The 122,201-nt window shown below is 41.5% G+C and overlaps 6 protein-coding genes and 1 pseudogene across 24 annotated transcripts in view; 5 read left to right on the top strand and 2 right to left on the bottom strand.

Moving 5' to 3' along the window:
- Positions 1–1,572: 1,572 nt before the first annotated feature.
- Positions 1,573–23,171, bottom strand: fbxo8 (F-box protein 8). Of its 3 annotated transcripts, none has more exons than XM_079653931.1 (8): positions 22,946–23,171; positions 21,542–21,641; positions 20,379–20,462; positions 10,249–10,393; positions 9,767–9,893; positions 7,116–7,234; positions 6,229–6,425; positions 1,573–4,147 (listed from the first exon to the last, which is right to left on the bottom strand). In XM_079653931.1, the coding sequence occupies exons 2-8, from the start codon at positions 21,639–21,641 to the stop codon at positions 3,960–3,962; spliced, it is 960 nt and encodes a 319-aa protein (XP_079510057.1). In that variant the 5' UTR covers positions 22,946–23,171; the 3' UTR covers positions 1,573–3,959. The 3 variants fall into 3 exon arrangements, with proteins under 3 accessions (XP_079510057.1, XP_079510059.1, XP_079510058.1); XM_079653933.1 differs by lacking the exon at positions 22,946–23,171 and adding an exon at positions 22,595–22,807; XM_079653932.1 differs by lacking the exon at positions 22,946–23,171 and adding an exon at positions 22,475–22,605.
- A 10,883-nt stretch (positions 23,172–34,054) lies between these two features.
- Positions 34,055–35,412, top strand: LOC307014578 (proteasome subunit beta type-3-like; annotated as a pseudogene). The gene is made up of 3 exons (XR_013810569.1): positions 34,055–34,298; positions 34,657–34,764; positions 34,866–35,412. The product of XR_013810569.1 is annotated as a proteasome subunit beta type-3-like (transcript).
- On the bottom strand, positions 35,362–38,952 carry LOC307014568 (uncharacterized protein). 2 transcript variants are annotated; one of them, XM_079642554.1, is made up of 3 exons: positions 38,830–38,952; positions 36,712–36,978; positions 35,362–36,468 (listed from the first exon to the last, which is right to left on the bottom strand). In XM_079642554.1, the coding sequence occupies exons 1-3, from the start codon at positions 38,894–38,896 to the stop codon at positions 36,056–36,058; spliced, it is 747 nt and encodes a 248-aa protein (XP_079498680.1). In that variant the 5' UTR covers positions 38,897–38,952; the 3' UTR covers positions 35,362–36,055. The 2 variants fall into 2 exon arrangements, with proteins under 2 accessions (XP_079498680.1, XP_079498681.1); XM_079642555.1 differs by having other exon boundaries at positions 35,362–36,462; positions 38,830–38,923.
- A 174-nt stretch (positions 38,953–39,126) lies between these two features.
- Positions 39,127–76,248, top strand: cep44 (centrosomal protein 44). Of its 10 annotated transcripts, none has more exons than XM_079642483.1 (11): positions 39,127–39,395; positions 39,537–39,633; positions 40,484–40,631; positions 40,827–40,964; positions 41,567–41,668; positions 42,636–42,821; positions 43,048–43,248; positions 43,359–43,457; positions 45,022–45,095; positions 72,846–72,883; positions 76,001–76,248. In XM_079642483.1, exons 1-11 carry the CDS (start codon positions 39,389–39,391, stop codon positions 76,003–76,005), a joined length of 1,095 nt encoding a protein of 364 aa, XP_079498609.1. In that variant the 5' UTR covers positions 39,127–39,388; the 3' UTR covers positions 76,006–76,248. The 10 variants fall into 10 exon arrangements, with proteins under 10 accessions (XP_079498609.1, XP_079498604.1, XP_079498602.1 ...); XM_079642479.1 differs by having other exon boundaries at positions 39,164–39,395; positions 45,018–45,095; XM_079642478.1 differs by lacking the exons at positions 72,846–72,883; positions 76,001–76,248 and adding an exon at positions 66,175–66,450 and having other exon boundaries at positions 41,588–41,668; positions 45,018–45,095.
- Positions 45,322–49,684, top strand: LOC307014504 (uncharacterized protein). 2 transcript variants are annotated; one of them, XM_079642463.1, is made up of 7 exons: positions 45,322–45,636; positions 46,257–46,674; positions 46,910–47,533; positions 47,657–47,927; positions 48,034–48,170; positions 48,297–48,500; positions 48,841–49,684. In XM_079642463.1, exons 2-7 carry the CDS (start codon positions 46,258–46,260, stop codon positions 49,618–49,620), a joined length of 2,433 nt encoding a protein of 810 aa, XP_079498589.1. In that variant the 5' UTR covers positions 45,322–45,636; position 46,257; the 3' UTR covers positions 49,621–49,684. The 2 variants fall into 2 exon arrangements, with proteins under 2 accessions (XP_079498589.1, XP_079498590.1); XM_079642464.1 differs by lacking the exon at positions 46,257–46,674.
- A 1,292-nt stretch (positions 76,249–77,540) lies between the features above and the next one.
- Positions 77,541–109,724, top strand: LOC307044716 (uncharacterized protein). Of its 4 annotated transcripts, none has more exons than XM_079690016.1 (4): positions 77,541–77,942; positions 98,148–98,247; positions 108,502–108,811; positions 109,172–109,724. In XM_079690016.1, exon 4 carries the CDS (start codon positions 109,318–109,320, stop codon positions 109,666–109,668), a length of 351 nt encoding a protein of 116 aa, XP_079546142.1. In that variant the 5' UTR covers positions 77,541–77,942; positions 98,148–98,247; positions 108,502–108,811; positions 109,172–109,317; the 3' UTR covers positions 109,669–109,724. The 4 variants fall into 4 exon arrangements, with proteins under 4 accessions (XP_079546142.1, XP_079546141.1, XP_079546143.1 ...); XM_079690015.1 differs by lacking the exon at positions 108,502–108,811 and adding an exon at positions 83,431–83,536; XM_079690014.1 differs by lacking the exons at positions 77,541–77,942; positions 108,502–108,811 and adding an exon at positions 78,708–83,536.
- A 3,626-nt stretch (positions 109,725–113,350) lies between these two features.
- The window catches only part of dctd (dCMP deaminase), a 90,927-nt gene continuing 82,076 nt past the window's right edge, over positions 113,351–122,201 (top strand). The window contains exon 1 of one of the 2 annotated variants that reach the window (XM_079656437.1): positions 113,351–113,932. In XM_079656437.1, the coding sequence (XP_079512563.1) occupies positions 113,892–113,932 (41 nt within the window). In that variant the 5' untranslated portion in view covers positions 113,351–113,891. The remainder of the gene's footprint in view (positions 113,933–122,201) is intronic. The other variant, XM_079656436.1, reaches the window with a different exon arrangement.

Below are 122,201 nucleotides of genomic sequence, written 5' to 3'. Positions count from 1 at the left end.
AACAAACACACACACACACACACACACACACACACACACACACACACACACACACACACACACACACACACACACACACACACACACACACACACACACACACACACACACACACACACACACACACACACACACACACACACACACACACACACACGTTTTTTTTTCTGCTTTTAATCCAAATCTTTCTTGTGTCTTTGATTTCATCTCTTGCTGTCAGGTCGATGGATTCTGTTGTACCATTTAATCCTTCCTTTGTCATATGACCAATTTATTTGACTACTTCACTGTCTGCTGGATGCCATCACAACATCTATGAACCAATACACATCCACCATGTCCTGTTGAACAGCTGCTCTGAAATCAGCATTTCCAAAGCTCTCTTAGAGGTGCAACATCACTGACTCTATTTCTCCTTCTCATAGCTTAGCCGTATACAGAAAGAGCAGGTGTCTGGAACATCAGTCAAATGAAGCCCTGTTTTAATGAGGCAGACATGTGCGTTCACACCTGCCTTGTATAGTCCGGTTGAATCGAACCCTGGTGCGTTTAGCCGCTTGGTGCGGTTCATTCGGGTCGGTGTGAACACAGTCCGAGACCTCTTAAGTGAACTAAACAACCGGACTATGGTCCGCTAAAATAGGTGGTCTCGGAGCGCTTGCTTGCGAACTCTGGTGCGGTTCATTGCTGGTGTGAACGCAGTCCGCACCAAAACATAGGAAGCGCAGTATTTACGTGTCACAAGAACGCGGATATCTTCAAAAATCTTTAGCGAAAGAGTCTTTCAAGACATCCGCGGTTGTTTAGTTAAAGAGTAAAGAAGAATTGAGTGTTGAACAATGTCGTGTAAAGTAAAAATTCTCCGTCAGCTACATAAAAGAAAAATATTCCGTTGTTACTGTTTAACTAACGTAGCAACGGCAGGAACCACTTCGATAGCGTTTTTGAGGAGCTTTTTGATTACAGATTTGAAAACATCGTTGCTTGCTTTAAAAGTAGCACAATTCATTATGTCAAACCTTGGAAAGTATCTAGATATCCCTGCCCAAATGCCAAAGTAACTGGCAACTGAATATGTGTTGCCGTCTGATGTCTATGTCTGGACCCCTGCGTAAAAAAGAGGGTTTATGCCCGTTACTTCTTCTCCGCTGTTTTTTAACGGACGTTGTCTGATTATATAATCATATGCGCGGGCCGCTAGTGTCTGTTGATCTCCAGATTAACAGCAGCATGAGAATAACCTGCCGAAAGTGCCGATGCTCCATGGCGGAGGCTCCGCTAGAAATTGCCGGGATTTGCGTTTTTACCCCCTTATGTCTGACCAATGGTTGAACAGCATTTCCGAGCACATGTCTTGTGTTTAAAGTTTATAGTCCGTTTGAGTTTTGCCCGTGTGAACCTGGTGTGAACGCAAACCGAACCTTCTGAAAAATGAAACAATGTAACAAACTGTGGTCTGGTGCGCACCAGAGAGCGGACTATTAGGTGTGAATGCACCCAAAACTTCCTCAGTACATTGTTTCAGTCATACAGTCTTCTAGTAACCACAAAGAAAAACAACACAACAGAACGTGGATTTCCTAGATCATTTAAAGAAAACAATAACATTATGGTTATAAGTCAGTGTGCACCATCAGCAATAATATATATCTCCAATAATATACTTTTTCCCCCGAGTATAACCATGGTCAGATTTACAATCTAATGCAGAGAATCCTTACAGAGAATTTACTTTGAAAAAAATATACAAATTCATATTTGTTACAAATTGCAACTAGTTATCTAGGTTAGGATATAAACACTTCATTAAAAAAATAGAGGTTTAAATAAAAAATGTCTGTCTTGCTGTTCCTGCTGCCTGTTAGCTGCGGCTACATGCTAGCTGCTGGGGCTCAGCGACTTCATGCTACTTTCAGGTCTGATGGGAATCAGTGCAGCTGAGAATATGTTTCATATTTAAATGTTAGAAGCCATCATTATGTCCACATTCGAGTTTATTGTACACTTCCATTTCAACAGATTTCCACGTCTCTTCTGTATTGTAGTGCTGCCATCCAGATGTCATGGACTTTCACTATTGCAAAAACCAATCCATTAAAAACTAATCACACATATTCCTTAACTGACACAAAGTAATCCATCATTTTTAACTACACAAATATTTTACCTTTTTTACTTTAACACACTGCTTATTATATGTTAAAAAAAATCTGATTTGCCCATGACTGTGCACTGTTGATGATAAATTCATAATTTGAGATCAGTCATTTCTGGAAGAATGACAGTGCTTTTGACAGGATTACAGCTGCAGTGCTTGACAGTAATTATAACTACATGTCTAATTGAAATTGATGGATTATGCCATTAAATCTTGGCACCAATATCTTCCTGATATAAATTGAAGGCCAGGACTTCAGTAACTGACGCTAAAGCTGTGGTAATGAGGGGTTAATATGCGTATGTTGTAAAAACACAAGAACTTCATGAACCTTATACAACTTACTGCTCTGTCCTCGTGTCACCAGTCAAGCGTCTGAACTGCAGGATGACTTGATAAACATCTGCTGTTCTACTTCACTTTACTTTGTCATCTCTACATTCTCGCCATGACCTTGGTACCGATGGCAGAATTAGATCCAGGTCCATCACAGACCCTCGCTTCACAAACACTTTTGTTTTAAGCAGCTAACAAGCAGCTGCTTCAGATCCGTCACCTTCAAAGCACAGAGATTAAATATTTCCCTCGTTTCATGTATATTAATACATTCAATTTCATACAGCTGGTTCCTGCCACACTGAAAATACTCAGTGTCTATGTACTCTTCCTTTCATGTGTGAGCATGAGATGCAACATGAAACAATCCATTACAATCCACGCAGTCCTTAGGATTTACATGTTTTTAAAATTAGTTGTCTGTTTTTTTACTTTGCAAGTTTAAACAAACTTAAAATTGGACAGGTATGTTAGTGTGGCATTCTCCCCAGGAGAAAAAAAACATGTATTTGACTTAATTATAATATAAAATGACCTAAATTAACAAGTATTAAACATACAACTATAACAAACTTCATGCTTGATTCATATTCCTTCCATCACCTTAGCATCATCATCATTTGTATTTTAGATTTTAATATCCTATATTGGAATATTCCTGAGAGTGGACCAGCCCTATATGGCAGGTGTAGGCGTTGATTGGTGACACTCAGCCGACTGAAACGTCTTTTTTTACCTTGGTCCGTGCAGTTTGACGCCTTTATCTTGGAACACATATCACATTATTACTTGTGTAAGATTAAGGATAACATTATTAACATATTATTGCATGAAAGTGTTGTTGTGTTTTTCATTTTGTCATAAAACTGAAAAGAGAAAGATGTAGTATGAGCAACAGAAAGCTGTTCCAGCTAGCTTTCTGCATTTTAAGGCTGCATGATGTATGAAGGTGCAGCCATAGAGCTCCAAGGCACCTCCGTCATGAGTCCCGCTGGTAAATGCTGTTAGTGATATTAGTGAGTGGTCGTCAGTGCCACTTCCTAGAAAAAATAGCCAGAGTTTGTCCTACTAGTGAACGCAAAGCAGCTGTCCAATAGGAAAGCAGCAGGACTGTCCCGGCATGTGTGGCAGGCGGAGGGGGAAGCTCCTTCCTCCACCCATCAGCAGTCACCATCCGTCAGTGCAGTGTCAGAGCTCGTCTTCATGGTTCCTCTTTAAAACTTCCTTCTTTGCAGTGACTTGGTTTTAAAGACACTTCAGATGTTTCACACCTCTGATACAAATCTAATAACATATCTGGTAGCAGAGTCTCTCACAGTGCAGTGGTGGATTTTATTGTTTTTTCTTAACCATTCTACCAAGACTCAGTGGTTGTGGTGAATATTGTTGAGTCCATTTCCACAGTGTTCCGTTCTCCCCAGACATGTGTCCTATCTTCAGTGCAGTATGAGAGTTGGGACGGCAGCTACGCAGCCACGTGTCCGATCAGGTATATGTTGTCATAGAGATGGCCCACAAAGTCATCGGAGACATTATGTGCTGCTCGGCGAGTGTTCCTGATGAACTCCCTCTTAGACATCTTGTTTTTGACGTGGGGGCTGGTCAGGTCGATGGACAGCAGGATGAGACTGTAGCACAGCACGTACACAGCATCTGCGGGGGGGGGGGGGGGGGGGGGGGGAGAACATCAGGTGTGTGGGGCACTAACAGTCTAGTCCCAGCTCCTAGAGTCCTTTTGAGAACCAGGAAATGTTGAGTGTTATGTTGGAAATCTATAGTACGGGTCCCCCAGCCCAGCACATAGACACTGCTGGATGCTAACTTGGCATTATAGTCCATGTAAACAATAATGAATAGCCCAACGAGAGTACAAACATGTCCACTTTCTGGTTAAAACTGCCACCTGGGATCCTAAAAAAAATCTGAAATTGACTCAAAATCCACTTTGGCTGAATTGGCCAAGTGATTTTTCATCTATTGTTATCGTTCGAAGCCCCACTCAGGGACCAAAGCACTATTTTGTATTAAGCTGGCACAGCGGGAAACAAGATACATTGTTGAAAAACGGCTTAGAAAACCTTTTCAGATAACCTGAAGGGGAAACCAGGAGACCATCCAAATACATGGGGTGGGCTTCTTACATATCTGGAGACAGATTCCAAAGGGTAGCCTTACTTTCAAGTTCACATTTGGATTGATAACAATTTTTACAAGAGAATAGATAATAGATATGTTTGTTCTATATCTTATAATCATGGTTTTGTAACTATTGATATATAGGCTCTTTTTTACCCCACTTTTAATTGTATGGAGACAAACGAGCTGTTAACTGTTTCCTCCCTGCAACTATAGTGTTTACTTAAACAGGTTTTATGTTATCTTGTTAATTATTTCAATACTATGTCCCCTTTTTTTTTTTTTTTTTTTTTACATTTGTACTTGTTTTTCTTGGTATATGTACACATTGTGAAGAAGGTAATGGTCAGATCTGGTGGGAGGGGTGAGGTTAGCTGTACACAAACCCTGCATTAGTGTTCCATATAGCTTGATTGCAGAATGCAGAACCCTGTTATGGATTTTAAGCATGGAACCCTAATATCAGATCGTAAACAAGTTATTATCTCTAATTCTATGTGAAAACGATTAATAAGACACGTATTTATGGCTAATGTCACAAATAAACTGTTAGCCTCTGCTGTGGCCAATCCTTTCCAAAGGGTGAAATGAGCGGCAGCCATCCATCTCTAGCCTTGGGCTCAAACCATTACACTAATCCTGCTAATCACATGAGTATGTCCGAGGAGTTACCAGCAACAGAGACTGACATTAACAAAGCCCTCGATTGGTATATGCACAGTACATTGACCTACTGAAGCCAGTGATTACTTAAAAAAACCTTCACGGTTCACTTTCATATTGTGGATGAGCCGATTGGTCAGAAGTGTGGTAGCTTCAAAATAAAACAAATAAAATCCATACACCGTCAAATCTAAATGTTGACCAGATCATTGGTATTAATAAAATATATTCTCTCTACCTCAGAATTTACTGAATATATTTATGGTTTCATTCACTTCATTTGGGACCATCCATTTGCATTCCTCTAGCGCCACCTTCAGGTGAAGAATACAATGTACACAACTGTGAGGAAATTAGTGTTCACAGCAACAAATGCATAATTTGAGTTTCCACTGATGTATCCCGTCTGTGTATATGAGAGCCTGTAACAAGAAATTGCAGGATAGAAAATCTTTAATCTAAAAAATGACATGTTCATTCACTCCAGTATAAGATATAACCATAACCAAATAATTGTTTTAACTTTAAAATGTTAAGTGTCCCCTTCAGCAAAAATCGTTGTTACATGTTGAAATTAATCCACAAATAATTGAACGGGCATGAAATGAACTGTGTCCATTAAAGATTTTGTATTGCCATTCAAATTAATCTTCTGTAGTGTGTGTGTGTGTGTGTGTGTGTGTGTGTGTGTGTGTGTGTGTGTGTGTGTGTGTGTGTGTGTGTGTGTGTGTGTGTGTGTGTGTGTGTGTGTGTGTGTGTGTGTGTGTGTGTGTGTGTGTGTGTGTGTGTGTGTGTGTGTGTGTGTGTGTGTGTGTGTGTCTGTCTGTAGGGTATTAGTTATTTCATGTTCAAAGGTATCCTGGTGGATCATCCCAAAGAGCTGGCTAAATTCATCTTCTACACCAGTGTGTGTGCCATGCTATGCGTGTACTAACCAGGACTAAGGCCCAGATCTCGGACCAGGCCGGCGTTGCAGGTACAGAATCTGTGGCTGAACTTGGTGATGAGGGTCTCCAGATACTCGCCCCTCTCCTCGGGGGCGTGGATGTGTCTGAAAAAGTCCCTCAGAGCGTTGGGGAGAAACTGGTTACTGAAGTTATGGAGCGTCACCAACTCGTCCAGAACATCCCGCCTGCACACACAGACACACAGACTGAAAGGCATGATAGAAGCAATATTTATTCATTTTTACATGCAGCAATATCATTGTTTCATGTCTAGTTGCCAGCATAGTGAACCGGAAATGTTGAGTACCCCAAAGTTTTATGATAGAAATGTTTAGGGGTCCCCAGCAGAGAGAAATGCTGGATGCTAACTAGCATATGTTGGGAAATTAATGGCATTATAGCCTAAGTGGACAATAGTTAATGAAAATGTCTTGGCCGATTTGAAGAATTTTGGAGTGTTGTTGGCCGTTAGTGGGGATGCTGAATCCATTAATGATAGTTAACAGGATTAAAAATGACAGTTTTAACCAGAAAGTGGCCAAATGTTTACCAATAAATGGACCCAACAACCTCAATAACCCCCAAAACCAATCCAAAACTGTCCAAATCGGCCAAGCCATTTTCATCAACAATTGTCCGCTATAATGGAAATGTATGCTAATTAACGTAATTTGTGGTAATTGTGCAAATTGCCCAACATATGCAAGTTAGCATCCAGCAGTTTCTATTCTTAATTTACACTTCTAACATTAAACTTTGAATGTCTCATCATTCCCTGGTTCACAATATGACTATACAGTAGACAGTAGACCCAAACACCTTTCCACAGTTTCACATGGTAAAATGTTTCTGGGTGTTCCCTCTGTTCTTGTTACCTCTCATCCAGATAAACCCTCAGCATCTTCCAGTTTAGCCGTCTGGTGTAGAAGATGAATTTAGCCAGCTCTTTGGGATGATCCACCAGGATACCTTTGAACATGAAATAACTAATACCCTACAGACACACACACACACACACACACACACACACACACACACACACACACACACACACACACACACACACACACACACACACACACACACACACACACACACACACACACACACACACACACACACACACACACACACACACACACACACACACACACACACACACACACACAGAAAGAGAGTGGATCTAATGAGTGAAGTCTAACAGAGTCACTTCAACACTCCTTGATGTGGATAGTACAGATTGGCTCTTGTCCTAACATCGTATTTTGTTGCAGGGATAATCCTCAAGTTAGCATTGTAGTCCAGTTGGCAGCTCATCGAGTCCTTTTGAGAAGCAGGACATGTTGAGTACCCCAAAGTTTAATGTTAGAAATGTATAGTAGGGTCCCCAGCACATAGAAACTGCTGGATGCTAAGTTGCACATGTTGGAAAAATTGCACAATTAGCAGAAATTACATGAATTTGCATCAATTTCCATTATAGCCATCTGGCCAACAGTTGATGAAAATGGCTAATGGCTTGGCCGATTTAGACAGGTTTGGATTGGTTTTGGGGGTTATTGAGGACGCTGGGTCCACTTCTGGGCCCAGAGACGAATTAGCATAAGTTGCATTCCTTAGCATATGCAGACAATTGGCTTGGCCAATTTGGGCAATGGCGTAATTTTGGGGGCTATTGAGGATGCCGAATCAATTTCTGACATTTATAGGTTAACAAATTGCAGTTTTAAGTCCCCTGAAACCCTAAAATGGACCCAACATGTGGTATAAATGTGGCCTTTTTCTGGTTAAAACTGCTATTTTTGATCCTATAAATATCGGAAATGGATTCAGCATACTCAATTACCCCCAAAACCAGTCAAAGATTATGCATATCGGCGATGCCATTTTTCAGCTATTGTCTGCATGCTAATGAATGCTAATTAACGCAACTTATGCACATTTGGAAATTGCCCAACATATGCAAGTTAGCATCCGGCAGTTCCTACAGTACAGTATGTGTTAGGGCAGGGGTTCCCAACCTTTTTTCCCAAGAGCCCCCCCAAATGACTCCTGTTGGAAGTTGCCCCCCACACACACACACACAAGGGGGTAGTTCTATTCAAACTAGATGAATGTGGAGTATTTTGTTAAAGGAGGATGAAAGTGTAATTATGGAGCGCAATTGGAGTGACTTTGATGGTTATTGGACTCAGGATGAATTAATTTGGATTCCCACTGTATGAAGAAATTATAGGACGGAAACAATTCACAAAGGGATTAAACTGTTTAAAACACATGCTCAAAGTAAGCCGGATTTTGTGTTTATGTGGATTCAAAAGTCGTAAATAATCTACAAAATGGAGGAGACCGAACTGATCGGAGCAACTGACAAATAATCCAACTGAAACCGGCATGGACAATGACTATGTTTTAAAAATGCGCTTATCCAGAAAAGCCTGGTTTGGACACTTTACGGGCAGAAGAAACATTTCTATTAAAGAAAGATTTATAAATGTCTGTCTTTTTATGCCTTTAATAGCTACTAACTAGAATTTTTATTCAAATTAGTTAATCAATATTTTTTTATATTTTATTGTAATGTAGAGACAAGGCTTTTAGTGACAATCATGTATTGCGTTACAATTATATGAAAAAATATGATATTTGGCCTCAAATCATCTGAGGCCTGGCACTCCTCCTGCGACCTTTGGCACCCCCCAAGGGGGGCGCGCCCCCTAGGTTGGGAACCACTGTGCTATACATTTCTAACATTAAACTTTGGGGCACTCAACATTTCCTGGTTCATAATAGGACTTGATGAGCTGGTACCTAGACTATAGTGTTGCTTCCCTCCACAAAACTATTTTTTTCCTTAGGTTTTTTGATAATTAAACAGAACAAGCTTTGTGGAAAGCAAATATTGATGCTAGTTATAACCCATATGAACAGCACTAACTACGTCACACCACCGCTAAGCAAAGCTCATATTTGACCTGATTAGGTTTAGTAATGTTATTTAGCACCTTGTTAGTTCCTATCATTTTTAATACAGATAGATGCTTTTTAAATTCATGTGTGGGGTATTTACTGACGTATATTATTGAAGATTGAAGATTGAACTTATTGTCATTACGTAGTACAGATACTATGTAACAAAACGGTTTCTCTGCATTTGACCCATCCTAGTGTTAGGAGCAGTGGACTGCCATTATGTACGGCGCCCGGGGAGCAGTGTAGGGAACGGTGCCTTGCTCAGGGACACCTCGATAGCACTTGGTCTCTATGTCATTGAACAAAACAATAAACAAACATTAAGCTTGTGTTATCCACAGACCTTATTTTAGGCACCTAACCAAACACCCATTCAACAAAACCATTGACTTTGAGTAAAGCGACCCAACAGTGTAGAAATGCTGACTCATTTAGAGGTTTTAGGACTCAGTCCTGCACCACCTATTGTTTCCGACACCAACAAAGGCACAAACTCAACACACACATTGAGGAAGCTGTGAGGTACTGGGATGTTCAAATGAGCAAGTGATACCTCCTGAGCGTTAGCATTGAATGTCAGGCAGCCTTCATCCAGCTGGAGGTAAAGTCTCCTGTATGAAAATCCAGCAGGAAGTCTTTTGTTGTAGATGGAGCAGTGTCCCCATGTGGACTTACACAGCCTAATGGAACCGAACCACCCACACACACACACACACACACACACACACACACACACACACACACACACACACACACACACACACACACACACACACACACACACACACACACACACACACACACACACACACACACACACACACACACACACACACACACACACACACACACACACACACACACACACACACACACACACACACACACACACACACACACACAGAGAGAGTCATCATCGCAGACTGAAAAAGCTGTGTACTGCTCAGAAGGATTTCTGGTCACATAGAAGCATTTTTTATGAACCTCATTAAAATCACCCCCTCACAACTTCATCCACACAAAGAGCCTCCTTACCCCTGCCACAAGTATTCGTCATTTCCGAGGTCCTGCCACACGCAGCCAGCCAGGCACAGATCAGTAGCATTCAGGTATGAAAGTATGGTGATGCCTAATTCAGGGGGCAACATCTCCAAGTCTATAAAACCATGCCGTTCCTTACCTGCAGTCAGCAAGAAAAATAAGGAGATAAGCAGACATAAGAAAACAGACGTTTAGTTTATAATGTAATCTCATTGTGACACAACATTTGTACAACTACAAACATATAGTTTTAAAGACTTCCTTCCGACTTTGAAGCAGCTCTCCATATGTCCCACATTACAGTCACAGTCATACTTTGCTGGTGGATGAGTCAAGTTGATTTGCCAAACCTTAAAATGATCTGAAGACCAGTGGAAACATTTTTACGAATATATATTCCCCTTTAAGTTTGCCTGCTTGACTTTGTTGTTGATAAAAAAGCTTCTAGTACACTGATGAAAACAATCATTTACTTTTTGCTCTCGTAAATAATACTATGATTATGTGTTTAAATTACACATAATCGAAGAGCCGTTACGTGCGCGGAGCCGTTACATTTGGACCAATCCGCGGTCTTCCTCACACACACACTCAATCTTTTCTCAGCTGCAGCTCCGCGGATTTCTCAGCCTGACCCCTAGATTCCACCGGGTCCGTCTGCGGCGCGTTACGGCCGCGTTGCGGCCCCTACACACGGCGGTGTGCGTTGCCGCTTCAACGCTTCTGCCAATTCACTTTGAATGGGGTGACGTCACGATTCGCCGAACTGCATTGTGGGAGCAAAGCGTAGCTTCCCTCGCGGTGCTCGCTGCAAAAGTAGAGCAATGTTCTACTTTCTACGCCTCGATGGAGGCGTCAGCCAATCGAATCATATGCCAGTACAAGCTCTAGCCAATCAAACCGCGTGCTTGTGTGTCTGGGGCGGGAGATTCATGTGATTGGTTGTTGGTTGAGTTTCAGCCCCCCCCGCCGGCAAGCGACTACGCACGCCGCCGTGTGTAGGGCCCGCTACGGCTGCGCCGCGGCGTCTGCAAAGATCACTCTAGTCAATGGGTGCTATTCCACCAGATGCGCCGCGTTACGGCTCAGAAGCGTCTCGGAATAGGACGCGACGCAGCCGTAAGGAAATGTCGGGCAGGCAGGAAGTGGAACGTTCAGAGCATATAGAGTGGCGAAGTCACGCCCATCTACTTCCGGTCCATGGGACCTTATTTCGGAAAAAATATGCATTGAAGTCAATGAAGAGAGAAAACATATCTTTCGTTCCCGTTTGAATTGTGCCATGAATTACACATAATGATGTTTGTCAATCTTAAAAAATCCTTTCCATGTCAAAAAAGTCACCGTTTGTCGTAAAACTGTTGAAATATAAGACCATGAAAAATATGCAACTAGAAAGACTACAAATCCCAGAGTGATGTCACAATTGTTTTCCTCCACTAAGAGATAGCTACAGATGTAGCGATTCATTTCAGACAGTTTGAAACGCGAGGGCCGTGATCTGCCCTCGCTCAAGGGAAAACCTCCAGCTTGACTTGAGACCGCCCCCGTGATAGATAAATGTAATTATAATGAGGCCAGCTGCAATGGATCATTGATCCACCAGGGGGTGCAGTGGGGTTAAAGTCAGATACAGTACGCTGGATGTACAGCGGAACTTTGTTAAGATCCATATGTCACGGATATCATACTCTGTGCTAAATAAGAGACATGTAATCATTTACAGAACATCACCATGTTGTTATTTAACAAAATAATGTTGTTTAGTCGAAAAAAACGAACGGGAGGAAATGCAGCCCGGCTCTCGATTTTTTAATTTAATCATCATTTTCACCACGATCATTTATGTTTATGTTCGCCGAATTGACATGAAATCACTGACACATATGAATATACTGTATTCAACTTCATTAAAACGGTATTAACGTGCCTAAACTCAGTAATTCACCAAAAATATGTATATTTTAATGGAGCTTCGTCGGTCGATCAGGATCCCAAAGTGTAGCGGAGGGATCCTCATCTGCATGACGGGTGTTATTTTCCCCATAAGGAACAAGTCGCTGCAAATTATCCCGCTTATTACATGGCCACATTCTCAACAAAGTAACGACATGACTCCCAATATTAATTTAAATGCTTTTATGGATTTAGAAAATGTTTTTATTGATTTAAAAAATAGTTGTATGTATTGATTTAAAAAATAGTTGTATGTATTGATTTAAATTGACATGCATCCGCTAAGAAAAATAACAGTCTGAATGAAACGGCAGCTCTCAGCTGTGTGGCCCATCAACCACAGCTCTCTCCCCCCCTCCCCCCCTGATTTTTCTTCTCCAGCAGCTAAATTAACTGTAGGTTACTCTGAGTGACAAGCTTACAGTTAGACACAACACTGTCATTGCAAGTGACCCTCAGTTAGTTGACTTTTATGTTCAACTGCTAAAATCGTTACTGATAAAAAAAGGGCTTCTACTGTACCTAATTACCTTAACACTAGAACCGCCAGAGGTTTTTGTATAGGCCTACCTAAACCCGTCAAATCCCGCTATTAGAATGCAATTTTTAAAAACATAGCGTGCTACATAACACACTTTCAGGAAAAGTCACGGATTGGGAGACTTTAATATTTTATTGAAAAAAAGTTACATTGCACACACATCACACAAATTGACCCGATTGGCGGTTCTAGTGTTAAATAAACTCACTAGTTAATGAAACCAGTTCAATACGCATTATTCTTATCATTCTTTATGAGCGCAGAAATAGTCTTAAAATCAGATCTGTTTTTTTAAATGAAATCTGACGGCAGGCAGTTAGCTCTGATCACCTATGATAAATGCGCCACACCTAATCGCTGGCTATTCAGCCACAGACACTGTTCGAAATGGGGGGGAGCCAGGGGGAGCTTGGCTCCCCCGAAGAGGAAGGGAGCTCCCCCGAAGGCTGACTTTGAGATAAATAGGGGGAGCCCAAAACAATCGTGCATATTTGTGTCACACAGATTAGAAATGTTGAGTTTCTGTAAATAACAGTTCTTGAAATAAATAATAGTTATTGTTCATTACAGTTTCTGATTATTTGTTTTATATTTGTGAATAGGTCTGGGTGTTGCCATCTGTACGTGGCGTCGCTGCATTCTTACTTACGTTGCTATGGTTACGGCGGTGATGCCGGCGCCGTATTTGAAATGTTCATATTGATATTTGTTTAACTCTGGCTTTGTAATAAAAAATATGGCAAAACGAAAACAGCCAAGCGTTACAGCTTTTGGATTCACAAGCAAAGAAGCGAAGGAGTCTAAAAATTACAACGTGAACGGAAAACAACTTTTAGTTGGCCGGCTGTAAGCGGCGTTAGGGTCGAGCTTGACAGCTCCACACCGAGGGAGAGGCCTGCCGATGCGGAGCCTGAAGACGCTTCAACAACGGCCACAGCCGCCGGCGTAGTGACACCGTCTGTAGTAGTAGCAGAGTGATTTTATAGCAATTGATCGAATCCGCGCTGCTGCGAGTTGAGTAAAGTTAGAACGATATTGGCAGACTCTGATTTCACGGATCAATAACTGATGAACAAAACATTATTCAGACACAAATGACGTCTCCTAAGTACCGTGGTAAGGTTGAGAACTACAATCACATGTTGACAAAAAAAAGGCAATATGCGCCGTCCTCCGAGCTGGACACATTAAATTGGTCTCTTTCCGCAGCCGGAGAAGAAACGAGTGCTCAGTGACCGTCTGCAAAGTGCAACACCGAAAAAAGAGAATACAATAATATTCAATCACTTCACTATTATACAGTATTACTACCAAACTCACTACACACATCAATAGTCTCCTGATGCTCATACTACAGCAGAGAGTTTGGAAGAATGTGCTTTTGAGTAATGTTGGGGAATATTTATAGTGTAACATCTTCAATAAATATGGCATCATCTTCAATCACTTCACTATTATACAGTATATTTCTACCAAACTCACTACACAAATCAATAGTCTCCTATTGGTCAGACTACAGCAGAGAGTTTGAAAGAATGTACTTTTGAATAATTTTGGGGAAGATTTATAATGTAAAGTCTTCAATAAACATGGCATCATCTTCAATAACGTTACTATTATACAGTATATTTCTACCTAACTCTCTACACACATCAATAATCTTCTGGTGGTCAGACTACAGCAGAGAGTTTGGAAGAATATGGTTTGGTTTTGATTTCTTATATTGACAAATCCAATGGCTCCATCATATTGATCAAATGTGACCTGAAAAACCTTGGGAATATGTAAACATAAGTGTTATTTTCTATAATATACAGGTGCAAAAAAATAATTTCATTTACACAGTATTCATTTTTTATTTTTCTCAACAGGAACAAGGAAAAAAGGGAAGCTTATATTCTAAATGTATTGGTTAAAAACAACATAAATGTCTCCAAAAACTGCTTGATTATAATAACGCTGGAAGTTGCCAGCAGACACAGTTCAGTCTCCTTCCTCAAGCCTAAAGGGATGCAAATACTTTGAATAATCAGTTTCACTCACCTTTTTTAGCTCTTGCCTGGCCATCTGCTCTTGTGTGCCGTCTAGGATTACACCCATGATCCAGGAGGTATAGACGGTTATTGAAGATGATGCAATGATTTTACATTATAAATATTCACCAAAATTATTCAAAACAATATTCTTCCAAACTCTCTGCTGTAGTCTGACCAACAGGAGACTATTGATGTGTGTAGTGAGTTTGGTATAAATATACTGTATAATAGTAACGTTATTGAAGATGATGCCATATTTATTGAAGATGTTACATTAGAAATATTCACCAAAATTATTCAAAAGCACATTCTTCCAAACTCTCTGCTGTAGTCTGACCAACAGGAGACTATTGATGTGTGTAGTGAGTTTGGCAGTAGTAAGCTGTATAATAGTGATTGTATACTATTGTATTCTCTTTTTTCGGAGTTGCACTTTGCAGACGGTCCCTGAGCACTAATTTCTTCTCCGGCTGCGGATAGACACCAATGTAATGTTTCCAGTTTGGAGGACAGCACGTATTGGCTTTTTTTGATAAAAATGTAGTTTGTTGTCAACTTTACCACGGTACTTAGGAGACGTCATTTGTGTCTGAATAACGTTTTGTTCATGAGTTATTGATCCGTGAAATCTGAATCTGCCAATATCGTTCCAACTTTACTCAACTGCTGCTGCGCCAGTCAACAGAGCGTGCGTGTGATATATTTAGTAGAATGATGTGCGCTGAATAATAGGGCTCACCCGAAAGCAAATGGGTAATTCGAACACTGGCCACAGAGCTCCCTCTATACAAATCAAACTGTAGACGGTGTGAAAGCACCTATTGTTTTAAATAATGGTCGGAATGTGACCTGTGAGCCTTCTGAATTACCGTGGGACAGCACATTCTAAACTAAAATGTTCAATCAATAAAGTAACAACTTATCTTATCTTAATAATATCTTCATATTAATAATAATAATAAATCATACAGTATGTGTCCGAAAGGGAGCAGGAGGAAGCAAACACAAAAATATACAAAAAATATACTGCATATTAAAGCAAACGATTGTAAAGGTAAAAGTATGAGCATAACAAATAAAGAAGTGTAATGTAAACATTTACATTATAATTATGATTATTTAATATATAAAGACTATATATTATTGAATTACAAGATTAGATAATAATAATAATAATAATAATAATAATACATGGGAATTTTATAGCGCTTTTCATGAAACTCAAAGACGCTTTGACAGAGAATTAAGAAAAGACAACAAAAAAAAACAAAAACAGATAAACAAAACAGAAAATAGGGGGGGAGGGGGGTGGTCAGTGGTTGAATGCAGTGTTGAACAGGTGGGTTTTGAGTGATGTTTTGAATGCTGTGAGGGAGGAAGAATCTCTGATGGATTGGGGTAGTGAGTTCCAGAGGGTGGGTGCAGCAACGGAGAAGGCTCTGTCGCCCCAAGACTTGAGGTTGGTCCGGGTGGGGAGGGACAGGAGGTTGGCAGTGGCAGAGTGGAGGGAGCGAGTGGGAGTGTGTCTGTGGAGGAGGTCAGTCAGGTAGGATGGGGCCAGGTTATGGAGGGCTTTGTACGTCATCAGGAGGATCTTGTACTGAATTCTCTGGGGGATGGGGAGCCAGTGGAGCTTGATGAGGACGGGTGTAATGTGTTCACGGATTCGGGTGTGGGTGAGTAGACGGGCGGCGGAGTTCTGGACATATTGAAGTTTGTTGAGGATTTTTTAAGGTGAACCATAGAGGAGGCTGTTGCAATAGTCCAGACGGGAGGTGATGAAGGCGTGGATGAGGGTTTCGGCAGCAGTGGGAGAGAGGGATGGACGTAGACGGGCGATGTTTTTGAGGTGGAAGAAGGCTGTCTTTGTGATCTGTTTGATGTATCTGTTGTAGGAGAGGGTTTGGTCAAATATGATGCCTAGGTTCCGGATGTGAGGGGAGGTTTGAACTGGGAAGCCGTCTATGTTGAGGGAGAAGTTATGGATAGGTGTGGTGAGCTTTTTTTGTCCAATGATTATTATTTCAGATTTATCGCAGTTGAGTTTCAGGAAGTTAAGTTGGAGCCAGGATTTTATTTCAGTGATGCAGTTTGTCAGGATGGAGTGGGTAGCAGTGGAGATGGACTTGGTGTAGATGAGAAGCTGGATGTCGTCGGCAAAGCAGTGGAATTGAAGTCCATGACGGCGGATTATGTGACCAATGGGAAGCAGGTAGAGGATGAAGAGGAGGGGGCCGAGAACTGAGCCTTGAGGGACACCTTTGGGGAGAGGAGCGGTGGGGGATTTGCAGTTATTGATGTAGATGAACTGGTTTCCGTCAGAGAGGTATGAAGTGAACCAAGAGAGGGCAGTGCCGGTGATGTTGAAGGTGGTTTCAAGACGGGTGAGGAGGATGGAGTGATTGATGGTGTCGAAGGCAGCGCTGAGGTCAAGTAGGATGAGGATGTTGAGGTTACCAGAATCGGAGGAGAGGAGAAGGTCATTTGTAATTTTGAGGAGTGCGGTTTTGGTACTGTGGTTTGAGCGGAATCCGGATTGAAAAGTTTCATAGAGGTTATTAGCAGAGAGATGATGCTTAAGTTGTGACGCTACAGCGCGTTCCAGAACTTTTGAAAGAAAGGGTAGGTTCGAGATTGGTCTGAAGTTATTAGGGTTGTCAGGGTTTAGTCCGGGTTTTTTCAGAATAGGGGTGATAGCAGCTATTTTGAGGGACGGTGGGACGGTGCCAGAAGACAGGGAGGAGTTGATTGCTGTAGTGATTAGTGAAGAGAGAGTAGGAAGGCAGGCCTTAACAAAGCTGGAGGGGATGGGGTCCAGGGTGCAGGTGGCAGTTTTCATTCCTGTGAGGAGATCAGAGAGGTCAATAGGGGAGACAGGGGAGAACTGGGACAGGGGTTGGCAGGATAAGGGGGGGCAGGTGGCTTTAGGGAGAGCTGGTGTGGTAGTGGTTAAGCTGCTGTAAATGTTGTCTACTTTGCTTTGAAAAAATGTGAGAAAAGAGCTGCATTTGTCTACTGTGAATGACTGAGTGGTGGTGTCCAGGGGGCTGAGGAGTTTGTTTATTGTGGAGAAGAGTGTTTTGGGGTTTCCGGAGCCAGAGTGGATTAACTGAGAGTAGTAGGTGGTGCGGGCATGGGAGAGGGCATCTTTATATTGCTGTAGGTGGTCTTTGTAGGTTTGAGAATGAATTGTGAGACCTGTTTTATTGCGGAGTCTTTCAAGTTGCCGGGCACGGGTTTTCATCAGACGGAGTTCAGGGGTGAACCAGGGAGCAGAGTGAGTGAAGGAAACTGTTTTGGTTTTTAAGGGTGCAAGTTGGTCAAGGCAGGAGGACAGAATGTTGTTGTAGTAGTCAGTGAGATCAGAGGGGCTATGGAGGTCCACAAAGGGACTGGTGGATATTTTTTCAGAGAGGGAGGATGAGAACGAGGTAGCTGAGACACAGCTTAATTTACAGAAGTTGATTTTGCGTTTTTGCTTTGGTGGTGGGGTGGGAATGTTGATGGTTATGGTGATGGCTAAGTGGTCGGAGAGGAAGAGGTCTGAGCCAGAAAGATGGTGAAGGTTTAGTCCAGTCGAGCATACAAGGTCCAGAATGTGGCCACGGTTATGGGTCGGAAAGTTGACATGCTGAATGAGGTTGAAGCAGTTAAGCATGTCCGTGAAGTCTGTAGTTATTGTAGAGTCAGTGGAGTCCATGTGGATGTTGAAATCACCAAGTAGGAGGACTGAGGTGGAGAAAGAACAGAGCTGGGTCAGAAATTCAGAGAAATCAGAGAGGAATGATGGGTTTGGTTTGGGAGGGCGGTAGACAACTGCCAGGACTGACTGTGTGTGACCAGAGAGTTTAAAAGCCAGGTGTTCAAATGAAGGAGCAGATGAGATGGGGATGAGGCTGGTTTTAATGCCCTGCCGGTGTATTACGGCAATTCCACCACCTCGGCCCTCCGAGCGTGGCTTATTTATGTATGAGTATCCATTGGGTGTAGTGAGGTTGAGTGAGAGATAATCCAGAGGTTGTTGCCAGGTTTCTGTCAGACAGAGAAAGTCCAGTTTATTGTCCAGAATGAATTCGTTGAGAATGTGACTTTTATTGTTGAGGGACCGGGTATTAAACAGAGTGAGCTTCATATTGCTTTGTGTGGTGAGGATTGACTCAGGTGTCATTGCCAGGGCTTGCAGACAGGGGGCGCGCTCGTCTGTATTGTTGTGATGACGTAGTCGAAAGGTGGGTGTGCGCTCAGCTGACCAGAGTACGGGGATGGAGTGACCTGTGTGAAAGTAAACAAACTTGCGACCGGAGCCTCTATGGATGTATCTGGTTCGTTTTAGAAGTTTGTCGTTTTTGATGACAGAGATGCATAACGGTGTGGAATGGTTGTTGAGTTGTAGAAGTCTCGCAGCGGAGTACCTCAATGCCATGCCAGGCAGGAGAGACGGAGCGTTGAGTGGACAGATGAGCCGGGCAGCCGCTAGCATTAGCAGCTAGCGGGTATCCTGCAGCTTGATGACTGCAGAGGTGCAGGCAGCTATCTCAAGGTAGTCTACGGAAGAGGGGTCCAGGCCAGCAAAAGGCAGGACACATTTTGAGAAGTCCGGGAATGGGGTGGAGGCAGCGTTGGAGGAGCTAGGCAGGTGAAGCCGGGAGGATCAGAAGGAGAGCAGGTGGAGCGGCGAAACGGATATACTTTAGTTGATCTAAAATATTGATGTGTTCAAATGCTCTTCAAAACACAACTGAAAGTCCATGAAACTTGTCTTTCTGTATTTGTGAATGAAGCTCCATCTCCTGGTTAAAACCTGAAATTGAAAATCTGGCAACGCCCTCTTGGAAAATAGTGGGAGGGCTTAACATTCCTCTATACCGATCTTAGGCAGGTCGTAGGCAGGAAGCTGTAAGCTGGAGTCTGAAATGAAGTGCTACATCTGTAAGATCAGCATCATATAGATAGAATCTATCTACAGTATATGTAGACCCTCCAGAAAAACGCGATTCTGCGATCGCAGAATTTACCGCATAATCAGCAAAATGGCGCAGATTTTTAAAAGGCCGCATATTTATCAAAAGGCCGCATAATCCCCGCATTTTTCCACACAAAGTTGAGAAGAAAAAAAAAGTTAACTCGCCTTGACGTGACGTCATCAGCTCGCGCATCACAGAATGTAAACAACACTGTATAAAGTGAACGTGTGGAGCTCACACGATAGAGAAAACACCAAGATGAAAAAATCTAATCCATCTCATTTACCGACGAACATTTCTTCTAAAGACCGGGCAAAATGTGGGGGGAAACTATTCTGCACCCCGTGCAACTGTGTGTTGGAGCATAAGAGAAAATCGACGGTGACGACCCACTTTGATTCATTCAAACATTCGAAAATGCTTTCTGCTGCTGCGGACAAGAAAGCCAAACAACTCACGTTCACCGAGGCATCAACCTCCAAAACTCTTTCGAGGGCTACAAGAAACGAAGTGAGTAGCCTAGCCTACAAGATTGAAGCTGGTCAGATAACGAACGAGTAAATGAAAACAGAATGAGGCGGAGAAGTGTGTGTGTGTGTGTGTGTGTGTGTGTGTGTGTGTTCATACCTCCAATGCGTGTTCTCAGCAGATGGTAGATGTCCGGGCCATAACACTGCTGAGGAGCTCTTCTCTGGGGATCTCCATCTCTCCCTAAAACAACAGATGATTCACTGTCACACTTGAAGTGGGAGAATATGCCAGCATGATCTGTGGTTAAAGAGTGGCATAATAAACTTATACACTCACAAGACCTACACCTTCTTTATTATCCTTGGCTCATATTTATTCTTAGTTTTGTTTAAACCATTTTCAGAAGTTATGGTTTTACTGGTGATTTAATTTTCCATGTACAGTATTTTTTTGTTGTATATCGTATAAACCTGAACGTTTGCAAACATATTATTCTGTATATGTATGAATACAGTGCTCATAAAAAGGTCAGCTGAATAACATTTCAAATCAAGTTTAATCTCAAGTTGTATTTCCCTCTACTGCTCTAGTGTAAAAAGCTTTTATTTTGACTAGAAATGATCATTGTGGCTTCCTCAGAGTAACAACAAGGAGCTTCACTTTGAGAATAAGGAGAAAGGTTAAGATGGGAGCTAAATAACGAGACAACGTGATCAGAGCAGAAACACAGCTCAAATGTACAACACGAAAACAAGGGAATTATTGAAATGCTGGAAATAGAAAATAAAATGAGCAAGTGAAGTGGACGGAACAAAACTACTGATTAAACCACTTGTGTATGTGGTTGTTATTGGGATTATAGAGTGATCATTTAACATGCAGTATATATGGGGGGGAAACTGCAGTTTTGGGTTTAATTTATTTCTCTCTCATTTTAAAAACATCACTTTTAAACAATGTCGTTATTCTTATTGCCAGGATCTTTGAATCACTGATTCTTAGTATTCTGCAAATGTCTTTTGCAGTAATGCAAGGAACAAACAGACAGTTTGGAATGAAAAAGTCTCGTCAAACGTTTGAATATTGTCGTCACTTGATTCACATCAGAGGTGCATAATGCTACCCCAAACTCAAAAGAAAGCTGTTTGGTTGGTTATGTTCAGGTACTGTAGACTGATTTCAGTTGCTGCTTGCTGTGCTTGTATTACTTTACATGTTCATTTATAAAATGACTGGAAGCAGGAAGCTTATAAATCGGGAAAAAAACATACACATTTCTCAGCCAAAGTCACATTAATGTTAGCAGAGGTTCAGATTACCTTGCTCTTGCCCTGCTTCCTGGTCGGCCAGTCGGTCTGCGAGCTCTTCCTGAAGCTGCTGCTGTTGTCTGGGAGGCAGCCTCCACAGTGCCTGACCCATCTGTATGTAGCACAGCAACACGGTATGATGATCAATAACATGATTCTTTATTACAGCTGACCGATGTGCACAGTATTTAGAAGCAGCATGTGCCTGCTCACACCTCTTTTCTCTGTCTTTTATGTCACAGGGGAGATACTGCTCAAAATCACATAGTATACAGCAGCAGTTACACATGCACTTCTCTGGTCATATTTACAATACTTTTCTTATAATCACATTTATGTATTGTGCCTCAACTAAATACATTTATTTGTACATGTAGGTCGATTTGGTTGGCAGATAAAAAGACAAGGGATCCATCCTGACACACATTCTAAAACAACACAGACAACGGACACATTTCTAATAAAAGCACACCCTGCTCCATCACATCTAAAACATTTAAAAACCACTATAACAAACATGTGGGCTTTCGAAATTAAGTAATTAATTAATTAATAAATAGGCATCTGTGTGACTTGTTTATTTGTGCGATAGCTGCTGGAATAAAGCTGTTACCGCTTTGTTCTACACTTTGAGACAACTCTGTGTGCAGAGGGTGGGACTCATCTTGTAATATAGAGCTGCACTAAACTACTTATGGATTTTCAAAAAAACAAGTAAAAATAATGACAGACTAAAGGTCTAATTGTTATGTAGTTCACATTATGCTACTGACTTTTGAGGTAGCCAATGAGTAACACATGACCTGTGGCAGTGATACAAGTTTATGATCCTAAGTCTCTTGTATTAAACAAAATTGCACGGTGTATCAGACAATACTGGAAAATGCAATTTTACTGTTCTCAAGATTGTACCAATAAATTACGTTTAGTATGCATACAGCTTACATTATTGTCAGGACTGATACACTTCAAATGAAGCTTCACATGTTAGTCTACTGTTTAAGTGTGTGTGGGAATAAACACAGCAGTAATGCTCGCTGCTCGTCTCCCTCTCAGCCTGCCTACCGTCAGCCGTGTTGCATAAACAAATCCATCACTGTTGTAAACATCAACGTTGGAAGTTCGAGCAAGCAAGGTAGTTTGACCTAAAGTCCCGCCTTCCCCTCTTTATCGTTGGTCAAATGTATCACAACAGCATTCACAATGGAACGTTAATGGCTGAATTGGCTTTCACTAGCGATCTGTTCATACAAATCCCCGAGTTAGCTTACCGAGCTAGTTTAAGTTCACGAAGACAGTGTCGATACAAACTGATTTTGCTGCCCTGATAGAGGAAATTGGTGTTATTTATTTAATAGGAATGGTGCAGTATTTCCAGACGAGTACGATACAGCGGCGTAACCATGGACAACCTACCTGAGTTTAGGTATTCCTGTGAAAACCCGACCTGCACACAAGTACAGCTGGAAATATGTTGTCCTTTACATCAAACGTTTCGAGATGTCATGTCATTTCAACAAGAACAAATAAAACAGAGCAGTAGCTCCTTTGGGTTCAGGAACCTTTCTCGGTGTATCATCTGCTCCACACTCCTCCTCCTGTCACCTCCACCTCGCCCTCTGCCCCCTGCTCTCTCTCTCTCACACACACACACACACACACACACACACACACACACACACACACACACACACACACACACACACACACACACACAAACAGCATGTATACATCACTTCAGGGGACATTACATTGACTTACATTCATTTCCTGGAGACTTATCCTAACCATAACCAACACATGCCTAACCCTTACCCTTACCCTAACCCAGCGGTTCTCAAACTTTTTCTGTCTGGCCCCCACTAATGCTGTCTTATCAAAGCATTAGTGGCTGCAATGAGCCTGTTTTGCACTGCACATTTCTTCAAAACGGGGTTGCAGGCTCAGTGGCGGCGCCAGAGATTTATTTTGGGGGTGCTGTGGGGTAGCTTGACGTTTCATAGAGGGTGCTCAAAGATGTAGGGTTTCCCATTAATGCACCGGTCTATACAGCTGCATTTTCTACCGCAACAATCCCCACGCAAATACACAGAGTACCCGCGACAGTTACAATGAAGGAAGGGGTAAAGTGCTATTTTTATAAGTGGGGAGTGGAGCTAACATAGGGGGGTCCGGGGGCATGCCCCCCCCTCCCCCGGGAAGATTTTTTTTTTTAATATTGAAGTTAAAAGCATCAATCTGGTGCAATTTGAGAGCAACATTAAAAGATCTACAGTATGGATACATCTCTCAACACCCATGTGAAACAGAACTGTAAACAGATTTACTATTTCTTTATAGATATTTTACAAATCACTCCCCTTTTAAACTTTATTATTTTTTTAATGTCATATGCTGTTTTTCATTTATTCTCTTAAATGTTTGTATAACTATAATGATCATATAAATGTGTGGCTCGGAAATAATTGTTTACATTAATCGTGACCAAACCGTTAGAGAGCCGGCCACATAGCTCACAAGCTAACAACAACGATCTCCGGTACGGGTGCGTTGTGTCTCGCTCGCACACGGACACAAAAGGTCCCCACAAGTATAGTAATGGCCACACACACACACGGGCTGTGTCTCACTTAGGTTATTTTTCATTTCCTCGCTCCTCGGTCTCAGTATCACCGGAAGTTGATTTGCCTGCACCATCTTGAGTAGCGTCCTGTTAAGTTACGCTTAGTTCTGCAGCTTAACGTTGCATTCGGAGAAAAACACGGAGATGTAATCCATTTAGCCAAGCCTGGCATATTTTATTATAAGGGCTGCACGCATCACTCTCACGGGGACAGCCTCCACTGGAATGAACTGGTTCCACACACACGTGGCAATCAAGAGCTGTGATTAGCCTATAGGAGGCAGGCATGCATTCTATACCCCTTGTCCTTGCGCCTCACTGTGGCACAAGCACAACATTGCACATCACATGGAACAGTACAGTAGCACATACAAGTGAGGACATATATCCCATCAAATCTCAACACCCCCACTTGTTCTCAGGTTGTTATAATCTTAAACAAGAAAAACAAAACAAAAACATCAGAAAAAAATACAGAATGAATGTGAACCCCTGTGTCTTGTTACACATTTCAAACTCCAAAAATAATTGCACCAAACCTCTTCAGTTTCAATTTAGTTGCAGGTTTCGTCATTATATCAGCAACCATATCATCTGTAGGACAATACATCAGAATGACTCTCCCCTCACTCACAGTGGATCTGATAAAGTGGTACTTTATGTCCACGTGCTTACTCCTCTGTCTGTTTACAGGGTTTTTGGCGAGAGCAATCGTTCCCTGATTATCCTCATGTACTACAGTTTGTGTGTACTTGTAGTTATCTATACCTTCTAGTAACTGTTCTAGGTATAGACACTCCTGTATGGTTGAAGCCAGTGCCATGTACTCCGCCTCGCATGTGGAGAGCGCTACTGTGGGCTGTTTTCTAGTTTTCCATGAAACTAGACAGCTGTTCTTACTAAGACTCACACAGTATCCTGTGGTACTGCGCCTGTCGCTGACATCAGACGCCCAGTCAGCATCACTGTAGGCCTGTATACCTAGCTTCTCACTGTTGTTTCTTTTGAAACTTAACCCTTTCTCAGAAGTACCGTTGAGGTATCTTAGAACATGTTTCACAGTAACCCACTGCTCTTCTGTAGGCTCAGTAAAATACTGTGATAACCTGCTTACCACAAAGCTTAAGTCTGGTCTTGTACAAGTGGTTAGGTATATAAGGCTTCCTACAGCCTCCCTGTACATCCTGACATCATTCATTTTTACTGCATCCTCAGTATATTCTAGTTTTGGTTCACAGGGCGTTTCTCTGGTTTTACAGTTTTCCATATTAAAACGCTGTAGTATCTTGTTAGTGTACTTTTCCTGTGACATGGTTACACATCCATCAGATTGGCTGAAATCGATATCCAGAAAATGTTTGAGTCTGCCTAGATCTTTCATTTGAAACTTTCCTGCGAGCATCTCTTTCACCTCTCTCAAAATCTTCTCATTGCTGGCTGCAATGATCAAGTCATCGACCCATATGATTATGATCGCCTTTTTGTCTTTTGACTCTTTGGCATAAACACAGTGGTCGGCTGGATTTTGTGTGTATTCGTTTTCAGTTAAACAATCGTGCAAGACTCTATTCCAATTTCGCCCTGATTGTTAAATGTTTTGTTCTCATTTAATGAGTGGACCTCCTCATCCATGGCTTTTACCCACTCTTTTGAGTTAGCCGACCTCATAGCCTCCCCAAAAGTCTGTGGAACACCATATACCGCTCTGTAGCAGTAGTCTACAGTGGTATGAACCCCATCACTATCACTGTCTTCATCTACGAAGTCATCTAAGTGACTAGGTTTCCTCCTTTCTCTAGTTGGATACCTCCTAGTCTCAGGTTCATCACCTGTCACACTCTGTTGTGTTTGGTTATGGCCATTTGGCCTCATAACTGCACCTGGACCACCACTATGTGTACTTCTACTACGCACACTTGGCTCTTGAGCATTCTCCGCTCTCCTATTGACCTCTTGCGTGGTCTCGCTAGTCCTAGGCTGTCTCATATGGCCATAGCCATCATTTGGGTCTGTCTCTCCTGTCTGTGTCTGTTTCTCTACAGCTGCCCTGCTCACAAACTTCACTAGCCTGTGTTTGTGTACTTTATTAGTATCTGGATTATATACCAAATACGCCGGGCTGTTTTTGTCATATCCCACAAAACACCCCTGGTCACACCTGGAATCCAGTTTACCCTTATCCTGTTTGTACATGTAGCATACAGACCCACATTTCTGCATGTTAGATACATTAGCCTTCTTGCCTGTCAGCAGCTGGTAAGGGGTCTGCCCTGTACGCCTATTAAAGCATCTGTTATGTACCACCGCTGCTGTTTGTATTGCATAGTGCCATAGCTGTTTTGGTAGCTTGCTTTCAACTAGCATGCACCTGCCCATCTCAAATAGAGTACGCCAACCCCTCTCAGCAGTCCCGTTCTGGTGCGGGGAATACGGAGCTGACGTTTCATGTCTGATTTTATTTTCCCTCATCAGTGTTTGGAAATCATTGCATGTATACTCCGTTCCGTTATCTGATCGCATGCACATCACTTTCCCATAAGGGGATATATCTGCTAGGAACTTTTCCGTAGCTTGTAATGTGTCGCTTTTCTTTTTCAGAAAATATACGAACACTGCGCTCGAGTAATCGTCAGTGAACGACAGCGTATATTTTTAACCATCTGCTGACTGTGTGGCTACAGGACCTGCTAGGTCTGTGTGCACCATCTGTAAGGGAGCCTCTGCTCTGGTATCAGGGTTTCTATTTCTCGTTTGGGCAGACTTTCCTTGAATACACACCTCACACTCATGTTCGGGCCTAACTGCTTTGCCCTTGATCTGCATACCCTCAACCACATTCTGCAACTTAAGAACATCGTCATAATTACAGTGGCCTAATATCTCATGCCATGTCTGAATGTCATGACATGCATTACATTTGTCATTAGACTCACCCTCAGTATGCAGATAGTACAATTTTCCATAAACATGAATGTCAAATCTGGTACCGTCTCTGGTTATCAGTGCGTCTTCCTCTTCTTTAAAGACAACCGTGGCCCCACTGGTAGTCGCCGCCTTTACCGAGAAGATGTTCTGGGGGTACGACGGTATGAATAAAGCGTCTCTCAGCGTCGCCTTGTGTCGCCGTTCTCCGCTGTCGATTAGGGAAACCTCAGCATTTCCCCTTCTCTGAGCGACCCCGCTGCATCGGGTGCCGTCTGCCAACTCGACGCTGTGCTTTTCTGGTCTGAACGCGCTGTCGAAATCTTTGAACTGGGTCACGTCGGTGATGATATGTGATGTGGCTCCCGTGTCCACCATCAGGCCCTTCTCCTGGATGCCGCTCGCCGGTTGCTGCTCCCCGTCCCTCATCTTGAACGCGAAGTCGGCGCCGTCATCATCTTCTGTGATTTTACACGCTCCATCCCTTTTGTCCTTACCGTCCTTATCCTTACGCCTACATGTGGCGTCTTTGTGTGTGTCGCTTCTGCATCGACTACACCATGTCTTCTGTCGACAGTCTTTCGCTCGGTGACCTTTGGTGCCACACTTGAAGCACACCATCTCTGTGTCTTCTTTGTACCGGTCACGTGCGTTTGTCTTGGCGGGTCGCCGCCCGGTTCTCCCCTGGGTCTTCATCACACTGTCGCCCAACTCAGCTGCATTTGTCTTCTATGTTTCTTCAAAACTTCGTAGCTTAGTCTTGAATTCAGCAAATGTGATATTATCATTTGTATGTGCCACATGTATTGCGAATGGCTTAAAACTCCCAGGCAGTCCTTTTAAGACCATAGCTACTAGTAGACCATCTCCCAACGTCTCACCTGCATTTCGCAGTGCTGTGATGGCTGTTTCTGCTCTGATGATGTAGTCCATAATACTTTCGTCGCCTGCTTTCTGGAGCGATGTAAGCATGGTGTACAGGTTAATTATCCGGGGTTTTCCCTTTCCGGCATAATACTCTCTTAATATGTTTAGAGCCTTTCTTCCATCGTCGGCAGCATCCCTCATAACTAATGAGAGGCTCTTGTCGTCAAACAGTTGAATCATCTCGGCATACGCGTCGGCATTTTTCTTGTCGTCTGCCGCTCTTTCCGCTTCTGTCCTCGGTTCTCCCAGGACCGTGTGTTTTAGTCCAATTAAATGGAAATGTCCCAACATTTTGGTCTCCCAAATCTCATATTTGGTCTCATCTCCGTCGAACACCAGTCGAGGCAACCTGCTTGTTCCTCGTTGATCCATGATGCTAGCTTGCTCTCCTTGCTAGCTTAGCAACCCGTTAGCACGCTGTTTGTTGCGACTACTACACGGTGGAAACCGACAAACTTTTCTTCCGAACGACTCCTGGGCCCATAACCTGTTAAGTTACGCTTAGTTCTGCAGCTTAATGTTGCATTCGGAGAAAAACACGGAGATGTAATCCATTTAGCCAAGCCTGGCATATTTTATTATAAGGGCTGCACGCATCACTCTCACGGGGACAGCCTCCACTGGAATGAACTGGTTCCACACACACGTGGCAATCAAGAGCTGTGATTAGCCTATAGGAGGCAGGCATGCATCCTATACCCCTTGTCCTTGCGCCTCACTGTGGCACAAGCACAACATTGCACATCACATGGAACAGTACAGTAGCACATACAAGTGAGGACATATATCCCATCAAATCTCAACACGTCCCAGTGGCCTTATTTGTGCCGGAAGATCGAGGATCGAGGAGCGATAACGGAGGATCGATAATCGAGGAACTACCAGACCATCCTCCGGTGAAATCCTCAGACACTCGCCCTGCCCCCTTACTGTGTATCACTCACCGATTGGACGATGCAGCGCATGCACTGATCTGTTGCTTCTTGACATGAGAGCAGTTTACCAGCAGAGTGAAGAAAACACATGAAACTCACAGGATTCACTCCTCAGTTTATACTATGTTTTGTTTCTATTATTGTATCATTTAGTTACAAATAGTATGTGATATATCTCAACAACAAAGTGGTCAAAAATAATTTTATTCATTTATTGGAAACATTTTCATGATCGCTTTTCTCGTTTTACATTTTCATTTATTGTCATTTCCATTCAGTCAGTCATTAAGTGCTATTTAAAATGTACATTTGCTACATATCCACACAAACAAACAACTGCATCTCACTTCGGTTACACATTTACCAACATAAACATCATCATAAACATTTGTATCATCTGTCAATTCTCAAAAAAGATAAACGCCATACTTAAAATTTACAAACGAACAATAGTTTGATTAATATTGATTAGAGTGTACAATATAAATAAAAATAATTGAGAGAAGAAAAAGAGATATGTTATCTATCAAAACCCAGTTAGATTAACATTCATTGGATTGCACACTTTGTTTGTTTGTTTGTTTGTTTGTTTGTTTGGATATGTAGCAAATTAACATTTTAAATAGCACTTAATGACTGACTGAATGGAAATGACAATAAATGAAAATATAAAACGAAAAAAGCGATCATGAAAATGTTTCCAATAAATGAATAACATTTTTTTTGACCACTTTGTTGTTCAGATATATCACATATTTGTAACTAAATGATACATTAATTGAAAGAAAAAAAGCGGTATAAACTGAGGAGTGAGTCCCATGAGTTTCATGTATTTTCTTCACTCTGCTGGGAAACTGCTCTCATGTTAAGAAGCATCAGATCAGTGCAACATGCATCGTCCAATCGGTGAGTGATACACAGTAAGGGGGCGGGGGCGAGTGTCTAAGGATCTCACCTGAGGATGGTCTGGTGGTTCCTCGATTATCACTCCAGCCTCCTCCGTTATCGCTCCTCGGTCCTCCGGCACAAATAAGACCACTGGGACGCTACTCAAGATGGCGCAGACAAATCAACTTCCGGTGATTCCGAGACCGAGGAGCGAGGAAATGAGAAATAACCGAAGCGAGACGCAGCCCATGGCCGTTTCTCAATCCCGAGGATGCTTGCTTGGTAGCACATGTCTTCTGAGTCACTTCCTTCAGAAGCTAGGCAAGAATCCTTCCTGGCATTCGGAAAACAAAGAGTGGAACAGGCAAGTGTGCAGGTGTGCATCATATGAGAGGCCCCGCCTTACATTTTCCGCCACAGATTTGGGGAAATTGGTCCGTGCGCAAAGCATTGTGGGGATTGGAAGGACGCAAAGTCTACCCATGTGCAGCTTCGAAATTACCCCCAAACCAAGGATGCGGCCTCGGTGGAATTCCAAGTATGCTGGAGATTGGAACAGTCCTTCGGCGGCACTCGATGACGTAGTATCCTTGAAATATTGGCTTGGATATGGGCTCAGAACAGTCTCATAATACACACATGCACACAGAAGGATTCACACTTGTATTTCATAATCCGCAAAAGGATTCACACTTGTATTCCCGGATCCACACTTGTGTTTTTCAATGCACACACAAATGTGTTCCGTTTCATATACATGTAAATAAAATCCAAATACAGAAAAAAGTTTTAAATGTGTATTTTTGATCCACACATATTTGTTTTCCGTTTCAAACCTCTGAACCTGCAAACACAAACTGCTTTCTGTGCATGGATCGCTGTGCATTCGTGTGTGGATTTTTTGAGACTCCCCTGACGGTCAGCCAATTGGTACTTGTAATTTTTTCTATCTATAGCCAATCAGATGTCTCCTCAATTCTAAGCCAATCACATGAGCGCGCCCCCACGAGGGTAGATTTCTTGCGTTTATGACGTAGCGCTTCATGTACGCACTTTGCGCAGTCCGGAGCTGACAGGTCCATGGAGCCTGCCTGCAGACGCTAATCTCAGGACACCTCCACTCTCTTGCCACTTTCCGAATGCTTTATATTATTAAAGAGCATCTTGCAGGTTTTTATTTATTCTACATTCATGCTTAAACTTGCTTGAAAATTACAATTAAAAAAGTGAATGCAGGATTTGATATGTTTTACGAGACATAAGGGCAGGAATTCAGAGGGAAAGGAGCAATTTTGAGCTCTGTTCTTAAAAACGGCTTTTTTTTAAGGTCATACGTCAAACGCGTCATATTACATCACGCAGGGGACACATCTCCGCTCTCTGACCGCGGGTATAGTAGAGTTGCGTTGAGTAGAGCGGTTGTGTTTTAAGGAGCTGGTATTTTTCGGTAGTTTTACATTGTATTTCACCATTTGTAATCATGGTGCAGTATTGTGTTTGTGCAGGTTGCACAAATACCAGCCTGTCAGGACATCGAGTCCATAGTAAAAAGGACCGGAGCTAGCGTTCGTTCCTGGGTGCGTTGTGCATCCACCTCCCTGAAGCACATACTCTCCAAAGCTTTATCAGGAAACCGTATTACTTCTCTCTCCCCCCCCCCCCACTTCGCTGCTCTCTCTCTCTCTCCTCCGGTACACAGCACCGTAAGACATTGCATTAAGTAACGCTGTGGTGGCTGTACTGCTCCAGCCGTCTCCTTTGTGTTTGTTTGTTTGTTTCCCCCTGTCTGTGTTGTTTGTGTGTGCGTGGTGGCTGTCACTCCTGGCTCCCGGCTCAACCTCCACTCACCTGCTGCAATCAGCTGTGCACCCTCCCCAACTACACACCTGCTTTCCATCAAGCCATTTACAACGACATATCAACGGGGGCTCCACAACCTTTCTCCGCCAGATCGTCAAGTATCAACCGTATCTCGCGTCTCTCCTCCGGTACACAGCGCCGTAGTATGGAGTTGCATTAGGTAACGCGAGATACGGCTGATACTTGCGCATTAGTTTCTGTTATGGATCAGTGTCAACAGTCCTGCCAGTAACGTTACTATATTATCAATGCTACTTTAGTTATAGCCTGATATATGATAGCTAACTTTACAATGTTGTGATGTGACATTAGCTAACATTCTGTAGCTAACGCCGGTCACTCACCAAGATAGCTGACCAGTTCTCCACTGGTTCTCCTCATACCACAGCTTAATTTCTCTCCGATGGCCGTTATTTCTTCTAATCCTTGGCTGCTCCTGGTCTCTTGGACGCCTAGCAGGCTCATAATTATAAGGTTGTGGTCCGTCATATGCATTCGAATATTCATGTTCAACTTCTTCTGTTTCGAAACTAGCATTGAGATCCATGTTTATTAATACGTTACACCGGCCGCTCTCCCCCTTGTGTCCCCCGTGTTACGTCACACGCGTGAGGTCACGTGCCGAGGCTTTTTTATGCGGGAGTGAACATTTCTTACAAAAACGTCGCCAGATGTCACTGTAGTGTATATTTCTGTATATTTTTGGGAAAATCTAGTGTATTCATAATTTTCCTACATATTTATTCACAGGTGTCTTTAACCTGGAAGTTGCTCTTTAAGGTACAGCGCCATTTTCCGAACCATTGATGAATGTTTGTGTGTACACAAAAACGGCAGGCAAAACCGTTTTAAATGTGTGTTTCCTGTATGGCGAATACAGCTGCTTTATTTATGTCTGTATGCAGTTGTTGTGAGTGTGAAGGGAGCAGCTACAGGTTAGCTTAGCCTAATCGATCAGTGCATTACGAAGCCAGTGCTAGACGGTGAACTGTTAACAGGGGGAGACGAGACACGCAGCTCTGCATGATCACCTGATGCTCCGCCCTCTGTTTAGCGAGTTGACCGGACAGCGCAAAAAATGCGTATATGGAGTGTCATGAACGCAAGAAATCCTACCCTTGTGGCGGTGCGCTCATGTGATTGGCTTAGACTGGAGGAGACATCTTATTGGCTATAGATGAGAAAAAATAGCTTGGTTTCAGTCACGTGACTTCTATGATGCGCAAAATTCAAGTGGAGGTCAGGAAGTGAAAACGCAATCATTCATCAACGCAGGAATCATGGAGGACACCGACTATGTCAAACAATTAAATGAACCTGCACGCCGCAGATATCGTGAAGAAATCATAACACACTCACAATGGTAAGAGCACCAGACATTAGATCACATGCCAATGTGTTTTTAGGTAAATAGTCAAATGTAACTAGTATTTAAGGGTAACAGTTACAAGAGATGGCTAAGCTAATGTTGGTAGCCAGCTAGCTTATAGACATCTCCATCCTGCTTAAACTTAGCAAATATTCAATGAAAACATATTTTAAGTTTGGGGTTGCAAGTAACTTCAATCTCACAACTCTAAACGTTTCAATATATTCAATGTTGTAGTTAATTATACAAAACATTTCATTGTGATGGTAGCCGGGGCATAGCTGCAATGCTAAATACTTAGCTTACCTAGCTGCACACGAGCTAACGTTGTGTCTTGTAGGCTAACATAACTGTTACAATCATTCCCCGAATTCACTTTAATGGCATTATGATTCAATAAATCCGGTTCACTTAAAGGGCTGATGTTGCGTTTGGGTCAACATCAGCTAACGTTTGGTTAATTAGACATTGCTAGTTTGGTTAGCTAAAGCTTCAACCTACTACGCTAGTCAGCAATTTGTTAATGTGAGTCCACTGACAGCAGACAACTGCAACAACTTCAACAACCCAGCAACGAGGTTTCACTATACATCATTACATTTAAACATGTATGACTCGGGATAATAAAGACTTTGGTTCAATAATAATGTTCTACAACTACACTTTTTATTTTATCTTACTTTTATTTCTTTTGATCGTTGAAATGATTTTAGATTAACGTTATTTTCCATGTTTACACATTTGGGTGGTTGGAAATAACCCTGAGTCATGTTTTTGGTCCTTAAATGAAATACATAGATTTCAGTCATTTATTTTGAGGACAACATTATTCAGTATCTTATTTGCATGTTGCAAATAATACATATTCTTAGGATATTCTTTACATGTTATGCTGTATAGAAGGGCCTCAACTTAAACTTAATTTTTATTTCAATGAATGTGCTTAAAAATTAGCTTTATGTTTAAATAGTTTGATTTGTCTCTTTAATCAGTTGTTTGATCTATCAATGGTTTAAGCTCTGACTAACTTAACTCTTCTTACGTTTCTCCTTCTTCATCCAGTCTAGTATGTCCTATAACGGAGGGGCCATCATGGCCATGCGAGGGAAGAACTGTGTGGCGATAGCAGCGGACCGGAGGTTTGGCATCCAGGCTCAGATGCTCACCACAGACTTCCAGAAGATCTTCCCTGGGAGATAAGCTGTATATTGGGCTGGCAGGACTGGCCACTGATGTTCAGACAGTGTGAGTGTGTAGACCTCCACCTTGTTCTCTCAAAGTGGCTAAACAGTTGTGAACACCAGGGTACTATGATGACAGGATTGATTTACAACTCTATAAAGCTACAACTCTCAGATCTAGACTAAGTAAGACATCTCATTTAGAGAAAGCCTGGAGTGTCAAGTACAATACTACACCTATAATGTTTATACCAACAACAAAAGTGTTGTAGTTGAATAGTATTACTATGCATTCTAATAAATAGGGGAGAAAACGTTATTAGAAATTCTGCTATCCATAGCTTTGAAATAAGTTAGATTTGTGATGACTGAATTCAATGTAAATATCTGAGGATTGATGGACGTCTTTGCCTTGTGTGTAGATCCCAGAGGCTTAAATTCAGACTGAACCTGTACGAGCTGAAGGAGGGTCGCCAGATCAAGCCCAAGACCTTCATGAGCATGGTGTCCAACCTGTTGTACGAGAAGAGGTGAGTGCACTGAACTTAATATAGACCCATGTCCACATTTAAGCTGCTTACAGTAGGCACAAATACCTGCATAAATTGTAAATATGTCCTGCTCTCATCAGGTTTGGGCCATACTACATCGAGCCTGTGATCGCCGGAATAGATCCAAAAACCTCCGAACCATTCATCTGCTCCTTAGATCTGATTGGCTGCCCCATGGTGACAGAAGACTTTGTTGTGAGCGGAAGTTGTGGTTCTCTCCTTGTTGCATTATTATTTGCACAGTTGCAGCTCTTTAAACTGCATTACAGCACCTTCATATTCACTGAACACACTCACTAGAGGAAGTAGGGCTGTGTGATATATTGCTATTGTAAAAAAGATGTTTACTGAAAAGATTAAATGATACTAAGAAGACTGAATAATACATGGTTTCTTATTTACATTTACAATAACCCTCAATGGCCATACATGGGAGCGTCACCAGACCAATTGTCATCTCTAGAATATTGTTGAATGAATTAAGCCTGAATGTAGATGAAAGTTGTATATTGATTAGGGCTACACAATTTACAACACACAAAAAGATGTTTACTGAAAAGACTTGAACACAAGATGTTTGAACACAAAAAGATGTTTACTGAAAAGATTAAATGATACTGAATAATACATGGTTTCTTATTTACAAGACTACAGCTCCATGACTTTACTCCAATGGGACGACAGACACTGACAGATTAGACAAGGCACAGCAAATAACCCCAATCTTGTCAATTAATGCTAGTGCCTCACCTGGTTTTGTTAGCATGTGCTCTATGGGCACAGCCCTGCTTTGCAGAATCTGATATTTTCTTCTGACTAATCCTATGACTCTTTCGACATGAATACGCACATTAGCTATTTTTCTTGTCTCTTTCACCTCGTATGCTGACAGCTGACTTTTCCCCCTGGTGAATGCAGGCATCTTTAGTGAAGCACAGTAAAATCCCATACTATCGCCAATATCGAACCCACGGTCTGCTAGGACAATATCTCCAGGTAACAGGTTTTTTAGGAGCCCACTCTGTATTGTGATCTGTTTATCACTAACTCTTCCTCCCCAGGCACAAGATATGTAAGTGACATAGCCTTGGGGAGCAACACCAATCAGAAATGTAACAGTATGGTGATGCTTGTAGTTGGACCATGTTTGTGCTCTAGCTAGTAAATTAGAGGGCCTCTCAATAAAAACTTCAAAACAGTCAACAATCACAGCAACTCTACATCCAAAAACCTGTCTGAATCCCATTGGCATTGTAGCTTGAAGTACATGTCACTCTGGCCACTCAATTATAAATTCTGTACTCTGAAGTATGTCAATTAACTTATGCCAAATTCTAGAAGCAGTGGAGAGAGAGATGTTGAACCTGAAAGCCACATCTTTCAGAGGGAGATTTAGTCTCAGCCTCAGCAAAACTAAAATGAACTGTTCAAATTTGGAGAGCACAGACATAGTGCCACAGGTGATGTAGGGCTCGCACAGTTGAAAAACCTGAAGTAAAACTAAGAAGTTGGGGAGGCCGGTGTAAAACGTTGTCTTCTCTTCGTTGTTCTCAAAGGACTCCTGGTTGAACTTTGTGTCCAGTGCCTTTGTCCGAAGATCTCCCAGCTCTGTTGTGTTCTGTCTCAGAACATCCTCCATCCTCTCGATGTCCTCCATCGTTAAATCAGTCTGGCATCCTGCATCTGCATACAATATAGCAGTTGCAAGCATAATTAGTTATTTAAAATAGTCAAATATGAATGTGAATTGTTGTGATGTTATCTTTTTGACAACCTTTTTACACACATGCAAGTTCTCTGTTCCAATTATTGCAGATTCTCAAGTTAGTACTCTATTTTCTAAACCTAAACCTAATTCAAAGTTTGCATTGATTTTCTGACAATCACATTTGTAATATTTAATAATAATGCTGGTGGTTAATTGACCTTGTTGGTCATTTAATATCCCACTGGTGTCCTCTGGTTGTGGGCTGTCAGACGGGGGCTGCGTCGGTTCTGGGCTCTCGGTTGTCTGCAGGAGATCCAACAAAGCCTCTGCACATTCTGATTGTCTTTGTTGGTCTTCCTTGAGCTCCTTCCTCTGCTCTTGTCGAAGAGATGCCTCTGATCTGGGCTTACTTGTTGTGTGGTAACCGAGGCTAACAGTGGGAGCCCAGTCTACCGACTCAACGTCACCCAAAGCGCTAGGGCACCCTAAAAAGTCCCAACAAAGTCCATATTAGACTACAGGTAACTTAAACATGATCAGTATTACTAAGTACATAAGCATTTAACCACAACCCAATAATACATAAGCAAAGCCACAAAAACCGAGTTAGCTAATACCTCCAGAAAAACGCGATTCTGCGATCACAGAATTTACCGCATAATCAGCAAAATGGCGCAGATTTTTAAAAGGCCGCATATTTATCAAAAGGCCGTATAATCCCCGCATTTCTCCACACAAAATTGAGGGGAAAAAAGTTAACTCGTCTTGACGTGACGTCATCAGCTCGCGCATCAAAGAATGTAAACAACACCTTATAGAGTGAACGTGTGGAGCTCACACGATAGAGAAAACACCAAGATGAAAAAATCTAATCCATCTCATTTACCGACGAACATTTCTACTAAAGACCGGGCAAAAAGTGGGGGAAAACTATTCTGCACCCCGTGCAGCTGTGTGTTGGAGCATAAGAGAAAATCGACGGTGACGACCCACTTTGATTCATTCAAACATTCGAAAATGCTTTCTGCTGCTGCGGACAAGAAAGCCAAACAACTCACGTTTAACAAGGCATCAACATCCAAAACCCTTTCGAGGGCTACAAGAAACGAAGTGAGTAGCCTACAAGATTGAAGCTGGTCAGATAACGAACGAGTAAATGAAAACAGAATGAGGTGGAGAAGTGTGTGTGTGTGTGTGTGTGTGTGTGTGTGTGTGTGTGTGTGTGTGTGAGATTAAAATAGCCCAATTGCTTTTACAATAAATAAACATTGAATGTGTTTAATTGAATAGTAAAGGGGTTTAACGTTAGTGGCAGGTTGTGTGTGAGAGAGAATAAATAAGACAGCCCAATATTTTAATTTTTTAAAATTCTTTTCCCCCGCATATTTAGCATATTTCGCAACTTTCCGCATATTTTGCAACTTCCCGCAATTTCACCGCATAAATTCCCATAAAACCCCCGCATGTTTAATCGCATAATCAAGGATTTTAGCCCGCATAATCAAGGAATTTAGCCCGCATAATCAAGGATTTTTGCCCGCGTTTTTCTGGAGGGTCTAATTAGACGACTCTGCTCCTCCCGACCGCAGATGTAGGTTTGAAAGCCATTTTTTCCGGCGTTCTTTGGTTAGCTTCTTAAATTGCTCAGCTTTATGGACGACAACCTTCGGCACTCGGTAAAACCTCTTGTTTTTCTCTCGGCCGGATCGATTCGAACAACCTTAAACTACACAACACACCGGCATTTTCACAATGGTAACAGCAGCTAGATCCTCTGTATAAAAATTACTTCCTGACCTCCAATGGAATTTCGCGCCAAAGGAACGCAGCGGTGTGACGTCAAGTGAAACCAACCTATTACAAGTACGAATCGGGTGAGCGTCAGGGGGGTCTCAAAAAACCCACACACGAATGCACAGCGATCCATGCACAGAAAGCGGTTTGTGTTTGCAGGTTCAGGGGTTTTAAACGGAAAACAAATATGTGTGGATCAAAAATACATATGTAAAACTTTTTTCTGTGTTTGGATTTTATTTACATGTATATGAAACGGAACACATTTGTGTGTGCATTGAAAAACACAAGTGTGGATCCGGAAATACAAGTGTGAATCCTTTTGCGGATCATGAAATACAAGTGTGAATCCATGTGTGTTTGTGTATTATGAGACTGTTCTGAGCCCATACTTGGAAGCCAGTTTCCTCGCGATTGAGAAACGGCCCATGAGTCACTTCAACCTTCAACACACTGTATCCTGCAGGAATATTCAGATTTTACAATGAGTCAGACACATGCATTTTCTATGTAAATCCGCACTGACGATGGGTGTGTCTCACTTCGGTTATTTTTCATTCCCTCGCTCCTCGGGCTCGGTGTCACCGGAAGTTGCTTTGTCTGCGCCATCTTGAGTACCGTCCTTATTTTTGCCGGAGGAACGAAGATCAAGGATCGAGGAACGAGGAGTGATAACGGAGGAGCGATAATCGAGGAACTACCAGACCATCCTCCGGTGAGATCCTCAGACACTCGCCCCGCCCCCTTACTGTGTATCGCTCACTGATTGGACGATGCAGCGCATGCAGTGATCTGTTGCTTCTTGACATGAGAGCAGTTTACCAGCGGAGTGAAGAAAACACATGAAACTCACAGGACTCACTCCTCAGTTTATGTCAAACAAGTATATGGAAACCAAGCAAGTGAGGGACGCAAGGATTCCATTCAACCGAAGTGAGATGCAGCCCATGACAAACTGATAAACTAAACTAAAACTAAAAATCTGAAAGCTGTGTGCGTACAGGTTACGCCAATGACGTCAACGCGTTACAGTACGTGTAAAGACTTGCCGCGCAACAGCCAATCGCATTGGTGCGGGGGATCAACCGGCAAAACAAACTAATGAGTGGTAGGTTACAGCAACCTTTTTAACTACTGTATTTGTTTGCGCATGAAGAAAAGTGTTTGAAATGTTATGCTAAGTATTTAGCAGTTGTATGTCGTCTACTGTGTGTAGACTTTTAGTTTAACGTTTCTCTTTCTCTCGCAGGCAAGATGCTGTCGAATGGAGATGTCAATGCTTGTCTTCGTAAACTGGAAACTCTCCTGCGGACGATAAAGTACCCAGGACATGTGGACTATAATGGGTAACAATACAACTCACACCAGTCTAGCAGAAACCTTTAAAACCGTCATACTGTAACGTTGACGTCTCATCACAAGGTTGTATTAAACGAAGCTAGTTTAAGATCACAACGCTAACGTCAGCATGTCTCCAGCAGCAGTCAGTGAGCAGGGTTTATCTTTCTTATTTTAAAGTTCTTTATTGGAAAAGGCATGTACCAACAACATGGCTTTTGGAGTCTTCAACGAAAACTTTTCTGGTGCATACAGAAGACATCAAAGTAATAAAGTTAAGTACATACAACAAGGGGCTAGTCCTTTTTACATAAACCGTATTTTTCAATCAGGCTTAACAGTTTAATTGAATTTTAGTTTTTCATTAATTTAAGTGCTTTGAAAAAATAAAGAAACTCATTGTGAACTACATCACATTTAGGGTTTGCTTTAATACATTTGGATTTATGGGTATACAATGTACATAGAATAACAATATTATTGACTGAAAAGTTATCTATAGGGTTGTCTAAAATAATTCCATAAATGATAGGGAGCAGGTTTATTACACAGCAAGCAGCAGGAAAATGGGACCCTTCGGCCCCCCACCCTGCTGCTGGCATATGGTACGCTAATATTACACTCCTCGACATTTGACTGTAGAGAATCAGTAAATAATCATTCATGCTCAGGTTTGGTTTCTGCAGGATGTAATTGCCTCTCTGCATTATCACTCCTGTGTGTGATCTTGATGTAAGCACTGACTTTTATGAGCCATCACAACTACTTTGAGCAGTGGACATTAAATATCATATTCTATCTTTCCTTGTACGCACATTTTCTCACCATCTAGCATGTCATTCTTTGGTTCTCCACTAGCCTTTCCAAAGGGGATCCCTCCGCTTTCCTACCTATTGTGAGCTTCACCCTCACCTCCTTCTCTCCACCTTTTGCTAACCAACTGATGGAGGTTGGACTTGAGCTGACTGGCAAAACGGACCTTCGATTCACTGACACTCTTTATAAGGTAGTACATACCCACAATCTTAGCGCCATGTTTTCACAGATGCAGCATTACGTTGTCTTAATTCTTATTTCACATTCATCCTCTATCTTTCAGGGACATTGACTAACATCCCAATACTATACAGGGAATTTTCACTTCACGCTCACAATTGTTATAGGTTGTGTGATCAAATGTAAGAGTGTGATTTGTGTTTAGGTACTGCGAGATATCTTCCACTATAAGCCCATACTGACCAAGCAGCAGTTTCTCCAGTGGGGGTTCTCTGTGAGGAAGATCTCTGTGATCTGTGACATCATTAACTTGGTCCTGCAGAAACACAACCTACTAAAGAAGGTACAGAACCTTTCAATTACTACTTTTTACTCTCACAGATAACATCTGTTTGTACCAGATGCAGTGTTTAAAAAAAAAAAGGCTAAATGTACTTAATACAGCTCTGAAAAAAATTAAGAGACCCCTCCACATTTGTCTTAAATCTCATTCTCTACATGTATGGCAGCCATTCCAATCCAGTGTCTGTTACATTCCAACACAGATACATGTTGTTAGTAGTTATATATTTTTTAAATGTTACTCAAACCTATAAATAGTAAATCCAGAGAAACTGATATTGCTGCAGTGGTCTCTTTATTCTTCCAGAGCAGTATTCCAATCTTAAAAGTACTCACGAATGGGAGGCGTGTGGTGCAGTGGGTTGTGCGTTGGTGTTCGGATCAAGGTTCAAACCCCACTGCAGTCAGCATGTCGTTGTGTCTCTGAGACACTTCACCCCAAATTGCTCCTGTGGGGATTGCCCACAGTATTGAGTATGTAAGTCGCTTTGGATAGAAGCGTCTTAACAAGTGACATGTGATGTAATGGCATGTAATGGCCTTTTCAAAAATAAATTAGTTATTTTGTTTGAATATGAGAAAACATGACTTTTCCAAATGTAGAGACCCGTTAAACATTTCCAGTTGCAGCAGAGAGTCAGATGTCCTCCCTCACACAAGGAAGACAGAGGAGAAGCCCATCCGACCCTGACTGATGCAGACACTGTAAGCATAGTGCAAAGATATCATATTCCAATAACTTGCATTTAGACTCTTAGTGCACTATTTCACTGTTTCACTTTTTAAACTATTTTTATTTTTGTATTTACTATTTACCTGCACTATATTTTTATGTTGATCTTTTTTATTATGTTGCACTGTTGGAGGAGCCAGTGAACTAACATTTTCATCATCATAACTACATTAGCTATGTTCGTATGACAAATAAAACCTTGAACCTTGAGATCTCCACTAAAAATACAAAGGACTGTAAACTATTGATTATTGTTGGCTTCAAGATATCTTGCACCTAACTGTCACTCAACGTGGCCACACCCCTAATAATGCGCAACTTTAAGCCGTAATACAATTCAAATGACTGAGTTAATTCAAAATGTATCCCCTGAACAGTTGCCATGCATGGAGAAATGACCCATAAAGACCCACAATGCTTTTATACCGGGCTATAACATTTGTAAGTTTTGCTTTAAATGTGGGCATTGACACAGACTTCCATTAGCGTCAGCTTCCTGTGGTCATGCGATGAAGTACAGTTTAGCGCTCCACCCGGAAGGTGGCACTTCAGGTTTACCCATAAAACAAACAGCTGTGCATATTCAGTGTGATTGAATAACACACTTTAAAGAGTCGTGCTGCAGCTGGCTTTCTTTAGAAAACAGATACCTAAGGCAAAAGATGACCTAATACAAAACAACTTTAAACAGTATGGAGACAGATGTGAGGGCCTTCAATGTGCTCTTCAGATTGTGTTTTTGTACCAAGAAGCCATATCATTTGAGATGGTAACTTGCATTGGACACAACCTTTAAACCCTCTAATATACTAATATTAGTGACATGCACTTATAAATAAAAGTATTTGATACTTGCTGCTAAGGAAACTGTGATGATTAGGAGTTTACTTAAGGGAATCTCTCTTTAGTTGAATGCCATTGGGTTTTGATGTGTTTCAGATGTCCAAGAAGCCAGTGGTTGAGAATCACATGGGAAACTGCTCCATTTCCCCCACAAACTCCTCCCATGCAGAAGCATTCTCCTCCCATATTGTGACTCATATTTCTCATAATGAAGTGCACTCGTCCACTTCTCCTAGAGAGGGAGAGCTGGCAGGACAGGGTGTGGACAACAATCACCTCTATGTAAGCATCTGCTGAAGCAGTGTGAAGACTTAGCTAGAGCTTGTCGAAGGCGTTAACTGCCATTTGCAAATAGAAACTTTCTTTTTATCCCCTAAAAAATATATATAGAGTTTATCTGTATATTTTGATTTACTCAATTAAAGAAATATCTATTAAACAACCGCATTTGTCTTTTGCTAACACATGCAACATGAAATGTAATGTAACTGTTATCTTTGTCTTTCAGTCTTCAGAAGTAGAGGGGAGGCTGTCCGCACTGGAAGCTCACCTAGGGAGTGTGGTGTGTGTGCTGGACCGGCTCAGTGTGCTGGAGGAACGCATGGAGGAACTCATGGAGGAACGCATGGAGCAACGCATGGAGCAACGCATGGAGCAACGCATGGAGCAACGCATGGAGCAACGTGACCAACACAGAAACATAGACAAGGTCTATTTCTGTTACATATTCATCCCTTTGTTGTATATGTTTCCTTTACAGGACAGACAGCACAGTAATACAACATTACTGTTGCATCCACCTTTTCCATGTTCTTTCAGGATGAAGAACAGGTCATCACGATATCCAGAGGGACCTGGGAAAATCTGATGAGCAGATTACTGTTAGTGGAAACTAAAGTAAATCTGAACAATATACAGGTAGTGTACATGCTGTGACATTTTATTTTTATTCCATCACAATTTAGAAGGGAGCCTATGAATTTCATGTTTCTGCTATTGTGTTAATCTAATCAGGCATCTTCACATTACAATTGTGAAGATGTAACATCTATGCTAATCTGAGGAAGTAGTCTAGTTGCCAGCATAGTGAACCGGAGATGTTGAGTGCCCCAACGTTTTATGTTAGAAATGTATTGTACGGCAGCACATAGAAACTGCTGGATAGTAACTTGCATATGTTGGGGAATTGGCACAATCAGCATAAATTGTGTTAATTAGCACTAATGGCATTATAGCCTAACGGCCCGTCCACACATAGGCATGAAAAAAATCTTGATGCTGGGCGTGTCTGAAGCTTGGCAATTTTTGCGACCAACAACCAATCACATGAATCTCCCGCCCCCGACATACAAAGCAATAGCAATGTTAAAACGAAGTAAACTGGATATAAACTCCCCAAACAGGCGAAAACCTACCAGTTTCACCCACTGTCTCTGCCACCTCCCTCCATGCCTGGTTCCTCCGGTTTGTATCCCGGTAAATAGTTCTGGTCGTAAAGAACCGGGTGATTTGCTACCGTAATTTCTCGTTTGGAATATGAGGAAATGAACTGCGGTCTGGCTCTCCCAGCTTGCATGCGGTTTGATTGGCTAGCGCTTGTACTGGCGGGATTTGCATAAACGGGATTTGATTGGCTGATGCCAGCTTCGAAAGCATTGGGAGCATCAAAAGTTGAACATTGCTCAACTTTTGATGCTCACGATGCTTGCAAAGCCATGCCATGCTCCCCACAATGCACTTCGGCGAAGATTAAAAATCTTCTACGTCACCCCATTTAAGTGAATGGGCGAAGCTTTGAAAGATTTTTTTCATGCCTGTGTGTGGACGGGCCGTAAGAGGATAATAGTTTAAAAATGGCCTAGCCGATTGGCCAGTTTTAGAGTGGTTTTGGGCCTGCTCAGTCAATTTCTGACATTTTCAGGATACATTTTTTTTGTTTTAACCAGAAAGTGTGTATTTTGAAATGTGTACTCCATGGGCTGATTTAACCTACCATGAGGAGTGTTGTGACCATTGGATATAGAGAGCACAAGATGAAAAGGAGTACCTCTACTGTGGACAATTTTTGTTTTCAAATAAATAGGCAGACTGTCCAATCCAAATGATCCAGAGAATCTCCCAAATCGCACCAAAATTAATCGAAATCAGGCCACCAAGTACAAATATGTCCACTTTCTGGTAATACTGCCATTTTTTTTTTTTTAAACCTTACAAATGTCAGAAATGGACTCAAATTCATGTAACTTCCACTCTAAATGTGAATCTAGTGTCAGTTCAGCTTCATGTTGGTGTGCTAGGAATGTTGCTGTTAAGTTGCAGTAACATCAGTTAGAAGTGGGAAACTCTTTGCTAAGTCAAACTACAGCCCTCACAGTGACTAAATGTGATTATCTTGCAGTCAGCACTAAGCCAGTTTTCCATGAATCTTTAATAAGCACAATTAAAACTGACCACTGCTTTCTCGCCTCTATGTCTCAGTTAGGTGTCCCGCCGCAGTGTCCATCCTGTCCATGTGCATCTAACTACTCATCCAGCTCCATGTCTGATGCTTCAAAGGTGAGACAGAACAAACATCCTCCTCTCTGTCACTATGTATAAACACATTTCTGTTGCGACTCTGTAAACGGCTTTGGATATTAACTTAATGATGTTTTAGATTTCAGTACTGGGTTGCATTATCATACATGCAAATTAGTCGCTTTTCGGCGCCTCCCGCTTTTTTAACGCTGATTTGGGTGACTTGTGTAATTCGTGGAGAACCGAAGAGTTTTTGTTTGGGGGGGGGGGGGGGGGGTCTGACTCATGGACTGACGGACAACTTCTCTCTTCAAAACATAGACTTTACTTGGGCGGGCCGCCCACGTATAGCCTATTAACGGCCGCCAAAGTATATTTTTGTATCCATCCGCGAGCATGACTAGTGGACAAATGATCCCTCGCTCTACGCCTCCTGTACCTGTTCGCTCTGCTATCGCGTGAAGGGTCTGCTTGCTAACAAGCAACCAACAGAAGACAAACAGGAGTCACATGTTGTTGCACATCAGTCATGCGCAAATGACTCGCACTTCTGCACCAGTCAGTTGCGCAAGCACCGCATGTAAGTACATTTTTCTGTTGGCTGTTATAACATCATTAGCTCTAAAGTGCATGTATGTTATGTATTTTTACCATAGACTATATATAAATGGTATTTTTTGTATAATACAATTGTATTGCATCAGCTAATTGTATTGCGTCAGCTAAATGAAATGTAATGTATTGTAGGCTATATAAGCTTTATTTGTACCTAAAGGTGATCGGCCCTCCGATTAAATCGGCAATTTCACTCCAAATGACTCCATTAATTATTAAGGTACAATTCCAAACGTGTACACCCTTTTAATTTTAATTTGGCAAATACTCCGTAAGCTCAATAATAACATATAAGAGCGATCAACGCGCTAAAATAAATTAGCATTACGCACGCGGTAATTTTATACTTGAACTATATTTCTGTCAAACTGATCAACATAAACGACATGAGCTTAATACTTAGTCATATTTTTCCTGTGCACTGTGGAAATGAACACATGACTGCTGTGTAGTTTACTAGTTTGGTATTGAAGTAGCCATATCTGATATTGAATAAGATTTAGAGGCCTAGCCATGAGTCTAATGAGTGTTTAATAATGGGGACACTTAACCTTAGTGCCAACTCTAATTTGCATTCATTTTCAGAATGAAAGATCTTGAGGAAAGTGATGCACTTGTTGTGAAAAAGCTGGATGCAGGTTGCAAATCCAGCTGGAAGTGGTCATGGCTAAAGCTAGATGTCACAATTGAGGTGAAGTCAGTCAAACACACATTCCCACTGTCAGACTTTTTCAAAAAAGTTGACAAAAAAGGATGTGCTAGATGCACTCTGTGCACAAAAGAAATTAATTATGGCAGCAGGGGCGTGCATGGCCTGTTGGCACACTGTCAGACAGAAATTCACAAACATAAAGTGACCACAATCACAGAAACACAAAGTGTTGCACAGCTCCTCAGAAAGAGCCCATTCCCAGCAACCCCCAAAGCAGCAGCTGACAAGATCAGGGAAAGGATAGCGCCTACACTACCAGTACCTATGTGTGATCGCATATCCAATGCAGAGGTAGTGTGTGTGTGTGTGTGTGTGTGTGTGTGTGTGTGTGTGTGTGTGTGTGTGTGGAGAGAAGAGTAGCCAAGCCAACACAACTGTCCTAATGCTTTTGTGCAATGTTGGGGGAGCTTTTTGTTTTAGAGCAAATGCTAAGTTAAAGGTGCTGTCAGTAGGAAGGTTCGTTGTAGCTAAATTAGATTTGTTTTCCTGAAATGAGTAATCTCATATATTTTAATCTGTTTTCTAGGCAATGGTCCTGGCTGTTATTGCTGAACATTCCCTACCTCTCTCAACTGCACCTGTCCTAGTTGAACTGAGTCAACAACTGGCTGCAGACAAAATAGCACTTAGTAGGATGAAACTGTCACGAACCGCTGCCTCTTACAAGATGGTGCATGGTCTGGGCCACACATTCTCTGAGAGAACGCTCTCCAACTTAAGGAAGTATCCCTTTTCTCTTAATGTAGATGAGAGTACATCTAGCAGTAATAAAAAGGTGCTTGCAATGCTTGTGAGCTACTTTGACCAAGAGCTGAAGGATGTTGTGGTGGAACATTTGGGTTCTCTGGAAGTTGTTAAAGTCAATGCTGCCAGCTTGGAGGAGCTCATCTGCAACTTCTTTAAGGAAAAAGATATTCCCTGGTCAAACCTGGTCAGCATAATGTTAGACTCATGCAATGTGATGCGAGGCAGCAAGTCAGGACTGGAGACAAGAATTAGACAGAACCATTGTAAAACGCTTCTTGATGTTGATGGTGATTCATGTCACCATGTGCACAATGCTGCAAAGAAGTTTGCAGAGCCCTTTGAGAACTACTTGGAGCAGCTGTTTACAGATCTCCATACTGACCACCTGTGGGCATCAGATCAGGTAACTGAATGTCAATTTTGATTTTAGCTTAAGTGATAGATTGAGTTTGTCCCCGTGTTTACTCTAATGTTTTGAGTTGTGTGACACTTAGTCTTGTAAAATGACTTATGTCTTTATTTGCAGATCATGTACCTGAAAGAAATCGCTGAATACATGGACATACCTGCTACAAATCCCAGGAGGTTTGTCTCCCACCGTTGGTTGTCTGCGTATGACGTTGGGATGCAAACAAAAAGACTGCTGCCTGTGTACAAGGTCCTGTACTATGGTTTCATGGGGAAAGAGGACAAAGCTCTCTACCAGGATCCATTGCAGAAGCTATATGAAGACTACCATGTCAGCGAGAAAGCACAGCGAAGGATCACATTTGTGCACCAAGACCTCAGTAAGAAAGGTATGTATATTAGTTTAAACAAGGAACTCAAATTGTGAATGTCCTGTTTCTGAGAAAGTTATTAATACTATAATAAAATGTGTTATCTTTGTTTTTCTTTTGGTAGGTATGACTGAATTGGGGAAGAAGAGGAAGAGCCGAGTGGTAAAGAAGATCTGGTTTGAGATCCAAAAAGTGGACCTGCATCTCAGTGTGTACCTCAGTGTACTGCCAATACTAAAAGAGTATGTGATGGTTTTCCAGGTGAGTGTTTTTTTGTATATACAGTGTATATAACACACACCATATAGAAATAACATGCATATTGCAATTTTATAAACAAAAGATGGTTCAGTATTTACTGAAACGTGCCCTTTCTGTGCATTTAAGGAAAGTCAAACCTTGGTCCACAAGCTGCATGACAAGCAGCTTCAAGTGTTTGTCAACTTCCTGGCTTGCTTTATCAAACCAGAGCATCTGAAGATTTCGCCCAAAGCATTGACAGAATTGGACTTGGCCAACCAGACACTTTATTCCCAGCCCTATATTGGTAAAGTGGCAGAAAACCTGGAAGCAGCCCGTCGAAAACACCCGGTTAGTGTGTGAAATAGATTAGTTAGTATTTAGGTAATGTTATATTAAAGTAAAAAAGAGTCCTGGTGGAAAGAGGCCAGGTTAACCCAAAGGCAGCACACCTCTTACTATTTCACATACATTTGAATATTATTCTTACACCAAATCTCGGGTTTTACCATAGTCATTTTTGTATGAATAATTGTTGCATGCCTTATTTAAACATTGTTTTGCTTGATGTTGACTAGTGCAGGCCATCATTTCACTGATAGCTTTAGTATTGAGAAACGTAGCACTGTGCTGCATGAAACTTAGGATATTCATCAAAGTGTTTTTTGTTTTTGTTTTGTATTTGTGTTAGGATTTCTTTGAAAAGGTGACCAAGGCATATGTGACTTGTGGCAAGTACATGCAGGTCAAATTGCCACTTAAAAGTAAGACCCTACAAGCCTTGTCCTCTATTGATCCTGTTGTGAGGGGCCATTCAGAAGCAGGGACTCAACTGATGAAGCTGGCAAGAATCTTGCAACACCTAGTTCCTCCAGAGAGTGACATCACCCAGGAAATAATCAGATACAACGTTGACTTAACACTGGCACAGTATCACGAGGGAGACAACATGGTCATGTGGTGGGCTCATGTTATGAGCACAGGGAAATATCCAGCTCTCAGTGGGGTTATCAGAGGTGCTCTTTCTATCTTCCATGGGCCCATGGTGGAGTCCTCATTTAACTTAATGGGAGATATTCTTGACCCTAAAAGCTCAAGAATGAACATTGCCACGCTCGATGCAATTCAGACAGCAAAGTATGCCATGAAGTCTAGGGGCATGACTGCCACCATGATGTTTAAGAGAGAAGACGAAAAGTTTGGACCAGTTGACAGAACACTGTGCCGCAACATGAGGTCTGCTGCAAGAAGGGATAAAGCACAGAGAGAGGAGAGGCTTATGGAGAAAGGGAGGAGACAGGTGGAGTATGGCTTCAAGAAAACATGTGCAAGTTCCCAAGAGAGCAAGAGGACAGCACAGCAAGAGGAGAAAGAAGCAAGGTTGAGACATGCAGCTAAGCAACGGAATGCTGCTAGACGTAAAGCAGTAGAAACACTTGTGCAAGCAAAGAAGAAGAAGAAAAACCCTTAAAGTCAAAAGTGTATAATATCTACCTGTAAATAATAATAATAAAAACCCTTGATTTATAACTTAACATCTATGTCTCCTCTTGATCTGAGTATATTATAAAGAATAGCCAGTTAATTGAAGCATTATACAGTTCTGTTTTATATGAGTGTTGAGAGATGTATCCATACATCTCTTAATTTTGCCCTCAAAGTGCACCAGATTGATGCATTTAACTTCAATTTAAAGAAAAAAATCTTCCCGGGGGAGCATGCCCCCGGACCCCCCTAGAGGAGGTGAGGTCCCCCCACAAATAAACAGGTTCATATGGATAGGATACTAGATAAGTTTGCACTCTCATTGTATATAATGATAATAGATATGTTTCATTGCGGAGGACCCCCTGTTTTGTGTGTCCCCCACTTCTTAAACCAAAGTTACGCCCTCGATAATATCTACCTGTAAATAATAATAGTAAAACCCCTTGATTTATAACTTAACATCTCTGTCTCCTACTGATCTGAGTATATTATAAAGAATAGCCAGTTAATTGAAGCATTATAGCACAGGCCTTTGTCAGACGGTATATTACGCTGTTTTTTTTCTGCTTCGAATAGTTCTCTCTTTTTTCACCATACCTGTGTTTGCATCCCTGATTATACTGTATTGTGTTGTTCACAGTGTTAGTTTGTCCATTTGTGCCTTTCTTTTCTATTAACATGCTCCCTCTTGGCCACGATATTTAATAATAATAATACGTTTATTTTGTATAGCACCTTTCAAGGAAATAGAATTCACAAAGTGCTTCACAAGAAAGAACAAAAGTTCAAATGAAGACCACAGAAACATGAATGTAGTGACCACATACCAACATAAAAACATAAAACAGACCTGAGACCTGTACTTCGAAGCTGGTTCAACCTAACCTGGATATGTTTGAGTTAGCCGGTTGGCCTAATCCAAAACATACGCACTCTCGCTAAACTTTACTACGACGCGGGTTATCAAGTGGATCGCTCAAGCCAGCCGTGTCCTATCTAGTTAGGTGCGCGTTCCCATGAGAGGGGTGGTATTTGGAGCATTCGACCAATCACAAACATGGACAAGCGTACTGACAGCACAGCGTCATACTTCCTGAATGAAAAGTCAACTATAATATTAGACATATGAAGAAGTTAAACTTTAAACATCCATGACTTAAACACTTTATCCAGGATATAAGCCACATAGCTGCACCTGCAAGGTGAATACAGCTGGTAAAAGAAAAAGTGTTTGAATGCGTACATTAACAGGTTTATGATATCACTGCCCCGTCTAAAACACGAGTGGATCTGACTTTAATTACATTTGACTCGAGTGTTTCGTCAACTTAATGTGTTGCTTAAAATAATACTTCTGCATACAGTAGGCCTATGTGACACTGTGAGTGTTGCACGGCCAGAAACGGCTCACATAAGGAAATATATGATACATTATGATGTGATATGCCGCGGACTGTACTTAATGTTACTCTGATCCGGTTACTTATGTTGTGGCAGATATTTCAGTAAGCTTTCTTTATGCTAATGTTATAATAGTCAGTGTTGTAGCCAATTGGATGTATTTTAATATTTGTATATGAAGGTGCTGTGATACTACTGAATTGACCTGGGCATAGGCGGGGACTCAGCCAATTTCAGGGTACAGCCTATTATTTGGGGAGGACACATGTGCACAGCATTAGGGATTGGGAATCACCAGAGGGAAGCCACACAGTTTTTCAACCGTGCGTGTTTTCGCTTATTTTCTGTATTTTCTGTTTGTTTTGAGTTAATTTCGGTTTATTTCTTTATCACAGTTAGTTGTTTAGTTATCAGTTAAACACCCAGCTCTTGTTTTGCTGTCATCATCCTGCAATCCAAATAAACATCTTAAATGCACTCAAAGAGAAGACCTGATTTGCTGTCAACACCACGCGTCTGGAAAAGCTTCACACCATATCCCTCACTGGCAAATATTTGTTGTTCGGTTGCCTTTACATTTGTTGAAAAACTTGCTTCCAAAGACGGATGGACATAGGAGGACAGTGTTGTATTCATTGACTTTTCCCGACTTAAATCCACGTTACGCACCCGCAAGTGGAACGGGGACGGACCAAACATCAAAGTCACGGTAGGAGTATTTATGAATGAATAAAAGGTTGCGGAGGAGAGTGGCCTTCACGCAACGGGATACAGGCAAATCCCATAAAGTAATTCTAAACAAAGCCTCCGTGGATAGCTAAATAATGGCCATGAGTAACGAGGAAAATCAGGAAATGAACGCTGCTGTCAATCAAACTGAAAAGGAGGATGGGCTTGGTAAAAGGACAGCTAAACTCACATATAAAGCAGCGGAAGCAAAGATATTATCTATACAAAAGGACAGGAATTCTGGGATAGAGCAATTGTGTAAAATGGCAAAGGAATTGGAACAAATTATGATTTCAAATGGAAATGTTTCTGACATGCAAATCAAACATGAAATGTTGTGGAAACTGTCTGGGGAAACTACAAGGTTGCATGAGTCCTTAAAAACTTTGTTGCCTGAGGATGAAATGTTTAAACAAACGGAATGGTTTCAAAATCAAATGCACAATGTTAAAGGAGTAATACACAAATAGGAAAAATGGGTCCACGCAAACAGGGAGAAATGCATACAGGTTGTGGATGATGAAATCGATGATGTGACAAATAATGCAAATGAGGTTGTGGATAACAGTGGCTCAAATGAAAATGATGTGTTACATGCAAATGAGGAGCTGGATAATATTGGGCCAAATGACAGTATTTCTAACATTGGTGACAAAACAAATGTGTCAGGTGGAAGCTCTTGCCATTCAAGGTCCTCAAGGTCAACAACGTGCTCTGCACGTATCAAGGCAGAGGCTGAAAGGGCTGCACTCCTGGCTTTGGAGGCTGCTCTCAAGGAAAAGCATGAGCTGGAAGCTCAAGAGGCTCAAATTAGGAAGAAAAGGGAATTGCTTGAAGTGCAAAATCCGATTGCTGCGCAGACAGCAAAAGTCACAGTACTCAGAAACAGAGGGTCTGACATAGGAGTCACAAATGGAACAAATTCATATGTGTCAAAACACAAGTCTGCTCTCAAACCCTCTGCTGTGCCATTTGTTCCACAAACTTCAAGTTGTACCGTCAATCATCCACCAACAGGAAGCACTAAAACTGCTATGTCAATGAAAGCACAATTATTGGAGCCAAAATGTCAATACAATCATCCACCAACAGGAGGCAGTAAAACTACAAAACCCACTCAATCACATCAAAATCCATACAACCAGTACAATCCACCAACAGGAGCTGCTAAAGCTGCAATGCCATTACAGTCTCAGCAGCTACAGGATCCATACAACCAGTTCAATAGTGCAGCTACAATGCCAAGTGGAACAGGGGCACGGCGCAAAGAAACCATTTCACAAGGAACCAGATCAAAAACGTATGCTTCAAAGCCCATCCCAAGCATGCCTCAAAGGTCTTTGCAGTCATATCCCAGTGCATATACACAGCAGCAATGTATCCAAGTCGATGAGGACCAAGGCAGAATGCCTCAAAGATCTCGTCAGTCATATCCAACTGCACAGCCATCACAGCAATCAAACCAAAACAGTGAGGAACCGGACCTTGATACTTTAAAGGGAGAACTTGACTCATGTTGTCAGAAGCTCGGTGATATGGAGGAGGGGATAACCGACATGGATTGTAGGGTTGCTATACTCGAAACCGCAAATGGAAATCGAATGAAGGAAAACAAAGAGTTCAAAGACAAAATAGAGAGGATGGAGATTCAAAGCAGAAAGTTTAATCTACGTGTTATTGGACTGAAAACGGACATTGAGAAGAGCGATCCCATTGCCTTTGTGTCAAACTTTTTAAAGGAGGTGTTCGGAAGTGAGCTCTCATGTGAACCGGCAGTCGAGATTGCATACAGGATTGGGCAGGGGACTGATTTGAGACCCAGACCTATGATTGTCACTATGCAGAGATATCAAGCTAAGGAAGCTATCTTGAAGCTGGCAAGAAGCAAGGGAGAGATTATTTCCCGTGACATGCGAGTGAAGATATTTCCTGATATTACTCCGGATATTACCAGGAAGAGAGCCCTATTCAATGACGTCAGGATGAAGCTGCGCAAGGCTGAGGTGAGGCATGGACTATTGTTCCCCGCAACGCTCATCGTAACCTTCAATGGACAAACCAAACTTTATCGGGACTGTAGTGAAGCAGAGCATGTCTATAAAACAGTGATGAGCCCGGTTTCAGTTCAAACCAGAAATGAAGGTGGGAAATGACTGATTGACATGACCTGATAGATGGTATGATTATACATATAGGAGAAGAAATTAATTGTATTATGAAAATGGAAATTGTTGCAGTTTTGGTGATTTCAACAATTGTTTTATTTTCTTGTTGGCCAATATTCACTGGTCTGAGTTGTCTACTCATTTATTTGAAGTTATTTACTTCATCATCTGCGAGTATGAATTTATGTTTATTAGATTTTGAATAGAGACAAATTTCAACTTGTCTCTATTGTTGTTCATTCCTCCTAAAATGTAATTTTGATGTATTGATTAGATCTAGTGTTGCGAGACATTACCATGAATCTATTTCATACTATTATTTAAAAAATGTTTGGGAGCTACCGGGAGGCTCGTCTAATTGAGCGAGTTTGTATGCACATGTATTGCAATCTATTTGCAGATAAATGTTGGGTTATCTATGTCATTTATACAGGATGTTCAAAAGATATATTGGAAACATGTTTTTGAGAGTCGATCCGGATGATGCTCTTGATGTCTTTAATTTGTTATTTATGCAGGTGATTGATAAACATGCTCCACTTAGAAAACAAACTGTAAGGAACTTTAGGGCACCCTGGTTAGATGAGGAATTAAGGGATCTAATGAAACAAAGAGATGATGCAAAAAATGTAGCTCTCTCATCAAGTTATGAGTCAGATGGGCAAATTTATAGAAGGTTAAGGAATTATGTTACAGCATTAAATAAAAAGAAAAAACAGTTATATATTGTTATATAATAAAATTAAAGAGATAAAGGATGACAAGAAAAAACTGTGGACTTTAGTGAATGGCATCGTGGGCCGTAAGCCAACATCCACCTCAACATATCTTGAGGTGGAAGGGACATTTTTGACAAAACCAGTACACATTGCTAATCATCTGAATGAATATTTTCTTGATAAAGTAAAACATTTGAGGAGAAATATGAATCAAACTATAAATAGTAACTCCACATTTCTAATAAAGGATTTAATTATGAAAAATAAGAAGTGTACATTTAAAATAGAAAAAGTGACAATTACAGATGTTGAATGTCTACTAGGTAAATGTAATGATAAACCACCAGGAGTGGATAATTTAGTTGGTACATTTCTTAGATATGTTGCTAATTTTGTTGCAGAGCCTATCTATCACATTATAAATTCGAGTATTGATAAATGTATTTGCCCACAGGCATGGAAAATAGCAAGAATTATTCCACTTGCAAATAATCCAGCTGGACCATTTTCTGGTACAAATAGCCGTCCAATAAGTTTATTACCAGCATTAGCAAAGATAATGGAGAGAATAATTTTCAATCAAATACAAAAATACTTTGAAGGTAACAAACTTAATACTGTGTATCAACATGCTTACAGAACTGGCCATTCCACATGCACCGCTTTAACACAAATGACCGATGACTGGAAGGGCGAACTAGATAATAGGAAGTTAGTGGGTGCAGTACTACTTGATTTTAGTTCTGCTTTTGATGTCATTGACCATTCTTTGTTGTTACACAGGCTGGAACAATATGGTTTTAATTTTGAAACACTGATGTGGTTAGAAAGTTACCTGACAAATCGAAGTCAAACTGTTTTTTTTAATGGCAGTCTCTCAAAGATGAAAACAGTCACTTGTGGAGTACCTCAGGGTAGTTGTTTGGGACCACTTTTATTTTCTATTTTTTTTACAAATGACCTACCATTAGTGTTAGAAAAAGCTAAAATTGTAATGTATGCAGATGACTCAACAATATATTATGCAGCATCAACTACAAGAGAGTTGACAAATGTTATGAATAAAGATCTACTACTGATATCAGAGTGGGTCATAAATAATAAGTTGGTACTTAATGCGGGAAAAACAAAATCGTTATTAATAGGATTAAATCATCAGTTAAAAGGTGAACCAAAATTGCAACTACATTTAAACCATATTGAAATTGAACAGGTAAAGGAGACAAAATTGCTAGGTATAACCCTGGATCATAAATTATCTTGGTCTAAACAAATAGATAATGTTGTATGTAAAATGGGAAGGGGTGTTTGAGTTGTAAAAATAATTGTAAAATATTTGCCTATGGATGTCAGTAGACACGTTTTGGATGCTTTGGTTCTGTCGCAGCTTGATTATTGTGTGGTTATATGGTCTAGTGCTGCTGGAAAAGATTTAAACAAACTACAAGTAGCACAAAATAAGGCAGCACGATGTGCACTGCAGTGGTCCTACAGAACCAGAGTCACTGAAATGCTGGAGACATTGAAATGGTTAACTGTCAGACAGAGGTCAACTTATATTTTATTACATTTTGTCAGAAATATTACAGTGACTCAGTCACCAGATATATTATCACAAAGATTTATAGCGCAATATGCACAACCTAACTATCAAACACGACATACAATTGAAGGAAGGTTTGTATTACCCAAATCTAAATCAAATATGGGACAGAAAACAGTCATGTACAGAGCCATGATCAGCTGGAACTCTTTACCGGTCCACATCATTCAGGAACATTCTCAAGTACATTTCAAAAGGTTGCTAAAAAGATATTTAAGTATTATAAAGTAAATTTGAACTGTGCCTGTAGCTATGTATGCATATATTATGATGTAAACTTATTTGTATTTACTTTTGTTTGGCCTTAGGATGACGATAATTGGATGACCATTTTAGTTTTCATTTAATTTCACTGTAAATTGCATGCAATTATGAGCTGTTTTGTTTTAATTTTGTTGTATGTATGTTTATGTATGTTTTGAGTGTGTGAGGACCCCAGGAAGAATAGCCAATGCTCATGCTAGTGCTAATGGGGATCCTAATAAAGGCAAAGACACTTGGATGGGCACCACTGAAGTCAGAGGACATCAAAGCCTTACAAGCATTTTCACTATTCCTACGCGTCTGCTGTAACGCTATGGAGGACATAAGCTACATGTCAGAAATGAATATGCCATCCAACATACGTGCTATAATCATGAAGTTACCCTACAAACTGAGGGAAAAATGGAGAAACATTGCTTTTGAACATCAGGAGAGACGGCATCGTCAAGCAGGTTTCAGTGACTTGGTCAATTTTATTGAGAGACAAGTGTCTATTGCATCTGACCCACTGTATGGAGACATTCAAGACACAGTTGTCTCATTCTCAAAATTCAAAGTTGGAAATAAAGTGTCACAGGAGTAAGGAAGCAGTTTCGCTACATCTGTGGCAGCTGTTAACTCTGAAACTCAAAAGGAGAAATACTTACCTGATAAGTCAACAAAGGGACCTTGTCTGCTGTGTGAAGAGGGCCACAGATTGGAAGTGTGCCCCAAGATGGAAAAGAAGCAGCATCGGGATAAAATTGATTTCCTAAAAAAGAAAGGTGCTTGTTTTGGATGTCAATCAGTTGGACACATGAGTAAAGATTGTCACAGTCGGCTGTCTTGTAAGTTGTGTAACCTGAAACATCCTAGCATTCTCCATATCCATGCAAAGGAATGGAAAGAAATCAAATCAAAGGACACACAGCAAGAAACAACATGGATGAGTCAAGCCACTACTCCCAAGACATGTGGCCATATAGGAGCCGGAGCACAGGATTGCGTCTTGTCAATTGTGCCTGTAAAGATCAAGGCAAAGAAAGGCAGCACAATTCTAAAGACCTATGCATTTCTAGATCCCGGCAGCTCATCTACTTTCTGCTCTGAGCAACTGATAAGGAAGCTAAAGGTGAGAGAAAGGAACACTAAGTTCCTGATGAAAACAATGAATAAAGAAAGCTTTGTCAACAGTCACGTCATCTCAGGACTAGAGGTAGCTGCACTCAATGGTAACATCTATATTGAGTTGCCTGATGTGTACACCCAACGCAAGATGCCTGTGACTCGTAATAACATCCCACAACAGGAAGACTTGTATGCTTGGCCATACTTGGACTCTGTGGAAATTCCTGCTATCGATGCTGATGTGGGGCTGTTAATTGGAACTAACTCTCCAGAAGTAATGGAGCCACGGGAAGTGATAAACAGCAGGGGTAAAGGACCTTATGCTGCTAGAACCCTATTGGGATGGGTTGTCAACGGACAATTGAGAGGAGGCAATGAGAGTGGGAGTAGCTGCCCCACAGTCAAAGCCAACCGCATATCCATTGCTCACATAGAGGAACTGCTGGTGAAGCAGTACAACCATGACTTCAATGAGAAATCAGCAGAAGACAAGCCAGAAATGTCCATAGAAGATCTTAAGTTCATGCAAATTGCCAACACTTCAGCTGAACTCAACAATGAACATTACTGCTTGAAATTGCCTTTTAGAGAAGAGGAAAATGTTGTCATGCCCAACAACCGCCATCTTGTTGAGCAAAGGGTCCTCTGCCTAAAAAGGAAATTGGAGAGAAATCCAACATTCAAAGAGGAATACACCAACTTTCTTGGTGATGTCATAAACAACGGCTATGCAGAGAGTGTGCCAGAGCATCAGGTGAAAGGAAAAGAAGGAAAGGTGTGGTACATCCCGCATCATGGGGTGTACCATCCTAAAAAGAAAACCCTGAGAGTGGTATTTGACTATGCGGCAAGCTACAAAGGTGTGTCACTCAACACTAAACTACTCCAGGGACCTGACTTGACAAATTCCTTGCTCGGAGTTCTCACAAGGTTTCGCCTAAACTCTATAGCAGTTATGGCTGACATAAAAGCTATGTATCATCAAGTCCAAGTGGCAAAACAGGATGTAGACCTTCTTCGCTTCCTATGGTGACACAGCTGCTCACTGAGTACAGAATGACTGTTCATCTGTTTGGTGCAATATCATCGTCCAGCTGTGCCAGTTTTGCCCTTCGAAAAACAGCTGAAGACCACAAAGCAGACTTCCCAGTTCATGTAACAGACACCATCAAGCAGAACTTTTATGTGGACGATTGTTTGAAATCCTTGTCTTCAGAGGCAGAAGCCATGTCTTTGGTTACAGACCTGACCACTCTATGCCAGTTGGGAGGATTCCAACTGCTGAAATGGATCAGCAACAGCAGGTCAGTGTTGGAAGCCATTGATGTGGAGAAAAGAGCCAAGGAAGTGAAAGAACTGGATTTCGACAAAGACAGCCTTCCTGTCGAAAGAACCCTGGGACTGCAGTGGTGCGTAGAAACTGACACCTTTAGGTTCAAGATGGCGGTCCAAGAAAGACCATTAACAAGAAGAGGTATCCTGTCGGTGGTGAGCTCGGTCTACGACCCCATTGGATTTTTAGCACCCTTCACCTTACCTGTCAAGATAATGCTGCAAAACCTCTGTAAGATGAGCTAGAGTTGGGATGAGCACATTCCTCAAAACTACCAGTTGCAGTGGGTGGGGTGGCTAGAAGGTCTAAGAAGACTCAGCACTTTCAGTGTGCCGAGATGTTTTAAACCCAAAGGATTTGGACAGCTCACAAGTGCCCAACTACATCATTTCTCTGACGCCAGCGAGAACGGCTATGGCACAGTTTCATACTTGAGGCTGCAGAGTGATGATGAGAAGATCCATGTAACTTTCATTCTAGGAAAGGCACAAGTTGCTCCTCTAAAGAATGTGACAATCCCAAGGATGGAACTAACAGCTGCTGTGCTGGCAGCGAGAGTTGACAGACTCCTGAAAGCAGAGTTGCAACTAGAGCTGGAAAACTCAATCTTCTGGACAGACAGCACAACAGTGTTAAAGTACATCAGGAACGAAACAAAGCGCTTTCACACCTTTGTTGCCAATAGGGTCTCTGCTATAAGAGAAGCCACAGACATCTCACAATGGAGGTACGTTGACACAAAACGGAACCCAGCTGATGAGGCCTCTCGTGGGGTGAAAGTTGAACACCTTCTCACTTGCAGCAGATGGATCCATGGCCCAGAGTTTCTTTCCAAGAGTGAAGAGGAATGGCCTCTTAACATCTTGGATTCAACTTCCATCAGCAGTGATGACCCAGAGGTTAGAGGAGAAGTTTCAGTTAATACTGTCATCCTTAATGATGCACCAAATGCAACAAATAACATCTCTGATGAAGACCCACAGAATGCAGTAAATCAACTGATAACCCACTTCTCCTCGTGGAAAAGGCTTAAGATCTCAGTTGTGTGGTTTCTCCAACTGAGAAAGACGTTGCAGTTGTTGAGTCAAAAGATAAAAGAAATGCAAGCTTCTCTGTCCAGCAGTGGACTTGACCCAACTCAACAAAAGAACAAAGAGGAAGAGGACATGAAAAGATTCAGAGCCACAATGGGTGGTCACGTCTTATTTCCTGAAGATATTGACGCGGCAGAAAGTGTCATCATTCAGTACTGCCAAATGGACAAGTTTAGTGATGAAATCACTGCTTTGAAAAAGGGAACATCTGCAGTGAAGAAAAGCATTCACATTTATAAACTTGATCCGGTGCTGAAACAAGGAATCTTGAGAGTGGGAGGTAGGCTTAGCAAAGGAGCAATGCCTGAAGACACAAAACATCAAGTCATTCTTGCTAAGGACCAACACATCACCACTCGAATCTTACGCCACATTCATGAACAGTTAGAACACCGTGGAAGAAATCACCTACTTTCCAGACTTCGTCGACAATACTGGATCACCAGAGCAAATGCTGCTGCTAGAAAGATCCTCTCTTCCTGTGTTATAGGGGGAAGCTGGGTGAACAAAAGATTGCAGATTTGCCTAAAGAAAGACTGCAATCTGATCTTCCACCATTCACAAATGTGGGCATTGACTATGTTGGGCAGTTTGAAGTGAAGAGAGGCCGCAGCCTCATCAAACGCTATGGAGTTATCTTCACCTGCATGGCCAGTCGGGCAGTCCATCTGGAAATGGCCTATTCATTGGACACCAGTTCTTGCATCAATGCAATACGCAGATTCATTTCCAGGCAAGGCCAAGTATCACACATCAAATCAGACAACGGAACCAACTTTGTTGGAGCAGAAAATGAGCTGAGAGAAGCTCTATCTCATTTGAAACATCAGAAAATTCAAAACTCACTGCTTCATTCTGGAGTGAAATGGAGTTTCAACACTCCAGCCGCATCCCATCATGGAGGAGTATGGGAAAGAGTCATTCGCATTGTCAGGAAAGTGCTGAACTCATTCTTCATCAGAAACATTTGGATGATGAAACACTCCCGTGCGAAGTGGAAGCCATATTGAATGACCGTCCCATTACAAAAACCTCAGAGGATCCAAATGATCTCGAACCCCTGACTCCAAATCACATTCTCTTGTTAAAAGGCAAACCTTCTCTACCACCCGGGCTTTTTGACAAAAATGACTCCTACTCCAAACAACGATGGAGGCAAGTTAAATTCCTTGCCAATCTCTTTTGGCACAGATGGATTCAGGAGTATGTACCACTGTTTCAAGAGAGACAACGGTGGCCAAAGGACAAGAGGAACTTTGTCACAGGAGACATTGTCATCGTAGCGGACTTTAATGCCCCTCGCGGATCCTGGCTGTTGGGCAAGGTACTGCAGACTTTTCCCGACAGACAAGGACTTGTGCGGTTGGTTAAAGTCCGGACGAAGTACAACATCCTGGAGCGACCAATCACGAAGATCTGTCTTCTATTGGAAGCTGAATAAAGACTGAAACCCAACTTCTATTATTGGGGTTACCAACCCTATTGGATTATCTATGAACAATGAACATTATGGATTGAGAATACTGATATGGACTATTCTATTTGGCTGCAATGTTTTGCATGTTGTTGAATTGTTATGTTATTATACAGTAACAATTAGGAGCCGGTGTGTTGCAGCCATTTTGATGTATTTTAATACTTGTATGAAGGTGCTGTGATACCTCTGAATTGACCTGGGCATAGACGGGGACTCAGCCAATTTCAGGGTACAGCCTACTATTTGGGGAGGACACATGTGCACAGCATTAGGGATTGGGAATCACCAGAGGGAAGCCACACAGTTTTTCAACCGTGCGTGTTTTCGCTTATTTTCTGTTTGTTTTGAGTTCATTTCGGTTTATTTCTTTATCACAGTTAGTTCTTTAGTTATCAGTTAAACTCCCGGCTCTTGTTTTGCTGTCATCATCCTGCAATCCAAATAAACATCTTAAATGCACTCAAAGAGAAGACCTGATTTGCTGTCAACACCACGCGTCTGGAAAAGCTTCACACCATATCCCTCACTGGCAAATATTTGTTGTTCGGTTGCCTTTACAGTCAGATTGCTCTGAAGATGGGAGGTGATATTCTATTAATGTTCACGTTCACACAGTCTGATTTTTGCCGGCCGTCTTTCCTGCAACGGCAGTTTTTCTGTATTTCCTTTCTCCTGTAATATGACTTGATCGCTTTAAACTCCGCACACTGAGCTCTGATTGGTCAGCAGGTGGTGCTTTCACTGAGTTGAGCTCTTAGCCTGCAACCTAACCTGCTCCGGGGCAGGTTAGCTGCACAGCATAAGTTACCATGGAGATCTAGCCTGCTAAAAAGAGAACCAGCGTCGTAGGACCGGAAACCCCGAGTTTTCCCTGAAGTTAGCCGGCTAAGCGAAAATCCTGCTTCGTAGTACAAGCCTCTGGAGTCCTGAAGGAACAAACATAATAACAGAACCCACCACACACATTTTAAAATAGAAATAAAAGCCAATTTAAAAAGGTAGGTCTTCAGTAGTTTTCTAAAAGCTTCAACAGAGACTGCAGAGCGGATGTCTATAGGGAGAGAGTACCACAGTGTTGGAGCACCACCTGAAAGGCATGGTCACCTTTTAGTTTTTAGACAAGACCGTGGGATGTAGGGATGGAGAAGGTCACATATATATCCCGGTGCATTTCCATGCAGGGCTCTATAGGTGTAGACATGACGTCAGTTTCCATTTGTACGCAGTCGATACTCGGGTGTAGCTAAGCTGTGACCCTGCTAAACCTCTTTCAGGGCGTCCACAACTGGAACAAAATGTCCTGCAGCTAAATGCTGATAAGACAGTTTAGTTCCAGTAACCCAAAATTCGATTCACAGGTAGCAAATAAGCTTGACTCAGACAAGATACGTCTCAGGATAGTTTGTTTGACAGGTATCTGATACCTTTTTGTTTAAGTAAAGATACTTAAACAAAAAGGTATCAGATACAAACACATATTTTCTCAGGTCAAAAACAATGTTACTCTGGCTTCTGGCTCCTTCTCACGCACACAATCACCAGCAGCTGCCGTCGGCTATAACGTCTCGTAATCACGTACAGCTGCGGTCATCTATGCCGTCAATTTCACACGGCTGGTTCAAATAAATGATATGATACCACTAATAACAAAGGATTATAATATTCAAATATATCAACTATTAGTGGTGCACGATAATTATCGGCCCGATAATTATTGGTCCGATATTAGGAATTATGATGTCATCCCGATAAACCCGATAAAAGTATTAATAGCCCCGATAATATACAAAATACTGCGGTGTGGGTGGATTGGGATGAGGGGCGCTTGTTTTTCACTCGGCTCCTCCCGTTTTGCCAGTACTGTGGTATTTGTGGTTTAGGAAGAGGGGAGTTTTTCACAAATCCAGCGCTCCCTAACTCATGCCTGGCTGTGACGTAAATGATGTGCGGCCGTGAAGCCAGGACAGTAAACAAACATGTCGTCGGTAGTATGGGACTATTTCAAAGTTTCAGAGTTAGATAGTTTGCTTGCTATTTGTATTAACAAATGCAATGCAGAAGTTCCACGAGGAGGGAAAAAGGCAACGAGCTATAATACTTCCAACCTGAAACATCGCCATCGCTACGATGGTCTGTTAAAAGCGTACGAAGACGCCTGCGCTGCTAAACTAGCGGCGAATCCAAAGCCAGCTGCAAAGGCACCGGGGCTTTTACCTATCGACGAAGCTTTTGAAACTGTTCTTGGCTTTGTTTTGTTCATAGTAGTAATGCTCATGTCATTTGCTCACTACTAGTCTTTTTTTTACCAACAGGTGTGTAAAACTACAGGTATATTTCATATATATATATATATATATATATATATATATATACACACAGTGGGGCAAAAAAGTATTTAGTCAGCCACCAATTGTGCAAGTTCTCCCACTTAAAAAGATGAGAGAGGCCTATAATTTTCTTCCTAGGTATACCTCAACTATGAGAGACAAAATGAGAAAAAAAAATCCAGAAAATGACTGTCTGATTTTTAAAGAATTTATTTGCAAATTATGGTGGAAAATAAGTATTTGGTCACCTACATACAAACAAGATTTCTGGCTCTCACAGACCTGTAACTTCTTCTTTAAGAGCCTCCTCTGTCTTCCACTTGTTAACTGTATTAATGGCACCTGTTTGAACTCGTTATCAGTATAAAAGACATCTGTCCACAACCTCAAACAGTCACACTCCAAACTCCACTATGGCCAAGACCAAAGAGCTTTCAAAGGACACCAGAAACAAAATTGTAGACCTGCACCAGGCTCGGAAGACTGAATCTGCAATAGGTAAGCAGCTTGGTGTGAAGAAATCAACTGTGGGAGCAATTATTAGAAAATGGAAGACATACAAGACCACTGATAATCTCCCTCGATCTGGGGCTCCACGCAAGATCTCACCCCGTGGGATCAAAATGATCACAAGAACGGTGAGCAAAAATCCCAGAACCACACGGGGGGACCTAGTCAATGACCTGCAGAGAGCTGGGACCAATGTAATAAAGGCTACCATCAGTAACACACTACGCAGCCAGGGACTCAAATCCTGCAGTGCCAGACGTGTCCCCCTGCTTAAGCCAGTACATGTCCAGGCCCGTCTGAAGTTTGCTAGAGAGCATTTAGATGATCCAGAAGAGGATTGGGAGAATGTCATATGGTCAGATGAAACCAAAATAGAACTTTTTGGTAAAAACTCAACTAGACGTGTTTGGAGGAGAAATAATGCCGATTTGCATCCAAAGAACGCCATACCTACTGTGAAACATGGGGGTGGAAACATCATGCTTTGGGGCTGTTTTTCTGCAAAGGGACCAGGATGACTGATCCGTGTAAAGGAAAGAATGAATGGGGCCATGTATCGTGAGATTTTGAGTGACAACCTCCTTCCATCAGCAAGGGCATTGAAGATGAAACGTGGCTGGGTCTTTCAGCATGACAATGATCCCAAACACACCGCCCGGAAAACGAAGGAGTGGCTTCGTAAGAAGCATTTCAAGGTCCTGGATTGGCCTAGCCATTCTCCAGTTCTCAAACCCATAGAAAATCTTTGGAGGGAGTTGAAAGTCTGTGTTGCCCAGTGACAGCCCCAAAACATCACTGCTCTAAAGGAGATCTGCATGGAGGAATGGGCCAAAATACCAGAAACAGTGTGTGAAAACCTTGTGAAGACTTACAGAAAACATTTGACCTCTGTCATTGCCAACAAAGGGTATATAACAAAGTATTGAGATGAACTTTTGTTATTGACCAAATACTTATTTTCCACCATCATTTGGAAATTAATTCTTTAAAAATCAGACAATGTGATTTTCTGGATTTTCTTTTCTCATTTTGTCTCTCATAGTTGAGGTGTACCTAGGATGAAAATTACAGGCCTCTCTCATCTTTTTAAGTGGGAGAACTTGCACAATTGGTAGCTGACTAAATACTTCTTTGCCCCACTGTATATATTATATTATCGGTTATCGGTATCGGTCTTGAGAAGCAGGAAGTTATCGGTATCGGTTTCAAAAAACCAATATCGTGCATCCCTATCAGCTATACATTTTAACATATGGCTCCTACATTTCCGGCCCCTAATTGGCTAGGCGGGGAGCATACCAATTACTAAAATACACTTAAATAGGACCATATAATCTAAACATAATTAAGCAACTGTAAGGACTTATATTCTTTTACTGGAAGTCCGTTTTTGTTTTTTTTTATACTTCAGTACAGTAGCACTGTATGTCCAGAAGATAGATTGCTCCAGCTGAACCTGGAGCTCTCTTTTTAGCATCTTGTCGACCTTGACAGCGACGACTGCTGCTGTCAACTCCATTCTCCGGATGGTGATGTGTTTCAGTGGAGCGACTCTGAACTTTCCGATCGGCAAGGAAACCTTTATTTTGCCTTTGTTTGCAAGATGTAGGTAGCCATTCAATATGCATCGAAGCTGGCATTGGAAAAGTGGTGGAGCTGTGCCATCTTCAGGGGTTCAAACCCTGCCGGTTTGACTTATCTCTGCACATAAACTTTGACAGCTGCTCAAGGTCGGCCAGCTACTTAATCCATTTCTGGGCCTGCCCACTGTCTATCTTTTCATCCCAGCCTCTCTTTTCCCTACAAAGGTCTCTCAGAAGGAGCTTCGCTGGCAGTACCAATGGGGCCAGGAACCCGAGGGGGTCGTAGGTGGAGCTAACGATGGACAGGATTCCTCGTCTTGTAGCTGGTTTGTCCTGTGGTTGAACTTTGAACCTGAAGGTGTCTGATTCAGTGCATCACTGAGTACCAAGGGCTCTTTCCATAGGAAGCTGCTTATGGTTCAGGTCAAGATCTTTGACTTCCGTTGTGCTGTCTTCTTTAGGGATGGACGACAGGACGGCCCTACTGTTGCTGACATACTTTGTTTGCCCGAAACCTCCACTGTTACACAGATGTCTAAGGCCCTTGGCCAAAGCAACAGCATGATCTTCTGAATCCACAGACTTTAAACAGTCATCCACATAAAAGTTTCTGAGAACCGTTTCCACCACCTCGGGTGTTGTTTGGCCTCCTCCATCTTCTGCTGTTCTTCTTAGTGCATATGATGCACAGCTGGGAGACGATGTAGCGCCGAACAGGTGCACTGTCATTCGGTAGTCTTCCATCGGTTTGTTCAGATTACCATCCTGCCACCATAGGAAACGCAGAAGATCAGCATCTTGGTCAGGGACTTTGACCTGGTAGAACATCGCCTCAATGTCGGCCATCAAAGCAATAGGCTCTTCTCTGAACCTCAAAAGGACACCAACAAGGGAGTTTGTGAGGTCAGGTCCTTGTAGCAGCTGATTGTTATGTGAGGTTCCTTGATATGTGGAGGTGCAGTCGAACACCACTCTTATCTTGTTTTTCTTTGGGTGGTAGAGACCGTGATGAGGTATGTACCACACACGTCCATCCTCTCGGCTTAACTGTTCTATGGGAACTTGGACAGCGTAGCCTTTTCCAATTATACCCGCCATGAAGTCCTTGTAATCTTTGTACAGGTCCGGGTTTTTGCTGAGCTTTCTTTGGAGACTTGCAGCACGTTGCTCTGCCATGCAGCGGTTGTTTGGCATTTTGGCTGTCTCGTTTCGCAGTGGTAAGCCAATGCAGTAGTGCCCATCCCTTAACTCTGCAGATTTTACCACTGACTGCATGAACTGATGATCCTCCTGGGACATCTCTTCTTTGTCTTCACAGCTGAGTTCTGAGAAGTCTGTGTTATTGATCAACAGTTCCTCTATGTTAGCTATGGAGATGTGGTTGGCTGTAATGTGGCTCACAACTCCATCCGCTGCCTTGCTGCCATCATCTGTCCTTTTCGGCCCATTCACTACCCCTCCAAGGGCGGTCTTAACTGCATAGGGCCCGTCTCCGATGCTGTTTATCACCTGCCATGGCTCCAAAGCTTTAGGGGTGTTGGTTCCTATAAGCATGGTGACTTCTCCTTTTTATCTTCATTATTTTCACCTCTTTCAGATATGGCCACTTCTTTAGGTCTTCCTGCAGGGGGATGTTTCCTTTCTTGACCGGTATATCTTTACATGTAAAAACCTTAGGGAGTTCAATGTACTGACCTTCTTCAAGTCCACACACTTCCAGGTCCGACAAGATACAACTTTGGTCTGGCTTCTTCTGACCCATAGTTCGGAGTAGGATCGTAGTTTTCTTGCCTCGAACGTTCAACTGTGTCTTCAGTGATTCAGTGCAGAAATTCGCTGTACTTCCTGGGTCCATGAAGGCATATGTCTCCACAACCTTCTCACTTTTACTGGACTTGACTTTTACCGGTACTATAGCCAGAACACATTCTCCGGCCCCAGTGTATCCACATGTTTCCTGCGTCAGTGACACGAGACCATTTGAGATGTTCTCATCTGGCTTTCTAAATGTAGCACTGTCCTTATCAACATGCAGAATTCCTGGGTTTCTTAGGGAGCAGACTTGACAGGTCATCCTTTTATTGTAGTTTCTGCTAAGGTGTCCCTGTGTAAGACATCCAAAACAGAGGCCTTTAGCTTTCAGAAACTCAATCCTGTCTTTCGGTTGTTGCTCTTTGATGATTCTGCAGGAATCGAGTGTGTGGTCTCTATGGCAAAACAAACAGGGTTTTTGAAAGGCATTGACAGGATTTGCGGCTGAGGGGCTGTACTTTAAGTTTGAGGGCGTTGTTTTCTCGTCACTCATTGGAGCGACAGCTGTGGCAAAACTGCTTCCCCTTTGCCAGCCAGACTTCCAAGCTTTAGAGTCTGTGGCCGTTGCTTTTACTTTTCCCTCCGTAGTTGTCCTAGTATCATGCATGCTTCCAAAAAGGGGGTCGTTAGCCATTTGTGATTGTATGTATATATATATGTCACTAGGTCTGTAAACCTTGCTCTTCGTCCCTTTTTCTCTTGAACCTCGAAAGCAGCACTCCTCCATCTTTCTTTCACTTTGTATGGGAGCTTTGAGGCGACGACTCTCATGTTAGTTGGGTTGTTCATTTCGTCCATATACTCTATGTCCTCCACTCCATGGCATTACGGCACGTAATCAGGCAAAGGGCATAGGTATTCAGAGCTTTTCCGTCTTCAGACCTGATCTGTGGCCACTTTAGAGCTTTATCCATATAGGCGGTAGCAATTTTAAGTTCATCACCATAATGTTTCTGGAGTAGAGCCCTGGCTTCTTCGTAGCCTCTCTGTGGTGCCATGTGCTCACAACTGCGGATGAGCTCTTGAAGTTCCCCTCCGGTGAACTGTTCCAAGTAGTACAATTTATCGCTGCTGCTCTCTGCCTTGCTGTCGATGACATGGTTGAAGGCTCTTATAAAGGACTTGTAGGTGAGCGGGTCTCCCTTGAAAACAGGCAAGTCTCGTTTAGGAAGATAAGATTATGCTGCCTTACCAGCATCTCTGTAATCTGACTTTGACGCTGCATCACATCATAGCTGTCCCTCTCCTCCCCTCTACGGTGACCTTCTCTGGGGCCTGATCCGTGTGCTGCATCAGAAACTCCATCCTGCGTGTCCATCCACATGCTTGACTCTGTTGGGCGTGGCATGACAGTTCTTTTAGAAGGTGTACTGAGGCAAGTTTCTCACCATATTTAGCTGGTTTTGAAGCAGTTCTGGATCCGGTGCCAGATGTCTCTGACTTGCCATGACGTTGGCTGCGTTTGAGGTAGCTGCTCATGGTCTTCATACCCGTCAAGCACCTTTTAGCTTTGCATCACATTCAGCTACAGCTGCATCCATCTCTAATTGTTCTCTTTGAGCTTTGAGCTGCTGGAGCTGCTTTGCTTGCTGCTTTGCTTGCTGCTGTATTAGAGAGGATTCTTCTATCTCAAGAGCCTGCTTCTTCTTTAAGGATGCTGCTCGAGCTAGCAGTACTGCCTTTTCAGCCTCCGCCCTCCTGCGAGCAGAAGAAACAGTAGACGAAGCCACTGTATGTTTACTGGCTCTGGAGGCGCTGTCTTCAGGCCTGGTATAATCTACTTCAGACGAGCAGGCTTCCTCTTCATGGTCCTCTTTTGTGCCTTCGCGTACTCCTTTAATCCATTTTTCAGTTATGCCTACAAACTGTTCAATGTTTGCTGACTTGGGATTAAACCACTGTTGCTGGTCTTCAGACGCCTCCTCTTCAGGTAAGAGAGTTACAAATTCCTTGTTAATGTAATTAAACTCTCCATATAATTTAGCAAAGTCATTCAGGATTTCTTCTTCCACTTTATCCACATTGCTATCATTTTCTTTAAGACGTTTCAGCTCATTAACCTTCTTGGTGAGCCGGCCCACCTTCGCTCTCCTTAATCCATTTAGCCTGTGGAGCCTCTCCTCTTTGGCCTTTTCCGTAGGCTTTGGTTCCCTCTTCTGGCTCCTTTCGGTTAGTTCTTCCATTGCTCTTTCAAATTAGACTTACTACAGTGCTTAAACTCAACTAAAGGTGTCCAACAATAAACGCTTCGTTTTTATAGAAAATGTATCTTTCTTACAGAACAACTTAGTTCAATGTTTTTTACAAACGAAAAGCAAAAGGTAATCAGCTGGTAGTTGGAATCAGCTGATCCATTCAGACTCCCTCTTCTGTGGAGAGTAGCGATCTCCCATCCGTCTTCAAACATTAACATAACATGAATTAATTGTTCCTCGGATGTCCCACTTAATGCGCCGATCTCCGTGTGTGGAAGAGCAGTCTTTATCTTCTCCTTCCATGCGACGCCGTCACTGGAATCCCTCCTTCATAGCTCGGCTTCTCCAGAGCTTAGTTTTTGACAAATGTAGTTCCAGTAACCCAAAATTCGATTCACAGGTAGCAAATAAGCTTGACTCGGAAAAGATACGTCTCAGGATAGTTTGTTTGACTCTTTACTTAAACAAAAAGGTATAAAATACAAACACATATTTTCTCAGGTCAAAAACGATGTTGCTCTGGCTTCTGGCTCCTTCTCACACACACAATCACCAGCAGCTGCGGTCGGCTATAACGTCTCGTAATCACGTACAGCTGCGGTCGTCTATGCCGTCAATTTCACACGGCTGGTTCAAATAAATGATATAATAGCACTAATAACAAAGGATTATAATCAGTGTTTCTGCCAGACCAGGGCTGAGAGGCCGTCCACCCCGAGAGCGGGTTTTTTTATTTTTATTTTTGACTTGAGCCGTCCCATATACTGTCTTTTTACGTTAGTGAGCCGGATCATTTGGCTCGGCTCTCTTAAAGCGCCGGCTGTTTCGGCTCCCAAAAGGCTCTTCATGTTACAACAGTTAACCACGGAGCCTCAGTTTCGCCGCTGCGAGGCTCTGGTGCTCGCTCACGCGCGTGCTCCACTAAAACCCCCCCGCTCATCACGTCCAAATCGCGCACGCTCCCGTAGGCCTGTCGCGATAATCGATAAATTGACTTATCGTACGATAAATAAAAATGGACTTGATAACTTTTCTGAGCTCGATAAATTGCCGTTTACATGCGTGTTTGTTTAGATAAGGATGTGACCAGCATTTTAGCTAGGAGCGCTGTGGCTGCCAGACGAGCTGTGGCTGCCGTCCATGCGCGCTGTGAGGGGCGGGGCTGACACACAGCCAGGTCAGTACACTCTGTGTGCACGTACAGCAGCGTAGCAGCCAAATTAATAATATAGCGACAAGCGGGAGACAACCTGTGACTTACTCGCAGGGAATTTAAAGTGAAATGGAATTGGTTACAAAACCTACACATCTCGATTCTCCGGTGTGGCAGTATTTTGGATTCAAGCCAAATCAACGAGGCCAACCTACGGACTTGAATGAGCCGGGCGGTGTGTCGCATTTCTTTAAAAAAGGTAGCGACAAAAGCAAGCAATACCACGCATTTTAAACTACACCTAAAACACAACCACTCCATTCCGTTTTCCCAGCTGGTAGCAAACACGGCAGCTGGAGATGGAGAGCCCCCACCTTCCAGACAGTTTACAATCAAAGATGCATTTGCCCGGCAATGCAAACATGTTGGTGTTCCTTGCTCGAAAACTTCGAAAAACAGATTTGGATATAGCCTGTTGAGGCATCTGGGTCTTTGTATGGACAGTGGACTGTACACATGACTGTTGTTTTAAGGAGATTTTTTTTGCTTGTGAGACAATGTGTGCTCATATTGATTTATTTATATATATATTTATATTTATTTATCTATCCATCTATATAGAGATGGATAGATAGATGGATTGAGAGCTCTGTTTTCCAGCCTGAGTCTATTTAATTTATTGTTTTGGTTGTGTGTGATTTAATTAATTTATTATAATTTAATTAATTTATTATAATTTAATTAATTCGTTTTATTTATTATATATCATTTATATATTTTTATATTATTTCACATTTCATTTGCAATGTTGAATGTTCAATAAAAAGTTCTGTTTGAAAGGATGTACTAGAATTATTATGATATATTATCAGTATGTCAGTGGTCTAAAATGGTCTTACAATGGTGCCGACAATATTATCGTTTATCGCAATAATTTCCAGGAACATTTATCGTCCAACAAAATTATTTATCGTGACAGGCCTACGCTCCCGTAGCAGGCACCTTTGATGTTGGGGAAACAATCTTCAATACTCCGAAAATAATCCCACCAGACTCCTTTGCCCCTCCAAGAGTGGGATGTCCTTGTCCTTTTTCCTTTTCGTCATTTCAAGTGATAAAAACCTCTCGATCTTCTCTCGAATTATTAATATTTTTGGACGCCCTCGGCTCGCGTTCAGGGCGTCCCGAGCTGTATAAGAGCATCAAATGACGGCAAGACGGCCCCCTGGCGGAAACACTGATTATAATATTCAAATATATCAACTATACATTTTATCATATGGCTCCTACACAGAGAAAATGATTATAGGTCAGGAAGATGAAGCTGAATCTAGTTGTCATTCTTTTACCAAAACCTCAGCTTAGACAAACATGCCAAATGTTTCAATCCTGCATTCATCACCTCAGAAACATTTAAAAGATTCAAAAGATCTAACATTTCTTAGTACCAAAAATGTGGAAAGTGTAATCCATACCTTCATCACCAGTCAGTTGGACTACTGTTATTCTTATTTTATTTGACTCAAACACAAACCTATACATCGTAAAACCAGAGAAACTCATAATGCTGCAGTGGAGCTGTATATATCCCGAAGCCCCTCCCCGCAGTCTGAGATCCTCTGGAAGTGTGTGGCTTGTCTTTAGTTAGGCCATTCCACGCTGCTGCAGTAAATCTCTTCACTTCAATATTTGTTGCAAGTAACAACGTTTTTGGTCTGTTCTGTTTCTTTATCCAGGGGGACATCAAGGACAGACTGGATAGGATCACAAACATGTAAGTTCTTTATTATAGTTTTTTTATATTAAGCCTTTAGTTTCTATGAAGATCATTGTGAGCCTCTCCGCTCACACAGAGTTCAAAGAGGGAAGGAAAGAGCAGGGTTTGGGTTGAACACAGGCGTTTATTAGCACCGAAACCAAGTACACAACACGGATCTCAAAACGTTGCCCGTGTGGGAACCTTCACAGGTCCTTTGGCGACCTTTCAGGATCCCGCCTACTGCAAGACCGACCAGATATTCTACAAAATAATATTTAAAAACATTAGAAAAAATAATTATTTTTTTTAATATATTTTTTTAGCTATTTATTTAGTTATATTTTTCATTAATTTTACCAAAATAGCTTGATTTAATTGTTTTTAAAATAACATTTCCAAATAAATAAATCCTTCGAATCTGCCTATTCAGTTTCTGTTGGAATGTGAATGGTTAAATGAAAGAAGCTCGTCTCTGCGAGTTACTGTGAAGAGAGGAGCTGTTAACTAACTGAACGAGAGAGTAATGTCAAATGACAGTACAATTGACCAATCATATCTTCAATTGACCAACCATATCTTCCTTCTAAATGGGTGGGTGTTATTATCGCAGACTTTATGACAAGTTCTGCCCGCTGTGAAACTTTTCTTGTTTCCATAGCAATATAACAACTTCCTGTCAACAGCGTTAACTCGCCTTCAGAATAAAAGCATGCCAAATTACACTTAAGACATACAACTGCAACGAAAGTAACAAACACAATGCAATATCCTTTTCAATTTCAAAGAACACAAATAGGGTTATTTACAGGTGTTGTTTTGTGTGGTAGAGGGTCGCTTTCATTGATGCGTTTTGCACCCCGGGCCGTTGTTTTGATATTCCGCTGAAGTATACACAAGTTATTGAGCCGTTTCCGCTCTACATCCTGAACTCCTCCCTTCGATGCAATGCACTTCCGTTTTGGCGGACTGGGTTTGTTTTGCTAGCTAGCTCCGTTGTGCCGACAAAGCACTGATATCGCAGAGACAAAGAGGATATAACAATTACAACATGAAGAAAAGTGGTTCGGGAACTACGTGTGCGGTAGTTGGTTGCAATCACTCGAGAAAGCACCTGAACGAGTGGTTAGATAGAGAGTGCTACGACCACAAACCAGCACCCAGCACCCAGCCATGTTGTTCATTAAATACAGATAAACACAACAAATACTGCATGCATTGTATTTTTTAATATTATATATGAATATTTTCATAGTGATGTAATTGTGTGGGCTGCTTTTATATTTTAATGTGTAATACCTGTTAGGATTAAACATGTGATCTTTCTTGTTGAAGCCATTTCTTTAGTTTCCTCTCAACAATTAATTCATTCAGTGTTATTTATGTACAGTATGAGCTTAATATGAATGATGAACTGTGTTAAAAGAAATTGTAGCACTCTAAGGAACATATGAAATGCAATAATGCAATAACAGTGCAATAATGAAATGAAATTACATCAAACTTTATTTTCACTCAAACAGTACAGGCACATATGATATATTGCACAGCATAAAGAGATCATGTAAATTGTGCATTATGTAAACAACAGACAACTGTTGGCTCCTGTGGGCATGACCTAAATAAGGCAGTTTATTTTGGTTTTAAAATGCTGAGATATTTACTGCAGAACTGTAACCTTCCCTCAACAAAATCGTCAACAATTTTCGGGAGCATGTGGGCAAAGTAGAATGTGCGCAGCCTTATGATATGCCTTCAGACTGTCCATTGCTTTTCCATCTATTGCCATGGATTGAACGAAGTAGGAGCAAATTTTGCTGTACGTTATGCTGGGCCACGTCGTCATGTTATCCTCCCAGTTTTGCACTGAATTCGGGTGGGGGAGAGTAACGCCATCTCCAGTCAAAGAAGTAGAATCGTGTTCCCAAGCTAGCATCACTGTTAGCATCGAAATCGCTGTGTTTACACCAGTGCCCGTCTGACTGTTTACACCGGTTTACACCGACAGACGCTGTGCAAAAGACTTCCGGCGGAAATGAAGTGCATTTGTGTAGGGTTATGGCGCTACCCGTGGTTTGGCGCGTAAACTTGTCTATATGCTGTGACGTAATAACTCGAGGGAAGGGTTGGGGTTCAGAGGGCCTAGGTATAAAAGTCACGGCTCGCCACTGTTGTAAAGCAATACATGATTGTCACTAAAAGCCTTGTCTCTACATTACAATAAAAAATTAAAAATTATTGATTAATTAATTTGAATAGCAATTCAAGTTAGTAGCTATTAAAGGGATAAAAAGACGGAAATGTATCATTCTTTCTTTAATAGAAATGTTTCTTCTGCCCGTAAAGTGTCCAAACCAAGCTTTTCTGGATAAGCGCATTTTTAAAACATAGTCATTGTCCATGCCGGTTTCAGTTGGATTATTTGTCAGTTGCTCCGATCAGATCGGTCTCCTCCATTTTGTAGATCATTTACGACTTTTGAATCCAGATAAACACATCGGCAAAATCCGGTTTACTTTGAGCATGTGTTTTAAACAGTTTAATCCCTTTGTGAATTGTTTCCACTTCCGCGCGGTCCTTTAATTTCTTCATACAGCGGGAATCCAAATGAATTAATCCTGAGTCCAACAACCATCAAAGTCACTCCAATAGTGCTCCTTAATTACGCTTTCATCCTCTTTTAACAAAATACTTCACATTCATCTAGTTTGTGACAGTAGTTGTAGCATTTTTGAGACTTTTGAACTTGAATTACGTGTGTGTGTGTGTGTGTGTGTGTGTGTGTGTGTGTGTGTGTGTGTGTGTGTGTGTGTGTGTGTGTGTGTGTGTGTGTGTGTGTGTGTGTGTGTGTGTGTGTGTGTGTGTGTGTGTGTGTGTGTGTGTGTGTGTGTGTGTGTGTGTGTGTGTGTGTGTGTGTGTGTGTGTGTGTGTGTGTGTGTGACTTCCAACAGGAGTCATTTGGGGGGGCTCTTGGGAAAAAAGGTTGGGAACCACTGTTATAGAGGATGTGTTGCTGCAGATATATTAAGAATGATTAAAAAAAATATGAAATATAAAAATGTGTTCAACTTGTCAATTCAAATATAATTGGGACTAAATTAATGTAATGATTTGTTTGTCTGTTTGACCTTTTAGGCTGAAGAGCACCTCCAGTCTGCTGAAGATCACTGAGTCCTCCAGTTAGTTTGTGTTGAAACATTATCTGACATGTTCCTTATTAAACGGAATGATCACCGTTTTGTCAGCTTGATCTGTAGCTTCTATAAGCCTCTTGTACTTCTGAAAAGCTCTGAGTGAGGAAGAAATACGGTCACTAAAGTGAAAGTGAAAGAGCCCTGGCTGCAAGGACCGGCCCTTCACAAATAAATGCTCTATTTCTCAAACTGCAGTGGCTTGGTTGAATTTCTTTTCATTTACAGAAGTTTTGTTTAAAGATCCAGATTGAGAGAGCAATACCTTCATGTTCGCTGTCATGACGACATTACTGAAATGCAGTGTTGGATAAGTTACTTCCAAAATGTAATACAGTACATATTACTTATATCTTTTTTTAAGTAATAAGTCACATTACCATATTACTGTCTCTGAAATGTAATGAGTTACACTACTTTTATTTTTACTTCTGAGTTAATTTCACGAAAATAACCGCAAAAGAATGGCTAGGTATTTTAAATGTTAAAATGTAGTTTAGTGCAGCTCATTAGTGCTAGTGGAGCAAGATCAGGTACTGCGGACCGCATAAAGCTTAGCAGACTCTTCGCGCTAACGAAGGATCCCTTCTAGACAGGGTTGGGAGGGTTACTTTGTAAATGTAATCAGTTACTGAATACTGAATACATGCTCTGAAAGTAATCAGAATACAGTTACGTGTCTTAAAAATGCAACGTATTCAGATTACTTTTTAAATACTTTTGGAATACTTTCTTTTTCCATAACAGAGGGGTATGTTTTGGTGCACAGGAGACACTTGTTTTACTGTTTTAATGGCTTATCAAGAACTCAAACACAACATCTTGGTGTCATTCTGGACAGCTCTCTCATCTGCACCCCACATAAAAAACATCACCCGGACTGCATTCTTTGTACTGTCTTAAAACCTTTCCTTGGAATATGTTATGAATTGTAAGGTGTCCTTGGGTGCTTTGAAAGGCGCCCCTAAATAGAATGAATTATAATTATTATTTATTATCTGAAACGATGTAATAACTTTTTTTTTAAATTCCAGTCACTTGCCCCATGCATTCAGCAGCAGCAGGCCTTTCACTTTGATTTGATCCCGTTATGAAATGTCATCATTTCGACAATAAATAAATGCTACATAAACGTTATCTTGCACATTTTATCCAACCATCTCCGTTTCTAACTTTCAATATATTTTAAAAGAGATCTCTCTCTCTCATCTGCGTGCGGGGGCGGGGCCTCACAGACACGCTGCATCTCTCTCTCGCTCACAGACATGCTGCAGCGCTGTGCAGTGTGCACACAGTTCTGCCGGTAATGAATATTACATTTTGTGAGGAAACTTTTCCACCAATAATTCCAATAAGTATTCCAAAATGTATTCACTTCAGGTTTATGAAAGTAACTGTAATCAGATTACTCGTTTTTCAAATGTAACGCCAGCTGAATAAAGTTAGCCTACTTGATTTTTGTATTCTGATTACGTAATGCCGTTACAACCCAACCCTGCTTCTAGGCTACTGTCCCGCAGCTCCTGCCTCTCTGTTGGACTCTAGAGGTTTCTCAATACTCTAATTTCCCCTCTTCGACTCCTGTCCTCGACTCCTATCCTCGATACTTAGTCCAGCCCACATGAGACGCGAGCGGAGGACTGAGGAGAGAGGAGGGGAAGCAGCAGGCGGTTAGAGAAATGAGAACTCCTCTCCTCTGAGCGGTCATTTTAAAGAGACGTCCATTAATGATGACAGGAGGCACAGCAGGGTTATGGCTAGAAAGGATCCGTCTTGTGTAAAACTCTCGCGAGAGTTTGGCTGAATGTCACGTGGCTGAATGTTTACGTTTGGCAGGCAGCCCTTCAGTTACGATCGTTAACATCAGTTGGCCACAGCAAATGATGGTGAGAAGCTAAACTATCTATTAATTATGTCAATGACAGGGAGTGTGATTGTTGAAATAGGGTGTTAGCGGTCTTGTTGGTGTTCAAAGAAGAATGACAACACTGTAGATCACCAACACTATGGTTTATTTTTTATTCACAGGCAAGTCAACGCTGTCGCAGTACAAGTCCCAAGATAGCTCCTGGTGCAATAAAATGTTCCCTAGCAGTGTTTTCTATTATGTCTGATGTTTCTCTATTAATATTGCTGCTGCATTAATGTGTATGTTGCATCATGTTACTGCTGTAGATGTGTTTCCGAGCCGCTCCGATTACAACGAGAGTTACAACGAGAACCTGACGTCATATTTACACTAGACGGATCCTTTCTAGCCATAACCGCACAGGCAGCCCTCTGTCTGATGGACAGATGTGTTCATGACGACTTATATATTTACTTTTAATTAATTGACAGTGCGAGATAATGAGACAATAACAGGCTATAGATGCGGACATATAAACACACATATATTTATATAAATATATACAATTTCAGAATCAAACAAGTAATTATTATGAGAGCACTCTCATAATAACGTAACACAATCAGAGACTGGATATATATATATATATATATATATATATATATATATATATATATATATATATATATATATATATATATATATATATCCCCCCTATGGTCGCTGAAATGGGGAATTGAAATTACGGGCCAAAAGTTGTATTTACAAGTATTAAAAGTAAGCATAGGACACCAAACCAACTGGGACCCGTCTGTCCGCCGCATCTACGCATTGTACAACACACACACCTACACACTGTAGGCCTACCACACACACCTACAGCTCCTAAAGCACAATCAGGCTACAGCCGTTGTGTATTTTATTATGTGAAGCACTAAATGGTCTTCGAAAAATATCGACTCTTTGTTTGTAGATATCTACTTAACTACAGCATACAAATACAGATTAATATGGGCCTGTTATACTGAGTGATATATATTTTACACACTGCTCTGCTTTCTGCACGGACCTCACAGCTGTTCTCACTGTAAACATCGCGTAGCCGTTCAAGCGGTTGCTAAAATCATATCCAGGGGATGCATGCAGAGCTGTCATTGGCTGAGATAAGTCCGGCCGTGCGTAACGCTTCCACCGTTCCCGGAAATGCATCCGTGGAGGACCCATCAGTGGCCGTTTCTCTATCGCGAGGATACTGGCTTGGTAGTCGCATACTTCCAAGTCACTTCCTTCAGAAACGAAGCAAGTATACTTCCAAGCCACGGCTTCGGAAAACAAAGAAGAATGGAACAGGCTAACAAGTGTGCCACTATCTTTAACGGTTTCCACATGAACTGTACCGAAAATAAATACCTCACGATGTCTATCTAGTTATGAACTTGCTCTACTTTCACCGAACACATTTTTGGTGATAACAAATGCAACAAAGTAACATATTTACCAACACATGTTCTACGCCACTACATACTTACATTTAAATGTGTGCTGCTGCGTCGGTTCAGCCATTCTCCGCAAGGGTTTTTGAAATTGGTCCGTGCGCAAAGCATTGTGGGGATTTGAAGGACGCGAAGTCTACCCATGTGCAGCCTCGAAATTACCCCCAAACCAAGGACGTGGCGGAATTCCAAGTATCAGTGATGCAAATTAGTCGCTTTTCAGCGCCTCCCGCTTTTTTAACGCTGATTTGGGTGACTTCATTAATACGTGGAGAAACAAAGAGTTTTTTCGTTTTGGCGGGGGGGGGGGGGGGTCCGTTAGTCCGTCTGACTGATGGACGGACGGACAACTTCTCACTTCAAAAAAGAAGAAGAAATCTAGATCGCAAAATAATTAAACAAGCGAGTGCCTGTTTTTCCTGGCCAAGGACAGGTTCATTGAACACAACACGAGCGTAACGTTTCTTCACCATAGGTCTTCACGTGGTTATGTCTCGTCTGAAAGGAGTAACGGAGAGCATCGGAACCCCGCTCCAGCTCTTCAAATATTGCAGTACCCATAAGGAGCCGTACAAATGCTGCAGTGTTTGCGAGGCTGTGTCTTTAGTTGTGAGCCCAGTGGCGATCTGTTGTTATTAGCATCTGGTTAGCTAGCTATGCTAACAAATTTAAAGAGCTTTTCTACAACCAGGTGGAAGAGAGCTCTCTCCTGAGAGGCTCAAATAACCTCAGCTCAGTGAGGTTAAGGCACACCTTGATATGATCATTATAGTTATTAATGAGACATTAGAGACTAAATTATTAACAGGTATAACATACTATATCCTCCTGGGACCCGAGGAAAAAAAGTGTCTTCCAATTTCCTTTTTTGTGTGATTTCCTACCTATTTAGGGTTAAAAAAACATCTTGCAATCTAGACTTTTTTTATTTTATTTTATTTTAAAATGTTACAGTATGTCCACTGTAGAGGACGTCGGGTCCATATTAGTTTGAAAAGACAGCCAAAATTAACAGATAGACTATGTAACGTATTATGGTTATAGAGTGATATTAATACAATAATACATTCACCTTTATTTAAAACATGAATAAGTAAATGATCTGAACATTGCTGTTTATTTGGTCACTCAAAAACTAGTTTGGTTTTTGGTGAATCTTTCCAGATCTTCAAAGACTTTGTAGTCAATGTAGTGGGAAAAGTACCTCATTGACTCCAGTCGGCACGGGCTGTAGGGTCATCTTGACTAGTTGTATGGATGTGGTCTCCATTTGACCAAGCTCATAGAAACAAAGCTGGCATTCCTGAGGCAATTCTCATCTTTCATGGCTCCACTTAAAATAAAAACAACAATAAGACATACGTGCTACTCTTGGCCCACAGAGGGCCATGTCTTTCCAGCTCTTCCCTATCTGTGTCTCTGTCTGTATCTGTGCGCTCATGGAGCCTCCTGAATCTTTCCCCCCCTTCTTCTTGACCCTCTTCTATCCCAGGTGTGAAATCATCATCTCTCTCATCATCTGAGAGCTCAAAATCTTAATCCCCCTGAACTACTGTATCTGGTACAGAAAATGTCTGCTTCAGTTCCGTCTCCTGCAACAATATTGAGTCATTAAGTCCATGAGGATGGTCCTGACGTCCACTAGAATGGACATTTATAAAAGGGCTGTTATTTGAAAACTTGAATTATTGAATTGCTTTCAGAACTAATTATATAGTTCCTCACATGTTAATAAACAAGAACATAATGATTTTCATGGTAAAAATTACAATTATTCAACAATATTTGACTTCTCCTCCTGCTTCTATAACATTTTGTTTTTGGTATGCCAGCCATTTTGGATGAAAAGAAAGAGGAACTTCCCAGCATGCAATTTTAACCAATGATATCACTGGAAAGACCAGGATGTCCTCTGTCCAGTACATCAGGGATTGATCGAGTAGCTCAAAAGAGTCAAAGGAGATGCATGTTAACAAAATGTCCACTACAGTGGACATTTTCAATGGGCTGGGTCCCAGGAGGATATGACAGTAAAAAAAAAAAAAGTTGTTAAAAATAACAAGAATAGAGTTTGAAAGGGGAGTGATTTGTAAAATATCCCAAAAGAAAAATCTGCTTACAGTTCTATTTCATATGGGTGTTGAGAGATGTATCCATAGATCTCCTCATGTTGCTCTCAAAGTGCATCAGATTGATGCTTTTAACTTCAATATTTAAAAAAAAATCTTCCTGGACCCCCCGAGAGGAGGTTAGGTCCCCCCCACTTAAATCAGGTTCACATGGATAGGATACTAAATACATTTGCACACATCTTGTGTCCATATCTTTCTGTTTTGGTGGTCATGCCACAACCGTGCACGTGTATGCATGCATGCATGCGTCATACATGAGTCATGGTGAGATATCTGGATTAAGAGGTTGCTTTTTCTTTGCACAGCATGAAAGAAAGGCCAAATTAATGGGCTGTGATTTTAGTTTTTTTAAGCAGAGGTTTAGTTCAATAATTTGTACGGCCCTCGGAGGATGTTGTACAAATTGAAAGGAAAAAGGTTCCCCACCCCTGCTGTAAATAATAATAAAAACCCTTGATTTATAACTTAACATCTCTGTCTCCTATTGATCTGAGTAAATTATAAAGAACAGCCAGTTAATTAAAGGATTATAGCGCAGACCATTGTCAGATGGTATATTAAGGTGTTTTTTTTCTGCTTCGAATAGTTCTCTCTTTTTTCACCATACCTGTGTTTGCATCACTGAAGTATGCTGGAGATTGGAACAGCTCTTCGGCGACACTCGATGAGGTAGTATCCTTGAAATATTGGCTTGGAAGCCAGTTTCCTCGCGATTGAGAAACGGCCCGTGTCTGAATTCAGGGGCTGGACCCTTCGGAGTACGCAGCCTACGCGGTCCACGGAGGACCCAGCCCACGTAGACCGGTTAGGCTGGACCGAGCTGCCAACGAAATGAGACGGTCTAGCCTACGGAGTGCTTCGTATTTACGTCACGTGATACGCGCTGTTCGGTTGCGTTGCTCCAGCAGCCTGCTAGCAAATTAGCTTACAAGCTAACTGAAAAGGATCCAGAAACTTTACTTTTACATTTTTTGGAGATCACTGTCGGCGATGAAATAAAGAGAACCATGGCCAGGTAAATAATGTGAAGCTGTTCCTTTATCCCCCAGTAATGTTAAATTAGTAAGTTAACAAATTAATTAAATATAGCTGATGTAATTTAATCATATTATTTCATATTTAAAATAAGTCTTAATTTTTTTGTATCAATAAAACAATATGTTTTTTAAATGAACAAAAGCATGTTGTATAGATTGATTGTTAACAATATTAGTGTTATAATCTTAATAGCTGTGATTATAACAGTTTATATTCTCCTTCTTCCCCTAAACCTGCCCAGATGATGTCCCACTGACACCAGGTCAGCACCTCCAGGTCCAGCAGCACCGTTACCCCCCGCTCTGCTGAAATACACAATTAAAAAATGTCTATGACCTATTTTTTGTATTAATAAAATTAAACTGAAGACAGTTGAATGACCAAGAGATATCCTATTATTCCACTGCTTATGTACACATGTTGGAAATAATGGTTATAAAACCTCAGTAAATGAAATTAACAATGTGTTTAACAATTACTATTTAATATTGCATTTTCATCTAATCACAAAGTAGAGGTAAGAATATATCCATCCTCTCTCTGCAGTTTCATGTGTTCTATTATTATTATAACTTTCATCATTGAGACAGAGGATATCAATCATGTACTTTAACATCACCAGCAGTAACACAAATATCAGCAAAAGTGTGTTTATCAAGTTGTTTTGTATTATATGTGCAGCAAGTATATAGAAGCAGCTGTTTGGGGAATCAGACAGACTCAAGCTATAATCGTTGAATATCTATTAAAAGAAAAGACACATACAAAATCAAATTCTGAAACTAAGACACAAGTCTGTAGGACGGCAGTAAGCAGAGGTCTGGGTGGAGGATGTTCCTGATCGGCGTTTTGCTTTCTTCAGCACCACGGGAGGGGTCCAGGTGGATGGCAGCCCTGTCTTGATGATCCGCTGGGGTTAGGGGTCCTTCTCCAACAGATCCATTTCTCCAGCACCTCGGGGGGTCCAGGTGGGTGGCAGCTCTGTCCAGATGATCCGCTGTGCACTTTTCAGATTAGGGGTCCTTCCCCAGCAGTCACACTTGCATCCCTTTGACAGCACGGCACAAACTAACATCAATCTAAAGGATGCTGTCTATTTGTGATTGTCTTACTATTATTATGGGATTATGATAAATTAAATACACTTTAACCTAAATAAAACATGATCAAATCTGGTGGAAATATTGAAAATAGGCTTTTCTTTTGCCGTACCTCAAAGCAGCATGAGCTGAATACAAAGGTTGTAATGTTGTCCCAAAGTTTAATAAACAGTGCAACATGTCAGAGAAATAAATAAAGCTAACAGCAGCTACACGTCAGGGTAGCATTTGATAAATCCCACCGTACTGTAGGCTAAACCGGTCTAAATGTTTTCACTTTGGTCTATTTATGTAATATAAAGTATAACTTATATATAACAGAGCCAAGATCTCTGTATGACTTTAGTAAACTTCTGAATTGAATAAAAAATAAGTGTAAACAACAGTGCAGTACGTCCAGCTAGCTAGTTAGCGTCACATATGTATCCGTATTATTTAACGAAAATGTACGTTTTAATGCCCCTTGGGTTTGAGGTGTGTGACGTTAGTTAATTTAAAGTAAGTTAAAACTCACATTTATTAGTGATTCCTCCGCTCGCTGCTGATTTTAAATCCGCTCTGCTGGGGGGGCCGGAAGCCATTTAATTTGAAAAAAAACTCCCTCTTCCCTGCACGCATTGCACCCTGGGATATGGTAGGCCGCGGAGTGTACATCAGATGTATCCTTCAAATTGGGGAAAAGTAGGCTGCATTCGTATGCCGCATTCGGAGGAGTCTCTTCTTTTTTTTGAATTGGGACAGCCTTCTTTCGGCGGAAGTGACGTAAGCGGTCTACGAATGCACCATTCGAAGTATGCAACCCCTGAATTGAGACACGGCGACTGTCTCCTCGGTTAGAGCTCCTCCAGAGAGCCTCCTCGATGCTCAATGCTCGGTCCTCGATGTGCATTTAGAGAAATTAGATGTCCTTCAACATGGCGCGCTGAAATCCATTTCCGGGTCACAACCGGAGGACCGAGGAGTCGAGGAGGGGAAATTAGAGTATTGAGAAACCTCTTCTGTCGCAGCAGGGCTACTGCTGTGTTGCGGAGCGCATTAACCAGACTCTTCACAACGAAGGGTCAATTCTTCTTCAAGGCAGGGAATATTTCGCAGTACGCACTCTCTACTGACTCGCAGCTGCTGCCTCTCTGTTGGACTCCGGTACTGCACCTTACTAACAAGACGTTAGTAAAAAAAATGGGTGGGAGGCGAACGCAGTAACCACTCCGCCAACGCCACAGTTACCCCCGTCGTGCGGGCCGGATGAGAATGTCTGGCGGGCCGGATGTGGCCCGCGGGCCGCCAGTTGGTGGTCACTGGTGTAGGCCCTTAAGGCAAGGCAATTCAAAGTGCTTTACAAAAAATGAAAGACATTAAGAAAATGGCATTTAAAATCAGTCATTAAAAAGAAAAGTTAATAAAATAAACATTAAAAGAAAAAATACATGGATAAAAGTTACAGTGCAGTCTAAGCTATGAATAGTTCAATTAAAAGCAGCGACAAAAAGAAAAGTCTTCAGCCTGGATTTAAAAGTAGTAAGAGTTGCAGCGGACCTGCAGGTTTCTGGGAGTTTGTTCCAGATATTTGGAGCATAATAACTGAACGCTGCTTTACCATGTTTAGTTCTGACTCTGGGGACAGAAAGCTGACCCGTCCCTGAAGACCTGAGAGATCTGGATGGTTCATAATTTAGCAGGAGGTCAGAAATGTATTTTGGGCCTAAACCATTCAGTGCTTTATAAACCAGCAGCAGTATTTTGAAATCTATTCTTTGACGGACAGGAAGCCAGTGTAAAGACTTCAGAACTGGAGTGATGTGATCCACTTTCTTAGTGTTAGTGAGGACTCGAGCAGCAGCGTTCTGAATCAGCTGCAGCTTTCTAATAGATTTTTTAGTGAGACCTGTGAAGACACCATTGCAGTAGTCCAGTCTACTGAAGATAAAAGAATGGACAAGTTTTTCCAATTCCTGCTGTGACATTAGTCTTTTAATCCTAGATATGTTCTTTAGGTGATAGTAAGCTGATTTAGTAACTGTTTTAATGTGACGGTTGAAACTCAGGTCAGAGTCCATGACTATTATCTGTTGTTTTGAACATTGCAGGCTGAAGCTCAGCGCTAACTTTTATACGTTCTGCCTTGGCTCCAAAAACTATTACCTCAGTTTTGTCTTTGTTTAATTGGAGAAAGTTCTGACACATCCAGTCATTGATCTGTTCAATGCACTTACTCAGTGTTTGAATTGGAGCATAGTCTTTTGGTGAAATTGTTACGTAAATGTGTGTGTCATCTGCATAGCTACGGTAACTTATTTTGTTGTTCTTCATTATCTGAGCCAGTGGTAGCATGTAGATGTTAAAGAGAAGAGGCCCCAAGATGGAGCCTTGAGGAACCCCACATGTCATATTTGTCAACTCAGATGTGTAGTTACCTATAGAAACAAAGTTGTTTCTGTCCTTTAAGTAGGATTCAAACCAATGTAGAACTGTTTCCGAAAGTCCCACTTAGTTTTCCAGTCGGTCTAGTAATATGATGTGGTCAATAGTGTCAAACGCAGCACTGAGATCTAATATTACTAAAACTGAAGTTCTGCCACTGTCTGTGTTTAAAGAGCAACTTCCAGGTTAAAGACACCTGTGAATAAATGTGTAGGAAAATGATGAATACACTAGATTTTCAAAAAACATACAGAAATATACACTACAGTGACATCTGGCGTCGTTTTTGGAAGAAATGTTCACTTCCGCATAAAAAAGCCTCGGCACGTGACCTCCCTCGTGTGACGTAACACGGGGGACACAAGGGGGAGAGCGGCCGGTGTAACGTATTAATAAACATGGATCCCAATGCTAGTTTCGACACAGAAGAAGTTGAACATGAATATTCGAATGCTTATGACGGACCACAACCTCATAATTATGAGCCTGCTAGGCGTCCAAGAGACCAGGAGCAGCCAAGGATTAGAAGAAATAACGGCCATCGGAGAGAAATTGAGCTGTGGTGTGAGGAGAACCAGTGGAGAACTGGGCAGCTATCTTGGTGAGTGACCGGCGTTAGCTACAGAATGTTAGCTAACGTCACATCACAACATTGTAAAGTTAGCTATCATATATCAGGCTATAACTAAAGTAGGATTGATAATATAGTAACGTTACTGGCAGGACTGTTGATACTGATCCATAACAGAAACTAATGCGCAAGTATCAGCCGTATCTCGCGTTACCTAATGCAACTCCACACTACGGTGCTGTGTACCGGAGGAGAGACGCGAGATACAGCTGATACTTGACGATCTGGCGGAGAAAGTTTGTGGAGCCTCCGTTGATATGTCGTTGTAAATGGCTTGATGGAAAGCAGGTGTGTAGTCGGGGAGGGTGCACAGATGATTGCAGCAGGTGAGTGGAGGTTGAGCCGGGAGCCAGGAGTGACAGCCACCACGCACACACAAACAACACAGTACCGGAGGGGAGAGAGAGAGAGCAGCGAAGGGGGTGGGGGGGAGAGAGAGAAGTAATACGTTTTCCTGATAAAGCTGTGGAGAGTATGTGCTACAGGGAGGTGGATGCATAACGCACCCAGGAACGAACGCTAGCTCCGGTCCTTTTTACTGTGGACTCGATGTCCTGACAGGCTGGTATTTGTGCAACCTGCACAAACACAATACTGCACCATGATTACAAATGGTGAAATACAATGTAAAACTACCGAAAAATACCAGCTCCTTAAAACACAACCGCTCTACTCAACGCAACTCTACTTGTGTCCCCTGCGTGATGTAATATGACGCGTTTGACGTATGACCTTAAAAAAAAGCCGTTTTTAAGAGCAGAGCTCAAAATTGCTCCTTTCCCTCTGAATTCCTGCCATTATGTCTCGTAAAACATATCAAATCCTGCATTCACTTTCTTAATTGTAATTTTCAAGCAAGTTTAAGCATAAATGTAGAAAAAATAAAAACCTGCAAGATGCTATTTAAGTGGATGTCATTGAAGACCTTTACAATAGCATTCTCAGTGTTGTGGTTTGGACGAAAGCCTGACTGGAACACATCGAAACAGTTATTTAAATGCAAGAAGTTACTCAACTGTTGAAAAACAACTTTTTCAATGATTTTACCTAGAAATGGTAGGTTTGATATGGGCCTGTAATTGTTCATCACTGAAGCGTCTAGATCAGCGGTTTTCAAAGTGTGAGGCGCGCCTCCCCTGGGGGGGGGCCAGAGAGCTTCAGGGGAGGCGCAGCGTGAGACACAAAAAAACGAGAAAAAGACGAGTAAAGTGACATTTGCCCACTTGTGGATGTCTGTGGAGACCGAGTTCCCCCACCTCGCCAAAAAGGCTGTAAAAGTGCTCGTTCCCTTCACCTCCACCTACCTGTGTAAGTGCAGGTTTTCCGCATTGACTTTGATCAAAAGCAAGTGCCGGTAAAGGCTGCAGCCAGAGTATGATCTGCGTTTATTCCTGTGTGCATCAAAGACACAGATTCATTGTTCCCACTAAAGTAGGGGTGAGCGTAATAAGGAGGCAAAGTTGAAGTTCAGTGTGTTGCCGGGAGCATATAAGGATTTATCCACCATGTTGAAAATGTTAAAAAAAATATTTCTTGAGAACACGGCGTGCGGAAATATACGGGTCGTGCTGCAGCTAGATTGGCCTTTCCTCTGTAATAAAGGTGTCGGCGACTGACATGCAAGGAAGAACGGCTGTCCACAGGCTGTTCCAACTTTAACAACTGTATTAACTTCCAGGGTAGCGAATTGAACATGCAATTGTAATTGGGTTTGTGGTATACTTTCACGCATGTTCCACAACACACAAACTGAACAACACTCAATTTTTCGATCGCTACCAGTGTCCTTGCGATCTTGTTATAATAACAAGTGCACGTTACTGATGCAATATGGTTGAGACCATTCAGGCTTATTCTAGAGGGGTGCAAGGAATAGTCCAAGTAGTGGGGGAGTTTTATACAATATGTTTAAAACATAAAAATAAAAAGGTTTAAAAAAGTTATTGTTTAATGTTTTAAGGAGGTGACGCTACTCAGCCAATCAAATCGGTGCAGTCAGCACGATAGATTCAAACACACACACACAGAGAGGAGAGAAAAAGTCGGAGTAATTTCAAATGGCGGAAGGTAGACAGCGAAAACAAAGCATTTAATTACATTTTCTCTTACTGGACCTCTTTGAAATGCAATTGAATACCCCTGCATTATAGCAACAACAACAATAATAATAATAACAGCAATAATAATTGGGATGGGGGGCGCGGCTGTTCTTAGGTTCTCTGAGGGGAGGCTCACCTACCCACACTTTGAAAACCCCTGGTCTAGATTATTCTTTTTTAAGAGCGGTTTAATGACTGCAGTTTTCAGGGCCTGTGGAAAAATACCTGAGTGAAGAGATTTGTTTACTATATGAAGTAGATCATCTGAAGCTATGCAAGGAAAAAAATCTTGGAAAGATTCTGTTGGAATAATATCAAGGCAGCAGGAGGAGGATTTCAGAAATTGAATAATGTCCTCTAGGTTTTTATCATTAATCTGATGGAACTGTGTCATGATGTCTGAATTGATATTAGGTGGACATAGGGACAACACATTTGCTGTACCTGATACAGAGGCACTGACTGCTTGTCTGATTTTCTGAATTTTGTCAGTGAAGAAGGAGGCAAAATCATTGCACGCCCTGGTGGATAGAAATTCAGAGGCTACTGACAAGTGCGTTGTTTTTGTTTTTGGTAATGATGTCAGAGAACAAAGACTGTCGTGCGTTTTTCAATTCCAAATTATAAAGGCCAAGTCTCTCTTTATAGATTTCAAAGTGAACCTGGAGATTTGTTTTTCACCACCTGCGTTCAGCTTTTCGACACTCTCTTTTTTCTGCTCTCACGGTCATGGCCTTTCTCCATGGAGATACTTTCTTGCCAGACACTTCCTTTACCTTAGTTGGAGCAATGGCATCTATAACATTTTGAATTTTTGAATTAAAATGATCTACTAGCTCATTTACTGAGATGTTAGCAGGGGCGAGTGTGGAAGAAAAATTCTAAGTAAACATTTCCCTAGTATTTTCAGTTAAATATTGCTTTGTGGTTACCTCTTTTTGAACATTTTTGTGAACAGAAATAGAGCTCTCATAGAAAACACATCAATGATCAGAGAGTGCAACATCAGTCACCACAACCTTAGAGATATTCAGACCCTTTGAGATAATTAAGTCCAGAGTGTACCCCTTATTGTGCGTGGGCTCCGTCACATGCTGAGTCAGTCCATAGTATCAAGAACACAAAACAGTTCTTTAGCCCCTCTGTCCTGGGGGTTTTCAACATGGATGTTAAAATCACCAACAATGACAAGACGGTCAAAGTCAATACACACTATAGACAGCAACTCGGTAAAATCATCAAAAAAGCTTGCACAGTATTTGGGTGGTCTATAGATATTTAGGAACAGAGCTCGAGAGGAGCATTTCAGCTGAAGGGCCACATATTCAAAAGAAGCAAAGTTCCCATAAGATGTCTTCCTGCATTGAAGGGAATCATTGAACAAAATAGTAACTCCCCCCCCTTTCTTATGCATTCTTTCCTGACTCATAAAACTAAAGTTGGGAGGGGTTGATTCAATAAGAACAGCTGCACTGTTATTTTGTTCAATCCAAGTTTCTGTTAAAAACATAAAATCAAGATTGTGCTCAGAGATAAAATCATTGATTAAAAAAGTTTTTCCTGACAAAGACCTGACATTTAATAAAACTATTTTAAGTTCGTTAAACACACTATCAGTCAGGTTTTTTGTAACAAACTGTGGTTGACATGGAATCACTGCTAAATTTGATAAACTCACACAAACGTTTGAGCGCTTCCTGTATCTAAGATAATTCACTGCTCTTAATCTATTACCTATCAACACAGATATTGGCAAAGCGACAGGCAGGCAGGGCCCTGGCATGTCCTGGAAAAAGTTGACAGTGCCATACGCCCTTGAGCCTGGACCCAGCAAATATCAATTTGCAGCGTTTGTACACACACATCCCTATCAGGCTTTGAAGGGGAGGGAGGACCCACCACCCTGCTCCTCTCATCATAGGAGGGCAGGATGAGGTCTACACTGTAGGAAGGGGGGTTTGGAAATCTGCTTCCATCTTCCTTGTATTGTTTTGGTTTGGATGATTGTGGTAGGCAACGTGATGAAGCCGGGGGAGATGGTGCGTGTCTCTGCTTCTGTGATTTTGGTGGGCGTCGTTGAGGGGCGGGGGTAAAGGACATTCTGCCAACCCTGCGTATCGCCTTCATGCGGTCATTGAACTCCAGGGGGGAGGGAGAGGGTGAAAGGGAGAGCGGAGAGTAGAGAGAGCTGGGGGAAAAATGAAGAGTAACCTCAAAGGCGTTGACAGGGGGGGTGACGGGCAGTAGAGACTCCTCCAATTGTGTCATAGGTCTCCCATAATCAGAACATTCCTCAGGCGGGTGCAGTGATACTTCTTCAAGGTTTTCTGCGCGATGTGTTGTGTCTTTCTCCTGTTTTGATTCCTCTTGCCGCTTGTCCTTGGCAGAGGGAACAGATTGATGACGCAGGCAGTTGAATATGTTAGAGATAAACAATTTCACTCCTGACTTGTTCAGGCAAACTCCATTTGCCTTATAAAGATGTCTGTGATCCCAGAAAAAGTTAAAATTGTCAATAAAATGGACAGAATGGTCAGTACAGGCAGTTGAAAGCCAGGTGTTCAGTGCAAACAGTCTGCTGAATCTCTCCACTCCTTTCCTGACTGGCGGTAGAGGGCCACTAATGAACACCTCTGCATTTAGAGAGCTGACAGTTTCCAACAAACATTTAAAGTATTTTTTCAGCACTGCTGACTGTTGTTTCACAACATCATTTGTTCCAATGTGCAGTACCACATTCTTCACAGTCGGATGTTCAGCCCCAATATGCAGGATCTTCTCAGCCAAGTCAGAGACCATATCCTTGGGAAAACAGAGTACTTTGGTGTTGTTCTTACTACACAGACTTTTTACATCTCTTACAGCAGAGTCACCCACAATCAGAGTTTCAGGCCCAGTCGTTAGCTTTCCCTCTAGCCTTTTACTTTTGGAGTAGCTATTGGTCCTTACCCTGCTGTGTGAAGAGGACAGGTTATCCAGTTCATCAGAAAGAGATCTCCGGTTCTCGGTCAGCGGAGCGTATCTGTTCTGGATTGGCACACTTGGTGGTTTAGGAGGATTGTTTGTAATTCTTCCTTTAGCAGCTGTCCATGGCTGTTTCCTAGTATGAATAGGAGTTGAAGAGGCGCTCTTCCTGGGTGATAACAATGCAGGCCAGCCGGTCGCATAACAGATTTCAGAGCGCTGGGCTCTGCCTGTTATTCGTCCTCCCAAATCCCATGGAAATGATTTACTCTTATGCTACGTTCACACCGGACGCGATGTGAATATTCGCTTCGCTCTAAACGCTCCTATCGCATCGCTCTAGTCGCTCAAGTTTCACCGCGGCTGCCAGCTGTGTTTACTCGCATCATTCAAACAAGACGCGCTGGCTCGGGAGCTACAACTACAACAAAATGAACATATTTTACCGTGATTAAATTGTAATACACGTTTCTAAATGATGCCGACATAACAACATACTGATACCGGTTAGTAAAAACCATGAATTAATGCTTGACAAGTCTGCAGACAAGACGGCGGGCGAAAAACCTTTTTAAATGCTTGTTTTATGAATGGAGATTGGGTCGACCAGGCTAAGCTAACGTTGTATATTCTCACTCCACACTTACAACAACGGCCTACAGACATAAATAAACCAGCGACTGTATTCGCCATGACACAGACAGTCTGTGGTTTGTACTTGTTTAACTTCTGTACAGTTTCTGAGCAGATATGAGGAGCTGTGATCTCTGTGTGCTAACTGCTAACAGCTAATGGCTGATGTTTTCTGCTTGAACGTCAGTGACGGCAGGCTGAGATCCTCACCTCTGATTGGCTTCCGCGAGAACGCGTCACGTGAATTTGACGCTCGAGTTGAAAAAATTGAACTCTCGCGTTTGACGCGGCCCCCTTCAACGCCTCAATCGCGTGATTCGCGCCGCGTCCACTGCTTCATGCGCGCCGTCGGAACGAATTCGCGTCTGATCGTGTCTGATCGTGTCTCTGCATTGACTTTACATGTAATCGCGCCGCCCCCAAACGTTGCATCGCGTCCGGTGTGAACGTAGCATTAGGCTTTGCACCCAGAGAGTTCCAGGGAGGACTACCACTTGTAGATTTATTACCCGGTACACAGCCCTCCTGTTCCTTGGAATCCTTGTAGCTGCTAACTAGCTGTGAGTTAGCATACCCTTTTCCATTATTTTGCAACACTGGTAAAGTGGTGTCATTCCCACAACATAGTCCATTCACTTCCACGTTAACTTCCAACCGTTGCATTTTCATTTCCAACACAGCCATCTTCTGTAGAAGTTTTTGGAAGTCATCTGTAGAGAACGGAGGCATTTTGCTACCAACTAGCTTAAGCTAAATAACATGCAGTACCAGGCTTTAGCTGTTGCTAGGCCACGCTACTGTAAGACTGAGGTCGTCGTAAAAATGTTGAAATATGGCTGAAACCCTCCGTCTATTTACGAAGATGAACTGTCCCAGTGATAAGTTAATGTCCAGGAGCCGCTGCTCGAAGTTTTCAGAGAATAAGAATAGGAAAATCAGCATAAAAAGTAAGCATAGGCAAGAGCAAGCAGAAAAGCGTCTGCACTGTAAGAAAGCAAGGGAAGGGAAGATCCTTCGTTGTGAAGAGTCTGGTTAAGGCTACTAACAATTTATAATAGGTGCAGTGAAGACTCATGGCCAATCCAATATGTATCAATCACCGTCAGAATCACAAAAGCAGACAAAGGATCAAAGTCTGGTAAATTATAATAGAGATACTGTAAATATTTAGAAGTCTAGGCCTATATATTAAATACAATAGAGCTAGTGCTCACTATCAGTGGCGGCCGGCCCATAGGGGCGCTAGGGGCGCAGCCCCACCTCTTCCCACATTAAAAATGTAAATAAAATAAAAATATATATATATATATATATATATTTTTTAATATATATTTTTTATTTAAATTTTTTATGAACAAGGTAAATATTATATAATTGGTATCAGTAAAATGTATAATCTACAATAAAATCTCGTTTAAAATGGTGTTACGATGTCTAAAGTTACTGATAAGTCACATGTTTCCTGCGTGGCCTTGCCCGTGTATCATTACCCTCTCTCGTCTGGGCGCTAAGAGAGGAGCCCTCAACCAGTGCAGCAGTAGCCACTAGCAGCTGACTGTTGCTATCTGTAAACTATGGCTCCGAAACATAATTTCAGCCAATCAGCATCGTCAAATCTGATGATCACCGGGCGCCAATGTCAGCGCCCGCTGCAGGGTTATGGCTAGAAAGGATCCATCTTGTGTAAAACTCTTGCGAGAGTTTGCGAGTCACGTGGCTGAATGTTTACGTTTGACAGGCAGCCTTTCAGTTATGATCGTTAACATCAGTGGGCCACAGCAAATGATGGTGAGAAGCTAAACTATCTATTAATTATGTCAATTACAGGGAGTGTGATTGTAACTGTGTGTGTGACTAGCTGGATGCAAAGAGGTAAACACTGTCTTTTGTTTCCCATGCTTGCTCTTCAAACAGCCGGGGATAGATACTATGTGCCCGTGCTAAATAAACACACACACACACACACACACACACACACACACACACACACACACACACACACACACACACACACACACACACACACACACACACACACACACACACACACACACACACACACACACACACACACACACACACACACACACACACACACACACACACACACACGCGCACACAAACATATTATTGTAGTTTTGACAGCATCCATCAAACTAGATGTTTTGCCTTAATGGTCTGTTTTCTAATATTTCTATGTTTCTGAACCACGTCTGTGTCTGCATAAAATGTTCGTATTTAGTCTCCTCAGGGTTCCCGCGGGGTCTTAAAAAGTCTTAAGTTTGATAATCTGAATGTAAGGCCTTAAAAAGGTCTTAAATATGACCAAAAAAATAAGAAAGGTCTTAAAAATGATCGGATTTGAAAGGTACTTCTGTGTTGCGATAGCGTCTAAATGTGTTTTGGGGAAAATGTCCGGGCTGCAAAGTAACCAGTACGGTAATAGCCTTTCAGTTCCCCCCAACAATTTGTATTGAATTAAATCAAAATGGAACCAGTAATCACTAACTTTGTTTCCCCCGGCCCCTTATTGGAGAACACCCAGCTAGTAACCTAACCTATCAACCAAGCTTCAGCTTGCAGCAGTCAGAAACTCATGTATCTTCGAATCTACTTCCAAATTAATATGGGGAAGTGTCAGTTCAACCGTATTTGGTTGGAAAACCTCTAATTTAGTGCTTGGTTGAAACCAGTGGAGGGGAACGTGTTTGAAGCCCACCGCACCTTTTGCAAAAGAAATAAGCGTTTGTTTTGCAGCAGCTCCCGCAGCAACACCGGGGGAACCTCCGGGCAACGTTTGGGTCTACGTCAACCCTAAAAGCGGAGGTGCTGTAGACGCTAAATACCGTAGCTAAACACCAATCATACAACAGCAACGATGAAATAGTGTAGCCAATTTAATTGAAGGAGTAATTTCTCAAAATGTTCCCTGTGTGGTTTATTCACCATTACAATAGCCCCACCTAAAATAATTTCCACCAGCCGCCACTGCTCACTATAATGAAACCTATAACATGATGAAATGACAAGGTATGCAATATATTTTTCTTTTTGTTTCTATTATTTTATTTAATTCAAGTTCCAAGCACAACAAGTTAGAATGTATTGAGTAGACACAGAAGAAGCTTTATCAAAAATACGAATCAGGTGCTCCTAGAGGATTAGGCCTCAAGGAATAGCCTACGGCTCAGTCATTTTCAGTCCAACGAAATTAACATGTAGGCCTAACATTGCTTAAGATTTCTACTAAATGAAACGTAGGCCAAAAGGAGGAGCCCTGCTATTTGCCAAACAACGCCTAGAACATAGGCTAGCTGGTCAAATCTAAATCACTTTTAACGACACATAGCTAATGGGTCTGAGGGCCACCTTTTTTTTTAGATTGGGCATAAGTGCTTGGGTTTAAGAGAGGCGAAGTCCCGCCCATCTACTTCCGACCCATGGGACCTTATTTTAGAAAAATTATGTATTGAAGTCAATGGGGAGAGGAAACTTATCTCTCGATCCCGTTTGAATTGTGCCACGGATTACACACATGATGTTTGTCAATCTTAAAAAATCTTTGTTTGTCGTAAAACTGTTGAAATATAAGACTATCAAAAATACGCAACTAGAAAGACTACAAATCCCAGAATCCCGGTCCCGCATGCTGGCTCTTACGGAACCAACTCACTCCCCTTGTGTGTGTGTACAGCTCTCAACATTCCCAGACTTGTAGTGATTTTCACCTCTTTTAATACTTTTTGCCTCATTCTGAAATAAATAAGTGAAATATGCCAACGTGACGGCCGTCTTGGTGTGTGGTGCGGACTGGGGGAAAAAAGTGGCCCGGGGATTAATTGACAGACAGGCCCACTTAATGCGCGGCATGTATCGGCCGGCCGGCGACGAAAGTATGTTACATAACAAAAAACCCTATGCATTTTATGTTATTTTGGATAATTATTCATATAGTAATCACATTACCTGAGCCCTTGGGTTGCCTAGAGCAAAAATAGTTACAGCATATATTATTTAATGATTTTAATGTTAACAGATCATTGATGCAATAACATTTTGACCCAATTTGCCTGACTTGACAAATGGAATAAAACATGGGCGTAGGAAGCATCCTCAATGTGGGTGAGACAATTTAACAGGGGGTGTGGGCAGGTGGTGGACCTCACCTCCTCCAGCAGGGTCCGGGGGCAAGCTCCCCCGGGAAGATTTTTTTTTAAATGTTGAAGTTAAATGCATCAATCTGGTGCACTGAGAGCAAAATTAGGGACTAAATCTATGGCAGTCAGTAGGGGCTTGGACTGTGAGCCATAGGGTCGCCGGTTCAAGTCCCCGACCAGACCTACTTTTGGAGTGTGGACTTCTACTTGGAGAGGTCCCAGTTCACCTCCTGCCCTGCCGTGGTGCCCTTGAGCAAGGCAACGGACATCCCCCTTCCCCCCTCACTCCCATTGCTCCCTGGGCGCTGTACAATAGCTGCCCAGTGCTCCTAGTACTAGACTGCTGGTACTAGGATGGGCTAAAAGCAGAGAACACATTTCACTTTGCTGTGTGCTGTGTGCTCTGTATGTGTGACCATTAAAGAGGGTTTCATCCCACTTCCCCCTTTTCTATCCTACGGGTACAGCCGTACAGCCACTCCCCCTGAACCCTGTTTCCCTGCCAAACTCCCGGTATTCCCAATGGCCAGTCCGCCCCGTGCGAGACGGGAGATGTAGTTCATTGAGCGGTTTCAGACAAACAGTTACTTCGCAGTTTTACGACACGTTTTTATTTATTTTTAATTGCAAAATTATCTTTTAAATTGACAAACATCATATGTTTAATTTGTGGCATAATTCAAACGGGATCGAAAGATAATCTTTCTCTCCCCATTGACTTCAATGCATAACTTTTCCGAAATAAGGTCCCATGGAGTTCCCCCGGAAAGGGAGGGACTTCGCCTCTGGCCATAGGAAATGTCAGTCCTACTTCACACAAAAAATGAAGCTCCACTATATTTAACAGACACATTGGAATATTGGAAACAAAAAAATAAACAGGAAACCCGTTACTGCCAAATATATACGGTAACAGAGGTAGAATGTAGCCAATTAAGGCTGGTAAAATACTTTTAAGTATGAAAGCCCTTAAAGCTTTGACCTATAGCCTACTTATGGTTCTATGGTGGGGGGTGTAGGGTATTTTAGCTCTGAGTTAGGATTAGCTGAAAAGAGTCCAAGAAGTTTATTTACAAGTTAACAGTGTTTAATAAAACAATGATACAATGACATTGCAAAAGGTGACTCAGGCCCGAGTGTGCTCCCTCCAGTCTCCGTGATGGACGCATGGATGGACGGCTGGAAAAGAGACCGACTTCCTGTTTGTGTCACATATTTATTATCTGTAGTCTTCTCCTATTGGCTTAGCGGGTCCAAGGCACGTATTGTCGTTTTCTGACGTTAGTTTTACAATCTTCTAATATCTGTTGGTCATTTAAACATTCCCTAATAATAGTATTGCAGCGTCAATAAGTGAGACTTGAAGACAGTGTGTTTAGTGTGCAACACCACGTGTCATTCTCCTTATATTCATCTACACAAAATAATATTAGTTACATGCTAATGCTACAAACACCGTCTGAACAGACAGGAAGTCGAGTGTTTCGACAATGTCGTGAACATCCGGTTACAGAATAAAACAGTGTTATTAATTTAAAGTTACGCCACATATATATTGATTTTATTCCTTACAGGGGCTGGCCTATTCCACTACCGCCTTGACTGAAATGTCTGTTGAAACGCATCAGGAGAAGGCGTTGAAACCGTCCATCACCGAGACGGTTGCATTTTGGGGTGAGCTGAGCACAAGATTTCCAAGACTGAAAAGTCTTTCTACTGGTGCACTGGATGGCGTTGGGGCATTAGAGCGTAGTGTGTTTTTTTTTATTCTTGGAAAGTGGTGCAGGCTTTCCATCGTAATGGCAGAATTGAAATAAGACATTACCTCTGTTTCCACTGACATGGGCGCATCAGCTGTGGTAACGGGTTGTAAGTCAAAGGCTCCTCACTGGAGGCAACTGCAGCAGGTTGAGGGGGACATATTACCTACATTTAATTAGTAATGCGTAAAAGTAATACATTACTGTAACTCTGTTACTTTTGTAATGTGTTACACCCAACACTGCTGAAATGTGGGCTGTCTTTACGTTGAACTCCTGGCAACGTTCCGCCCACGTCCCAACCAGTGTTGCTACAAGGTACAGGATATACAGCCCCAGGACAAGACCAGCTATGCTATGCTAGGTTTAGACAGTTACCTATGGAAACTATGACAATGGTGCTGAGTCTTTTCAATAAAATCTGGAGAGAAGGAGATATGCCAAGTTTGTGGAAAACAGCAGTCGTGCTACCATTCAATAAGCCAGGGAAAGATACAGCTAACCCTGGTAAATACAGACCAATAGCTCTTACATCACACCTATGTAAATAGGTGGAACAGATCATTGTCCCTAGGCTCTTACATGTACTGGAAAAGAAAGGGCTGCTGAGTAGTTTTCAGAGCGGATTTCGTAAAGGGCGGTCCACAATAGATGCATTAGTAAGAGTGAGTAATGATGTGGAAAAAACATTGAAAATGAAAGAGATAATGGCATTAGGCGCGTTCACATCGGAGTACTTTTACCCGTACTTTTCCCGTTTAGTTCCGTTGCGTTCACACCAAAAAGTACTTAGTTCCGAGAACTTTTACCCCATTTGTAGTGCCTGCTAGAGAGGTGGTACTATCCTGGGGAGAAGAAAGTACCAATTTCGATTGGCTGGGCGAATTGCAAACCACGCCCCGCAAAACTCTGAAAAGTTTTGTGAAGCCGTCATTGTATTTGCTGGCATTAGCATTAGCCCCGCGTACCAACGGAGAGAGAATAACTTATGGCAACACAAAAAAAAACATGTTAGCGGTGGAGTGATGAGTAGGTGTCTGCGTTCTGCCGATTTACTCGGAAGGAGCCAGTCCCCAACTCCAGGGACTTCCGGCCTGGGACTTCGGGTGGCAGTATACGCCGTGAAGTGGTTTGCGGCCTGCCAGTAAACCCAAAGCAGAAGAAGTGACATCAGCGGCTTCATTTGCCTAATCTTCCCTCACGGAACTTATTCCTGTGTGAACGCGATCTGTACTTAGTGCCATAGGGCCACTAAGTACGGCAAAGTACTTGGTGTGAAAGCGGCTAATAGTGTACTTTGACATTGAAAAGGCGTATGACTTATGTGGAGGGATGGATTACTGATCAAATTGAGTAGAATGGGTATTGGAGGGAGAATGTACAATTGGGTAAGGGCCGTTTTATCAGACAGGACATTTAGAGTAAAGGTTGGAGCAGATATTTCAAATTATTTTGAAATAGAAAATAGTATTCCCCAAGAGAGTGCAGTCAGTCCAATATTATTTAACATCATGATTAAGGACATATTGACGTGCTTAGACACATGCATTGCTGGGAATATGCAAAGTTCCAGGGGCGTGGGTTTGGCTGGACGAGTAAGAGAGAGAGAACGAGGGCATATGGAGTGGAGACCATCACGTTTGCCAAAGCAACCCCATTTAGCAGTGTTCCACCATGGCTTTCCCCAGAAGCTAACATAGATGTGAGTATCATAGAAAGAAAAAAAGAGTGGCAAATAAATGGAGTGGGAATTAAAACAAGTATGTATCTGAACGAAAAGTACTACAATTACCTAAAAATGTACACAGAGGGTTCTAAGAACAAGGAAGAGTGTGTTGGAGTTGGTATATACATCCCAGACTTTAAAATATTGATCTGAAAAAGAGCGTCTGATCAATTATCAGTGTATACAGCAGAAATGCTGGCTGTAATAATAGGATTACAGTGGGTTGAAGAGGTCAGACCAGATAGGGTGGTTATATGTACAGATTCATTATCCATGCACACAGTCAACAACAACTGCCAGAGAAGACATTCTCATAGAACTGAATCATAGCCTGTTAAGACTGCACAGAGGCGGTATAGATCTGCAGTTCTGCTGGGTGCCTGCACATGAGGGGGTGAAAGGGAACGAGTGTGCTGATAAATGAGCAAAAAGTGCACTACAAAAGAAAATAACATTACCAGTTCCACTTGGAGAAGGAGAAGGAAAAGCATTCATTAAGAAAAAAGGGATGGAGATCTGGCAGAAAATTTGGGAGGAAGACCAGAAAGGCAAAGAGTATCATCAAGTTCAAAAGACAATCACAATTAATATTTATAAAGAAAGAAACAGAAGGGAGGAAATCATGATTGCTAGACTCAGACTGGATCACACAGCTTTGAATGGTACGCTGTATACAGGGGCGCCGTAAGGGGGTGAAAAGTTAGGACGATTCTAAGGGCCCTTGACTGACAGGGGCCCAAACATTTTTAGAACATTCATAAAAAAACGTTTAAGTAACCAATGTGATATCTTTTCATCTGGCCCAAAATCCCTGACGGCGCCCCTGGCTGTATATCATGGGGAAAAGTAACAGTGACAAGTGTAGGAACTGTGGAGTTAAAGAAGATGTAGAACACATGTTGTTACATTGTGACATCTATAAAGCGGAAAGAGAAAACCTAAAGGCTAAAGTTATAGAGGCAGAGAGGGAATAGAGAACCGCAGTGACGCGTCAAAAACCAATGCAATTTCTCCATAGGATTTTGGAAAATAGCTCGAAATAAGGTCTGTGGTTGACACACATTTAAGAGAGGGATCACGTTTTGTTCAGCCAGATAATCTCCACATGTCAACCCTACTTTTATAATTTTTGAATCATAAATCTAGTCGCCAGAAGCAAAATGCTAACGCTATGCTATAGACGAACTACAAGCCAGTACAGCAGCAGGGTCGCACGACTTCAACGTCACGCCAACTTAAGATCGTTTCAACTGACTTGCACTGAAACTGCACTTTGAACACTTTAAATATATTAACATTTTAAACTGTATACCCCAGTTATCTAGGCCCTTTTTGTTTTGTTTCATGTATACCACGTTTATCTAGGCCCTTTTTGTTTTGTTTTATGTATACATGTCACACTGTGGGAAACGATATTTCGATATTTCTGGATACAACGCATGTAGAATTTTTGACAATAAAGCTGACTTTGACTTTCGCGCGCTTGCATATTTTAACAAAGCTTTTAATTTTAGCCACACTGAATTTAACTAGAAGTCATGGCTGTGTCAATTACCAGTCTGATATCGTTTTACAAAGATGACAAGAGTGTAGATAGAGGAGAGAACCACTACAAGTCAGGACACGTAAAACAGTGCTGCCTAGATGAAGGTGTGCTTACCGGTGTTGTCAAGGTTTATAGTGTCGGTGAGTAGTGATAGCAAGAGTACCGTTAGCCTAGAGTTAATTTATTCACATACATTCCCATCAACAAATCCATTTTATGTGTCACATGAAATCTTTATTAGGCAAGGCAAGGCAAGTTTATTTATATAGCACTTTTCAACACAAGGCAATTCAAAGTGCTTTACAAAAAATGAAAGACATTAAGAAAATGGCATTTAAAATCAGTCATTAAAAAGAAAAGCTAATCAAACATTAAAAGAAAAAATACATGGATAAAAGTTACAGTGCAGTTTAAGATATGAATAGTTCAATTAAAAGCAGCGACAAAAAGAAAAGTCTTCAGCCTGGATTTAAAAGTAGTAAGAGTTGCAGCGGACCTGCAGGTTTCTGGGAGTTTGTTCCAGATATTTGGAGCATAATAACTGAACGCTGCTTCTCCATGTTTAATTCTGACTCTGGGGACAGAAAGCTGACCAGTCCCTGAAGACCTGAGAGATCTGGATGGTTCATAATTTAGCAGGAGGTCAGAAATGTATTTTGGGCCTAAACCATTCAGTGCTTTATAAACCAGCAGCAGTATTTTGAAATCTATTCTTTGACACACAGGAAGCCAGTGTAAAGACGTCAGAGCAGGAGTGATGTGATCCACTTTCTTAGTGTTAGTGAGGACTCACGCAGCAGCGCTCTGAATCAGCTGCAGCTTTCTAATATATGTTTTAGTGAGACCTGTGAAGACACCATTGGAGTAGTCCAGTCTACTGAAGATAAAAGCATGGACAAGTTTTTCCAAATCCTGCTGTGACATCAGTCTTTTAATCCTAGATATGTTCTTTAGGTGATAGTAAGCTGATTTAGTAACTGTTTTAATGTGACTGTTGAAACCCAGGTCAGAGTCCATGACTACACCTAGATTTCTGGCTTTATCTGTTGTTTTGAACATTGCAGACTGAAGCTCAGCGCTAACTTTTAAACGTCCTGCCTTGGCTCCAAAAACCATTACCTCAGTTTTATCTTTGTTTAATTGGAGAAAGTTCTGACACATCCAGTCATTGATTTGTTCAATGCACTTACTCAGTGTTTGAATTGGAGCATAGTCTCCTGGTGAAATGGTTACGTAAATGTGTGTGTCATCCGCATAGCTATGGTAACTTATTTTGTTGTTCTTCATTATCTTAGCCAGTGGTAGCATGTAGACGTTAAAGAGAAGAGGCCCCAAGATTACAAATATTACACACCAGAAAACACAGAAATATCCATGAAATAAACATACAGTAGGCTATAAACAATTAAAGGGATAATTGGGAAGGCATTACAAATGTAAATATATTTTAAATAATAAAACAATCCCACCACCACAGGTATCTACAGGAGAAGAGGGAATTCTCTCCACAAAATGTGAATGCCCACGTGGCTGCATGAGCCATCTTTGCCATCCACAATTTCAGCTGCACTGACACCCCCTGTCAGTGGAAGAAGCCAAAGGCAGCTAAATGTATGCATTCAGTGGAGGATGTTGCAATGTTGTGGTTGTTAGAGTGTTAGGTGACTTTGATAAGTCTCGTGAACATTTTCACTATTTTGACATTTTCATAGATCAAAATTGAACTAAAGAAATAAATGGTAGATTCATCCATATTGAAAATAGGTGTCAGCTGCTACACTAATTATAATAGTTATATTTCTTAATTAATTAAGATAAGATATTACTGTATTGATCCCAATTTGGGAAATGTTTGTGTTGCAGCAGCATAACAAGAAAAACCAAATATAAGTTATTATATATACAAAAGTATGTAAGGGATGGAATATTAAATTGAATATAAATGTAAAATGTACATGTGATTTTACGTCCAAGAGAAGCTATGGAGCAGAGAGTTCTCTGCCAGCCAGAGGTGATTTGTTATTAGTTCAATATGTCAAACTGATTTCCCTGACTACAATCTTTAGTTACATGGTGAAACGTTATGCTGCTTGTACTAATTAGACTTATCATATAAGCCACACAGGTTTTAATAGGATATATTCATTATCTTTACTTAAGTTGTGGTCTTTTCAGCAGCGCCATCTCTAAAACGGCGATACAGTCACTACCCATCATTTACATTTCACCGTGGTATGGACAAAAATGTAACGTCAGCTTACCTCATGACACGAATCCAGACTCTCCTTTGGAAAACATTGGACGGTAGTGATGACCTACTCGCTCCCCACTCCTGTCCCACCAAACACCGAAGTACATTGTTGACCTTTTTACATTTACTTTGAACTTTTCCTCTATGATTGCTCCACGTTAGCTTTCTATCAAACCAAACACCAAGAAATCTTATTGTATTTACCTGTTCAAGAGGTTGCTCATACAATTTTAATGATACAGGAGCAATTTTATGCCGTTTTGTAAAACAAATGACTTGCGTCTTAGCTACTGACAGTTTGAATCCCCATTTATTTGACCATTTCTCCACTTCAACTATTGCAGCTTGTATTTTCTTTCCAACATGTGCTACGTTGCGGCCTTTTGCCCACAAAGCCCCATCATCTGCATACAAAAATGTTCCCACACTTGGATGAACTTGATTAAAAGTGTCATGTATCATTATATTGAACAACAACGGACTACATACACTACCTTGCGGAGTACCATTTTCCACATCATACACACTTGAATATTCTGCACCTACTCTTACTTGTATTTTTCTGTCCCGTAAAAAAATCATAAAACAATTATATGCTTTACCACCAATTCCCAATGATTTTAACTTGATTAGTAGTCCTTCCTTCCAGAGCATGTCATAAGCCTTTTCAATATCAAAGAAGACTGCAATCACTACTTCCTTGTTGGTCTGTGCTTTCCTGATGTCTGATTCTAAGCACAATATAGAATCCATTGTATTCCGACCCCTACGGAACCCACATTGATATGGTGATAACAGAGCTTTACTTTCTAAGATATATGTCAACCTTTCTGTAACCATTCTTTCCATGATTTTGCATAAATGCGATGTCAGGGCAATAGGTCTTTAGCTAGATGGATCTGAAGGGTCTTTCCCTGGCTTTAGTATGGGCGCGATTATTGCTTGTTTCCAAACCGAAGGAAGTTGGCCAAAAGCCCACACCCTATTAAACAATCTTAACACAATGACTAGAGAGTTATCCGTCATATATTCCAACATTTTATAGCAAACACCATCTTTCCCAGGAGTGGTTGACGAGCACTAATAATTGCTTTCCTCAACTCAAACATACTAAAATGCAGGTCCACCTGATCCCCTAACACTTCTACTCTATCCAATATTCTCGGTTTTTCCATTAATGTATTATCTCTGCACTGCCTGGCTTCCTCTGTAAGGTTATCTGAACTATGAACTTTCTTAAATGTCTGAGCTAGAAGTTCCGCCTTTCCTAAGTTTGTGACAGCTATTATGTCCCCTCTGCTCAAAACTGGCAACTCATAATTCCTTCGAGCTCCCCCCATTCTCCGAATCATGCCCCAAACATCTGCAAGCTGCACTTCTCTTCCAATGCTATTGCAATATTGCCTCCAAAAAGTGCGTTTTTGCGTTCGTATCGTCCTCCTTACTATAGCCTGGGCCCTTTTATACTGATTCAAAGCTTCCTGAGAATGGAGTTGTTTGAGTTGTCTGAATGCTTTATTTCTGTCTTTAATGGATTTGTTACATTCACCATTCCACCAGGGTACACTCTTGGTGCGCCTTACTCCTTCAACTTCCGGAATTGCTTCTTTAGCTGAATGTATGATAACCTTAACGAGCTCCTCATTCAATTTATTTATATCATCATAATTTTCCTCTTGAAGTGTTTTACATATATTCATACTTACAACTTGGAAAGCATCCCAATTAGCCTTTCCCAATTTCCATCTAGGAATTTTCTTCTCCTTTTCAAAACGTATGTTGGTCCCAACTTTAGTCATTACAGGATAATGATCACTGCCCACTGTAGTATGCTTTACCACACTCCATGTACTTATACCTGCTATAGCACTAGACACAAATGTCAGATCGAGTACTGTTTCTATATTCTTTGTACAATTATATATTGTTCCTTCCCCAGTGTTAATACACACTAGCCCGTGGTCATCTATAAATTCCTCAACTACTGCACCATTTGCATTCGTGCTACTGCTACCCCATAGTGAGTTATGTGAATTAAAATCCCCACACCATATGACTTTTCCTTGCAGTAAACCCCCAACATCCTCTAATATACTTTGATCTAATTTCCCACATGGATTATAATAATTTACTATATCTATAGGTCCTCTATCATTCCATACCCTTATAACTATTGCTTCAGGATCTGTACTTACATGCATAACTTTGTAACTTACACCACTCTGTATGAATGTTGCAACTCCTCCCCCTCTGCCAGAGTCCCTATCTCTTCTAACTGCAGTATATCCCTTCACAATAAAATCCAGTTGTGGTTTCAGCCATGTTTCCTGAATACAAATTACATTAGGTTTCTCTCCCAGATTGTCATTATATTTTTTAAGCCCTTGTCCATTTGCAATTAAACTTCTGGCATTCCACTGCAGTACAACTAACACCATCAAGTTGATCCACTGCATGTCTGAGATTGTTGAACATCATCATTTAGTATATCTTTCACACTTTCCCACTGCATCCCTTTCACATCAAGGTACTTTTCAGCTGATCTGACAATTATTTGTATTCTTTCATTCCGGCTTTTAGTCTGCGCTGAACAGTTGATAATCTCTGCCATAAACAATACAAACTCTGTTTTACTCACTATCAGAGTGTCCTCCTTCAACTTAACACAGTTGTGGACTTTTTCTGTTTCTTTGCTCTTATTCTTGTTTTCCATTGTAACCTGCGTTCCTCCTGAAACTGTCTTTGCTGCCTCTGCATAGCTTACTCCCTGCGTCACCCTGACTCGCTGCACCTCTTCTGCTTTCTTGCTAACCTCACATCCACGGTACGCTGAACTATGCTCCCCTCCGCAATTGCAACATTTCAGCTTTACCCCTTCTTCACATTTGCCGTATTCATGATCACCACCACATCTGCCACACCTTTGTTTCCCTCTGCACACTGCCGCCACATGTCCAAATCTCTGACATTTAAAACATCTTATTGGTGGTGGAACATACGGTCTCACATAATAACACATATATCCAATAAGTATTTTTTCCGGAAGCCTTTTTTCATCAAAGGTGATCAGAACCGAAAGACTATCTTCTTTAACCCCATTGCGGTTTGCTTTCATGCGTTTGACATCACTTATTTTTGCATTTGTTATATTCTCTTTCACATCATCCGCTGTAATTCTGACGGGGATTCCTGTCACCACTCCCCTGACTAGCTTTTTATCACTAAACAGTGAACACTCCACTTTCTTACCCTCCACTGTACTCATCTTTATTGCCCTCCCCTGTTGCTCTCTATCCCTACATTTGATCAACATTGATCCATTCCTCAATACTTTGGCACTCATTACCTCCGCGATTTCTTTACTGATCGATTTAGTTAACCGTATAGGGTTCCACTCGCCGAACAAAGCTCCCTTTTTCGCAAGTTTCACAACCACCATGAACTCCTGTTGCCTATTTCCGACTACTCTTTCTCTCCTTTCACCCTCACTATTACTCTCATCCGGATTAGTATTTCCTTGCTTTTTACGTTTATTCCTCCTCACTATATCCAATTCTCCATTTCCATAACTCCTGCCTACTCCCTCCATGTCTCCTAACTCGCTTCCTGACCCGTCACTTCCCTCTGCCATCTCTCATCCAGTCACAGTCCAGTGTTGCCACCTGTCCTGCTCCAAATGTTTGTCCAAACACTTGTCCTTGCCAAACAGTCTTCTGCACCTCAGTCTCGCTGTGTCAATCACCAAGAACTTCCTGTCCAACTGCCGTCCCACTGGTAGAGCTGCAGTCTGCACACGAGTCTGCCTCCAAGTGGACAGAGGAGATGTTGCTTCACCTTGGCCGGGAAACGATAGAACAAGCACGTTTCATGCAAAGACCTGTGGCTGCAACCCGGAGCAAAGCAACAAACCATTGCGTAGCTAACTAGTAGCGCTAGCTTTAGCTAACGTTAACTAACGAAACGAACTGCCGAGTAAAATTGGAAAACACTGGTAATTAATTATTCTATCATTTGTAAAACTACGGTGTTAAAAACGACAATTTCAAAAATACAGATTCTAATGGTCAGATATAGATATACAGATACTAAAGATAGGCATGTATGTACTTGCTTTCAAGCAGAACACAGGGGAAAACAAACTTAGCGGGAGTGTTTACGTGTTCGGCGTAATGACGTACAACGGTCTCGACAAGTTCTGTAGTCCTATTCAGCCACTCGGTAACAACCATCGTTTTTCAGACACGTAAACTCTTCAAAAATCACCAGTGGGGTCACTGCTGATGTATTTAATGTCGTAGAACAAAACGTGATTTATCTCTTAAATTTGTGTCAACCACAGACCTTATTTCGAGCTAATTTCCAAAACCCTATGGAAAAAAATGCATTGCTTTTTGACGAAGGAACCGGAAGTGCTAAAAATGCTAACTTACTTCCGGGTTTTACGACGCGTCACTGCGTTTCTCTATGGAGTGTGGTTGGTATTCTGGGAACAAAAGGAGAGGGAGTAAGAGCTACCAGAAAGGCACTGTTTACCTTCCTGAATGAAACTGGGGTAGGAAAAAGAATGTAACATTAGGTCAGGAAAGATCATAGATTTTGATTTTGTTTTATTTATTTTATGTTTTTTGTTTCTTTTTTTGATTAGATCATAGATAGATACGTCCATGGCCCTTTCTCATTTCGTCAAATCCCCCTCCTCGACTCCTCTGTCCTCCGGTAGTGACCCGGAAATGAATTTCAGCGCGCCATGTTGAAGGACATCTAATTTCTCTAAATGCACTTCGAGGACCGAGGATCAAGCGTCGAGGAGGCTCTCTGGAGGAGCTATAACCGAGGATACACTGATGGGTCCTCCACGGTCCTTCGCAGATGCATTTCCGGGAACGTTGGGTCTAAAATAGGCGTGACACACCGCTGGAATCATTTCAAAACCATGGCGGGAACAATGCACAAATGTAAGTGTTGACAAATGATACGTTGCATTAGTTATTTAAGAAGTGAAATGCGCGATCCAACTCCGCCCGTCTGTATGCAGTTAGAGCCCTCTAACCGCATTCCTTATTGACATTTCACCTGATATTCTTTATGTTTTTATCCACATTTTAACTACACCCAATCCTGCTACAGCATACCATGATGTTTAAAAGTGCAAACGTTAATTTTTTTGTAAGAGTGTTAAATCAACCAGAACTTTGTTTAGCATTCAGCACCATCATTTGGTTTGGGCTATGTTGTACAATAGAATCCATCGCTCATTACAGTCTGTAAATCTTCCAACAGTTTTAAGCTACACCTTTTACTTTGTCTTTTCACAGGGACAGAGCAAGACACTCTGACCCTCATGAAAGTGAGGGTCGAGAACGATAACAATTTTACTGGCCGAAGGCACACTGCCAAGAAAGCCTGGGAGTGAGTGACATTTTCCCGGATTGGGAACATAATAGATCCGTATTTTACGGCCATGCATGAGGCCATCGGTGGGAGGCCATCCATCGACCCTCCCACCCTGATGGACTCGGCCACTGCTGCTGTGGCTTCTGGCAGTGGCTCAACATCCACTGAGGCTGTCCAGAGCCAGGCCACAGTGGAGGATGAGGAGGCCAGAGAGTCTGGCTCGGACAGCCAGGAGTGTGTTGAGCCATCCACCTCTGCCGGTCCCCCTCCCCGAAAAAAAAGAAAAAGCGCTTTGCTACAGCTCCTGGAGGCAGAGGCGGACAAGGAGGAGGACCGCTTCAACCGCCAGCAGGCAGCCTCGGAGGAAGCCTCCGCCAAATTCCTCAAGCTCTTGGAGGAACTTGTTAGGAAGGAATAGTGTCTTTTTTTCTTCTTCTTTTTTCTGTACTTTGGATGTGTTAATTTATTCTTTATTTATATATTTATATACAACATTTAGTAAACATATTTAAGTTTGACCTTAACTGGTGGTGTGTTCATATTTCTGTTATTCAGCCAGTGTTCGTGGGTCTGGTGGCCCCGAACACCCTGTATGTAATATACATGTGTGTGTGTGGGGGGGGGGGGGTACAGTGGGTGGTCACTGAAAATGTGTTCTGATATCTGTTCTTCACAGAAAATTCAATACAAATCCTTTATTTATCCAGGTGAAATCCCATTGAGATCATTGATCTCTTTTTCAAGGGAGACATGCAGAGCCAAGGCCATTGAGTGAGTTAGAGAAAATAAATTATCAATTTTCTTTAGAAAAATAATAAACGGGTCCCACAGACCCGAACACCATACAAGGGTGACATCAAGCATGAAGCCTTCTTTACAATTAGACATACAGAAACAGACATGTTTACTGAAGATACAAGGAGATATTTATTTTATACAAAGCTGAATATACATTTTATGATTGTGACCTGACTGAAAAGCCAACGTTTTTAAAGTCTTCTTGCAACCCAAGGCATAACTGTCTATAGTCATACTGAAAGCCATGGCCACTGATTTCCGCTTTTTAAATCTCCACCTCAAATAATTCTGCGCATAAACCAACCGTGTGTAAAGTATCAAAATGCAATATCAGGGATGTTTTATTATAAATAATATATACATTAACATTGAGGCAAGTTACTGCATGTAGCTCAAACCCTACATAAGTAAAATTGCTAACACATGTCTCTTCTTTCTTTTCAAGTTCAGTCAAAGCATAACAATATTTTATCACTGAACATGACTCAATTTCAACACTAAACGTAACATTTTCAAGAGATTGTGTGATGACCTATTTCACATACAATTTGTAATAAAGATATGGGTCTGTAAAGTCCTTTGCTCTAAATAAACTTGAGCAAGGTTAAATTTGAAATAAGGCATATAAATGGACGAACAAAATAACTGAGTAATGCATCTGGCCAGTAAATGCATTTTTCATCGGTGAAGAAAACAAACGGGTAAAAAAAAAACTGGCCATAAACAGGGGCGCCGTAAGGGGGTGAAAAGTTAGGACGATTCTAAGGGCCCGTGACTGACACGGGCCCCAAAAATTGTAGAACATTAAGAAAAAATGTTTAAGTAACCTTTCATCAATCATCAATAATGAACATTAATATAACATTATATTGATAATTTACTCACTAAACTTACGATTCATTTCACTTTTTTTGTTCTAAAAGTTAATTATCCAAAGCCTCTGTATACCCCCTCTATTTACATGTAATGGTTTGGTCCTGTCTCCAAACGCTGTGCGGCACCGCTCTTTCTAGCAGAGTGACAGCATGTGAGGCAGGGATGCGAGTACTTACGTGTGTACGATGTCTCAACGACTAACAAAGTCAGGCTTTCAAAAAAGAAAAGAAAGGAGAGAAAGACAAGAGAGAGTGACAGTATGTCACCCAGTTTTGCTCTGATTTACCACCACCATCAGGCCTTTTCATTTCCGTTTTGTTGTCCATTTACACTTTAATACCCGCTTATTTTGTAGTTGGTATGTAGATTTAATTAGAAAATCTGCTGCTTATTTTTTTTTTTGTGATAGCATTTTTAGAAATGATAATATTGGTGTTAATGTTCACTTTATTTTAATTTCAGTTTGGTCATGTATATTTAAGTTATATTTATTTAGATTTATGAATGTTCCATTCAAAAATTTGATTATTAAAAAGGCATGTACACCATAAAAGATGACTATTGAGGTCTATTGTCAGGAATGTTAGTGTTATATCAAATAGTGAATTCTACTGCAGCAGAATGTTGCAGTAGAATTTGCAGTCTGCACAGTGTTATATGTTCACAGCTCAGTGTCAGTAAATATTGATCGCTTAGTATTGGACTACAAGATAGATGCAAGCCTGTGCAGGTAGAGTTATTTAAAGCATAAATTAGTGGGTTGGTTTCTGGAGGTGTGGTTACAGCAATTGTGCTAGGTTTGCGTGGCCTGTGCCTGGTGGTGGGGCCCAATGTGATATCTTTCCATGGGGCCCAAAATCCCTGGCGGCGCCCCTGGCCATAAATAAAAATCCTCTCAACAATAATCGTGGTCGTTCAGCTGGACCGGGTTGTGGTCAGGAGCCGAGATTTGGTCTGCCAGTCTGTCTCTCCGGCCCTGTCCACCTCACTCCCTCCTCACGGGGCGAGGTGGAGACCTCTCTACCCCCTGCTGCTGCTGCTACTGCTGCTATCAGTTCAGTCATGTCTGCAGTAATGCTGAGATTGTGCAGTACACAGCAGGCAGTTACCACAGCAGGGAGAAAGGTGTGGTTCACCTCCAAGGCCTTCGACAGGAGATACTTCCATCGCCCCTTCAGTATCCCAAAAGCGCGCTCAATGATGCTGCGCGCTTTGGCATGGCAGCCGTTGAAGCGGCTCTGTACCCTCCCCTGTAGTGGCTCCCGATACGGGGTTACGACCGTTATGGGGTGTACAATGCATGGATAGCCACCATCTCCCAGAATAAAGTACCCTGGTGGAGGGTACAGAGACTCTTTGTATAAGGTACTGTTTTTTAGGACACGGGTGTCGTGCACTGAGCCCGGAAATCCTACGAATGTTTGTAGGAATTTACCCTTCCCATCGCATACAGCCTGCAGCTGTATGGAAGGAAAGAGCTTCCGATTTATGTAGTCCTGGCCACTGGGTCCGGGTGGGGTCTTTATTCTAATGTGGCACCCATCAATGGCACCCACACATCGGCCAACTGCTGGAAAGCCCTGCCCGAAGAATAAAATGTACAGGTCAATACCTTTATCCATCAAACTAAACTGCACATACATATTGTGTCATAACAAATTAATCCATTGTTGTATTCCAATGAAAAAAGCCAGCTATTTTTCAACTATTTAAAACAATTGTAATCGAACACTCAAATACCTCAAGATGAAGCATGGATTTGCGCATTCTCGCTTTCCAGCGCTGGGATCGGCGTTTCTCCTGATTCCTGTTGTTGGTCAGAAGTTTTTGCCACTGCCGTAAGGCACATGCTACAGCGGGTTTCATGACTCAATTTGTTTCATGTGGTCACTGAATATGTTTTTCGTTGTTGAGATTTAAATCACAGGTGTGCCTGGACCTTATATAGCCTGTCAGGTCCCTCATGTTTCGTTAATTATTTGGATTAGAAATTCGTTGCAGGTGTTTTGTGAAAGAGGTGTGAGTTGATGATTTAGCCTACTAGTTTAAAAAGGTTAACATAGCCTATAGTATAGTGTATAGACAGTCATTGTTTTTTTTTTGTGTGTTTGTATTTGTGCATGTGTGAATATATGAAACGTACATAAGCCTCATGTAGCCTATATGTCTCCCTTTATTTGTAGGGTACTTTTTATAATAATGTTTTGTGCTGCCCAATACAGAAGAGATGCTAGTATGTGTCGAAAATACTCATACATTCGTGTCATACTTGTTGCAAATGGAATTAAAAGTAAATATGTGGGGGAACAATGTTCAGCTGATCTAACAGAGATTACAAAATACAGTGCTCAAACAAAACATTCACAGCTGATGCAGCTGTTGCCACGTCATAATTAACGGACGTCGCTTAAATATGACCGCGCAGAGGAGAGGAGTTCTCATTTCTCTAACCGCCTGCTGCTTCCCCTCCTCTTTCCTCGGTTCTCCTCCTCGGCTCCTCGGCTCGCATCTCCTGTGGGCGGGACTAAGTATCGAGGATAGGAGTCGAGGAGGGGAGTTGGAGAAATGAGAAAGGGCCCATGAGTTAAGAGGTGGAATGATATGATGATTCACACTCATGTACAGTAGGTGGCGGTATGGACCTTTAAAGTTGTTTGCAATCCGCCAAAAACCGAGAGAAGAAGAAGAAGAAGAAGAAGAAGAAGAAGAAGAAGAAGAAGAAGAAGAAGAAGAAGAAGAAGAAGAAGAAGAAAGAAAGAAAGAAAGAAAGAAAGAAAGAAAGAAAGAAATGTCCCGGAAGTCATAAGGAGGGGCTTAAAAGTTTCATCCACAGCGCGGGAGATTTCTTCCTGTTCCGTGAATGTCACGTGTCCCTCTCTGGCGCTGCTAAGCTACGGTTCAGCTAACAACCAGCAGCCTACAGCCCAGAGAGACAACCAGACTGTGAGCGTCCAGCACCGGAAGACTATGGCTGAACGTGAGGAGCAGAGAGCCGCTCCTCTGAACGGGTGAGTGGTCAAACTGTTGGTGCTCTCTGAGATGAGCCACAACAAACCCAGGAGAAGAGACGCAGCCATTCGGCTATGTGAATACCTCAGTATGCTACACATTTATAATTCAGTCATTCAATGATTCATCGTATGCTTGCAATTTGTTTTGAAAATAGGTGGGGACACTTTTTCCAGCGTGGGGGAAATGATTGAGGAAGCCAATAATGTCCTATTTTTTTTTTTTTAAAGCAGACACGCATACCTACGGAGCCCTGGAGGGTTCATAGAGAGAAAAATAAATAAAACGTGGCCACGTTTTACTAAAGCGTGCGCACGAGTTACTAAAGCGTGCGCACGAGTTAATAAAGCGTGGCCTCGTTTTGTGTGTGTGCGCGCGCACGTGTGTGTGTGTGTGTGTTTGTGTGGGGGGCGTTTGGGTGGGGGGCGGCATTTGTTTATGATAGTATCGTTCGTTCCGGTGTACTCCGGCAGGACTATCACATCGAGATTAAGATTAAACGAATTTCTTTCACTTGGGAATACACATATAACTATGGAGAACCAGATTTGTGTAAATTACTGTTCGTGGTCATTTGAAAACAAATGCCGGTGGTGTCGGACACACACAAACACACCGAGCACGCACACAGAGCGGAGCTGAGCGTGCACACACACACACACACACACACACACACACACACACACACACACACACACACACACACACACCATGCGCCCCGGTGACAGAACATCTCCTTCATAAAACGAGGCGGAATACTCTGGTAGTTCGATGTGTGTAGAGGTGTGTGTGGTTAAACGTAGCAGACTCGATCTCTATTCAACGGTTCTAATGAAGGGAAACACAATGAAGTAAACAGTAAAAGGCACAGCTCTTTGCAGCTGGTGCTGCTCTTCTCAGATTCTGCTGAGTTACACGTTACTGCCTCCAGAGCCCTGTACTACGGAGCCAGTTCAACAGACCCTGGATATGTTCGATTTACCCGGCTTAACTAGCCCTAACAAACGCAATGTCGATAAGCGGTTCTGCGAAGCTGGTTATCAACTTAGTAAATCAACCAGGGTTTCTCTGACCGGCTGAGAGCGCGTTCACGTGAAAGGGACGGGGTTAGCAACATTTGACCAATCACAAACATGGAGACGCGTGCTGACAGCGCAGTGTCATACTTCATGAATGAATAGTGTAAATAGCGAATCCTGCTTCGTAGCACAGGCCACTGGTGCCGCAGAGATTTCATAAAGTGAAGGAGGTTTTCCTTCTATAAAACAGCTGTGGGCAGCAGATACTGTGAGTCACGGACAGGAATCCCTCAATATAAATTCAAACAAGGCCAAGCTTTATTAACACGTGCGCACGCTTTATTAAATCGTGCGCACGCTTTAGTTATTAAATCGTGCGCACGCTTTAGTAACTCGTGCGCACACTTTAGTAACTCGTGCGCACGCTTTAGTAACTCGTGCGCACGCTTTAGTAAAACGTGGCCACGTTTTATTTATTTTTCTCTCTATGAAACGTCCAAGGCTCCGTAGACAAACAACACTGCCGCATTATTTTTGAGTCAGTAGAGTAAGAGGAATTGTTTTACATTTTTTTTAAAGTGCAGTGTCTGCGCCCTGCCACTGCACAGCGGGAGCTATGTTAGTTTTTCTATTTTCTGTTGCAAGCTCACTGACATGTCCGAATTGCATATCTTGGATCATGTATAATATATATATATATATATACACACACATATTTAGGGCCGTTTCTTCCTATAAGTGGACTATGCGGGGGCATAGGGACACTAGGGGGCCCCCAAGCTGAAAGTATATATATTTTTATTTTATTTTTTTATTCATCCGAAAAACAAAAAAAGTTAAATTCATACACACAAAGATGAACAAAATTAGTAGAAGTGGGAGGGCTGAAGCATAGCTTGTGGAAAGTAGCCCTCCCGTGCATCATCCTAATACAGCGGCATTATTGCGTCAAAAACGTATATAAATGAAGGATTACAAAGAAATAAAGAAAACATGAGAAAAAATTAAATAAAAGTTAGGGCAGGAAAACAATAAATGCATATATATATATGAAAACTAGATATAGGGTCATTTTCTGCCCAAGTCAATAGCAGTTTCAACTATCTTTTTTTGGAAATTAAAATACTATATATAAATATATACATAGGTACACATGTACATGGCAAATGAATAATAATAATAATAATATATGCATAATTGCATATTGTGAACACTTATTTTCAAGTGTCTTTTTTTACATTCATATGTTCACGCTGTGGTTTGGAACTGCTTTTGAATGTTATTAGGCATTTTCTTATGGAAAATGTTGTGCATAATCAGTACTGTTTTAAGCTGTACTATCTCAACACATTTTAATAGATTGAGTTTTTTTAAATATGGGAGTTGTGTGTTCATATTTACCAACACCACAGACTATTCGTAATAGGGTTGACAAAAACTGACCATGATCAAAATCGATTATTCGGCAGCCCTGGCGAATAATAATCGATTATTCGACAGACCGACCCCCCCGATTTTTAAAATAATATTCGATTATGGAGACTGTAACGAATATTCAAATAATCGAATAATCACTGGCATCCCTAATTCGTAATACTTTTTTTTGGGATGTTATTATTTTTTGTAGGGGTGCACCGAATGGGAAATTCTTGGCCGAAACCGATACCGAAAATAGGAAACAGTTGGCCGAAAACCGAATGCCGAAAGGCCGAAAATGATTAATAGAAATATAATATATATATATATTTATGTGTGTATATATATACTTAACTTAACTTAACTTAAATAAAAATCACTATTATGGGTCCATAAAACATTTATTCAGCACTTTTGAATGCATACAGTACATTAATTCCAAGTCAAGTGCATTTTCTTTTCTCTGTAGGATAACTACAACAAAGTGCATTCAGAACAAAGCCAAGGTGCTTTAAAACTGCACAAACATCTAGGCCAGTAGGCCTACAACAAAATAGTGTAAATAAAGACTGTAACAGCCAGGCCTTCAACAACAACAAATGCACCTATAAGTGCATGCATACAAATGTGCAAACTGGATAAATCCACATGAATGTAACTATTTACAAATGAAATTACAATTGAATTTCAAGAATCTGTAAATAAGGCTGTCTGTCCTCATAAGCAAAGTAGTAAACATTGTATAAAGATACATAAAGTGAAAACTGGATACAAAATCCACAATCAATTACAAATTCAATTACAATTTCAAGATTCTGCAAATAAGGTGGTCTGTCCTCATGAGCAATGTAAACAACATTGTATCATTTAGATACCGAAAGTACAATATATTGAACACTTTGCTGCTGTCATTTCCCCCTAATGATAACCTGAGATGGTGAATTATAACTCACAATGAAATTTTTTCAGGAAAGTGGGTATAGAGTAGACATGTAGAACTAGATAAGCTTATGATAAGCCAGCCTTGTCTACTTATTAAGGAAAAGCGGGAGGTTCTTTTTAATGAACATTAGCTTCTCTGCTTTATCAGCCATAAGTCTGTTCCTCTTCTCATCAAGCACATGAGAGGCAGCGCTGAACAGTCTCTCGCTGTCAGTGCTTGTGATTTGATCTTACTCCGCATATTTGTCCGGGTGTTTTGATTTCAAGTGGTGGAGTAATCCCGAAGTGGTGAAATTCTTTGCAGTTACACCCCCTCGAGAAATGTCAGCTGAACACGTTTTACAAATCGCAATCCGCGCCTCTTTCTCTGATATTTTTAAATATCTCCAAGTGGCAGACATGTTGGCTGTAAGCCAGCCGCGAGCATGGTCGCGCGCCGTGCTTGTCGCCGCGTTTTGATTACGTCATCACAACAACACGTTAGCTTACCAACGTAACCCTGTTCTCTGACATTCGGTGATATTTTTTCGGTGCTAGAACCCTTTCGGCGGCCGAATATTCGGTGCATCCCTAATTTTTTGTAGATTTGTTGAGTACGTGTTTCCCCATATTATGGAGCAGTAGTAAAGGTAAGGGAGAAATAGACTGTTATAAAGAGTATATTTTCTTCAAGACAGTTCTTAGTATGATACAAAATACCTATTGTTTTTGACAGTTTAGTCTGTACATAATTTACATGGTGCTTCCAATTGAGTTTTTCGTCAACAAGCATTCCTAAAAATGTACATGCACCAACTTTTTCTATCTCTGTATTGCAAATCCGTATAATGCAGTGATTTCTACTCTCAGACTTTGTATTGAATAACATGTAATTTGTTTTGGCCACATTAAGGGATAATTTTTTAACTGCAAACCTTTTTAATTCTGCATTCACAATTTTAACAAGATCGCCAAGATTATGATGGGAGCAGAGAATTCAAAGTTCAGGTTCAGCCTCAATATATTTGGGAAGAATTCAAATGAGCCGTCTTTATTTGTAGACAACCAAGCCCCCTCCTGTGTTCGCAGTGGCGTTTTTATATGTACAAAAGTGGTGGGGCACAAAAAACGTAGATGTCTATATATAAGCTTCTGCAGTGAGGTTCATGGCTGGTGAGGCACTGGCACTGACTCTTCAGGTTTACAAATATTATATTTTGACCTAAATCAAAATATAATATTATTTTCAAAAGCTTTTTTTGTCTGATGCTTCGATTAATTTTAAACAGACAGTTCAACAAAAGGATACCCAAAAAATTAATTTTATCATTTAAATATTGAATTGTTCTCTCTTAGTAAGATCCCATTTTCCACCTGCCCCTAATTACCAGTCACCACTGTGTGTTCGGTGAAGCATTATATGCTTACAAATCCAATGTAGGATATAAACACGAATAAGCTGCAATGATAGCAAAGCTGTGGATTGGGTTTTTGAGTGATCGTTGGGCGATCAATCATTGGCTGACAGCCAATGAATGACGTCTCAGGAAGATTAAAAATGTAAATTAAACATTGTTGAGAAAATGCTGCATCTCTTGCATTTATTGACATAGAGGAGCCTTATAGAGAACTGCAGTGACGCGTCCAAAAACCCGGAAGTAAGTTAGCATTTTTAGCACTTCCGGTTCCTTCGTAAAAAAGCAATGCATTTTTTCCATAGTGTTTTGGAAAATAGCTCGAAATAAGGTCTGTGGTTGACACAAATTTAAGAGATAAATCACGTTTTGTTCTACGACATTAAATACATCAGCAGTGACCCCATTGGTGATTTTTGAAGATTTTACGTGTCTGAAAAACGATGGTTGTTACAGAGTGGCTGAATAGGAATACAGAAATTGTCGAGGCCGTTGTACGTCATTACGCCTTACGCCTAACACGTAAACACTCCCGCTAAGTTTGTTTTCCCCTGTGTTCTGCTTGAAAGCAAGTACATGCCTATCTTTAGTATCTGTATATCTATATCTGACCATTAGAATCTGTATTTTTGAAATTGTCGTTTTTAACACCGTAGTTTTACAAATTATAGAATAATTAATTACCAGTGTTTTCCAATTTTACTCGGCAGTTCGTTTCGTTAGCTAACGTTAGGTAAAGCTAGCGCTACTAGCTACGCAATGGTTTGTTGCTTTGCTCCGGGTTGCAGCCACAGGTCTTCGCATGAAACGTGCTTGTTCTATCGTTTCCCGGCCAATGTTTTCCAAAGGAGAGTCTGGATTCGTGCCATGAGGTAAGCTGACGTTACATTTTTGTCCATGTCACGGTGAAATTTAAATGATGGGTAGTAACTGTATCGCCGTTTTAGAGATGGCGCTGCTGAAAAGACCGCAACATAAGTAAAGATAATGAATAAATCCTATTAAAACCTGTGTGGCTTATATGATAAGTCTAATTAGTACAAGCAGCATAACGTTTCACCATGTAACTAAAGATTGTAGTCAGGGAAATCAGTTTGACATATTGAACTAATAACAAATCACCTCTGGCTGGCAGAGAACTCTCTGCTCCATAGCTTCTCTTGGACGTAAAATCACATGTACATTTTACATTTATATTCAATTTAATATTCCATCCCTCACATACTTTTGTATATATAATAACTTATATTTTGTTTTTCTTGTTATGCTGCTGCAACACAAACATTTCCCAAATTGGGATCAATACAGTAATATCTTATCTTAATTAATTAAGAAATATAACTATTATAATTAGTGTAGCAGCTGACACCTATTTTCAATATGGATGAATCTACCATTTATTTCTTTAGATCAATTTTGATCTATAAAAATGTCAAAATAGTGAAAATGTTCACGAGACTTATCAAAGTGCAAGGTTATATCTTTAGATGTTTTGTTTTAGCCTATGTACTGTATGTCTTAATGCTCTTATATGTGACGGGGTGACTTCCATGAAACTAATGTTATATCTTCCCAACAGACGAGGTGACAGGAAACCTAACACTCTAACAACCACAACATTGCAACATCCTCCACTGAATGCATACATTTAGCTGCCTTTGGCTTCTTCCACTGACAGGGGTTGTCAGTGCAGCTGAAATTGTGGATGGCAAAGATGGCTCATGCAGCCGCATGACTGCATTTCCATTCTCCACATGGGCATTCACATTTTGTGGAGAGAATTCCCTCTTCTCCTGGAGATACCTGTGGTGGTGGGATTGTTTTATTATTTAAAATATATTTACATTTGTAATGCCTTCCCAATTATCCCTTTAATTGTTTATAGCCTACTGTATGTTTATTTCATGGATATTTCTGTGTTTTCTGGTGTGTAATATTTGTAATCTTAGGGCCTCTTCTCTTTAATGTCTACATGCTACCACTGGCTCAGATAATGAAGAACAACAAAATAAGTTACCATAGCTATGCGGATGACACACACATTTACGTAACCATTTCACCAGGAGACTATGCTCCAATCAAACACTGAGTAAATGCATTGAACAAATCAATGACTGGATGTATCAGAACTTTCTCCAATTAAACAAAGATAAAACTGAGGTAATGGTTTTTGGAGCCAAGGCAGGATGTTTAAAAGTTAGCGCTGAGCTTCAGTCTGCAATGTTCAAAACAACAGATTAAGGCAGAAATCTAGGTGTTGTCATGGACTCTGACCTGAGTTTCAACAGTCACACTAAAACAGTTACTAAATCAGCTTACTATCACCTAAAGAAAATATCTAGGATTAAAAGACTGATGTCACAGCAGGATTTGGAAAAACTTGTCCATGCTTTTATCTTCAGTAGACTGGACTACTCCATTGGTGTCTTCACAGGTCTCACTAAAACATATATTAGAAAGCTGCAGCTGATTCAGAACGCTGCTGCGTGAGTCCTCACTAACACTAAGAAAGTGGATCACATCACTCCTGCTCTGAAGTCTTTAGACTGGCCTCCTGTGTTTCAAAGAATATATTTCAAAATACTGCTGCTGGTTTATAAAGCACTGAATGGTTTAGGCCCAAAATACATTTCTGACCTCCTGCTAAATTATGAACCATCCAGATCTCTGAGGTCTTCAGGGACTGGTCAGCTTTCTGTCCCCAGAGTCAGAACTAAACATGGTAAAGCAGCGTTTAGTTATTATGCTCCAAATATCTGGAACAAACTCCCAGAAACCTGCAGGTCCGCTGCAACTCTTACTACTTTTAAATCCAGGCTGAAAACTTTTCTTTTTGTCGCTGCTTTTAATTGAACTATTCATATCTTAAACTGCACTGTAACTTTTTTATCCATGTATTTTTTCTTTTAATGCTTATTTTATTAGCTTTTTTTAAATTTTCTTTTCTTAATGTCTTTCAATTTTTGTAAAGCACTTTTGCCTTGTGTTGAAAAGTGCTGTATAAATAAACTTGCCTAATAAAGATTTCATGTGACACATAAAATGGATTTGTTGATGGGAATTAATGTGAATAAATTAACTCTAGGTTAACGGTACTCTTGCTATCGCTACTCACCGACACTATAATCCTTGTCCCTCATGCTAGCCCTGACAACACCGGTAAGCACACCTTCATTTAGGCTGCACTGTTACGTGTCCTGACTTGTAGTGGTTCTCTCCTATCTACACTCTTCTTGTAATCTTTGTGAAATGATATCAGACTGGTATTGACACAGCCATGACTTCTAGTTAAATTCAGTGTGGCTAAAATTAAAAGCTTTGTTAAAATATGCAAAGTCAGCTTTATTGTCAAAAATTCTACATGTGTTTTATACATCCAGAAATATCGAAATATCGTTTCCCACAGTGTGACATGTATACATTAAACAAAATAAAAAGGGCCTAGATAACCGGGGTATACAGTTTAAAAATGTTAATATATTTAAAGTGTTCCAAGT

This window comes from Notothenia rossii, assembly GCF_949606895.1.
Source record: "Notothenia rossii genome assembly, chromosome: 1".
Taxonomy (NCBI): domain Eukaryota; kingdom Metazoa; phylum Chordata; class Actinopteri; order Perciformes; family Nototheniidae; genus Notothenia; species Notothenia rossii.
This window is presented reverse-complemented; position numbering and strand designations above follow the sequence as displayed.

Excerpts from the sequence above, each read along its gene's own strand:
- fbxo8 (XM_079653931.1), bottom strand. The coding sequence starts at position 21,641 with ATGGGTCAGGCACTGTGGAGGCTGCCTCCCAGACAACAGCAGCAGCTT. Across the intron at positions 20,463-21,541 it reads GGAAGCAGGGCAAGAGCAAG|GGAGAGATGGAGATCCCCAG; the intron begins GTAATCTGAACC and ends CTGTTGTTTTAG. Across the intron at positions 10,394-20,378 it reads GCTGAGAACACGCATTGGAG|GTAAGGAACGGCATGGTTTT; the intron begins GTATGAACACAC and ends TGCTGACTGCAG.
- LOC307014568 (XM_079642554.1), bottom strand. The coding sequence starts at position 38,896 with ATGGCGCAGACAAAGCAACTTCCGGTGACACCGAGCCCGAGGAGCGAG. Across the intron at positions 36,979-38,829 it reads GGGAATGAAAAATAACCGAA|GGTGCCCTAGCGCTTTGGGT; the intron begins GTGAGACACACC and ends GGGACTTTTTAG. Across the intron at positions 36,469-36,711 it reads GATATTAAATGACCAACAAG|ATGCAGGATGCCAGACTGAT; the intron begins GTCAATTAACCA and ends TATTGTATGCAG.
- cep44 (XM_079642476.1), top strand. Across the intron at positions 41,669-42,635 it reads CCCTGACTGATGCAGACACT|ATGTCCAAGAAGCCAGTGGT; the intron begins GTAAGCATAGTG and ends GATGTGTTTCAG. Across the intron at positions 43,458-45,017 it reads TAAATCTGAACAATATACAG|TTAGGTGTCCCGCCGCAGTG; the intron begins GTAGTGTACATG and ends TCTATGTCTCAG.
- LOC307014504 (XM_079642463.1), top strand. The coding sequence starts at position 46,258 with ATGAAAGATCTTGAGGAAAGTGATGCACTTGTTGTGAAAAAGCTGGAT. Across the intron at positions 47,928-48,033 it reads CCAAGACCTCAGTAAGAAAG|GTATGACTGAATTGGGGAAG; the intron begins GTATGTATATTA and ends TTCTTTTGGTAG. Across the intron at positions 48,501-48,840 it reads CAGCCCGTCGAAAACACCCG|GATTTCTTTGAAAAGGTGAC; the intron begins GTTAGTGTGTGA and ends TATTTGTGTTAG.
- LOC307044716 (XM_079690017.1), top strand. The coding sequence starts at position 109,318 with ATGCATGAGGCCATCGGTGGGAGGCCATCCATCGACCCTCCCACCCTG.